The 144,179-nt window shown below is 44.9% G+C and overlaps 1 protein-coding gene across 1 annotated transcript; it reads right to left on the bottom strand.

Annotated features, from left to right (window-relative positions):
• Window positions 1–56,560: 56,560 nt before the first annotated feature.
• Window positions 56,561–127,375, bottom strand: LOC138732453 (uncharacterized). The gene is made up of 5 exons (XM_069879066.1): window positions 127,132–127,375; window positions 61,726–62,103; window positions 60,592–60,816; window positions 59,207–59,691; window positions 56,561–57,082 (listed from the first exon to the last, which is right to left on the bottom strand). The coding sequence occupies exons 1-5, from the start codon at window positions 127,373–127,375 to the stop codon at window positions 56,561–56,563; spliced, it is 1,854 nt and encodes a 617-aa protein (XP_069735167.1).
• Between the last annotated feature and the right edge of the window lie 16,804 nt (window positions 127,376–144,179).

Genomic DNA, 144,179 nt, shown 5'->3' with positions numbered 1-144,179 from the left:
TTTCCAGCTGCAGTGATTTCTCAGGGAATGGTAAAGATAATATCCTAGAACGTACTGAAGTTCAGAGTCTGAATTTTACTTGTCTATACGTGTGGATAAGTTTCAGTAATTAGAGAGCATTACTAAAAGAAAAATTGTAACCTTTCAAATATAGAAAGCGTTGTTATTTTGAGGATTTAGCAGTGGGGTTTGAATAAGAGTGAGTTGTGACATCTGTGGGTTGAATATATTAGTGTTGTACTGTAGCAGATGCAGAGCCAGGTATTAAAAATATAACATTTAATTCCTGCAGACAAATTTAAAAATATAAAAGAACAAATGAGAATAAAAAGAATGCAGTGTGCTTGAGTGAACACTCTACATGTCTGCTTGTCAGGATCAAGGTGAAGTTTGCTGGAAGAAGAGCTGAGTAAAAAAGTTTTGACAAAGGGTGCACTTGTCCTACAGCTTGGATGTAATTAATTTAAGTACTTAAGCTGGCAAAACAATGAGTCTTTTGGAAAGGAAAACTATGGGGAGAGCTAGTTTGTTTCCAACACACATAACGAAATTTTGTCCACTTTCAAGGAGTCTTCAAGTTCCCTTTGCCTTCAATTTGTCGTCTTTGATATCAGTTTCCGTGATCCTCTACTAAATCCTTCAGAGCAGAGCAGCACATCATAATGTGACATAGAAATGGAATCACGGCTGTTTCTAATACATCTGCTGATTTCCCTCTGGATTGGAGCCAGCTGTGGAATAAGCAGAACTATTTTAATAATGTGGAATAAGCAGAAATAATAAGCAGTGTGCCCAGGTGGCCCAGAAGGCCAATGGCATCTTGGCTTGTATCACAAGCGGTGTGGCCAGAAGGTCCAGGGAGGTTCTTCTCCCTCTGGACTCGGCACTGGTGAGACCGCTCCTCAAATCCTGTGTTCAGTTCTGGGCCCCTCACCACAGGAAGGATGTTGAGGCTCTGGAGAGAGTCCAGAGAAGAGCAACAAAGCTGGTGAGGGGGCTGGAGAACAGGCCTTATGAGGAGCAGCTGAGAGAGCTGGGGGTGTTTATCCTGGAGAAGAGGAGGCTGAGGGGAGACCTCATTGCTCTCTGCAGCTACCTGAAAGAAGGTTGTGGAGAGGAGGGAGCTGGGCTCTTCTCCCAAGGGACAGGGGACAGGATGAGAGGGAATGGCCTCAAGCTCTGCTAGGGGAAGTTCAGGCTGAACATCAGGAAAAAATATTACATGGAAATGGTCACTGGGCACTGGAACAGGCTGCCCAGGGATGTGGTTGAGTCGCCTTCCCTGGAGGTGTTTAAAGGACGCGTGGATGAGGTGCTGAGGGGCATCGTTTAGTGATTGATAGGAATGGTTGGACTCAATGATCCAGTGGGTCCTTTCCAGCCTATGGATTCTATGATTCTATGATTCTTTTTGCTTTGTCAGCAGAGAGAATCTGACAGAAGTATGGATGATGAGAGAGCTCCTGTGGGATCCCAACGCCTCCTCAGGGAGAGAGGAAGAAGCGATGCGGCAGTGCCCTCAAATCCAGCAGCATTCTGGTACGTGGCTTTCTCGGGACTTACTCCTCTTTGCTAATCACCGTCGATTGTGTTGACGGCACGAGCCGGAGCGTTCTCCGCTTTGGGTTAGCATGTGATGGCATCGCGTTTAGTGAACGCTGGATCGAGACAACAATACTAGGGTGCCAGGGGCTTCGCCAGCCGAACCTGTGCATGCCACACGCCATAAACATGCCACACGCCAGGCCCATGCCACACACATGCAATTCACCCCCCCCGCACATTGTGCTGCACCCATGCACATGCCGTGCACGTGCCAGGCTAGCGCCACAACCACCCCATGCACATGCTTTTAACATGCAAGCAGCATGACACACACACCATAGAGCCCTTGTACACATCACAACATGTCACACAGGCCACACACATGTTATGTACATGCTGTGTACATGCCATCCACACACAAGGCATACGCTAGCACACACCATGAGGATGACACACCAGCCATGCACATGCCATGCACATGCCACTGCCCCATGCACGTGCCACACACATGCCTTTTACACGCAAGCAACATACTACACACCACACACATGTATTGCACACACAAGCAACATGCCACGCATGGCAAGCACGTGTTATGTACATGCCATACACACACCACACACACGCCACTGCTCCCATGCACATTCCAGGCTCATGCCACAAGAGTCAAGAACGTGTCTCGCACATGCCTTCCACATGCAGGCAACATGCCATGCACGCCACACACTCCATGCATATGTTATGTATGGGCCATGTACATACCGTACACACGCCATGGACATGCTAGCACATGCCATGAAGATGACACGCCAGCCAGGCACACGCCACGCACACGCCAGACACACTGCAAGCACGCCTCACACACACTGAGAGGGCAAGGGGAGATTTGGAAAGTACTTTTGTGTTGTTAGCGTAGAGAGAGCCAGGAGAGAGGTTGCTTCTTTGATTCCCTTCTATAACCAGGTGTCTTTGCATTTAAAACCCTTCTGTGTTACAGCGTTTTACAACGGTGCAACATCCGTTACGCTTGCTGCAGATCCTCTTGGTTCAGACATTTCTGTTTCCTGTTACACAGAACACCTGTTTAGCCTTCTCTTCTATTCTGAGGCTTAACATCTTTTTAGACTTCTTTTTAGTATTTGTGTTAAACTATGTCCCATAACAGCGGTACGGAAGGGGAGTTGTCACGTTCTTAACAGTAACTGTAGAGTTAAGGTATCTCAAGTGCCTTGGGGATATGCAGACGCACCTCTTAGACATCCTTCATCTTTGCAGAGCGCTATGGAGCCTTCCCATCTCTCTCATATGCTCGCGGCGGAAGAAGAGAAGGGCGCCCATGGGTGAAATGGAAGCGGTTGCCATTCAGGTGAGAGGAGAAACCTCCCATTTGCAGCTCTGAGCATGGGTGACATTCGTGATGCCGACTCCTGGTTCAGGAAGCAGCTTCCGGATCCTTCGTTTGTTCCTCTGTGGATAAGGGCTCGATGTATCGGCCCGGCTTCTGCGCCAGTGGTGTGGTCATGTCGTTGACCACATTGTCGTTCATTGTGCGGGGCGGGGGGGGCTTTGTCTGTTTTCGTACTTAAGCTCCAATTGTCACCTGTAACTGGACAAATGACTCTGTTAGCATCATGAGGGTATTCGAGGTGGCGTTAAAAATTCCTTAACATATTGTGCACGTGTCTCTTTCCTCGCAGCCCAAAAAGGCAGTCAGGAGAATGTCCTTGCTGCAGAAAACTTGGCAAAAGTCTCTCAGAACTGCCCTGCTTTTTCACAGCCCGGTATTGTTCTGTCCCATTGTGAGGAGTAACGGTGAGCGAGCTGGCATGGCACGGGGCAGGGAGGAGGAGGGTGAACTTTACCTGTTCTCCATCGGCTAAATGAAAGGGCCTCGGTCTGGCTTCTTTGGGACCGTTTTAACGGCACTGTGGCTGAGCGAGGCCTCGTGTTGTTGCTGTTTTAGCGTTCCTTTGCACGTGTGTACGTGTGTGCTTACACACGAGTTGATGTTGCGTCACGGCTGTCGGGTGAAAGCGATGGGGAAGGTGATGGCCAAGTGGAACGCGCGCAGGCCGGCCGACGCGACTCCTCAGAAAGCGCTCAGATCCCCGATGAGCCCACAGAGGCGCCTCAGGGCCCCGCAAGGGTGAAACGCTCGTGTTTGCTTGGCGTGGAGACGGACGACAGCGCAACTAAGTGGGTAGCTTCGCTGTCGGGATCTGCAGCTGGAAGCTGTTGTGGGGTCGTCCCATGGGTCTGAATTTTTCCAGTGCAGAGGCCCTGTGCTGGGACTGCTGATCTGCTTGCTAAGCCAGAGGGACGAGCTCTAGGGATGGAAAGGTGACGTGGTGTTGGGCATCCTTGCCGCACGAGAGCCGGCAGCACCAGGAGCCTCCGTAGCGTGAGGGTATCTGCAGCTGAAGTGGCTTCTTTTGCCTCTCTCTGCCCAAATTGGGCAGATCTCATCCTTCAAGCGAACGCAGAAGGCTGCGTATGCTCCCAGGTCCCATAGAAAGGGAAGTCTTTGGATTCCCCGACTGCAGTAACCCCTGCTGCTGCCTGTGGGTTGTTGCGCTGAAGACACCCTTCGCGCAGGGAGGGGCCACGTGGGAGACGGGTGACATGCTGATGTAAACAGTGTCCTGCGGGCGGTGTGTCTCCTCAGAGCCGTGTGAAAGCCGACCTCCGCTTTCTCTTCCCCTCTAGAGCAGGCAGAGGATGGGCTGCAAGGCCGAGAAAACCTGAGCGAGACAAGCGGTCAGCTAGACACAAAGTGGGGAGAAACGCTGATGCCTGGTGAACAAGGGAGTTTCCACTGCTGAAAGGGATGAGAACGGACATCACGAGCGTCCTTCTGTTTGGGGCTGGCAAGGGAACTAGAACCATTTCTCTGGGGAGAACTTGCACATGGCCGGAGGGTTCTGTCATGGGAGGTGACCGAAACCCGATTCCCAATCTTGGTTTGGTGAAGGAGAAGAAAGGGCTGTGAGACCTGAAGGCAGGGCTCTGCCTCGAGGCAAAGGTGAGTGAAATAAGCTCGAGTTTCTCATGCTTCTTTCTGCCTCCTCAGTGTCTGTCCTCTACTTCAAGCGTGGCTGAACCAGTGCCTCAGGAGGTTGTCGGGTGGGAAAGAGCGGTCACTAAAATATTTCTCCCGTTAGCTTTAGTGCTAAGGTATCCCGTGGTGCTGAGCTCAGGGTCAGGAGATGGACATGCGGCCTTTCAGAGGCTGCTCTACCCGGGTGAACCGCAGTACGCCTGCCTCCCTCGAGGGAAGCCTCCGTTTGGAAAACTCGGTCGCTTGTCCTCCCTCCGACGGCCTCAGCGTGGCAGGGAGAGCTAGAGGAGCTCTGTCTGATCCCATGGCAGGCTCGGGCCAGTCTGGCACAGCTTAGAGCTTGCTGGGCATTGGGGTGTCGCTCGCAGTGGTGAGAGCTGTGGGGGAGGGGAGTGGTTCATTTAAAGCACGGTTCCTTGGAGTTTTTTGTCATAACAGCTCCTTGCTTTTGCTTTGTCAGCAGGGATAATCTGACCGGAGTACTGTCAACAAGAGCCCCTGCAGGATCCCGACCCCTCCACAGGGAGAGAGGGAAAAGCGACGTGGCGGTGCCCTGCAGACCAGCAGCATTCGGGTACGTGGCTTTCTCGGGACTCGTCTTTGCTGATCACCGTCGATCAAGTTGATGGCGTGAGCCGCAGCGTTATCCGCTTAGGGCTAGCACATGACAGCATCGCGCTTACTGAATGCCGGATCAAGACAACAATACTAGGGTGCCATGGCCAGCCAAACATGTGCATGCCACATGCCATAAACATGCCACACACATGCTAGGCACACACCACACACATGCCACACATGCCACTGCTCTCATGCACATGCCACGTACATGCTAGGCTCACACCACAACTCATGCACATCCCATGCACACACCTTGCACCTGCAAGCAACATGCCACACACTCCATGCGCATGTTATGTACGTGCCTTTTACATGCCATCCACATATCATAAACATGCTAGCACACACCATGAAGATGACACACCACCCATGCACACACCTTGCACATGCAAGCAACATGGCAAACATGCCATGCGCATGTTATGTATATGCTGTGTACACATCATCCACATGCCACATGCACTAGCACACACCATGATTGTGACACACCATCCATGAACAGGCCACATGCACACCATGCACATGTGAGCAACATGCCACATGCTATACACATGCCATGTGCATGTTATGTTTTGATAGGAATGGTTGGACTCGATGATCCGGTGGGTCTCTTCCAACCTGGTTATTCTATGATTCTATGATTCTATGTGCATGCTGTGTACATACCATACACATGCCACGCACATGCTGGCACATGCCATCAAGATGTCACATCAGCCATGGACAGACCACGCACAAGCCACGCACGTGCTCAAACACACCATGAAGGTGACCCACCATCCATGCACATGCCTTGCACATGCAAGCAACATTCCACACACTGCACGCACACCATGCACATGTTATGTATGTGCTGTTTACATGCCATCCACATGCCACTCACACATTAGCACATTCAAAGAAGGTGAAGCACATGCCACGCACATTCCTTGCACACACAAGCAACATGCCACACATGCCATGTGCATGTTATGTACATGCCGTGTACATGCCATACACATGCATCCAACACACACGCACACGCCATCAAGATGACATCCAGCCATGGACATGCCACGCACACACCATGAAGGTGACACACCAGCCATGCACATTTCTTGCACATGCTACGCACATACCTTGCACACACAAGCAACATGCCACATATGCCATGTGCATGTTACGTACATTCTGTGTACATGCTATACATATGCATCAAAAACGCTAGCACATGTAATCAGGATGACACACCAGCCATACACACGTCATACACATTCTAGGCTCACGCTATGCTCACCCCATGGACACACCACGCATGTGCCTTGCACATGTAAGCAACATAGAATCATAGAATCATAGAATAACCAGGTTGGAAGAGACCCACCGGATCATTGAGTCCAACCATTCCTGTCAAACACTAAACCATGCCCCTTAGCACCTCATCCACCCGTCCCTTAAACACGTCCAGGGAAGGTGACACAACCCCCTCCCTGGGCAGCCTCTGCCAGTGCCCAATGACACTTCCTGTGAAAAACTTTTTCCTAATGTCCAGCCTGAACCTCCCCTGGTGGAGCTTGAGGCCATTCCCTCTCGTCCTGTCCCCTGTCCCTTGGGAGAAGAGCCCAGCTCCCTCCTCTCCACAACCTCCTTTCAGGTAGTTGAAGAGATCAATGAGGTCTCCCCTCAGCCTCCTCTTCTCCAGTCTAAACACCCCCAGCTCTCTCAGCCGTTCCTCATAAGGCCTGTTCTCCAGCCCCCTCACCAGCTTCATTGCTCTTCTCTGGACTTGCTCCAGAGCCTCAACATCCTTCTTGTGGTGAGGGGCCCAGAAATGAACACAGGATTCGAGGAGCGGTCTCACCAGTGCCGAGTCCAGAAGGAGAACCTACCTGGACCTGCTGGTCACGCCGTTTCTGATCCAAGCCAAGATGCCATTGGCCTTCTTGGCCACCTGGACCACTGCTGGCTCTTGTTCAGTCACTGTCAACCAACACCCCCAGGTCCCTCTCCTCCAGGCAGCTTTCTAGACAGACTTCTCCTAGTCTGTAGCACTGCTCAGGGTTGTTGTGCCCCAAGTGCAAATTTCCATTCTAAAAGAACAAACTTGTGAACTTTATTCTGGGCTTAATCGATGTGCATCTTTGATTCTTGGAAAGTGTCCCCTGTCTCTAATCCTGGACCCAGAGGGGCCGGGGGTGAGAAGGGACCCGGGAGGAGGGGGGACCCGGGGTGGAGGGGCTGCTGCTCGCCCCAAATGTGCGTTTGTTTGGGGTGGCCAGCTGCACATCTTCCTGCCATGATCGCAGCTTGTGTTTCCCTGGAGGTGGTCAGCGTCCCTGGAAAGGTCTTCTTCAGCACAGAGGCAAAGCTGGATGAGCTGAGGGAGCTCCGGTCTGGAGAGCGGCTGTTCCTGCGGCTTCACAAACAGCCCCCGCTCACCATTTCTAGGGAGAAAGGTAAGGCTGGCACCAGCACCTTCTCTCGGGTGTACTTGGAATTGTGAACCCTGGGGGAAGTCATAGAATCATAAAACAATATGGGTTGGAAGGGACCTTAAAGATCATCTAGTTCCAACCCCCATGCCATGGTCAGGGATACCTCTCACCAGATCAGGCTGCCCAAGGCCCCGTGCAATCTGGCCTTGAACACCTCCAGGGATGGGGCTTCCACAACTTCCCTGGGCAGCCTGTTCCAGTGTTCCACCGCTCCCATGGTGAAGAAATTCTTTCTCACGTCTAGCCCAAATCTGCACCTCTCCAGTTCATCCCCATTTCCCCTCATCCTGTCATTACAAGCCTTTGTGAACAGTCCCTCCCCAGCTTTCTTGTCGGCTTCTTTCAGGTAGTGGAAGGTTCCTAGAAGTCCTGTCTGTGAAGTTAGTCTGTTATTTATGTGCTGACAGCTGTGGTTCTGATGCACAGTGATCAGCTCTGAGGTATCTTTGGCCTAGGTGTGTTCCGAATGCTTTTTTTTTTTTGATATTGTGAAAATGCCTTTGAAAATGTTTTCAGTAGATACCAGCTTGTGTTTTGCTGGCATGGAAATTAATATTTTATTGATTAACAGGATTTATGTTGATTCCAACAGCTGTAGTTCTAATTCACAGTAATAAATTCTGAAGTATCTTTTGCCCTGGTGTGTTCTCAATGCGGGACTATTTTGTGTTCAAAATGGTTTTAAAAATAGTTCCAGTAGATACCTTACCAGCCTCTGCAGTGCTGGCACTTTACCTAGATGTGTGTGAGTGACACCACGGCCACACCAAAATAAGATTAACGAAACGAGTCCAGTTCTGGACAGTTTGTGTGCATTTTTAAGGTTGAGTTGTTTTCTTTTAGGCAAAGTGGATCCAGGCGTATCTCCTGTGTCGCTTAGCTGTTAAGTACACAGATTTCTGGTAAATCTCAGCTACTCGAGTCACATTCTCTGCCAGTGTTGAATAAGAACAAGATGGATGGAAATCTGCATGCAGGTTGGATTTCATTTGGGAGATCACAGGTGGCCCTGGGCTTTGAGGATCAAATTTAAGCACGATTCTAACAGAGAAAAGAAGTCCCTTTCTCCCAGTCCCCTGTGCCTTGACCAGTTTTGAGGTTTTGCAGTGAATTGGCCTCTATATTCCTTGTGTGTCCCTTGTCATAGCTAGGTCAGGAGGATTATCTCCAGGTGTAAGAACAGGCGTGTGTCGGAGACTTTGCCGGACTGAAGTCAGGTCGATAGTAGCGAAGAGATATTTCCATTCAGAAAGAATAAACTTGTGGACTTTATTCTGAGCTGAATCAATGTGTGTCTTTGCTTCTTGGCAAGTGTCTCACATCTCTAATCCTGGACCAAGTGCTTTCTGGGGAGGATGGCATGGTTGGTTGGTCCTCTGTCCCTGGGAATGGTCCAGGTTTTTAGAGCTGCTGAGTTCTTCTGCAGAATACAATCCTTGCACAATTTCGTCTTGGTTCTGCAGAGCTTATAATCAGAGGGATGCCTTGGTCTCTGCTGGTGGAATGTGTGGGTACTGAGAGCTCAGTTGTGCCTGTGATGGCAGTGATGCCTGCTGCTGTGGTTCCTGGATTCACACACAAACAAAATTTGAATGCCGTCTGTTAACAGCTGTTCTCAATCTGTAGGAAAATCAAATTCTGAGACTGTAGTACTTATGCTGAAACAACTTTTTCTTCCAGGGAAAACGCTGCATGAGGTTAAAAGCCTTGTCACTGAGGAACCAAAGTCTTGGCTGGATGTAATCTCTACTTGGAGAAACCTTCGTGGGTGCGAGGGGAAAAAAGATGTGTTTCAAGAAAACAGATGGCCTCTTAAGAGAAAATCAGAAGAAGAGACAAATATTGTAACTAAAAGGCAGAAAGCAGAACAAGTGAGAGAGTCTGAGGAATGTCAGGCAGAAGATGGAGAGAGTTATATGGTACCCAAGAGAAAGAGCGACCAGAACTGTGGGACTGAAAGCCAGGCTTCCTTAGAAGACCCTTCCAAAAGCAGCAAAGAGGAACCTGTTGCAAATGAGGAATTCGGCTTCAGTTTCAGAGTTTCTTGTTGCTGTAGTGGAGCAATTGCCAAAATACTTACTTCGCAGGTATGCTCAAGTATCTCTGTTTTAAAGTAATTTACCAAAGGGGAAGGGAGATGTGTAGTTTCATTTGTCATTTCAGTTGTGTTGTATGTTTTAGAATAATAAACTGCAGGAGGTTTTTCTGTATTTTCTCAACCAAGCCCTTAATCTACATTTATTTAAAATAAGTAGAAATGCTAGGGTTGCTGTTAATTTCTGGGCTCTGATACCCTGAATATTTTTCAGATCAGTGCCTTTTATTGAGGATAAGTTGAGGTACTTGGGCTTGTGGAGCCTGAGAAGTGATCTGATACTAGCTTACACCTACTTAAAGGGCCCTTGCAAGGACTGTGGAGCCAAACTCCTCTCAGTTGTGGCAGAGGGTGTAAAAGAGAAAGGCAGAGGCCAGAACTTGCAGGTCGGTGGGCTCTGACTGGGTATTGGGGAGAATTTGTTCCCTAGGAGGGCAGTGCAGGCCTGGGAGGCGTCACAGGGAGTGGATCTTGGCCCTGGGAGAGAGTAGAGAGAGTAGTGGCATAGAGGACTTCCAGGGGCCCTTTCCATCTAGCACTGATCCCATCTGTAATAACTTTCTGCTAGAAATAACAGCTCTGGAGCGCTGTTTCCGCATCAGACAGCTGCCCATGGAGCATCCCCCCATGCTGGGAGCATCGCCCCCATGGCTGTGTTGCCAGGCAGGGCTCACCCAAGGAGTGCGCTGACCCACGGCTCCATCTCCTGGCGCGAGCTGCAGGAAGAGAGGGGAAACAACCTGAGCGCCCCCGCTCTGCACAGCCTGCGGGCAGAGACGGGGGCGAGCGCAGCCCTGCCCATGGAAAGTGCCCCAGAGGCAGCATGGAGCCCCGTGGGGCAGGACAGAGCCGCTGCCCAGTCCTTGCCGTGGGACGTGGCACCGGCACTCAAGGGAAAGTGCCCGCGCAGGAGCCGCGGGGCCAGACGAGGCCGAGCCAGTCAGTGGCCTCGCCTTCCTCCTCTTCAGCAGGGTCCCCGGCTGCCTGCTTCTCGCCGATCAGCACCTGCAACTGGCCCAGGGCCAGGCAGAGCTTCATGCGTGGGGCGCTGCCACGGCTGCAGAGAGGAGCGGCACAGAGCGATCTGGAGGTGGCCGAGCCCAGCGGCTCTGCTCCACCATCCCCCCGCAATGGACAGGGCTCCGTGGGTGTCCCTGCTCAGCAGTTTAGCTGGCCCATCCCATCAAGGCCACCGAAGGTCCGTGTGGGACTGATTGATGCTCAAGAGAGCAGCAAACAGCCAAAGCAAGGCACTCAACAAAGATGTTTTAGCTGAGCAGTGCTGCTGGTCGAGAGCTTGACTCTTGCCAGTGCCAGACGGTGCAGCCACAGCACCGTCTCTGAAGGCACTCGAGCCGGTGCTGGGGCCAGCGCCAATTGGCGTTCAGTAAATTCAGCTAAGTCTAGGCCATAGCAGGTTTATCTGCTGAGCTCTCATCGAATCATCGAGTCATAGAACAACCAGGTTGGAAGAGACCCACAGGATCATCAAGTCCAACCATTCCTATCAAACACTAACCCATGTCCCTCAGCACCTCGCCCACCCGTCCCTTAAACCCCTCCAGGGAAGGGGACTCAACCCCCTCCCTGGGCAGCCTCTGCCAGGGACCAATCACCCTTTCTGTGAAAGTTTTTTTCCTAATATCCAGTCTAAAGCTCCCCTGGCGGAGCTTGAGGCCATTCCCTCTCATCCTGTCCCCTGTCACTTGGGAGAAGAGGCCAGCTCCCTCCTCTCCACAACCTCCTTTCAGGTAGTTGTAGAGAGCAATGAGGTCTCCCCTCAGGCTCCTCTTCTCCAGGCTAAACACCCCCAGCTCCCTCATGTTGTAGCATCTCATCCTATGAGAACATTGCTTTGCCTTTTACTTCCACTTAGGGTCCAATGGTACTGACGACACCAAGGAAAAGAGAAAGGATTGGCAAGCCGAAGTCCCTCTGGGACTGCTGAATGTCTCAGCTGACAGTGACATCGCTTCAGTAGGTCCTGCTCTGGCTGGAGAGAAAGTTGGTAAGAAAGATTTGGGTTTTATTGATTGAACGTGGGAGGATGTTTGCTACTGTTGCTATCACTTTACATACACTTTGATAGCTAGCTAACATACAACTGCAAGAATGTTTTCCTTCCTCTCCGGAAGGGAGATTAACTCTGTTGCTTCCAAAAGAAAAGAAGGAGAAGGATTCAGGATCATTCTGTGCCGTTGCTGTTGATGAGGGCAGACATGAGCCAAAAGCAGATGAGGAAGACATGTAAGTCAAGCACCACACGACTGAACAGTTTTCACGAAATGACAGGTTGCATTACCTAAAGTTTTTCTTCTCTTCTTTTAAATTCACAAAGAAAGAAAACTCACCTGTTACACAGAGTCTGCCAATTGAACTTTCATAACTCTGATTTAATGTGTCACATGCCAATTTTTGCCATTCATAATGTTACACAGCAGTACAAAACAAATGTCACTTGACACACTGATAAGGAATGGTGAGGAAATTGTGCATCCTCTCTACACCTCTGCAAGGTTCATGCCGAGAGAAACAAATCCCTTTTCTTTCACCTCTGGCATCACCACAACCAAATGATTGTAAGGGTACAAAGGGCCTTATTTCTGTAGGCTGAAAGTACGTAGCAATTGTGGTACTGATGTACAAAATGACAAGAATAGTGCCTTGCTTATGCTTTCAGTACTCAAAATACTAAATCCTAGAGGAAGAAGAGATTTTCCAGGGTTTTAGATAAGATCTGTACATCTTCCCACAAATCGAGGTAAGCAAAGAAGTTTCAGAAAGCTTAAAGTCACAGGGAGGTGGTTGAGTCACCTTCCTGGAGGTGTTTCAAGCACGGGTGGATGAGGTGCTAAGGGGCATGGTTAAGTGTTTGGTCAGAATGGTTGGACTCGATGATCCAGTGCGTTTCTTCCAACCTGGTTATTCTATGATTCTGTGAAAGCTTCACCTGTGGCTGAAGCATAATTCACATCCTACATAAACATGGCCAACTGTGTAGCTTGGTCTCAGTGGGAAAAGGGGATGCGATGCTGATAAGAGTGCTGGGCTGTTTTTACAGTTAGGATGAGATATTGTTTGACTAGTTGTGGTTTGAGCAGAGAACCAAGCGTTCCAGATCTGAAAATGACCAACGTGTCCACCACAGCAGTGTAATCCTTGCTCACGTGGTTTGTGAGCCTGTGGTGCTCTGTTGGCACCATCCATCGCAACCTATTGCTGTGGTTATGCTTTGACTTTCTTCCAGGCTGTGGCTGCTTAAATTAGCACCTTTACAGCCCCAGAAAGTGGTTTGTGCCCAGCCAGATCAAGGCCACCAAGGGTAGGGACGGTCCCCATGGGCTCCTGGATGCTGGGCAGAGGGGGTGGGTGGGCGGGCAGTGCCCGTCCCCCCTGTGTCACAGTGCCAGTGCCTGGCACCACACAGTCACCATGCCCCAGGCAGGTAACCAGGGGCAGCGTCCCCTTCCCTCTGTCAGTCTGCCCAGCCTCGCCACCAGGACAGCTGGGCTGGGGACAGCTCTGAGACATCCACGAGGAAGCCCTTACGGAGCCCGTGGAATTACTGGAGGGAGATAAGGGAGGAAGGCTGGAGGCTGGACAAAGCTGCCAGCTCCTCAGGAGATGAGAAGAGCCACCAAGCCCGGGAGGTGCTGGAGGCTACGAGGTCTTTTCAGCTGGATAGGAGTGGTAAGACAAGGGATTTCCTTCTTGAGGAGCACTGGAGTGCTCCCTGTGTTTTTCTCTTGCAGACTGAAGGTCAGTAACAGCATGAAGCTAGGGGTTCCAGTGCTTTGGAGCACCCACTGGTGCCATACAGGACAGGAGAAGGGTTCTTGCCCCGAAGGCCCATCAGACTGGGAGCAGTTTGCCACTCTTGGAAGCCCCTGGGATGGCTTCAGGTTGAGGGAGAAGAGAGGTCCAGCATCTTCTGGGAGGCATGAACAGCTTGTGGGATGAGGAGTCAGGTCTTGCTCACATGCTCAGGGAACAGCCGATCGCCAGCTTTGGGGTCAGGAAGGAATTTTCCCCTGGGGCAGATTGGCACTGGTCCCCAGGGGTTTTTTGCCTTCCTCTGCAGCATCGAGCAGGACCACTAGTCAGGATTTCTTTAGCCCAGTTTGGCTAGGTTACTGCCTGCTGCTCCTGCCCCATGAAGATGGTTTCTCATGCCCTGCAGCTGCAGGGAGGAAGGCTTTTTTTCCCCCAGGGTGGATTGGCAAGTGTCCCTGGGGTTTTTTTTTACCTTCCTCTGCAGCAGTCAGCACTGCCCCTTGCCAGGTCTTCCTCTCTAGGTTCAACAGTCCCAGTTCCTTCAGCTGCTCCTCATAAGACTTGTGCTTTATACACTTCACTAGTTTCGTTGGTGTTCTCTGGACACAGTCCAGCAGCTCAATACCTTGTAGTGAGAGGCCCCAGACTGAACACAGGATTTGAGGTGTGGCCTCATTGGCACCAAATACAGGGGCACAATCACTTCCTTTCTCCTGCTGGCCACAGCATGTTTGATCCCAGCCAGGATGCTGTTAGTTGTCTTGGCCTCCTGGGCACACTACTTCTTACTTTCAGATTCGGCCTGACTTTCTGAGCTTAAACAAGTTCCTTGTGGGTCTTTTTCTGTCTGTCATCTCTGCTTCTGGGCTATCAGGCCAGGCACCTCCCCAGGCATCTCCCAGCTCTGCTGGTGAGTCTTCATCTTCTTCACCTGCCCTCTTGTTCTCAGCACTGTCTCCAATTTAATATCATATCAGAGAATGGGCAGTCACTACTCCAGGTGCTGGCAGGGAGGACAACAGAATCAAACCTTTTCCTTCCTGCCTGGCTACTCCACCACTTTGGCAAGATGTCTTTGTCCAGGGACTATGAAGAAACAGTTTCATCATTTGTCCCCTGCAGACACACACAGACCCTCTTCTTACTGGGACCTTCTCAGATTATGTGGAGGAGACAGGTGGAAAGCATTCCCATACAGGGCACTCTTAATTATTTGGGTCAGCTGAGATTAATGACAATGTTTACCCTGAGACAGGTGGTGCAGCTGCCCAGGGCCATTTTGGGCACATTTCCAGTGAGCCCTCTGGTGGGATAACAAGCAGAGAGTGAAAAAGTTTGACCCTTTTGCTCCTTAGACAGAGCAGGAAAGCAGATGATGCTTGAAAAGAGTCTTGTTAGGATAAGGGAAGCATCTGAAGAGGAACATCTGCCTTGCTTTCTCCACTGGACAAACTAGGAAACAGAGCAGGTGGAAAATGTGATGAAGGAACTGCCACAAGTTCTCTGGCTGCATTCAAGATAGGTGACCCTTAATGTGTTTTTACATCATTCATTTGTATGCCCCTGATGCTAGGATGGGTTCTATTTATCAAGTTCCTTTGACAGTCTTCTCTGGACTTTGACCGTCAATTCATCTCCTTTCACCTGCTTGGAGTTGCCTCCATTCTTTAGGAGCAGTTTGCCAGAGGAATGTGTTCTGTAGAGATTTGTCACTTCTCTCTGTTGGCACCCCCCCAGCTCTGAAGGTGAGCTGTAGTGTGTGGTTCTGCTCTGTCACTGTATCTTTAATCTACATGAGGCTTCTTGTTTGTTTGTTTTTACCAACTATGTATGGAAATTATCTCTGCTATATTTGTTATATTCTTACACACCTCCCTTTAGCAAAGTCCCAGCTCAGCAAACTCAGTTTCTCTCCATAGTCTGAAAAACTTTAGTGCAATCAGCGTATTTCCTACTAAAGAAAGAAGTAACTTGCTCAATGGGGATTAGACCTAAGAATTGGACCTTTCCAGTCTGCTTCCTGGGCCCATGACAGGTACAGTTCCATCCCAGCTCTGAGGCTGCTTTATCCTCTCTCACCACACTCTTGGGTACAGTGGGGAGTCTCCTCTGAAGGAGGAGGTTTGAGCTCTCTGCCTGGGGACTTGCTGGTGCAGCTGGCAAGTCTGAGCAGCCTTGAGCAGCTCGCAAGCTGAGTGCAAGCTTGAAAGCCCAGAGGGTGTTCAGTGACGGATGAAAATATTACGGAATAGGAGCTGGAAGTTATTTCCTTATTTTCTGACCTATTGTTAGTGCAGTTGGAGGGGAAGTGGCAAATCCCGCTGTTCTGATCTTTGCCTGTAACAAGCTCTCCAGCACCCCTGCATGGAATTTTATTTTAGCTTGGTGGGTTTTAGAATTTCATTTTCAGTGGTTCAGAATTTGTGACCCTCTGAGCTCATGGAATGCAAAAGCATTTGCTGCTTCTCCTCACTACATAGGAAGATACTTGGCTGAATCTCTCTTGTAAGTTTTTGAGCTGGGTATCTGAGGCATGAAGAAATATTCAAGAAAATTTCATGAGAAAAACTCATGAATATTCTTTTGAACCAGCTCTGCATATTCCTCGAGCTGGGCTTCAAAGCTTTTCCACTTACTTTCCAAGCATTTGTGGAAGATGGTGTCTTTTTTTCTTTGTTAGCAACAAAGTTTGGCCAATGTAAAACTGCCCTGAATACTTGGAGTCCACCTGCATCCCTGTGGTGGCCGGTTTGCTGTGCTGGATCTGTAGTTTTTGTTATCAAACCAGCCAGGAGCAAGTTGTTTCCATCTTACTGTTTGCAGTCCAAGTGACCGGATAGGTTTTGCAGAGTGTGGTGAGCAGTCAGCGTTGGCACAAAATGGACTGGAGGTGAGGGCTGAAACCTCTGATTTTAGTGGTTTTAGGGGAGATTTTCTTACTGGGTTGTACTCTGCAGGGTAGGGGCCAGCGCAGGTGGCACTAAGCTTGCTCTCCAGTCACCCTGACCATCTGGAAAGTAGGGAATACAGTTGGGATACAGGGATGAGGAAGCCCACCATGGGCTAGAAACAGCATGAAGAGCACCTGGTTACTGCTCGTTTGCCTTTGGAAGAAGTTGACCCACGCGAAGACTGTGGGCACCAGGATGGACAGGGGTGTCTGTGGCAGCCCTGTCCCTGCAGATAGACAGGTCTGTCCCTGGCTGTCCTGTCTCACTGATGAGCCTGACCCTGTCCTGCTGTGCCCACGGTTGTCCTGCCCACCTCCTGCTGAGCCTCACCTGCTTCATGGATCCCAGCTGCTTTTGGACGAGATGTGGTTCTGGTGCTCACAGAATGCTCTGGCAGCGTGGCTCTGGGGAGGAGGAGGCCGTGTGACTTCATATCAAGCCCTGGCATAGGGTCTCCATCAGCTGTGGCCCTAGCTGTGGCAGGAGAAGGCAAGGCAGGGCTTTCCCTCAGTGCGCACCGAGCTTGGGCAAAAGTCCACCTTCCCAGTGCTACCTTTGAGCTGTTAAAAGCCAAAGCAGAGAGAAGCACACCTACAGACTGGGCAGAGAGTGAATTGAGAGCAGCCCTGAAAAGAAAGAATTGAGGGTGCTGAGAGATGAGAAACTCAATGTGAGCTTGCAATGTGCGCTTGCAGCCCAGAAACCAGCAGTGTCCTAGGCTGCATCCAAAGCAGTGGGACCAGCAGATGTGGGAGAGGATTCTGCCCCTTTGGTGAGACCCCGCCTGGAGCCCTGCATCCAGTTCTGGAGGCTGAGAGATTTGGGGTTGCTCAGCCTGGAGAAGAGAAGGCTGTGGGGAGACCTTAGAGCAACTTCCAGTACTGAAAGGGGCTCCAGGAAAGTTGGGGAGGGGCTCTGGATCAGGGAGTGCAGGGATAGGACAAGGAGAGGATGTTTTTAAGGTGAGAGAGGGGAGATCTAGGTGACATCTTAGGAAGAAATCGTTTTCTGTGAGGGTGGGGAGGCCCTGGCCCAGGTTTCCCAGAGCAGTGGCGGCTGCCCCATCCCTGGAGGGGTTCCAGGCCAGCTTGGATGGGGCTTGGAGCAACCGGATTCAGTGGGAGGTGTCCCTGCCCATGGTAGGGGTGGAACTGGATGGTCTTTAGGGTCCCTTCTGACCCAAGCCATTCTATGATTCTTTCAATGGCAGGATCAGGGCATGCCGTCCATATTAAAATGTTTGTAAAATGGCTATTTGAAGCTTTTAAATATTTGCTGGCCAGGTTTGAATCATGCTTTTGAATCATGCTCTTAGGTAGTTGTCTAGGCCTTTATAGCAGCCATTGGGTGACATAACATGTCCATTCTCACCCTTTTCCAGGCAGGTGAGGCAAGAAGCAGTGCTGAGAACAAAGGTCACTGAGCAAGTTGTTAAGACTCTCCCATTTGCCTGTCGAATAGACAGGATGAACCCGAAAGCGGTGATAAAACTGCAACTGCATTGGCGTTGAGGAGATGTGGTGGGATACGCCGCAGGACAGGCCGTTAGCGCTTGGCTGAAGCAATGCTAATCGTGGCCTGAAAAGTACGCAGCCCAATTACTGCAGCTCTACCACTGAAGTAATGGGGAACTTAGGAGTGGGACTGATGAGCAGCTTCATAACGGGCTAATGAGCAGTCTGGCTGCTCTCCATCAAAGGCCTAGTGGAAGTTGGTACAAGACCCCTGGGGTGGTACAGGAGGAGAATGTGCAGGCTGGGAAATGTCCAAATGTAGCATTAAAATGCAGCATGAACTGAGTGGAAGCCTGTGCTTAAATGTGACAGGTGCATGAGAAGTGATACATTCTCAAAGAGGCTATATTTGCGTTATACAAAGCCCAAGGAATAGATTATAGATGTGCTGTTTTAGTCTTAGAGCTTCTAGGTGGCTGGAAACACCTTTTGTTCCAGATAGTGGAGGAAGCTGCCTGAAAAAAAAAAGCAGCCTCTTGGGTTTTGATTATTGAGGAAGAGTAGACAACAAGGGAGAATCGGGAAGAGCTGTGGGTGAAATAGCAGGTATCGGAGGTGGGAGGTGATCTGGGAGGAGCTGCTGAGGGTGACAGAGAAGGATGAGGACATTAGGATGAGGCTGGGGATGGCAAGGTGCATCTGATGTGTATGGAGTTGGAGCCACTAATCAAGCATTTGTATCTCCTGTCTCATAAACAGTTGACAATCATCACCTCCATCCTTTTGTATTGGAGGTCAGTGAGAGCTTTAACAGCTTTGTACTGCTCCTCGTTGTCGGTTAACTGAGGGTCTTGCTGTGGATCTGAACATCCAAATCCTGCTGATTAAATGCGTAAGAAATCAGCACTGCTGGACTGTAGGATAGTTTTTCTTCTTGGCTTTTAATTTTTTAGGAATCCATGAGCTGGGGACATTAGTAAGTTGGCAAAGTCAAGATCTTGAAAGTCAGGCACTGTCATTGCATCCTGAATTTGCCTCTGTGAGTCTGTGGGATGTAATTCATTTTAATGAGCTGTTCATGTGCAAGAGTTAACCTGCACCTGCTTTTCCTGCCTCCTTGTGCTCCTGGCAGCATCGCCCCTGCAGGTGTTTGGTGATCACCTGTTTTCTTTGTGGCTGGGTAACAGCAAGTTGCATGGGTGATTAACTGTGATTCAAGGCACCTTTCCTTGACAGGCAACTATTTCAGCATGTGCTAAAATGTGTTTGGGAATCATGTCCCAAGGCCTAGGAGCCTCAGAGGGTGCAAGCAACTTAACGTTCTCCATTGTGACCAAAATAGATGATACAAATTATAGCTGTTCAAGAGATGATTGAAAAGCCTCTGTTGCAACAGCACACGTAATGTAAGCCTGCCTAGCGCATGGGTTAGAGCCCTTTCCAAAAGTGCTGATGATCTTTCTTAATCAGCAGCTAATTTCTTGTTACCAATGATCTTGCTGCACAGGATTTTTTAGTCTGGAATAATCTCTTGGAAGCCTTTGATGGTGTGTTTAGCAACCTGAGAGAAGCGACTTCCCTCAAAGTGGCTGGGTGATGATCTCGGAGGGATATAGAATAGGGTGAGATAGTTTGCAGTGTAACATCAGTTGTTCCTGAAGTGCTAACATGAATCCCTTGCCAGTTATAGATTGCAGGCAGCAATCGGATCCTGCTTGTTATATTTCTGATGAAGGAAGTCGCAGTGTCTTGGAAGGAAAACTGTCTGTGACTGACATATTTTGCTTCAGCAGCCGGGGTAATAAGTTATTTCTGTGCAAAAACTGAGATGTAATTATTCCTAATGGTGTCATGTTGACTTGCTCTTGTAGTGCTAGGCAGAAAGGTAGTTTCTGTAAATAAAGGAAACTAAACCCAGTTAATAATGAAAAGGACGACTTCTGCAAGCGTATGCCTGAATGAAGAGAGTGGAGAGATGTGTGGGAACACTTATTCCAATCAGAACAACAAATTTTCCAGCAAGTTATCTCTGATCCTTTCTGTCCATTCCTCATCAGCATTCATAGAAGGAGATATTATTTATGAGAACTTCTGTGAGAAAAGAAGTGTGTGAATATTAATGAGAATTACAAGAAATGACATGCAACTCTGCAAAATCTGTGTGAGAAGCACCTGGGTGCCCATCATGTGCTCTCGGCAGATTTTGCACAGTTTTGCAGCATCTCTGGTAGCAAATGTGGGTGCAAACGTAGCATTAAGTGTCTGATCAAGCCCCACAGGCAACAAATAGCTGATAGTCACACTAAATGAACTCTAGTGAAGTCCTTGGTTTAGTCTCTTGCCTACAACATTAAGTTCAGAAATAAATATAAACATATTTTACTGATCTGTTAGAGTAGGGAGTGGAGAAAACACCTTCTGACCTCAACGAGGTCAGGTTTTCACCTTAGGCTCTCCAAGCACAAGTTGTGAACTGAATTTGTGAGCAAAATAGAGCTGAATTTATTAGTTAAACCTGTGACTGAGCAACTGTGCAAAGTCTTATACTGGGGCCTGGGACTGCTGCTTTCAAGTAGAAAATGAACCAACAACAAACAGGGCAAAGCTGCAGCTCTCCGAATGGAGAGAGAGATGTATTAATAAGAGTAAAAAATCAGCTGTTTAGAATTCAGGATTGTGTTATTGTTTTGTTTGAATACACACCTGGGATGGCCTGAGACCAAGAGGTTGTGATTTCTGTTTCATCCCCCTCCATCTCCCACGTAGGCAGCGTGTGATAATCCTGATGCTGGCTGAGGTGCTGTTAGTGCATCTGCTACTAATCTGGGTGCTACCAATACCTTTACTATAAGTTTTGGTTTTGTTTATGGTTACTTCTGGGCTTCTAGCTAAATTTGAATTAGACGTGAATGTTTAGTGAGATCTCTGCTTAACCAGCATGGGCTGCTCTCTTGTTTTGGATCAGTGCAAATAATTTCTGAAGTTTTTTGGAAGAGTTAGGGGCTGGTGGTGCAGGTTTGCTTGGTTTTGTTCCTTTTGGTTTTGTGACTTTTTTTTCTCTTGTTGTTTGTTTTAAAAGGTGCTTGCCCTTGACCTCTTGTTCATATTTAAACACAAACTGTTTGAAACAGTTTCTTTTTATTTTGAAGGAGTGCTAATAGCTTATCCACGTTCCTGTTTCTGCTGCTTTATTGTGTTCTTGTATTCCCTGAACCTGCAGGCTCCAAATTTGCTGCCTACAGATGTGGTGTAGCTTCTGGTTGAGTAGGGTTGCATCTAAAGCACCTCTCAAAAGAATAATAACCTCCTCACTCTAACCAAACTATGACAAGGCAAAAGTTAATATAACGGGGTCTAAGTTCATGGGGACATTTGGAAATATTTTCTTGATTCTGAAAGCTGTGGTCCATGGGTCCTTCTCTCCACAGTGCCTTGGGAAATAATAGCAGGAATGGGGACAATCGTGTTAAAGGTGGTTAGAGTGCTGCCACCTTTTGGTAGAAAATTAGGGAGAGCTGTTGCCAACACTGACTTGGAGAAAAAAAGCCTTTTCAATATCTAAACAGCAGTGAAAAGGGATTACCTGAGCGTGCATTGCTTGACAAGAATGTTATCCCATGTAGCTGCTTTTCTTTCTGCCTCCTTTGTGCAGTCCTTCCTTTTGTCGGTTCTTGATTTGTCTGTAGTTTCCACTAGCAGCTTTCATACCATTATTCATCATGTTTGTGTCTGATGAATGCAACATGAAACCCCTCGCAGCATCCCGCAGCTGTGAAAAAGGATGTTCTGATGCTTCTTTTAGAAGGAGCAGTGGCTTAAATCAAAGACATGTAGCAGCTGAAGAGCTGGTAGAAAATTGCTTGACATGGAAAAATGGCTTGTGTCTGCGTGTTGCTTGTCTCCTGGCGCTCTGGAGCAAGCATGTGGATAGAGCTGGTTCATCAGTCTCACTAAGAGCCAATACACAGCTAGACTTGAAATGCTGCCTCTCCCTTCATCTACCACTCAGGGGCAGAGACAGCGATAGAGGGAACAGTCACATTCATGTGCAGTTTTACTTCCTGCCACTCTGTGTTTAAATGCTTCTGATGAAAATCTTGAGTGGTTTCACTCATTGGAGAAGGCAGATGCTGTAGAGGCAGGTCATAGGTGAGTTTTTCAGTGTGGGCATTTGCACAGTTGAAAGAACTTGGGGCCAAAAGAGAAATCACTTTGTTTAAGAAGTAAGTTTCTTGGAGGAGTTAAGAGATGCTGTCTAGAAATGTTTGGATGTCACTTCCCAGACTTTGGGATGGGAGGTTGGCATGCACATATCTGTAGGGATCTCTAGTCCCTCATTATTTGCTCTTGTATGAATGGGGTCAGTACTTCAAGTGGGAAATGGCTGATGCCCCTGCAGTACCTGACACTGACTTGTGTTGGGGTTAACCCCTCACTGGAGAGTGCACTGCCAGGTCTCAGAGTGCACTGGGTTACTGGGACTCCCTGGGTGGGAGGTGCAGGGAGCAGCCGGCTGCGGGTGCCTGAGGTTTTTAATGGCCATCTTCAGGCAGTAATATTTTATTAAGTGAGAAAGCTCCCCATTTCATTACTCTGTATGCTCCAGCTTAGAGTTAAATAGTACTATAATTCTACTTCACGATACGTTCAAGACCTTCTTTTGCAACTTGGAGTGGTACTTTCTCAGAGGAGTAAGTTTCTTGACTCTAAAGGCAGTGTTTGCATGAACAAAGATGCAGAATCTCATCTGACATCTGTATTGTGTGTGCAGCATGTAAGTCATCAGATGGAGGCTGTAATTATTATTTCTGTACATGTTAGGAAGTTAGGGTGCTTGCTTCTATTCCAGGGTAAGAGTATTGATAGTGAATAACTGAGAGGATGCTGCAAAGGAAACTCAGTTGATATGCAAAACACAAGATGTCAAGGTCTGACATTCCTCATCACTTATGAGACGGCATCTAATAACTCATAAGTGAATGTAAATGTCATATCAGTCCTAAAACATTATGCATTCTCTATCAACCAGAATAATGAATGATAACAAATGTTACAGCACACAAAACACCAAGAAAACAAAAGTGAAGCATGAAATGAAATTAAAGAAATCAAGCGGAGAAAATGAGAATGCTACTATACCTTGCTTTATTAATACTTCTCATCTGGAAGGATCTCCAAGCTTCGTGGGTAGGATGGATGCTTACAGGCTCCAGACAAATCTGACCACACATAAATAAATACTCATGCATCATTCCTGTTGGCACACAACAGTTTTTTTCCAATTCATTGTGGACTTGCAACGGGGCAGACGTAGTATTCTGGTAAAAAAAATGAAGTGCTTTTTGAAGGTTTCTTTGCAGTTGCAGGCACTGGAAAATTACTGTTGGCAGCCACAGCATTTGTAATCACATGGCTCCAGGAGCTGAATCCTGTAATACCTCCCTTTGAGTGACCAAATGGAGGATGTTTCCTTTTCTCAGCATCCTACAGCTTTTCTCTAAGCGTAGATGAAAAAGAGAACATTGCTTCTTTCTGTCTTTATATATTCTGTAGCCATTTTCTTTAAACATTTTTGTCTCTGCAGTGCCTTAACCTCATCAAGTCTTTTCTGTGCCTGAAGTGTTTGTGCTACCATTTTCGCCCTTCCTTTTTCTGTCCGTTCCTAGTTTCCTTTGGAGATTTGGGTAGGAGAGGGAGTTGCTGTTGCTATTTGTAACACTTGTGTTGTTTTTACTCAAATGATTAGTTGTTGAGGGTTTGTTTCCCACTGGTAAATTTGAAAAAAATGTTGATTTGCAAAATGACTTGATAAGCACATGAAAAAGAGAATTGTTCTTTGGAAACTTAGATTACAGAAAATATTTGGTCTATTCCCCTTCCCATACTCGGTGAGCTCTGCTCCTTTTTAAAAGCTGAGTAGTAGTTATGAAAAAGTGTGTTTTTTAAATCACAGAAAGGCAAATTTGGAGACTGCACAGAGGCATCATAAGCCCATCTCCAGCTGATGTCTTGTGGGATTCTGGTATTTAACTGCAGGTTATCTGATGTGTATGGAGTTGGAGCCACTAATCAAGCATTTGTATCTCCTGTCTCATAAACAGTTGACAATCATCACCTCCATCCCTTTGTCTTCCAGTGAGGAGAACTATTAGACATTCTGGGGGCCTGAAAGGGTCAAAGACAGAATAATGAAAGCCAAGAGCCTGGAGAGCAATATTCTGTCTGGCCTGAAAGGGTCAGGAACGGAATATCATGCCAACAACAAAGCTGCTCCTCCTGACAGGGAGGATGTGGACTATCAGGGCTCTTGGCAACATGCTTAGTTTCTCATCATTCCAGGGCCCAAGTTAAATATATTTCAAGAACACCTGCAGGTCTGAGATAAGACCAGCACAAACAGAATAATGTGTGAATCCTTGAACAGACACGTAGTCCCTCACTTGTAGAACTTGCAGAACTTGTATTCTCACGGTAAGAATAGCCGTAATGTAAACAGTGCACTCAAGCTTGGTAGAAACTGACAAGCTCTCCCAGGAGAGTATAAAAACTCTGGTTGAGGAATAAAGAATTGCTACTTGCCACCAGAGCAGTAGTCCGTCTAGTCTCTCTAAGACGTCCCTGTGAGCTGGTCTCTGTCATTTGGTGCCGAAACCCGGGATACTCGGTTGCTAAAGGACAGGACGTCGCTCGCCTTCACGAGCCGCGGTTGGTAAGTTGGAATCGAGGGCGAGGACAAGGGATTTTGAGGCAGACGAAAGAAAAAAAAAAAAAAAAAAGGAAAAGAGAAAGAGAGAGAAGAATAGAAAGAAAGAGAAAAGGAAAAAAGAGAAGAATAATAGAAAGAAAGAGAAAAGGGAAAAAAAAAGAGAGAGAGAAGAATAGAAAAAAAAAAAAAAGGGAATTTCTTTGAGTAATGAACATAACATTTTTGCAAGTATGTTAAAGTCCCTGCTTTGTGCTAGGGGGGTAAAAGTTACAAGAAAACAAGTTGATCATTTTTTAGATTTCGTACAAGAAGTTTCTCCATGGTTTCCTAAAGACGGTACAATTAATATTGAAACTTGGAATAAGGTAGGAGATAAGATTCAAAGCTATTATACTATTCATGGGCCTGAAAAGGTCCCTATTGATGCTTTCACCTTGTGGTCTCTGGTTAAAGAATGTTTAAGCGGGGACACAGGTGATGAAAAGTGGGTAAGAGAAACACGCTCCTCCATTAAACGACTGTATCCTTCGCTTCCCCATTCTAAGTCTCTGGATGCTTTTCCACACACACCCCCCCCGGGGGTCCCGGAGCTCTGCTCCAGCCGCTCACCACCACCACTGCCGCCACGAAACCAAGTGGTGCTGCAATCGTCTGCACTTCACACAATACCACGGAATGTAAACGGACCATTGGGGGGTGGCTTTACTAACTTGTAATTAGAATGATTGTCAATAATTCGATTGGGAATCTTTGTTTTACCTGGGGTCATTAATGCAGGCTGTACTGGAACGATTTAAGCAAGAGTATGGATGCTGTCTCCTCTAGTGTTATGAACACCATTTCCACTAGTATTAATACCAACAGATAGCCGAATAGTGTATTTAATTTTATTCAAAGCAATTGTGTTCCAAGCTGACTCTGTAGAGCATGACTCACAAAGATTTGAGTCCATTAGAATCCCTGAAATACATTTGGCTTAGTCCCTATAAACTCAGCCTCTTATGTTGAAATGTAGTGTAACCCTTAGTTGTGCACGTTCCACTAATCTTGTGGGGGAGAGATGTGTTAAATACAATGGAAATAGACATTGGAATCATGAACGAGTGAAAAATTGGGTACATTTCAAAATTTAGGGGAAGAGCAAATAGATCACGGGCATACAGTCCCATTTAATAGTCCTTGGAACATACCCGTATTTGTAATAAAAAAGAAATCGAGAAAATGGCATTTATTACATGACTTTTCTAGACAAACTACAAGAGACCCTAGATAAGCAAGCAGACAATATCACCGCTAGATAAGTGTTGCTTAAACAATCAGCCTAAAAGAATGCAAAGATGGACTTAGTGCATTGTTAATTGCATGATCACCTGTTACAAAGATTGCTTGTTTTACCAGAATTGACTGATGCCGACTTTATGAGAGCGATGCAAGTAATAGCTTGAATGCCTATGCCTCCTGACTTTATATCAAAGGGCACTAGAATCATTCAACTGATTTGTTTTTCAGCAGTTGTACCCCATGAAGAGACAGAGGCTGTGGTTCAACTGACCAGTCCGTGATTCTATCAATACAGAAACTACAAAAGATTACCATAAGTGAAATATTTGTTAGACAATCGATATAAGCCTTATTAGATAATGCATCTACGTAATTTAAGTGTTGTATGTTCCCGGTACCGTGTGTAATTTAAACATCCGTAACATGGAAAAATTGTGGATCCAATAGTAATAACCAACATTGTATGACTGTATTCGGCTAGCTGAGAAATGAGTGGGTGTGCGTGTGTGTGTTTGAAGTGCTTCAAACGTTTGTAAGACTTAAAAATTGTTTTTGATTAACCTTGAAAATATATCTCTGGGACCTTTCAATCTCAAATGTCCACTATGCCGGCAAACAGGTAGATTTACCTGGAGATCTTTGGAATGAAAGGCTTCAGAAAAAAAAAAAAAAAATTTAAAATACCTAGTAAAAGAAAAAAGTTTTAAAATGCCTAGCAAAACATGCAGCTGTATGTGTGTGAGTGCCCCCCCCCCGCCCTCCCACCCTTCTCTTTCCTTTCTAAGTTTTTTTTTTTCTTTCAGCTTTGCAGCAGTCTAAAGGAGTTAACGGTGTTATCTTTCTAGGAAAATGTTGTGAGAACGCTCTGCATTCCACTGTTGCTCGTCAGCAATTGCTGGGTCCTAGTGCAGACAACCTTTAGAGATAATTGAGGCAATAATAGAGGAAAATTCAAAAGCTTCATTACAAATTATTGAGTGGATATTTTGCCACATTAACCCCAAAAACTATATTCACTAAAATTGAAATGATTATAATGATAATCACTAAAGGAAGAAAAAGAAGTGTTCAGTTATTAGGCCAAGGCTCAACAATCATTTATATCCCAATGATAAATGAATATGCTAAGTGCTGCATAGCAAATATTTTGAATTTATAAGTAGATCTAATAGATTATCCAGAAAGTATTGACATCCATTTACCCAGTCATGGCATTATTGAACCATCTACTTCTCCATGGAATTCTCCTATATTTGTAGTGAAAAAGAAAACAGGTAAATGGAGATTATTGCAAGATCTTCGGGCAGTAAATAAGGCCATGCATCCTATGGGTGCTCTGCAACCTGGGCTACCTAGCCCTATGGCAATACCACCGAATTATCAGAAAATAATAATTGATTTAAAGGACTGGTTTTATACAATATTGTTAAATCCCGATGATTGCCAGAGATTTGCTTTTAGATAAAAATAACAATAAGCCTGAGATATATTGGAAAGATCCAATGGATGGAAAAATACGTGGTCCTGATCCGGTACTAATCTGGGGCAGAGGGTATGTTTGTGTTTTTCCAACAGATGAAACCTCACCCCGGTGGATTCCAGAACAGTGCGTCCGACATGCCAAAAACAAAAATGGGAAAACTGCGGAGACGAATGAAAAGACTGTCGTTGAGCAGAGACTGGGAGACGAGGATCCGGTTGGTAGCAATGCTGCTGAGCACCCTATGGCTGATACAACACGGATGTAAGGCAGAAACCTATTGGGCTTTTGTCCCCAATCCTCCTGTTATCCATCCAGTCACATGGGAAGAACCAGTGGACATACCTGTATACAATAATCAGACTATATTTATGGGACAATATTCTGATAAACATATTATGTCCTTTTCAGCAAACTTTAACTTTTCTGGAAAAATAGATGGAAATCCAATGTGTTTTCAAACTAATCATACTGAATTATTGTGTGAAGAAGTGATAGTTCAGCATGACTGGGACAATAATGTGTCGGCAGGGATTCATTGGGCTTTAGATTTTTATTATCCAAATCTTAAGAATGGAAGTAAAGGTTCTGGAGTACCCCCACCGCATATTCCCCCATGTCGAAATTTATCTCCTCCACAGATGAATTTTGCACCATCTTGGAGAGTGTGTCACGCTAATGAAACAACGTGTTCAAATACATCTCTATGTGACTGGAATATAATTAATAAACAATTGCGGCCAATAAATATAGTTTCTGGAATATGGACAAAAAATAATCGTACATTCTATTCTAATTTATGGAAGGCTGTTGCTGCCATGGGAAAAGTTAAGGCAAAAAAAAAAAAAACAAACCAAAAAAAAAAACTAAATATTGCATGGACTCAAATAGGATCGGTATGGGCAATGAGAGAGACACAAAATGTCACTGAGTTTTATATGCGGGCTTGTGTTCCAGAACCTTATGCGTTCTTAAATGGAATGTTGACCATTATTAATAATACAATTAATTGTACCAACTGTCAAATTTCCAATTGCATAAACAGCACTAGTGATTCCTTTTTATTGGTAAAACAGCCTGATTATGTGTATTTACCTGTCAATCTATCACAAAACTGGTATGCGAATAGAGGATCAGAAATATTGGAAAAGGCAACGCAGCAACTCATGCGCCGACATAAGAGAATGATTGGACTAATAATAGCAGGAATTGCAGCCTTAATTACTGCTATTACTGTAACAACAGTAGCCTCCATTTCTTTGACCACAAGTATTCAAACAGCCACGTATGTCAATGAGCTATCAATAAACATATCAAAGGCATTCCAAAATCAAGTCAATTGGGATGAGAAAATTGAACTACGTTTGAATTCGCTTAAAGACACTGTTGATATTATGGGGAGACAATTGCAGATCTTAGCAACTCGAGAATCCCTTTTGTGCCATGCAAAGTATCGTACTATTTGTGTAACTCCAGTGAAATATAATTGCACTGTATTCTCTTGGCAGAAAATCCAAAGTCACTTACAAGGCATTTGGGATAATGCCAATACTTCCTTGGACCTGGGTGAATTGAGGCAACATATTCAAGATATGTTAAATTCTCATAAGATAGGTCTATCTGTAGCTGAACAGACAGAAACTTTTGTCAATGCTTTAAAATCTGCTTTTCTGTCTTTTGAATCTTTCAAACAAGGGATTTATGGCCTGATAATAATTGCTGTTGTAATCTTGTTGGGACTACTTGTCTGTCCATATGTACTAAGACTTATCATAAAACAATTCCGACAAGTAATAATAGATTTGAGAAAAATTAAATTGGAACATATTAGAGACAAGCCAATACCACTTTCAATTTAACAAATAAGAAAGGGTGGAATGAGGAGAACTATTAGACATTCTGGGGGCCTGAAAGGGTCAAAGACAGAATAATGAAAGCCAAGAGCCTGGAGAGCAATATTCTGTCTGGCCTGAAAGGGTCAGGAACGGAATATCATGCCAACAACAAAGCTGCTCCTCCTGACAGGGAGGATGTGGACTATCAGGGCTCTTGGCAACATGCTTAGTTTCTCATCATTCCAGGGCCCAAGTTAAATATATTTCAAGAACACCTGCAGGTCTGAGATAAGACCAGCACAAACAGAATAATGTGTGAATCCTTGAACAGACACGTAGTCCCTCACTTGTAGAACTTGCAGAACTTGTATTCTCACGGTAAGAATAGCCGTAATGTAAACAGTGCACTCAAGCTTGGTAGAAACTGACAAGCTCTCCCAGGAGAGTATAAAAACTCTGGTTGAGGAATAAAGAATTGCTACTTGCCACCAGAGCAGTAGTCCGTCTAGTCTCTCTAAGACGTCCCTGTGAGCTGGTCTCCGTCATTCCAGGACTGATGGAAGATGATGGGAAGGGGTTTGGCCAGCACATCCGCCAGCTCCTTCAATACCCTTGGGTGAATCCCATCCGGCCCCATAGACTTGTGGGTGTCTAGTCAGGATAGCAAGGCTCTGACCACCTCCTCTTGGATCACGGGAGCCTCATTCTGCTCCTCTAGCTCTTGGGTTTGTACGCAGAGGGAACAACTTCCTTTAACAATTAAAGGCTGAGACAAAGAAGTACCTCATTAAGTACCTCAGCCTTTTCCTCATCCCCTGTCACTGTTGTTCCTTCTGCGTCCAATAGGGACTGTATGGTCTCCCTAGTCCTCCTTTTATTATTTATATATTTATAGAAGGATTTTCTGTTATCTTTCACAGACTTTGCCAATCTGATTTCTAATTGAACCTTAGCCCTTCTGATTTTTTCTCTACACAATCTCACTTCCCTCCTGTAGTCCACCCAAGAGGCCTGTCCGCTCTTCCATAGCCCATAAACATTTCTCTTCTTCTTGATATCACTCAAGATCTCTCTGTTCAACCAAGATGGTTTTCTCTTTGCCGCGCTCCCCTTCACCGCCTCCTCTTCGCGCGCTCTTCCTCGCCTGCTCCTCTTCGCCGCGCTGCCCTTCGCCGCGCTGCCCCGTCGCCGCGCTCTTTCTCGCCTGCTCCCCTTCGCCGCGCTCTTTCTCGCCGCGCTCTTTCTCGCCGCGCTGCCCTTCGCCGCACTCTTTCTCGCCCCGCTGCCCTTCGCCGTGCTCTTCATTGCCTGCTCCTCTTCGTGCGCTCTTCCTTGCATGCTCCCCTTCTCCGCGGTTCCTTTTGCCGCGCTCCCCTTCACCACCTCCCCTTAGCCGCGTTCCCCTTAGCCGTTCTCCCTTTCGCCGCGCTGCCCTTCGCCGCCTCCCTTTTGCCGTACTGCTCTTCGCGCGCTCTTCGTCGCCTGCTCCCCTTAGCCGTGCTCTTCCTCGCCTGCTCCCCTTTGCCGCGCTGCCCTTCGCCCCGCTCCCCTTCACAGCGCTCCCCTTCACTGCCTCTCCTTTGCTGTACTGCTCTTCGCGCGCTCTTCCTTGCCGCCTCCCCTTTGCTGTGCTCCCCTTCGAAGCCTCCCCTTAGCTGCGCTCCCCTTCGCTGCCTCCCCTTCAGTGCGCTCCCCTTTGCTGCCTCCCCTTCGCCGCGCTCCCCTTCGCCGCTTCCCCTTCGCTGTACTGCTCTTCACGCGCTCTTCCTCTCTTGCTCCCCTTCGCCGCGCTGCCCTTCGCCGTGCTCTTCCTCGCTTGCTCCTCTTCCCGCACTCTTCCTCGCCTGCTTCCGTTTGCCACGCTCCCCTTCGGCGCCTCCCCTTTGCCGTGCTCCCCTTCGCCGTACTGCTCTTCGCGCACTCTTCCTCGCCTGCTCCCCTTCGCGCACTCTTCCTCATCTGCTCCCCTTTGCCACGCTGCCCTTCGCCGTGCTCTTTCTCACCTGCTCCCCTTTGCGTGCTCTTTCTCGCCGCGCTGCCCTTTGCCATGCTGCCCTTTTCCGTGCTGCCCTTCGCCGCGCTCTTCCTCGCCTGCTCCTCTTCACGCGCTCTTCCTCGCCGCCTCCCCTTCACCGCGCTGCCCTTTGCCGCCTCCCCTTCGCCGTACTGCTCTTCGCGTGCTCTTTCTCGCCTGCTCCCCTTTGCCGCGCTCCCTTTTGCCGTACTGCTCTTCGCCACGCTCTTCCTCGCCTGCTCCTCTTCACGCGCTCTTCGTCGCCTGCTCCCCTTTGCCGCGATCTCCTTTGCCGTGCTCCCCTTTGCCGCGCTCCTCTTCGCTGCGCTCCCCTTCGCCGCGCTCTTTCTCACCTGCTCCCCTTTGCGTGCTCTTTCTCGCCGCGCTGCCCTTTGCCATGCTGCCCTTTTCCGTGCTGCCCTTCGCCGCGCTCTTCCTCGCCTGCTCCTCTTCGCGCGCTCTTAGTCGCCTGCTCCCCTTCGCCGCGCTCCCCTTCGCCGTGCTCTTTCTCGCCTGCTCCCCTTCGCGCGCTCTTCCTCGTCTGCTCCCCTTCGCTGCGCTGCCCTTTGCCGCGCTGCCCTTCGCCGCGCTCTTCATTGCCTGCTCCTCTTCGCGCACTCTTCGCCGCCTGCTCCCCTTCTCGCACTCTTCGCCGCCTGCTCCCCTTCTCCGCCTCCCCTTCGTCGCCTCCCCTTCGCCGCGCTCTTTCTCGCCTGCTTCACTTTGCGCGCTCTTTCTCGCCTGCTCCTCTTCACCGCGCTGCACTTCGCCACGCTGCCCTTCGCCGTGCTCTTCCTTGCCTGCTCCTCTTCGCCGTGCTCTTCCTTGCCTGCTCCTCTTCGCGCGCTCTTCCTTGCCTGCTCCCCTTTGCCGCGCTGCACTTCGCCACACTCTTCATTGTCTGCTCGTCTTTGCCGCGCTCTTGCTCGCCTGCTCCTCTTCGCGTGCTCTTCCTCGCCTGGTCCCTTTCGCCGCGCTCCTCTTCATGCGCTCTTCCTCGCCGTGCTACCCTTTGCCGCACTCCCCTTCGCCGCCTCCCCCTCGCCGTGCTCCCCTTCGCCGTGCTGCCCTTCGCCGCCTCCCCTTCGCCGCCTCCCCTTTGCAGCGCTCTTTCTCACCTGCTCCCCTCCGCGCGCTCTTCCTCCCCTCCTCCCCTTCGCCGTGCTCCCCTTCGCCGCGCTGCCCTTCGCTGCCTCCCCTTCGCAGTGCTCTTCCTTGCCTGCTCCCCTTCGCGTGCTCTTCCTTACCTGCTCCCCTTCGCTGTGCTGCCCTTCGCCGTGCTCTTCGTCACCTGCTCCTCTTCGTGCGCTCTTCCTCACCTGCTCCCCTTTGCCGTACTGCTCTTCGCGCGCTCTTCCTTGCCGCCTACACTTCGCCGCCTCCCCTTCGCTGAACTGCTCTTCGGGTGCTCTTCCTCGCCTGCTCCCCTTCACCGGGCTGCCCTTCACCACGCTCTTCCTCGACTGCTCCTCTTCGCGTGCTCTTCGCTGCGCTCCCCTTTTCCACGCTCCCCTACGCCGCGCTGCCCTTCGCCGTACTGCTCTTCGCGCGCTCTTCCTCACCTGCTCTTCTTCGCGCGCTCTTCCTCGCCTGCTCCTCTTTGCTGGTCTCCCCTATGCCGCGTTCCCCTTCGCCGCCTCCCCTTCGCCGCGCTCCCTTAGCCGTGCTCCCCTTTGCCGCGCTGCCCTTCGCCACCTCCCCTTTGCCGTACTGCTCTTCGTGCGCTCTTCCTCGCCTGCTCCCCTTCGCCGTGCTCTTCCTCGCCTGCTCCCCTTCGCCGCGCTACCCTTCGCCATGCTCCTCTTCGCCGTGTTCCTCTTTGTGCGCTCTTCCTTGCCTGCTCCCCTTCGCCTGCTCCCCTTCACCGCGCTCGCCTTCGCCTGCTGCTGTTCGCCTGCTCATCCTCGTGGTGCTCCCAGGAAAACTGTTTAAATCTCCTGCGGTAGCCCATGGGTCCGCCCCCTCCCGTCAGGCTCCGCGCGGGACCAGCGTGTGTGGGCTGGCAGGACCCCCGCCTCCTCCTGTTTTTTCTGGGATTTTCCCGGCTCCAGGAAGCTCCCACCGCCTCAAGTATTCCACCCCACCTCAGAACTCACCGTCCTGCTGCCGGGTGCTGCCCAAGAAGCAGTGTTAATCCCAAAGAAGCAGTGTTAACTGCTTCTTTACTTCAGGTTGCCTGTATAAACCTCTTCCCTTGCCATGCATTTCAAAATTAATATTTCTGTCAGGACAGGAGTAACTGGGCTAAGCTGGCTTTTGGGACAGAAGAAGGTAATCGTTATCCATGTTTCAGCAAAAACTAAAATCTAATGCTTTACACTGACCATATGTTGCTGAAGCCTTGCTCCTAAGGGTCCTTTATTTAGAAGAACAACTCCTGGGCAGATAGCCTCATAAAGCATGAACAAAGCAGTTATCTTACGTCAGCACTTACTGCAGTGGCGGTTACTGTGTTTTCATATGTGCTTGTGTAACGCAGTTACCATCCAAACAATGAGTCAGAGACTGGAAAGGGCAGAACTGTCCCCAGGTAGGTTTTAGAGCAGATCCCAGGCTGAGCGGCAGTTCAGCCACGCGTGGTATATTTGCTGGTGGGGTGTGACTGGGGTGAATTGTGCAAGTGTGACTTGGCTTGCAATTCCTCCCTGATGCTGTCACGTCATAGCAAATAGCAGGAAAACTCCACAGGGCGTAAATAAACCTGGGTCTTGGACTAGATTCTCCAATAACATTTGCTTCCAGTTCTGTAGGTTACCTTTTATGGGGGCAATACACACCTGCCTTTAGCTGTCTTGGTAAACTTCTCCCCCCTCAATGCTCTTCTCACATTTCTGTGTCTGTCAATACCAGAAGGCATTTCCTTCTGTCCTGTTTTTGCCTTGTGGTGCCCTCCTGGCACCATAATTGTGGCCTCCTCTGGACTCCTTCCTGTCCAGAGGTCTCCAGAACTCCAGATGAGGATTCATCTGAGCAGAGCAGTGGAATGCTCCCCGTGACCTGCTGGTCACGCTTCTGATGCATCCCAGGATACAGTTGGCTAACTCTTATCATGTAGGATTTTAACATAATTTGCGTAGAACATCATTAGTTCGTTATCTGTTAGTTTCTTATCTGTTTCTCTTCTGTGAGATAAAACCACCAGTGACTAATACCAGTGCATCTGGAAGCCTTGCGTCCTGTCTCCCCTTCATTCATTTTTCTCCTGCTATTTTAGTCTCTCTTCAGATGTTTACTCAACGGCTTGGTGGCAAGCAGTAGGCACAATTTGTGCCATGGTTTCATGCGGTGACCTGGTGAGTCACATGGCTTCAACCTGTTCTCTGGCTTTGAGAACGCATTATCAACAAAAATATCTGCAGGGTGAGATTTGCCACCTCTGCCCCTGAAGTGGCCAGAACTAATCTAATGCTGATGCGCACAAATGTTTGTGCACACGGCACTGAGTTCATGGCAAGGGGCATTTTAGTTTTGCTCAAGAGCTAGTGTGTCTGAAGAGCTGTGCTGATACAAATTCACAGCACGGATTATGACTTTAATAAACCAACATATTTTTTTCCAGAAGAAGCCCTGCCAAGGTATCTTAACCTTGTTCCTTCTCTTTACCGCACAAAGGGAGTGTATTCAGAATTCCCTGTTTATACCTGCTGATAACGTGCTGTAACTAATGAACAAGCCTTTTGTGGAAACTCCTAGTGTTTTTATAAACACAAATTACAATACATACTCAATTATTCATAATGAAATAGTTAGTACACCAAATAAAGTAAATGCATTTTATTGTTATCTCATTATAAATGCCTAAGCACTTCCAGCAAAGTACTGTATATGCAGATACCTATGTTAGATACCTATTTAAAAAGCCTTATGGGAAAATAGACAAACCTCCAAATTAAATATATGCTGTAAATTCCACGCAGTTCAACAGAGGTTGCCAATGCAGTCACTGTACACTAATACTTTCTGCTACAGATGGTGAACTTGGTGAACTGACCTCAATTTCTCACTATGATGCTGGTCAAGTCTTTTGGAAAGCAACAGCAAATTGTATTGATTATGAAAAATGTTCATAAAGCACTTTTGTTTTTATGAGGGAGAAGTGGGTGCATACAGCCTGCTGGGACTTAGTTGAAAACTGAAGTGTGAGGAAGGATGAGGGGATGGTTTAGAACCATCCCAGCTCCAAACCTGTCCACAAGCCCTGTGTCTCTTGGGAGCTGTAGGTCAGACCTCCCGTGTCCTCCTCTTCTCCTGCAGGCCAATGTTCTCGACTAGATGTTGTCCATCAGTGGTTGATCCGGGGCAGGGACTCTCCTGATGTGCCGTGATGTTAGCAAGGCAAATGCCTGTACTGCCCCATGGGAACAGCTGTTCTTCTTAGGGGAGCAGTGCAGCAAAGGGGGACCTCACTTCCATCAGGTACCATCCTCTGGAAAACTGTGGAAGTGCCCAGGAACAAGTAGAAGTACCAATCCAAGTGTTCTTACTCTGGAGGAAAAGGGAAGACATCTGTGCTTTGGCTTTGCTATTCCCAATGATGGGACTTCCTCCGGGAGCTGAGGAGCACAGAAATACTTGCTGATGGTATGTGCAAATACAGTGGAACGGAAAGACCTCTTTTCTTGAGATGCTTCCCAGAATGACATACCTGTCATACCAGCTGGGTTGGTGACTGGCAAGACCATCCGCGATGCCATTCAAGTAGTTTATGCTAGTAGTCCATATGCTGCTTAACTGCAAGCGGGGTCTAATTTTTGGAGGGAACTGGAGCAGGTTTCCTCCAACGTTCCCCAAGGATCAGGAGATCTTCCCAACAGCTTCTAGTTACCCGTAGGGAAACTGAGGCATGCAGAAGTGGTGTGACTTGCTTGGGGTTATTCCATGACAAAAACATAGCTCCCACAGGCTGAATGTACCCTGGGTCAGTGCTCCAGCTCTCTCATACACGGTGTTTCACAAAGCTGGAGCGCACTTGCAACCTATTGGTTGTTAGAGCATGCTAATGGACAGCTCTTAAGGGTTAGTAAAGCTCGGTATCTACCATATGTCTGTATTCTGATATTTGGAGGAGAATTTGATGGCTGGACTGGCAGCCCTGCAAGCTGAAGTGTATCTGGTACTTTCCCCTGCAACATGCCTCATGCTCCTTAATGAAGAAAATGCTTTCAAAGCTTCATTTCAGTGCTGTTAAACTGCTTGCTCTTCTTCTGAAGCTAATACAAAGGAGCCAACTGCATTTTTAGTTCTATTTTTTAAGGCCCAGAAGGAGGAAAGCAAGTGCAGATAAGCAGATGTGTCTAGTTAGTGCTTGTCATTTGTCTTGGTGAGAGCCCTGTGATTCCTGACGTTACACAGGTCCTGGAGGGAAGGCAACTGTACAAACCCTTTAGTTCATTAAAGAGAGGCCGCGATAGTAGAAACCCTGATGCCTATCAAGGCTGGTTTCTATGTGAGTCTCCACCCTATTCACTCTTTTCTCCCTCCTGACACCTCTACTGCTGTCCTTCACCCTGCAGCTATTAGCAAACCAATTATTAGCACTGCTTTTGAGTGAGGTTTAGGTGGTCAACTGCTGAAGTCAGAAGGATAACAAGGTGTTCAAGCTTTTTCTCTGAGTGCTAGTCTAGGTCTCTTTCCTCAGCCCTATATGTGATTTTTGGGAAGAGATAATTACATACCCACAAAACACCTACTACTTTGTCAAACTCGGCTAAAATTTAGCCACCTGTTGCAAAAAATCTTGGGAAAATTGATCTGGGAGGACCAACATAGGCAGTGCAGCTAAATAAATCCATTTTTCTCTGGAAACCGGGCTAGAATTGTCCCAGAAAGACGCTGAGAGTTCATCAGTGCAAAGTCTGCATTCTTGGACAGCAATTAAATATTCTTTCTTGGAAACATCTGAAGGGAATTTCATGGTGTACCTTGGCAAAAGCTGAGTTGACAAAGTCTCTCTTGGTGGAGTATCATGGATTTAGGGACATCCTATTGACACTGGGTGTGTTTTCTTTCTGTTCCCATGTCCTAGTCTACAGTTCCTCCTTTGATTTGCACGCTTCCAAGTGTGCACAGTTTTTTAACATTAAGTATCAAGCTGGACTCATGAAATATTTTTTTGAGCAGACAGGTTTTAAGTAAAATGTGTGCTGAGTGCTCTTCTTCCCTTGGCTGCTAGATGAAGTATTCGGAACAAATCAGAAAGTAGCTTTAAAAATTAAAGACCTCAAAGTCTCTTTTAAAGGATAAAGTGGAAAATATTTCGTTGGTTACCCCAGGGAAAAATTAAAAGCTACCATGAGGTCATTCCCAACCGTGAAGGATGAAGAAATCTGTGAAATCTTCTCAGCCAAGAGGGACAACTGTGTCCTGGTGTGCATCCAGCTGCCAGCTGGTAAAGGGAGATGGTTATCCTGCTCTATTCCACACTGGTGTGGCCCCACCTTGGGCCCTGTGTGCAATTTTGGGTTCCAAATGATAAAAAAAAAAGATCTAAAGCTACTGGAGAGCATCCAGACGAGGCCACAAAGTTGGTGAAGGGTTTAGGGGGGGGAAACTGTAGGAGGAGCGGCTGAAGTCACTTGGTCTGTTCAGCCTGGAGAAAAGGAGAGTGAGGGGAGACCTCATCGCAGTCGACAGCTTCCTGGCAAGGGAAGGAGGAGGAGCCTGATGATCCTTTTGGAAATGTGGCTCTGAAACGTCACACCTGGGAATACAAATCCAAGGTGACTGAAGGTTCATGCAGGATGTTATTAAGAGATGGTCTCCATTGCTTTTTTCCCACCCCCACAGAAGTCTCCTCTGTGTTTTTTTCTGAGTGCTGACCTTGGCAGGAGGCAGGATCCCAATCTTGAACAGGCATCAGGCAGGGGTCTGGTGTAGGGGGTATTTGCCATGTTTCTGTCTCGCCTGTTCACAGTTCTGAGAATGCGAGTATAATTGGGAGGATATATTTTTAATCGTGTTTTTTTCTGAAGCCCTTGGATCTAAGCAAATTAACTTTGATCTCTGGCTGCTAAATGAAAGGCTTTTGTCTGGATCAGGTGGAAAAAGTTCCCTTAAATAACTAGGATAAAGAAAAACGCAAGGTTGATGAGGTCTAATAATACTTCAGTGGGATAGAAACAGTAAACCCTCAATGCAAGCTTAGGGTAAGGAGAGCTTTCTGAGTGTTTTGGTGTGAGCTGGCTCGCCATGTGAGACCGAGCCTCAGTGCAAAAGCTGAAATGGCAATTGCAAAAACAGTTACTGGTGATGATTATTTGAGTATGAGCCATATTTCTGCTTTTCTATGAGAAAATGTGAAGCAATGTCAGAACTTCTTTGTTATGGACAGGTATGTTTTGCCATCCTGGTCCTATGCATGGTGGTGAATGGTTGTATCCTCACATCCCTGGGCTGCTTGTTCACCTGTGTAATCAGCTCTTCCTCTTCCTTGGCTGCTTTAGTTCTTTTTTTTTCTACTTGCTTGTATCAGTGTTCACAAATTGGTTCAGCAAAGTGCATGTGTTGATGTCACTGGTGCTTAATTAATGCTCCTGGTTGCTAGAAGATAGGTGGAACTGAGGCAAATGTGTTGGCTCCTGCTGAGTATGCAGCTTGGTTTAAGGAGTACTCAGAGGATGAGTATGTGTATGCATATAAGATTCCTAGGTAGATGGATGGTATAGATCAGGACATGAAAAAGGATATTGAAGGGCGTGGATCTGTTGGAGCGAGGCCAGAGGAGGCCACAGAGATGATCTGAGGGCTGGAGCACCTCCTGTGCAAGGACACACTGAGAGAGTTGGGGTTGTTCAGCCTGGAGAAGAAAAGGCTCCAGGGAGACCTTAGAGCAGCTTCCAGTGCTGAAAGGGGCTCCAGGAAAGCTGGGCAGGGGCTCTGGATCAGGGAGGGCAGGGACAGGACAAGGGCGAATGGTTTTCAGCTGAAAGAGGGGAGATTGAGGTGAGATCTTAGGGAGAAGTGTTTTGCTGTGAGGGTGGGGAGGCCCTGGCCCAGGTTGCCCAGAGCAGAGGTGGCTGCCCCATCCCTGGAGGGTTCCAGGCCAGGCTGGATGGGGCTTGGAGCAACTGATCCAGTGGGAGGTATCCCTGCCCATGGCAGGGCTGGAACTGGATGGGCTTTAAGGTCCCTTGCACCTGAAACTGTTCTGTGGTTCTATGAAAAATCAAGTTCCTTTCTGAGTTACTTGAGAAAGTACAATTTCAATGGGCAATCTTGCAAGAGCTGAATATTTTTAAGGACTTCTAGAAGTATTTCAAGAAGTGACTCCTTAAGAGCTATTTCATTTTTCAGCGTGTCTGGATGTCAGCAAAGCCCTGTTTTCACTAGCATGCTGCCGTTGTCTTGCCAAGTAGTATTAAATGAGATGAGCCTGATATGAAATGGAAATGCGTACCAGGGAAATAGTCATAAGACAGTGGTTATGGAGGAACTTTTAAAGACGTCGGATGAAATTTGTCTTTAATGAAATTTTCTTTAGCCTTGGTTTTACTTGACCAAAACTAAGAATTTCTTTCTACCCTCCTTATTTTTTTCTTTAATCAGGAAAACACTTCTTATTAACAAAGAAAGGTGCTCCATGATGGGAGATGGTCTCACTTACCGACTATACGTTAGCTACACAGATAAAAATGTTTTAAGGCAAAGGATACTTTGTTGTACTTGAGAACTGCCTGCTTAGTGATTTCACTTAGTATGCTACTACACAGCAATTTCTGTGAAATAGCAGTGAGGGCACGTTTGTGAAAGTCTTGGCTCCTATCCAGGCTGCAAATGAGCATGAGATCAGTGGAACGAGATGTTATTTTTCCCAGTTTGGTGTGCTCACCCCTGCTAGCAGGTATGAGGCTCAGCTCACATCCATTTAATTAAGGTACTTATGTTATACTAGTGGGGAAGGAAAGTTGTTTTCAGGTCAGAAAGAATTTATTAAGAACAAGAAAATCAAGTTACCAAGTAAGATGGGCTAAATCAAAAGCTTTTATTGAAGCCTCTGTACATAAGGACTGTGGGTAATGATGAACTTGGATCTTAACCATCTCCTGGCTTTCTATTTGCAGGAGCCAAGTTGTATGTGACTTTGACACTGTTTTTTTGCTATATGAGGTTTTAATATAGAAAGGTACTTTGCAGGTCAAGTGATTCCAGCTGGGGCAAATGGATCACATTTGAAAACCCTAAATTCAGTATTACAGACTTTGAACACTCTGTGAAGAGACCTCAGTTGTCACATAGGTGTCCTTCTGGGTTGGTTGCTCTAGTGGTCTGCACGGCAGGGAGCAAGGACGTTGGCCTGGACGTGTGCCTTTGAAGCACCAGACAAAGCTCAGTGGGCCACTCTTCTGGAGATGCATTTAAGTTTTGCTTGTAGTGAACCTCGAACCTATTAAGCTAACATCAGGTTTTTAATTGCCTTGGTTGAGCTGGTGCAGACCTCTGTGTGTGTTTGCACTCATAAATCAATTGAAACACCGTGGGAACATTCTACAGAGAACAAGGCCTGGATGCTGTGAGATTGTTTAATACTGAACAACTCTAACAAGGCCTTGAAACAGAGAGCCAAAAGATAAACAGGGGCCAGCTGGGAGGAATGCAGCAGCTAGTTCAGTGGGAATGAGCACCAGCTGAAAGAAAAACAACTAAAGAGAACTATCAACATAGTTAATTTTAGTGTAACTTGGTTTCTTAGCATGTGCAGTAGTTTAGCCAATAATATGTTAGTAATAGCCTTATGGACAGCTACCTTTAACCAGTAATAAACTGTAGATACCCTCGTGGGCACCCAGTTATGTAACCGAAAAGGGTTTATAAAGAAATAGCTAAGCTCAATAAAGTGAACACTTGCTGATCATATTGGCCTCTGTGTTTGATTCCGCGATGCTCCCATCAACAAAATGCAAGCTGCATCATCTTAGTGAAATCTGCAGGAAAGCAGCGCAGTATTGCCCCCACTCCCAGCACTTCACCAGCCTTCCCCTTAAACAAAAACAAGACCAAGAGGAAACAATTCTTGGTGACCCTTTGCAGATTCCCTGGGATGTGGCGTGTTGCTCCAGCACTGGCCGTTCGGTTGTGCTGCAGCTGCTCACGCATTCCCTGAATGTGGACTCAGGATGGAGAAGAGCTGGTGGCAGCAGCTGGTGAGGGGTCCTGTCTATGCCTCTCTGCTTCCAGCTCAAGCTTCCTCAGCAGAGAAACAGGAGCTGCTGCTGTGGGTGTCCTGTTGGTCCTCCAAAGCATCCCTCACCTTGTTTTCTCCCCATCTTGTTTTAAGAGACCACAGGGTGTTAATTCCTTCTTCTCAGATGTGACCATGTCAGCTTTGCCTTGGGCAGAGCCAACTGTGGATTACCTTTCTTCTCTGAATCCTAGTGCTTTCACTTCAAGTCTCTTGTAAATCCAGTTTTGATTTAGTGATTTTTGTCCTTAGGGGATTTTTCTGGATGGAAAGAGGGAAAACAAGCCTTTCTTCTCTAGGCTATGCTCTGTTAACTTAAACCTCCCTGCATGGAGTTCTCTCAGTCCCCTTTGCAGACTGTATGATTTCCTATGGCTCCTAGGAGAGAGAAGCAAATGCTTCAAAATTCAGACTACAGTGTGATCAGTCCTGGAGAGAAGAGAAAAAGGACGATTGTTTGCTCCTGCTCCCATCTGCAGAGACTCCACGTGGCTAACCAGAGCAATGGGGACCCTAGATTTTTGGTTTAGTTGGTTTTCAGGTTGTTTTTTTTATCCTTAGAGTTGTATCAGCCAAGGCAGTCTGGGAAGAACAAACACAGCCACAACAAATTATTAATCCTTTAAACCGTGATTTAAACCTTTCAACTTACTCCTCTGCCTGCATCCAAGAGCCTGGCAGAGCCCGGGGTGCAACTCTGCTGAACGCTGGTGTGCGCAGGGAGAAGACAAGAGCAAGAGGAGTCTGTGAAAGGCATCATTGCGCACTCCTCTTGCTCACCTAGGAAAGGAGTACAAGGAGAGGAAATTTCTTATTGCAAGCTTCTGTGTAAGTAGTGGCTCAGCAGGGAGGAATCCTAGTGTCGAACAGCACTGCAGTTTGTTATTTTGCAGGTATATTATTTGTCAAGAGCTTTTTTTTTTTGTTCCTCTGTTAATCCTAGTTACATAAATAATCACTGTGGAAAAGGACATCAAGTACACAGTAATCTTGCATTCACCGAGGTCTCTAGGGCTGGAATTCCTACAGCTGTTAAGCAGCTACCATGTCTCCTCAGTTCTTGTGGTGCTTAGCTATGGGATGGGATAATGATAATTTAATAATGCACATAAGCCTATACTGACATGGCTTTGCAGCTCCTGTTCTCCTGCCTTATAAAAATACAGGGAAACAATCACATAGAGAAAGAAGAAACGGCTCATGTGATGTGTGCAGCTTGTATATTCTTCAGAAAGCATTCAAAAAATCATCCAAGGCAAGGAAAGGAGAAAGGCTTGTAGCACAGATACAAAGATTGAATTGTATTAATTCTCAGACAGAAATTTGGCAAATTGGGCAGACGAGCATGGGCACGAGCTGGAGGAATCTCTGCAGAAAGTGTCAGCAGCTCCAGCAACGAGAACATGGAAGGATCGAAGAGCTGAAGGAAAGATGAGTTCACTTCGCCAAGTACTTGAAATATCATCCGCGTTGGGAGCAATACTGAAGGAGAGCTGCTGTGAACTGCAAAGGAAATCTTCTGCCTTTCAGCAGTGTTAAATACGCAACTGGAATTAATAGAGGATGGATGTTATATTGTTTAGAAGGAAAAATAAACAGACCTGTTTTCAGATGTGGGACTGTTGAAAAATCCTCATCCAGACTGAAACGCACTTTCATCTTTATTATTCCAAACTACCAGGGATATCCCTGACAGCACTTGCTTGAGCAAATTTCTGATTGCATACTCTCTTTAACCATTTCTGTATCATGTAAGAAAGTCTCCTAGGCAGTAGGTTGTATTTCTCTAGCTTAATCGGCTCCTGATTTGTAGAAGTCCTTGCAGCTCCTCCTAATCTTGAGGTACTGCCAATACAGTCTTTTAAGCCATAGTTTCACTTACACAGTTCTGACCCTAAGCAGTATCTCCTGATGATTAACACTTTTCTATAGAGCAGCAGTAGAAGGGTTTATTAGCACCATGGGGGTTTATTAGCACCATGAGATCTGTGCATTCCCCAGTTCCTAATCACATGTGACATAGGAGGTTCTTCCGTCTGCAGTTTTTCACAGACAAAATTTCATATAATCCCAGTGGAGAATAAGTAGAGGGGAAAATCACATTCGCTGCTTTCAGTAGCGTTTTGCACTTCTCTTCAGTTTGCTAAAATATACAATATTGCTTTGATGGTTGAAAGGACTCCACGCTTTTCTGCTTTTGATATAAAATCAGGGGTCCAAATTTAGAACATTTTTTTCCCCCGTGTGTTCTCAGTTTTATAACAAGCAGGAGTTTAGGGGTTTAGTGTTATTACTTGCGTAGTATTTCATCTTGCCCTCTACCTAGACTGTTCCATTCCCTAGGAACTGAGAATGATAGAATCATAGAATCACCCGGTTGGAAAAGACCCACCGGATCATCAAATCCAACCACTCCTATCAATCACTAAACCACGTCCCTCAGTGCCGAGTCCACCATAAGGCCTGTTCTCCAGCCCCCTCACCAGCTTTGTTGCTCTTCTCTGGACTCGCTCCAGAGCCTCAACATCCTTCTTGTGGTGAGGGGCCCAGAACTGAACACAGGATTCGAGGAGCGGTCTCCCCAGTGCCGAGTACAGAGGGAGAAGAACCTCCCTGGACCTTCTGGCCACACTGTTTCTGATCCAAGCCAAGATGCCATTGGCCTTCTTGGCCACCTGGGCCACTGCTGGATCATGTTCAGTCGCTGTCAACCAACACCCCCAGGTCCCTCTCCTCCAGGCAGCTTTCTAGACAGACTTCTCCTAGCCTGGAGGTGCCCAGGGTTGTTGTGCCCCAAGTGCAGGACCTGGCATTTGGCCTTGTTAAACCTCATCCCGTTGGTCTCAGCCCAGCGGTCCAGCCTGTTCAGATCCCTTTGGAGCCTCCCGACCCTCCAGCAGATCCACACTTCCACGCAGCTTAGTGTCGTCCTCAAACTTGCTAAGGGTGCACTCGATGCCTTCATCGAGGTCATTGATAAAGACATTGAACAGGGCTGGACCCAGCACTGAGCCCTGGGGAACCCCACTTGTCACTGGCCTCCAGCTGGAGTTAACTCCATTTCCCACCACTCTCTGGGCCCTCCAGCCAACCAGTTTTCCACCCAGGAGAGTGTGCGCCTGTCCAGGCCAGAGGCTGACAGTTTCTCAAGCAGAATGCTGTGAGAAACTGTGTCAAAGGCTTTACTGAAGTCCAGGAAGATACATCCACAGCCTTTCCCTCATCCAGCAGCCGAGTCACTTTGTCATAGAAGGCGATCAGGTTAGTTTGGCAAGACCTGCCTTTTGTGACCCCATGTTGACTGGGCCTGATCACCTGGTTCTCTTACATGTGCTTCATGATCGCGCTCAACCACAACTTGGTTGAATAGAGAGATCTTGAGGGATATCAAGAAGAGAAATGTTTATGGGCTCTGGAAGAAGGGACAGGCCTCTTGGGTGGACTACAGGAGGGAAGTGAGATTGTGTAGGGAAAAAATCAGAAGGGCTAAGGCTCAGCTAGAAATTGGATTGGCCAAGTCTGTGAAAGATAACAAAAAATCTTTCTACAAATATATAAATAATAAAAGGAGGACTAGGGAGACCATACAGTCCCTATTGGACACAGAAGGAACAACAGTGACAGGGGATGAGGAAAAGGCTGAGGTACTTAATGCCTTCTTTGCCTCAGTCTTTAGTTGTAAGGAGGGTCGTTCCGTCTGTGTACAAACCCAGGAGCTAGAGGAGCATAATGAGGCTCCTGTGATCCAAGAGGAGGTGGTCAGAGCCTTGCTAGCCCAGCTAGACACCCACAAGTCTATAGGGCCGGATGGGATTCACCCTAGGGTACTGAAGGAGCTCGCGGATGTGCTGGCCAAACCCCTTTCCATCATCTTCCAACAGTCCTGGAAGACTGGGGAAGTCCCACTGGACTGGAGGCTGGCTGATGTTGTGCCCATCTACAAGAAGGGTCGCAGGGAGGACCCAGGAAACTACAGGCCTGTCAGTCTGACCTCAGTGCCAGGGAAAGTTATGGAGCAGGTGATCTTGAGTGCTATCATGAAGCACATGCAAGAGAACCGGGTGATCAGGCCCAGTCAACATGGGTTCACAAAAGGCAGGTCTTGCCAGACTAACCTGATCGCCTTCTATGACAAAGTGACTCGGCTGCTGGATGAGGGGAAGGCTGTGGATGTGGTCTTCCTGGACTTCAGTAAAGCCTTTGACACATTTTCTCACAGCATTCTGCTTGAGAAACTGTCAGCCTCTGGCCTGGACAGGCGCACACTCTCCTGGGTGGAAAACTGGTTGGATGGCCGGGCCCAGAGAGTGGTGGTAAATGGTGCGAAATCCAGCTGGAGGCCAGTGACAAGTGGGGTTCCCCAGGGCTCAGTGCTGGGTCCAGCCCTGTTCAATGTCTTCATCAATGACCTGGATGAAGGCATCGAGTGCACCCTGAGCAAGTTTGCGGATGACACTAAGCTGGGTGGAAGTGTGGATCTGCTGGAGGGTAAAGAAGCTCTGCAAAGGGATCTGGACAGGCTGGACCGCTGGGCTGAGTCCAATGGCATGAGGTTTAACAAGGCCAAATGCCGGGTCCTGCACTTGGGGCACAACAACCCTATGCAGTGCTACAGACTAGGAGAAGTCTGTCTAGAAAGCTGCCTGGAGGAGAGGGACCTGGGTGTGTTGGTTTACAACTGACTGAATATGAGCCAGAAGTGTGCCCAGCTGGCCAAGAAGGCCAATGGCATCTTGGCTTGTATCAGAAACAGCGTGACCAGCAGGTCCAGGGAGGTTATTCTTCGTCTGTACTCGGCACTGGTGAGACCGCTCCTCGAATCCTGTGTTCGGTTCTGGGCCCCTCACCACAAGAAGGATGTTGAGGCTCTGGAGCGAGTCCAGAGAAGAGCAACAAAGCTGGTGAAGGGGCTGGAGAACAGGCCTTATGAGGAGCGGCTGAGAGAGCTGGGGTTGTTTAGCCTGGAAAAGAGGAGGCTGAGTGGAGACCTCATTGCTCTCTACAACTACCTGAAAGGACGTTGTAGAGAGGAGGGTGCTGGCCTCTTCTCCCAAGTGACAGGGGACAGGACAAGAGGGAATGGCCTCAAGCTCCGCCAGGGGAGGTTTAGGCTAGACGTTAGGAAAAAATTCTTTACAGAAAGGGTCATTGGGCGCTGGCACAGGCTGCCCAGGGAGGTGGTTGAGTCACCTTCCCTGGAGGTGTTTAAGGCACGGGTGGATGAGGTGCTGAGAGATATGGTTTAGTGTTTGATAGGAATGGTTGGACTCGATGATCCGGTGGGTCTCTTCCAACCTGGTTATTCTGTGATTCTGTGACACGGCAGCACGCTGCCCTCCCGCCGGCTGCGGCCAATGGGATGCAGGCTGGGACTGGGAGAGGGACAGCACCCCGTGTCCCTCCCGTCCCCCCGAAACCCTCCTGTCCCTGCCCGGGGTGCTGCGTGAGGCCGGGGGGAGGGCCTTTCCTCTTATGGCTGCTCACTTTTTTAGTTTCTCTGTTACAGCTTTATTGGACTTGACTTTTAGTCTCATGACTGTGCGTAAGACGTGGCTGAATTTGATGGGAAGACCTCTGGGGAAATGGCAAGAAGGGGATCGACAAGAAACAGTGGAACACGCCCTTTAGAGTTTGGTGCTCATCCCACTTCTGAGAAATGGGAGTGTCTCTGAATTTGCTACTGCGTGAGACAGATTAAAGACGTTTAATAAAAGTTCAGTTCTATCTAAATGGTAGATGGGACTATGCTTATATAAAGCATATTGTATGTAACTGTAACCCATACGCTTCAAAGCACTGTATCTCAGCAGCTAGAACATGGAAGGAATCTTCTAATCTGTACAGGTTTTTAACAATGATAATTGACATTTAGGGTCTTAATAACATCTATAATTTTATATCATTTCAATCAAGCCTGGCTGTCATACATTGAAATTTCAGTAAAGCCCCAACATTTTATACTTAGGAGTAATTTCTTATTACCCATCCTAAGTGGGATGCTATAGTTTTGCTGTTAAAAGGGTGGGTCTTGTTCAGAAACCTCTGAAGGTCATAGTTGGGTTGGTTAAGTCTGTGCCACACCTGTGGTCAGCAACTAGGTACAGGTGAAGTGTTTGCCCCTTAAAAGGCCTCTTGATTGTGAGCTGCCTCTCACCTGCAGCTCGAGCATTCAGTGAAGGAAGGGGCTACAGAAGCCTGCATTTCTTCCTTTCTTTGCTGGGTTTTGAACAGTCGTGTGGTCTTCTTTGTGGGGCATTTGAGCCTACTGTCTTCGTTTCTTCTGTGAGTTTCAGGTAATGATTTTGCTTGTGGGTTTGCTTTTTAGTCTTAGAGTAAAATTGGTTTGCAATGTGTCAGCTTCAGAGAGATGTTACCACAAACCTTTGTAGTCGATGTCATCTTTCTTTGTTTTTGTTTTATTAGTAGAAGTAGGGATTTTTTTTTTAGCTTTTTTTTTTTTTTTAATCTATTGGGGCCCTAAGAATATAGGCTCAGCCTAAATAACATTTCCAGTGTAGTTTTAGCGATAGCTGCTACTGTTTTTCCCAGAGGTGGTTTGTTTAATTTGGGGTTTGTGTTGTAAGCAGTTGAATATTATATTTGCCCAGAGCTTTTTGATGAAATGCCCAAGAAAACTGTTAGCTTGCCTGTATTGCCAGGATTTTTTTTTTTCTTAATCTGCATCAGTACCAGAGGACTCAAAAGAGGTAAATACGAGAGCAGTATTAAAAGCACTTTCTAGGGGAGAGTTAGTAAACTATTCACTGGTAAGGCTGTGACAACTGTGCCAGGCAAGTTATTGGAAATGGTAACTAAGAATGGAATTAGAGGGTATGGCTAAGTGTGGTGTTTGGGGTTATCCTACCGCATGCACCTGTCTGAGTTTTTTGAGGAAAACTGCAATCATGTAAATTAGGATGATTTGGTTGATGCTGCTTTATCTACTGTTTAGATGATGTTTTCTCAAGAGCAGCAAGAAAAAAGCTATTCCTATGCACTAGCTAAAGCTACGTATGGATTTTTTTTGCCAGCAGATAGAACTGCTGAGTTCTGTTGACTTACTGAGTGAGAGTATTGGAGGGGGGTGAGTGTGTGTTGAATTTCTGCCCTCTTTTGTGCTTTTCTGTTGTTGCTTAACTCCTGCTCAGAATTGAAAATGTTTTGAGTAGAGAGAAGTAAGAGGTTTTAGATGTAGTGCCTACTTACACAAGAATTGTACTGTTATCATGTTTTTAGAAAATGTTTTCATTTATGTGGTGACTGTTCCAAGTAGTTTTATGTAGAAAGCCTTGTTTAAAAAGCAGTGAATGCTGAGCTCTTGCAGAGGAGTTAAGGTTGTTCAGACAGGGTAGATGAATGTGGTCCAGAAACACTGCTTTTTGGTCAAGTGAGTATAACAGAAGCTGAATGATGCTCTTCCTTGCCAAGCTGTGTGCGGCTGTGCCATCATGGAATTTCCTGTTGTGTGTTTTCACTTTAGGAAAACAGATAATTTGGTTTACGCTTTGATCAAATTACTTTGCTGCGCTGCTTTTCTGATAGTACTCTTGGGATAACAATTGCGAGGGGTTTTTTTTTTCATATTTTATGTGTTTTATTACATGACATTTCAGACTGCAGTGCCGAACAAAACTGCTACGATTTTACTGTAAATATAGCTCAGCCCTAACTCGGTCTCTGCCATTTCTAGAAGTTGTTCCAAAACCATCACGTGGCTTGGCACGGTTAAATACAATTGGCAGTCTCTGTTCCGTAAAGGTACTTAATGGAGCCATTGTGCAGGGTGAACTGGTTTTCACAGTGGGATGCAGTGAGGTTTATGCAAGTTAGCGCAGAGGGCACTGCCAGCCCTGTCCACGTTGGGTCTCTCTCAGCTGGAGTTGCTGGGTGTTGCCTGGAAAACGCCCTCGGTTTGGTTCTGGCTTCTGCAGTACATCCTCACGTAAAATTTCACACAGGGAGTAACCGAAACAATTGTATAACTGGAGGGAAGGGATAATGCAAGCGCCTTCCCATGGAGCTAGGGAACTCCCTCTGTTAACCAGGCTCTGTTTTCCTCCCCTCCATAGTGGGGAGGCCTTGCTACTGTGCCTGACTCCTTTATTGATGTGAGGCCGGAGATAATCATAAGATCAGAAAGTGGCTGTCTGCAGAAGCAAGAATGATAATTAAGGCCAGCTATTGATCATCTGCCCATGTCTTGTGTCTTTAGTCACTGAGGAAATGCCAATCCAAAAATTCCTACTTGCCAGTCCATAGGAAGAAGAATATTTTCTCCGTGATGATGACAAATTGTCAAGTCTGGAATTCAGTGGCTGTATTAATATCAAGTGCGTCTTTTTTTTCTTCATTGAATTTTAAGGCAAAGCTTCTGGAATCCATACAAGCAGGTGGGAGGGGAAGGAGCCCTCTGTCTGACCAGATATATGCATCTGCATGATCTAGGCATGTTTCAAACTCCTTTTCCCCTCGAAGTGCATAAAGGCTCTGTGCGTTTCATGTCATTTCTCAGTATCCCTTTTATCAGTACAGCTTTTTACTGTTTGAGCATTTGTCAGTTTGGCTTAAATTGCAGGCATTAAAGGGCATAGGCCAGAAGTTCTCTTTTGGAAGCTTAGTGTAGGGCATCCCATAGTCCTGTAAGTGCAGTACAGCTCAAAGGAATGATTATCTGAGTGATGAATGCTGTACAAGGCAGTTATTCTGACAGTGCTTCCCTGTCCCTGGAATGCCACCCGCCTCTGGCTTAGGTAAGCAAAGCCCCAACTGTGACTTGCTTTTGTCTTTCTCACTAAGTGCCGTCTTGAAAATGAATCAAAAAATTAATCTTGAGGGGAAAAACCATCTACTGCTATTGATGTTGTTTATGAAATGTTTATGATGCTGAAAAGGCAGCACACGTGAGCGTTAGGCATACCTGAATACTCTAAGCAGTCACTACGGAAGCTTAAAATATTTGAATGCATAAAAGTAGTAGGAGCCACTGGGAAAGGTCTATTTTTTTATTGTGTGTTTAGATTTGTTAAACTTGTTTTATGGATTTAATGGTTCTGTACAGTTCAATAGATCTTAGTCTTATAATGACTTTTGAATGGTGCAAGGTATAGCCCATGTGATTTAAAGAAAGAAGAGGGGAGGGAGAATACATCCACAAAAACCCTAGCACTGAAACATGAACCCATTAAAACTGTTTTTGTGAATTAGTCCTTTCTGCTGTGCTTTCTTCGACGGTACTTCTCTAAGGGATGTAATTCATATTATTCCACAGAGAATTAAAGGTCCATCTGATTATTTCTGACCTGATGAACTGTTTTCTGAAGCAATGCTCACTTGGGGTTCGAGGTTCACAACTTGAAATATGTTAGTAACTCCAATGGAAAGACAGACTTTATGGTTGTGCACTTCTAGCTGTATAGCATGTTTTATAAACAAAATACTCGCAAATACTGTGGCCTTAACTCTAGTGTGACTAAATGCAGGGAGGAATATGACCTTGCAATTTCAGTCGTGGTATTGCTTGTTTAAAAAAAACAATTATGTCACCATCAAATAAATATTTATTTTTTGTCTTCTGTCTGTACTTTCCATGTCTTTATTTTTACTTTTTACTTTATACTCTAACTTACTTCAACATACACAGGAAAAAAAACACTTAAGCACTTATGAAAAGCAAATAAAAAGCTTCTTCCGAAAGCTTTTCAAAGGAAAGTCTTAACTGACTGACAAGCTTCAAAATTCATTACTGTGTTTTTTCTCATAGTTACTGACATAATGAAAATAAAATAATTGAATTTATATCATAGAATCATTTGGTTGGAAAAACCTTTGAGATCAGAGTCCAACTGTATCTGTCCACCACTAAACTGTATCACTCAGCACCTCATTTTCCCTGAGTGGCTTCTTCTGGTGCCCGATAACCCTTTCCATGAAAGGGGTTTTCCCGATATCTAATCTGAAACTCCCCTGGTGCAACTCAAGGCCATTTCCTCCTGTCCTATCGCTAGGTACATCTGCCTTGCTCCAACCTCCTTTCAGGGATCTGCCGAGCACAATGAGGTCTCCCCTCAGCCTTCTTTTCTCTAGGCTAAAGAAGTTCCCTGGGCCGCCTCTCATAAGGCTGGTTCTCCAGCCCCTTCACCAGCCTCAGTGCCCTGTTCTTGATACACTCCAGCTCCTCAAAGCCTGTCTTGTAGCGAGAGGCCCAAAACTGACTCTAAGCCCAAGCGTGCCCAAGAAGGCCAATGGCCTCCTGACCTCTATCAGAAACTGCTTGGCCAGCAGGACCAGGGAAGCGATTATGCCCCTCTACTCAGCACTGGTGAGGCTGCACCTCAAACACTTTGTTCAGTTTTGAGACCCAGGAGGGTTGAAGAACCTTAAACAGGAACCATGTGCTACAAAAACTTAATTTATATCTTTTATTTTTGTTTAAAAAGTTCTGCAGGTTCTATAAATTACAGAGCACCTTCTCACTACTACTTAGAATTCAGAGGTGTGGGCGTAGTAAGATGGATGAGGTAGGAGCTCATCAGTGACATTGAGATCGGGGGCAGCCTGGACTGTGGTGGTCGCTCACTGGTGCAGTTCGAAGTGCTGAGGGTTATGTTTTAGGTTCATGAAACAATTACTATACCTTGAGATAAATGAGCTCAAATGCCAAAGGTCAAGGAGTTGATTATCCCTGGATAAAGATATTACCATATTTAAGAGAACACTGGTAGGGTTTTTTTCCAAAAGATTATACTTGCACTCGACATCTTCCCCCGTTAGCTGCTAGAACTTTTCTGCTCTGTGGGTGGACAGGTTTTCAAAAACTGCTCATCCATATTTCTTCAAATACAGCTTTAGCGAAGTTTACCTTGTCTTTCTGCCTTGTCAGTTCAGCTAATAGATACACTTATTTTCTTACCTTTTAATCCATTTTTTCATGGAGTAAAAAAAATTGCTGTTTCTTCAATTTGAGAACTTAAAGTCAATGAAGATTTCAATGGCTTTTGTACCTCAAGAAAGAAAATTTCCATATGCTCTCAATATGGGTAGGATGCCCCCTTATTTGTTAGCGTTGACAGACTGACTGCTTGTATGAAGCTTTAGTGCAACTGTTTGGACTTAGACTAACTTCTCTATGCTTTTCAGGTAATGTGATTTTTGTCCCTTGGGAATATAGCAGAGTTGACTGAAAGAAGCCACTCGATAGCTTAGCGGAAGAGAAAATAGAAAGCCTTGTCTTGCTGTAAGCAAAGCATCCTCTGACAGCAGAGGAAGAATTCTTCTGCAATAGCTAAGTAACTAATGGGGCAATAACATAGTCTCTCAAATACATGCAGAGAAATGTTTTCTTCAGTCAATTTGTGCCACAAGATTTTTCTTTCATAGCTTATGATTTGGATCTAAACAAAAAGATTAACAAAACCCCCTCCAGCTGCTCTGAATTCTCTTGTGATGGTAGATCTCCTGCCTAGAAATCCACTCTCAAGCCTTGCAGTGTATGACACTTGGTTTCCCATCAGTCTCAAAGCTTTCTGAAATCTCTAGAACATTTTGGGCAGGAGCTGTAGGCCTGGAGCAGTGAAGGTAATCATACCAAGTCACAGCTTGCAGTTTTCAATTCCTTGTCAGTCTGTTTTCCCAGCAGGAAAGATCTCATTGGCTGCTCTTTTTCTTCTCTCTTTTCCCCCCTTCAGCTGTTAACTGATGCACTACTTGAACAATCTTTTGCTGCTCGTAGCCCTGAAATGTGCGTGTATTATTGACTTATTTGTATGTGGCATCAAGATTCAGTCTGCACTCTGAAATAAATAAATCTATTGTGTTAGTAGGGTATTAAGTCCACGTACTGAGGGATCCGTACTTTTCCACTTGGCAAATCGCAAATAGCTGTAGCGTTAGACAGGTCCTTGGTACTGGTACTTTGGTTCTTGGCCCAAAGATCTATCAGTTGCAATTCTGGAGCTCAGTTGGTTCTGGAACAAGTCCTAGTGACTTGGATGCAAGGACCCACTCTGTGAAGCCACGTGGATTCAGCAGCAGTTTGTGTGACTGTACCAGTCGACTACTGGAGCCCTTTTGTTTACTACTACAGATGTCAACTAGTGAAGGTTTACTCCAAGTTTGGGCTAAAGCCCATTTCTTTCTCTTTGCAGAGACAGCTTCAGCTCTGTCTCTGTTGCTAGGCTTAAGAAATCTAATCATTGGATTCACAGCCAAGCAGTTGCATGAAGGGGGAAGTTCAGGCAACATATTAGTAATATTGGGGTAAGAATTCCTCCAGATTGCTGGCAGATGATGCAAAGAGGTTTGGCAAGCCCCTCCACCAGCTCTCAATACCCTTGGGCGAATCCCTTCTGGCCCCACAGACTTATGAATATTGAATTTGCCTAGCAGGTCTCTAGCCCTTTCCTCTTGGAACCTTGTTCTGTTCTTCCTCCCTACCTGCAGCCTCATCAGGTGGAGTATCCAGGGTACATCTTGCCTTACTACTAAAGGCTGAGGCAAAGGCGGCCTTAAGCACCTTATCCATCCTCATCCTTGGTCACTGTTGTTCCCCCCTGCATCCAGTGAAGGAGGGAGATTCTCCTTGGTTCCTTCCTTCATTATCAATATATTTTAAGAAGGTTTGTTTTATTATCTTTCAGAGAATGGGCCAATCTGAGTTCTAATTGGTCTTTATTCCTTCAGATTCTTTTCTCTACACGATCCCACTCTGTCTTTGTAGTCCTCAGGAGTTACCTGCCCCTTCTGCCAGAGTTTGTATATTTTCCTCTTTTTTTCCTGGTTTCCAGCCAGAGCTCTTTACTCAGCCAGGCCTACAATTAATACAGCATGCGGGGGGACACCTGCACAGGGAGCACAAAAATAGGAGTAGAGACACAAAGAAAGAGCACAGACACCCACAAAACAAGCCCAGAGACAACAAAAATGGGCACAGAAATGCCAAAACCAAGTCTGGAGACCCAAACCCCAAACCTAAGGCCCCCCAAATGGGCTCAGAGATCCAAAAAACCAAGTCCCACAAATGGGCTCAGACTCAAACAATGGGCACAGAGACTCCCAAAAATGGGACCACAGCCCCTCCAGATGCACAAAGACACCCTAGAAGAAGTACAGTGGTCCCCAAAATGGGAACAGAGACACAAAAAAGCAAGTACAGAGACCCCTAAAATTGGCCCAGAGGCCTCAACACAAGCCGTGTGACCCCTAAAACAAGCCCAGAGTGTGTGTGTTCACTTCAGCACTGTCTGTAGAAGCGTTTTGAGTGATAAATTCTGAAAGAATTGTTCCTCTTGATGCCCCTTTCTGTACACATTGCTAGAAATAGTGTATTTTAATACTAAGAGGGTGCCTCGGCTTCTTTTCTATGCCAAACTTTCACAGGAACGATTGAGAACAGCTTAGCACATGGCGTTTGTATTTGGTGAGACAAGAGTTTGGTTTAAATAACTGTTAATCATGTACTAATAACATGATTAATTGTTTAGTAATGTAATGAGTGTTAATCATGTACAAATAATAGAGAACTGAAATAAATTGGATTCTCCCTGGTTCTTTGTAAATCTTAGTGCAGTGATGCTGTTTACAGCCTTGCAAGTCCTAACTTTCCTTGTGGTTTCTGCTCAGGTGCACAAGTGAAAACGTTTGCCCCTAATTTGAAGGAGCTTCTCTTATCTTTGTTTGGATGTGGGAGTTTGAAGGGCAGAGAAGGAAAAATCGGTGGAGGGAAGCGCAGCCGGAATTGATGAACACGTCTCTCTGCTGCCCCCGGGAGGCCGAAGCGCGGTACTGCAGCCCGGGTGCCGCACGCGCAGTGGAGCGAGAGCCGAGCTCTCTGCTGCCCCGGGGAGGCTGAAGGGGGATGTGTTGGTGGTTTAATGAAAGATTTTTATGTAAGTAGCACGGCCGGGCTTGATTTGAATGATATAAGTTAACTGCATATACATTATTTATCCATAAAGTATCAATAATCCTTGTTAAAAACTTGTCCAGAGTACAGTGAATATTTTACTCTGAGACACGATTTTAAGAAGCAGATCAATAAGTTCCATGCAACACGGGTTTATGAAAGGCAGGTCTTGCCAAATAAACATGATCGTCTTCTGTGATAAAGTGACTCGGCTGCTGGATGAGGGAAAGGCTGTGGATGGATCTTCCTGGACTTGAGTAAAGCCTTTGACACGGGTCCTGCACTTGGGGCACAACAACCCTATGCAGTGCTACAGGCTAGGAGAAGTCTGTCTAGAAAGCTGCCTGGAGGAGAGGGACCTGGGTGTGTTGGTTTACAACTGACTGAATATGAGCCAGAAGTGTGCCCAGCTGGCCAAGAAGGCCAATGGCATCTTGGCTTGTATCAGAAACGGTGTGACCAGCAGGTCCAGGGAGGTTCTTCTCCCTCTGTACTCGGCACTGGTGAGACCGCTCCTCGAATCCTGTGTTCGGTTCTGGGCCCCTCACCACAAGAAGGATGTTGAGGCTCTGGAGCGAGTCCAGAGAAGAGCAACAAAGCTGGTGAGGGGGCTGGAGAACAGGCCTTATGAGGAGCGGCTGAGAGAGCTGGGGTTTTTTTTGGCCTGGAGAAGAGGAGGCTGAGGGGAGACCTCATTGCTCTCTACAACTACCTGAAAGGAGGTTGTGGAGAGGAGGGAGCTGGCCTCTTCTTCCAAGTGACAGGGGACAGGACAAGAGGGAATGGCCTCAAGCTCTGCCAGGGGAGGTTTAGGCTGAACATTAGGACAAAATATTTCACAGAAAGGGTTATTGGGGAGTGGCAAAGGCTGCCCAGGGAGGTGGTTGAGTCACCTTCCCTGGAGGTGTTTAAAGGATGGGTGGATGAGATGGTGAGGGGCATTGTTTAGTATTTTATAGAAATGGTTGGACTTGATGATGCAGTGGGTCTTTTCCAACCTGGTGATTCTATGAATATCAGAGACCTTGCTGCTTATAGGTATGGACTTGCTGCCCATCTACAGTGCAGGATTCTGCCATTAGTGTAACCTGTGACTGTTGTGACACCAGTGACATATATGACGACTGTGGCATCTAAGTTGTGACTAAGTTGACATCAGTGACATCTATGTCATCTGTGGTTTTTGTGCCATCAATTACATCAGTGATGTCTTTACTCTTGTGGTATCAGTGCCACCTGTGATGTCCGTGACTATTGTAACATCAGTGACATCTACGTTGTCTGTTACTATTTTTACATTAGGGACATCTGTCACGCCTGTGACTATTGTGACAGCAGTGGCATCTATGATGATGGTCATTATTGTGAAATCAGTGTCATCTATAACATCTGCGATGACTGCAATACCGGTGTAATCTGTGACATATGTGACAATTGTGACATCAGTCACATTGATGATGACTGTGGCATCAGTGACGATTGTGACGTCAGAGACATCTGTGATGTCATTGACTATTGTGACATCACTGACATCTGTTACGCCTGTGACAATTGTGACATCAGTGACATTCTTGACATCTGCGATGTCTGTGACATCTATGTCTTCTGTGACTTTTATAACATCAGTGACATCTGTGATGCCTGTGACTAATCTGACATCAGTGACATCTGTGATGTCTGTTACTACTGTGTAATCAGTGTCGCCTGTCACACCTGACTATTGTGACATCAGTGAGATCTTTGGAATCTGTGACGTCAGTGTCATCTTTAACATCTGTGACAATTGTCACATTAGTGTGATCTGACATCTATGACTATAGTGACATCAGTGAAATTTGTAATGTCTGTGGCATCTGTGATTATTGTGACATGTGACATATATTTTCTGTGACTGTTGTGATATCAGTGAAATCTATGTAATCTTTGACTTTTATAACATCAGTTACATATGTCAGTCTTTTAGTATTGTGACATCAGTGTCATCTGTAATATTTGTGACGATTGTGCCATCAGTGTAGCCTGTGATGTCTTTGACAATTCTGAAATCAGTGACAATTGTTACAACTGTGGCATCTGTCTCAATTGTGACATCAGTGACTCTTGTGAAATCTGCGATGTCTTTGACTATTTTGACATGAGTGCTGTTTGTGATGTGTGTCGCATCTGTGACTATTGTGACATCAGTGACATCTGTGCTCTGTGACTTTTCTGGCATCAGTTACATCTATGAGGTCTTTTACTGTTGTGACATCTGTTTCATCTGTAACATCTGTGAGGATTATGACATCAGTGTAACCTGTGACGATTGTGACATCAATGACATTTGTGACGATTGTGGCATCTCTGAATATTTTGACATCAGTGATATCTATGTCATCTGTTATTATTGTGACATCAGTTACATCAGTGATGTCTTTTCTATTGTGACATCAGTGCCGTCTGTGAAGTCTGTGACTATTGTCACATCAGTGAAAATTGTGATTACTGTGGATCTGTGACAATTGTTACAGCAGTGACATCTGTGATGTCAGTCACTATTTTAACATCAGTGTCATCTGTAATGCCTGTGAGGATTGTGACATTAGTGTAATCTGTGACATCTGTTACTAGTGTGACATCAGTTGCAGATGTGTCCTCTGTGACTTATAAAAGACCTCACAGATGTAACTGATATTATATTATTTTGACATCAGTGTCATCTGTGATGTCTGTGGTGACTGTGACATCAGAGTAGTCTGTGACTTTTGTGATGATTGTCATGTCAGACTTTTGTGACATCTGTGATGTCTGTTATGATTATGACATCAGTGACATTTGAGATATCTGTGATGATTTTTACATTAGTGAAACCTGCTTTGTCTCTGATGATTGTGAAATCAGTGACATCTATGATGTCTGTGACTATTCTGACATCAGTGACATACGTGACATCTGGCACTGTTATGATATCAATGACATTTTTGATGTCTGAATTTTGTGACATCCTGGAAAGGGGTTAGGTATAGGGTTAGGTGTTAGGGTTGGGTTTAGGGTTAGGGTTATGCTTAGAGTAAGGGTGGGGGTTAGGGTTAGTGTTAAGGTTAGGTTTAGGGTTAGGTTTAAGTTTAGAGTAGAGTTAGTGGTTAGGGTTTTGTTTAGGGTCGTTAGGGTTAGGCTTATGCTTAGGGGTTACGGTTATGGTTAGGGCTAGATTAGGGTTAGGGGTTAGGATTATTTTTAGGGTAAGGGTTAGGGTTAGGTTGAGGGTTAAGGTTAGAGTAGAGTTGGTGGTTAGGGTTATGGTTTGGTTTAGGGTCATTGAGGTTAGGTTTAAGGTTAGGGGTTACGGTTATGATTATGGTTAGGGGGTTAAGGTTAGGCTTAGGGTTAGATTTAGTGTTATAGTAAGGGTTAGGGTTAGGGTTCAGATTAACGTTCGAAGTTAGGGTTATGGTTAGGGGTTAGGGTTAGATCAGTGTTAGGGTTAGGATTAGTATACTTTGGGTTAGGGTTAGGTTTAGGGTTAGGTTTTTTGTGACATCAGGGCTGTTGTGACAACAGTGACATTTATTTCATCTCTGACTAATTTGAAAGCAGTGACATCTATGGCATTGTGTCTATTTTGACATCAGTGATATTGATGACATCTGTCACTATTGTGACATCAGTGTCATCTGTACCATCTTTGACGATGGCGACATCAGTCGCATTTGTGACATCTGTGTCTATTGTGACATCAGGGTCATCTATGTTGGCTGTGAATATTGTGACATCAGTGACTTTTGTAATGTCTGTGACATCCGTTACTATTGTGACATCAGTTGCAGATGTGTCCTCTGTGACTTATAATAACATCAGTTACATCTGTGAGGTCTTTTACTATTTTGACATTGGTGTCATCTGTAATGTCTGTGACATCAGTGACATTTGTGACATCTGTGATGTCATTGACTATTGTGACATCACTGTCATCAGTGACGCTTGTGATGATTGTGACATCAGTGACATATTTGACATCTGTGATGTCTGTGACAATTTTTACATCAGTGACAACTATGTCCTCTGTGACATATATAACATCAGTTACATCTGTGAGGTCTTTTACTATGGTGAATTCAGTGTCATCTGTAATGTCGGTGATGACTATGTCATCAGTGTAGTCTGTGACTTTTTTGACGATTGTGATGTCAGAGACATTTGTGACATCTGTGATGTCATTGACTATTGTAATGTCACTGACATCAGTGACATCTATGACAATTGTGACATCAGTGTCATTTGTGATATCTGTGATGTCTGTGACAATTTCTACATCAGTTACATCTGAGGCGTCTGTGATGTCTCTGACTATTGTGACATTAGAGACATCTGTGATGTCTGCTACTGTTCTGACATCAGTGACGTGACATCTGGCACTGTTATGATATCAATGACATTTTTGATGTCTTTGTATATTGTGACATCAGAGACATCATGGATAGGGTTTGGTATAGGGTTAGGGGATAGGGTTATGGTTAGGGTTAGGTTTAGGGTATAGGTGTTAGGATTTAAGGTTATAGTTAGGGTTAAGTTTAGTGTTAGGGGTAGGGTTTAGGGTTAGGACTAGGTTGAGGGTAAGGGTATAGGGTTAGGGGTTAGGTTTAGGGTTACTGTGAAATCAGTGACTTTTATTTTGTCTGTGACTATTTTGAAAGCAGTGACATCTGTGTTGTCTGTGTCTATTGTTATGTTACAGTGATATCGATGACATCCGTCACTATTGTGACATGAGTGTCACCTGTAACGTCTTTGACTATGGTGATATCACTGACATTTGTGACAATGTTGGCATCTTTGATGATGGTGACATCAGTCACATTTGTGGCATTGGTGACTATTTTGACATCTGGGTCATCTATGTCTTCTCTGACTATTGTGACATCAGTCACATCTGTGATGTCTGTGACTTTTGTGACATTAGTGACAAGTATGACATCTTTGAATATTGTGACCTCAGTGACATCTCTGATGTCTGTGATTTCTGTAATTATTTTTACATCAGTGATATTTGTTGTCTGTAACTACATTGACATTAGTGACATCTGTCATCTATGACTATTTTGAAATTTGTGACGTCTGTGACTGTTGTGACATCAGTGACGTGATTAATGTCTGTGATATCTGTGAATATTGTCACATAAGAGACATCTATGTTGTGTGTGATGATTGTGACATCAGTGACATCTATGTCCTCTGCGACTTTGATACCAGTTACATCTGTGAAGTCACTTACTATTGTGACATCAGTGTCATCTGTAACATCTGTGGCAATTGTGACATCAGTGTAACATGTGACGTCTGTGATGATTGTGACATCAGTGACATATATGTCGTCTGTGACTTTTGTGACATCAGTGTAGTCTGTGACGTCTGTGACATCAGTGACATCTATGTCTTCTGTGACTATTTTCACATTAGGGATGTCTGTCATGCCTGTGACAATAGTCACATCAGTGACAATGGTGATTACTGTGGATCTGTGATGTTGGTCACTATTTTAACATCAGTGTCATCTGTAACACCTGTGAGGATTGTGACATTAGTGTAATCTGTGACATCTGTGACTATTGTGACATGAGTTGCAGATGTGTCCTCTGTGACTTATGTAACATCAGGTACATCTGTGAGGTCATATACTATTGTGAATTCAGTGTCATCTGTGATATCTGTGACTATTGTGACGTAAGTGACGTCTGTAATGTCCGTCACGACTTTGACATCAATGTCATCTGTAACGACTGCGATGATTGTGACATCTATGACTATTGTGACATCAGTGACTGTTGTAATGTCTGTGGCAGCTGTGACTACAGTGGCATAAGTGACATCTATGTTGTCTGTGACTATTGCGACATCATTGACATATATGTCCTCTATGCGTCTCATCAGTTACATCTGTGAGGTCTTTTACTATTGTGATATGTGTCATCTGTACAGTCTGTGATGACTGTGACATCAGAGACATCCGTGATGTCACTGACAATTGTTACATCTCTGACCTCTGTGACGTCTGTGATGTTAGTGACTATTGTGACATCAGTGACATTTGTGATGTCTCTGATTGTGAAATTATGGAATTATTTGACGTTTTAACTATTGCTACATCAGTGATATGTCACGCCTGTGACAATCATGACATTGATGACATCTGTGAAATCTGACATCTTTGATTATTGTGACATCAGTGATATATGTGATGTTTGTTTCATCTGTGAATGTTCTTACAACAGTGACATCCATGACGTCTGTGACTATTGTGACATCAATGACATTTTTGAAATCTGTGATTGTTTTGACATTAGTGAAATTTGTGACGTGTTTTATCATTGTGACATTATTGACCTTTGAAATCTGTGACTATGGTGACATCAGTGACATTTGTGATGTCTGTGATATCTGGGACTATAGTGACACAAGTGGCATCTATGTTGTCTGTAGCTGTTGTGACATCAGTGTCATCTATGTCTTCTGTGACGTTTCTGGCATCAGTTATATCCGTGAGATCTTTTACTATTGTGACATCAGTTTCATCTGTAACATCTGTGACGATTGTGACATCTGTGACGATTGTGGCATCAGTGACATTTGTGGCGACTGTGGCATCTCTGACTATTGTGACATCGGTGACATCTATGTCGTCTGTGATTATTGTGACATCAGTGATATCTCTGACGTCTGTGATGTCAGTGACGATTGTGACATCAGTGACATTTGTGAAGTCTGTGGCGATTTAGACATTAGTGAAATTTGTGACGTCTTTTACTTGTGACATCAGTGACATCTGTGAAATCTGTGACATCTGTGAGTATTGTGGCAACATTGTCTTCTGTAAGATCTGTGACAATTTTCACACTAGTGTAATCTGTTACATTTGTGACTTGTGAAATCAGTGACATGTATTAGCTGTGGCATCTGTGTCTATTGTGACATAAGTGACATGTTTGTTGTGTGTGACTATTGTGACATCAGTGACATCTATGTCCTCTGTGACTTTTCTGACATCAGTTACATCTTTGAGGTCTTTTACTGTTGTTACATCAGCTTCATCTGCAACATCTGTGATGATTGACATCAGTGTAGCCTATAACATCTGTGAAGTTCATGACATCAGTGACATCTGTGATGTCTTTGACTATTGTGACATCAGTGATGTTTGTGATGTCTGTGGCATCTGTGACTATTGTGACATGAGTGACATTTGTGATGGCTGTTACTATTTTGAAATCACTGAAATCAGTCACGCCTGTGACTATTGTGACATCAGTGACATCTGTGATGTGTCTGATGCCTGTGACTATTGTGATATTAGTGACATCTGTGAAGATTGTGATGATTGTTACATACCTGATAGTGGTGATGTCTTTTATTACTGTGATCAGGTCCAGGGAGGTTCTTCTTCCTCTGTACTCGGCACTGGTGAGACTGCTCCTTGAATCCTGTGTTCAGTTCTGGGCCCCTCACCACAAGAAGGATGTTGAGGCTCTGGAGCGAGTCCAAAGAAGAGGAACAAAGCTGGTGAGGGGGCTGCAGAACAGGCCTTATGAGGAGCGGCTGAGAGAGCTGGGGTTGTTTAGCCTGGAGAAGAGGAGGCTGAGGGGAGACCTCATTGCTCTCTACAACTACCTGAAAGGAGGTTGTAGAGAGGAGGGTGGTGGCCTCTTCTCCCAAGTGACAGGGGACAAGACAAGAGGGAATGGCCTCAAGCTCCGCCAGGGGAGGTTTAGGCTGGACATTAGGAAAAAATTTTTCACAGAAAGGGCCTTTGGGCACTGGAACAGGCTGCCCAGGGAGGTGGTTGAGTCACCTTCCCTGGAGGTGTTTATGGCACGGGGGGATGAGGTGCTAAGGGGCATGGTTTAGTGTTTGATAGGAATGGTTGGACTCGATGATCCGGTGGGTCTCTTCCAACCTGGTTATTCTATGATTCTATGATCATTGTCATTTATAATGTCTCTGTCGTCTGTCTCGTCTGTGTCTGTTGTGACATCGTTGTCATTTATAATGTCTCTCTCGTCTGTGTCTGTTGTGACATCATTGTCATTTATAATATCTGTGTCGTCTGTGTCTATTGTGACATCATTTTCATTTATAATGTCTGTGTCCTCTCTGTCGTTTGTGTCGTCTATGTCTATTGTTAAATCATTGTCATTTATAATGTCTCTGTCGTCTGTGTCATCTGTGTCTATTGTGGCATCCTTGTCATTTATAATGTCTGTGTCTATTGTGACATCTTTGTCATTTATTATGTCTGTGTCGTCTGTGTCTATTATGACATCATTTTCCTTTATAATGACTGTGTCTATTGTGACATCATTGTCATTTATAATGTCAGTGTTGTCTCTGTCTATTTTGATATCATTTTCATTTATAATGTCTGTCATCTCTGTCGCCTGTTCCTGTTGTCACATTATTGTCATTTATAAATCCTATGTCGTCTGTGTCATCTATGTGTATTGTTACGTCTTTGTCATTTATATTGTCTGTGTCGTCTGTGTACATTGTGGCATCATTGTCATATATAATATCTGTGTCTTCTGTGTCTATTGTGACATCATTGTCATTTATAATGTTTGTGTCGTCTTTTGTATTGTGACATCATTGTCATTTATAATGTCTGTTGTCTGTGTCTATTCTGAAATCATTGTCATTTATAATGTCTGTGTTGTCTCTTTTTTGATATCATTGTCATTTATAATGTCTGTGTCATCTCTGTCGCCTGTTCCTATTGTCACATTATTGTAATTTATAAAGCCTATGTCGTCTGTCGTCTATGTGTATTGTTACATCATTGTCATTTATGTTGTCTGTGACATCTGTGTCGTCTGTCTATTGTGACATCATAGTAATTTATAAAGTCTGTCATCTGTGTCTATTGTGACATTATTTTCATTTATAATTTATGTCTGTGTCGTCTGTTTCTATTGTGACATCAATTTCATTTACTATGTCTGTGTCGTCTGTGCCCATTATCACTTTGTTGTCATTTATAATGCCTATGTCATCTTTGTCGTCTGTGTCTATTGTGACATCATTGCAATTATAATGTCTTTGTCGTCTGTGTCTATTGTGACATCATCTTCATTTACAAAGTCTGTGTTGTCTGTGTCTATTTTTACATCATTATAATTTATAATGTCTGTGTCGTCTGTGTCTGTTGTGCATCATTGTCATTTATAATGTCTGTCGTCTGTGTATGTTGCGACATAATTGTCATTTATAATGTCTTTGTCGTCTGTCTATTATATCATTGTCATTTATAATATTTCTGTCGTCTGTGTAGTCTCTCTCGTTTGTGTCTATTGTGACATCATTGTCATTTATAATGTCTCTGTCGTCAGTTTCGTCTCTGTCGTCAGTTTCGTCTGTGTCGTCAGTTTCGTCTGTGTCGTCAGTATCGTCTGTGTCATCTGTCTATTGTGACATCATTGTCATTTATAATGTCTTTGTCTTGTGTAGTCTGTCTATTGTGACATCGTTGTCATTTATAATGTCTGTGTAGTCTGTGTCTTCTGTGTCTTTTGTGACATCATTGTCATTTATAATGTCTGTGTAGTCTGTGTTATCTCTGTCTACTGTGAAATCTTTGTCAATTATAATGTCTGTCATCTGTTTGGTCTGTGTCTATTTTGACATCATTGTAATTTATAATGTCTGTGTCTTCTGTGTCGTCTCTGTCTATTGTGACAGCATTGTCATTTACAACGTCTGTGTCTTCTTTGTTGTCTGTTGTCTGTGTCGTTTATGTCTATTGTGACATCTTTTTCATTTATAATATCTGTGTCATCTGTTTCTATTGTGGTATCATTGTCATTTATAATATCTGCGTCTGTTGTGACATCATTGTAGTTTATAATGTCTGTGTCGTCTTTGTCTTTTGTGACATCATTTTCATTTACAATGTGTGTGTCATCTGTGTCGTCTCTGTAGTCTGTCGTCTGTGTTTATTGTGACATCATTGTCATTTATAATGTCTCTGTCGTCCATGTCTATTGTGAAATCATTGTCATTTATAATGTCTGTGTTGTGTTATCTGTGTCTATTAAGACATAATTGTTATTAATAATGTCTGTGTCATCGGTGTCGTCTCTGTCTATTGTGACATCATTGTCATATATAATGTCTGTGTTGTCTGTGTCTGTAGTCTGTGTTTATTGTTACATCATTGTCATTTATAATGTTTGTGTCGTCTGTGTCTATTGTGACATCATTGTCATTTATAATGTCTGTGTTGTCTGTGTCTATTTTGATATCATTGTATTTATAATGTCTCTGTGATCTGTGTCATCTCTCTCATCTGTGTCTATTGTGATAACATTGTCATTTATAATGTCTGTCATCTGTGTAGTCTGTGTCTATTTTGACAACATTGTTATTTATGATGTCTGTTTCGTCTGTGTCTATTGTGACAACATTGTCATTTATAATGTCTGTGTCGTCAGTGTTGTCTGTCTATTGTGACATCATTGTCATTTATAAAGTCTTTGTCGTCTGTGTCTATATTGACATCTTTTTCTTTGGTAATGTCTGTGTCATCTGTGTTTATTGTGACATCATTGTTATTTATAATGTTTGTGTCATCTGTGTCTTCTTTGTCATTTATTATTTCTTTGTCGTCTGTGTCTATTTTGACACCGTTGTCATATATAATGTCTTTGTTGTCTGTGTCGTCTGTTTCTCTAGTGACATCTCTCTCATTTATAATGTCTGTGTCGTTTGTGTCATCTGTGAATATTGTGACATTATTTTCATTTATGTCAGTGTCGTCTGTGACACCTGTGTTTCCTTTGTCTTCTGTGTCTATTGTGACATCATTGTCATTAATAATGTGTTTCTTATGTGTCGTCTTTTTAGTCTGTGTCTATTGTGACATCAGTATCATGTATATTGCCTGTGTTGTCTATGCCTATTATGACATCATTGTCATTTATATTGTCTGTGTCGTCTGTATCTATTGTGGCATCTTTGTCATTTATAATGTCTGTGTTGTCTATGTCTATTGTGACATAATTGTCATTTATAATGTCACTGTCGTCTTTGTGTTCTGTGTCTATTTTGACAACATTGTCATTTATAATGTTTCTGTTGTCTGTTTTGTCTGTGTTGTCAATGTCGTTTTGTCTTCAGTGCCTATTGTAACATCATTTTCACTTATAATGTCTGTGTCGCCTGTCATCTGTCTATTGTGACATAATTGTCATTTATAATGTCTGTCGTCTGTGTCTATCGTGACATCATTGTCATTTATAATATCTGTGTCGTTTGTGTTGTCTGTATATATTTGACATCCTTGTCATTTATAATGTCTGTCATTTGTGTCTTTTGTGACATCATTGTCATATGTAATGTCTGTCGTCTGCGTCGTCTTTGTCTATTGTGACATCATTGTCATATATGTCTGTCGTCTGCGTCTCTTGTGAAATCATTTTCATTTATACTCTCTTTTTAGTCTGAGTCATCTTTGCAGTCTATGTAGTCTGTGTTGTCTTTGTCTATTGCGACATCACTGTCATTTATACTATCAGTGTCATCTGTGCCATCTCTGTCGTGACATCATTGTCATTTATAATTTCTGTGTCTTCTGTGTCTATTTTGTCATCATTGTCATTTATAATGTCTGTGTAATCTGTCGTCTGTGTCTGTTTCGTCTGTCTATTGTGACATAATAGTCTTTTATAATTTCTGTGTAGTCTGTGTCTATTTTGACATCCTTGTCATTTATTAAGCCTGTGTCGTCTGTGTCTATTGTGACATCAATGTCATTTATAATGTCTGTGTCGTCTGTGTCTATTGTGACATCATCGTGATTTACAATGCCTGTGACTAGTGTGACATTAATGTCATTTAGAATGGCTGTCTACTGTGTCCTCATCGTCGTTTAAAATTCCTGTGCCTATTGTGTCTTCATCATCATTTACAATGCCTGTGCATTTTGTGACATCATCGTCATTTACAATGACTGTGCCTACTCTGACATCATCATCATTTACTAGACCTGAGTCTCTCTGTGCCTAATTAGACATCATTGTCATTTACGATGCCTGTTTCATCTGTGCTTATTGTGACATCATCTTCATTTACTAGGCCTGTGCCTGTTGCGACATCATCGTCATTTATAACGCCTGTGTAGTCTGTGCCTATTGTGACAACATGGTGATTTACAATGCCTGTGTCTTCTGTGCGTATTTTGACATCATCCTCATTTACGATGCCTGTGCCTATTGTGAACATCATCGTCATTTACTATGCCTGTGCCTATTGTGACATCATCGTCATTTACAATGCCTGTGCCTATTGTGACATCATCATCATTTACAATGGCCTGTGCCTATTGTGACATTGTCCTTTTCAATGCCTGTGTCGTCTGCGCCTATTGTGACATCATCGTCATTTGCAATGCCTATGCCTTCTGTGTCTATTTTGACATCGTCGTCATTTACAATGCCTGTGCCGATTGTGACATCATCGTCATTTACAATGCCTGTGCCTATTGTGACATCATCGTCATTTACAATGCCTGTGCCTATTGTGACATCATCATCATTTACAATGGCCTGTGCCTATTGTGACATCATCGTCAGTTACAAGGCCTGTGCCTATTGTGACATCATCGTCATTTACAATGCCTGTGCATATTGTTACATCATCATCAGTTACAAGGCCTGTGCCTGTCATGACATGTTTGTCATTTAAAAGGCCTGTACCTATTTTGGCATCTTCGTCATTTACAATGCCTGTGCCTACTGTGACAGCATCGTCATTTATAATGCCTGTGCAGATTGTCACATCATCGTCATTTACAATGCCTTTCCCTATTGTGACATCATCGTCATTTACAATGCTTGTACCTATTGTGACATCATCGTCATTTACAATGCCTGTGCCTCTTGTGACATCATCATCATTTTCAATGCCTGTGTCACCTGTGCATATTGTGACATCATCATCATTTACTATGCCTGTGCCTCTTGTGTCATCATCATCATTTACAATGCCTGTGCCTCTTGTGTCATCATCTTCATTTACAATGCCTGTGTTGTCTGTGACTATTGTATCATCATATTCATTTACAATGCTTGTGCCTGTTGTGACATCATTGTCATTTGAAATGCCTGTGCCTGTTGTGATCTTGTCCTCATTTAAAATGTCTGTGTCACCTGTGCGTATTATGACATCAAAATCATTTACAATGTCTGTGCCTTTAGAACAGTCCAGAGGGGCTCTAGAATGGTCTGGGAACTTTTAGAAGGCTCGTGGGGACTCTAGATGGGTTTAGGGTCCTTCTAAATGATCCACAGGGCCTCTATAAGGGTCTGGGGGCTTTTAGAAGCATCCTGAGTGGCTCTAGAATGGTCGGGGGGCTTTTGAAGAGCCGTAGAATTGTCTGGGGACTTTCAGGAGGGACATGAGCGGCTTTAGAATGGTCTAGATGCATTTCGAAGGGACATGAGGGGGTCGAGAAGGGCCTGGGGGCCTAAAGGATGTTAAGTAGGTGTTCTAGAAGGGTCTGGGGGCCTTTGGAAGGGCTGAGGGGGCATCTAGAAGAGTCTGGAGGCCTTTAGGACGATTCTGGGGGTCTCTAGAAGGGTCTCTAGACCTTTAGATTTTTAGGCCTTTAGATTGTTCCAGAGGGGCTCTAGAACGGTCTGGAGGTCTCTAGAAGGGTCTGGGGGCCTTTTGAGTGGCTCGGGCGCCTCTAAAACGGCCTGGGGGCCTTAAAAGGGGTCTGGAGGGCCACTAGAAGGCCCTTAGAAGGGCTCTAAAGGGGTCTGGAGGCCTTTAGAAGGGCCTGTGGGGGATCTAGGAGGGTCTAGGGGCCTTTAGAAGGGCCCTGGGGGGCTCTAGATGAGTCTGGGGGCTTTTAGAAAAAACCTGAGGGGCTCTAGAATGGTTTGGGTTAGGGTTAGAATTAGCGTTAGGGGGTTAGGGTTACAGTTAGGATTAGGGGTTAGTGTAAAGGTTAGTGTTAGGGTTTGGGTTCGGGTCTTTAAGGCTCTGGGGTCCTTTAGAATTGTCCAGAGGGCCTATAGAAAGGTCTGGGGGCCTTAAAAAGGACTCTGGGGGGCTCTAGAAGGCCCTCAGACCCTTCTAGATCCCCTCTGGACCATTTTAAAGGCCCCCAGACCCTTCTAGAGCCACATAGGGCCCTTCTAAAGCCTCCCAGATCCTTCTAGAGCTCCTCAATGCCTTTCTTAAGGCCCCCAAACCATTCTGGAGCCCAAGAAGGCCTATCTGAAGGCTCCAAGACCCTTCTAGAGCCCTCCAGAGCCCTTCTAAAGGCCCCCAGTCGCTTCTAAAACCCCCCAGAGTTCTTCTAAAGGCCCCCAGACCCTTCTAGAGCCCTTCTGGACCATTCTAAAGGCCCCTAGACCTTTCTAGAGCTCCCCAGGCCCATTCTAGAGGCCCCCAGAGTCCTTCAAAAGGCCCCCTGACGCTTCTACATGTTCTCTGGACCCTTTTTCAGCCCCCCACATCCCCTCTAGAGCCCCCACGAGCCCTTCTAAAGGCCCCCAGACCCATCTAGATTGCCTCTTGACCCTTCTTAATGCCCCCAGACCATTCTAGAGCCCCTCACGTTCCTTCTAAGGGCACCCAGACCCTTTTAGAGTCCTGCAGAGCCTTTCTAAAAGCACCCAGACCCTTCTAGAGCCCTCCCAGGGACCCTCGAAAGGCCCCCAGGCACTTCTAGAGCCCCCCAGGGCCATTCTAAATGCCCCCGGACCATTCCAGAGCTCCTTATGTCCCTTCTTAAAGTTTCCAGACTCTTCTAGAGCACTCCAGAGTCCTTCTAAAGGCCCCCAGGCCGTTCTGGGTCCCCCAGAAGGGACATGAGGGGTTCTAGAACGGTCTGAGGGCCCTTAAAAGAAACATGAGGGGCTCTAGAAGGGTCTGGGGGTTTTAAAAAGGGTCCAGAGGCGCTCTAAAAGGGTCTGAGAGCATTTAGAAGGGACCTTATGGGCTCTAGAATGGTTTGGGGACATTTAGAAGGGCCCTGGGGTTCTCTAGAAGGGTCTGGGGGCTTTTAGAAGGTGTCTGGGGGGCTCTAGAAGGGTCTGGGGGCCTTTAGAATGGTCCAGATGGGCTCTAGAAGGGTCTCTTGGGGCTTTTAGAAGGGCTCTGAGGTGCTCTAGAAGGGTCTGGGCGCCTTTAGATGGGTCCAGATGGGCTCTAGAAGGGTCTTGGCGCTTTTAGAAGGGCTCTGAGGTGCTATAGAGTGGTCTGGGCGCCTTTAGAAGCGTCCAGATGGGCTCTAGAAGGGTCTTGGCGCTTTTAGAAGCGCTCTGAGGTGCTATAGAGTGGTCTGGGCGCCTTTAGAATGGCTCTAGGGGGCTCTAGAATTGTCTTGGTGCTTTTAGAAGGGTCTTGAGGGTTTCTAGAAGGGTCTGGGGGACTTAAGAAGGGCCCTGGGAGGCTCTAGAAGGGTCTGGGGGCCTTTAGAACTGTCCAGAGGGCCTCTAGAAGGGTCTGGGGGCCTTTAAAAGAATCCTGAGGGGCTCTAGAATAGTCTGGGGGATTTCGGAAGGGACATGTGGGGCTCTAGAATAGTCTAGATGCATTTAGAAGGGACATGAGGGCCTCTAGAAGGGTCTGGGGGCCTTTAAAAGCATCCCGAGGGGCTCTAGAATGATCGGGGAGCTTTTTAAGAGCCATAGGGGTCTCTAGAATGGTCTGGGGGCTTTCAGAAGGGACATGAGGGGCTCTGAAACGGTCTGGGGGCCTTAAAATGGGTCCAGAGGGCCACTAGAAGGGCCTGAGGGCCTTTAGACAGGCTCTAAAGGGCTCTAGAGGGGTCTGGGGGCTTTCAGAAGGGACATGAGGGTCTCTAGAATGGTCTAGATGCATTTCGAAGGGACATGAGGGGCTCTAGAAGGGCTCTAAAGGGCCTAAAGAAGGTTAAGTAGGCGTTCTGGAAGGGACTGGGTGCCTTTAGAAGGGACCTTGGGGGCTCTAGAGAGGTCTGGGGGCCTTTAGAAGGGCTCAGGGACGATCTAGAAGGGTCTGGAGGCCTTTAGAACGATCCTGGGGGTCTCTAGAAGGGTCTGGGGGCCTTTAGATGGGTCCAGAGGGGCTCTAGAATGGTCTGGGGGCCTTTTGAAGGGCCCTGGGGGTGTCTAGAAGAGTTTGGGGGCTTTTAGAAAGGACATGAGGGGCTCTAGAACGGTCTGAGGGCCCTTAGAAGAAACATGATGGATTCTAGAAGTGTCTGGGTGTTTTAAAAAGCATCCAGAGGTGCTCTAAAAGGGTCTGAGGGCATTTAGAAGGGACCTTATGGGCTCTAGAATGGTTTGGGGACTTTTAGAAGGTCCCTGGGGGGCTCTAGAAGGGTCTGGGGGCTTTTAGAAGGTTTCTGGGGTGTTCTAGAAGGGTCTGGGCACCTTTAGAATGGCTCTAGGGACTCTAGATTTGTCTGGGGGCTTTAAAAGGGCTCTGAGGGCCTCTAGTAGGGTCTGGGAGCATTAAGAAGTGTTCAGAGGCGCCCTAGAAGGGTCTGGGGACCTTTTGATGGGCCCTTGGGGGCTCTAGAGGGGTCTGGGGACCTTTTGAATGGCTCGGGGGGCTCTAAAACGGTCTGGGGGCCTTTAAAAGGGGTCCAGAGGGACACTAGAAGGGCCTGAGGGCCTTTAGAAGGGCTCTAAAGGGCTCTAGAGGGTTCTGGGGGCCCTTAGAAGGGACATGAGGGTCCCTAGAATGGTCTAGATGCATTTAGAAGGCACATGAGGGGCTCTAGATAGGTCTGGGGGCCTAAAGAAGGTTAAGTAGGCATTTGAGAAGGGTCTGGGGGCCTTTATAAGGGCTCTGGGGGCTCTAGAAGGGTCTGGGGGCCATTAGAAGGGACGTGAGAAGATCTAGAATGGTCCAGGGGCCTTTAGAATGTCTCTGGGGGGCTTTAGTAGGGTCTGGGGGCCTTTAGAATGGTCCAGATGGGCACTAGAAGGGTCTTGGCGCTTTTAGAAGGGCCCTGGGGGGCTCTAGAAGGGTCTGGGGGCCATTAGAAGGGACGTGAGAAGATCTAGAAGGGTCCAGGGGCCTTTAGAATGTCTCTGGGGGGCTTTAGTAGGGTCTGGGGGCCTTTAGAATGGTCCAGATGGGCACTAGAAGGGTCTTGGCGCTTTTAGAAGGGCCTTGGGGGGCTCTAGAAGGGTCTGGGGGCTTTTAGAAGGGACGTGAGAAGCTCTAGAAGGGTCCAGGGTCCTTTAAAATGGCTCTAGGGGGCTCTTGAATTGTCTGGGGGCGTTTAGAAGGGCTCTGAGGGCCTCTAGTAGGGTCTGGGGGCATTAAGAATTGTTCAGAGATGCCCTTGAAGGGTCTGGGGGCCTTTAGAAGGGCCCTGGGTGGCTCTAGAAGGGTCTGAGGGCCTTTAGAACTGTCCAGAGGTTCTCTAGAAGGGTCCAGAGGCGCCCTAAAAGGGTCTGAGACCATTTAGACGGACCTTATGGGCTCTAGAATGGTTTGGGGACTTTTAGAATAGTCCTGGAAGGCTCCAGGGGTCTTTAGAAGGGACGTGAGAAGCTCAAGAATGGTCAGGGGACCTTTAGAAGGTCTCTGGGGGGGCTCCAGAAGGGTCTGGGGGCTTTCAGAAGGGATGTGAGAAGCTCTAGAAGTGTCCAGGGGCCTTTAGAAGGGCCCTGGGGGGCTCTAGAAGGGTCTGAGGGCTTTTTGAAGGGACATAAGAAGCTCTAGAAGGGACCAGGAGCCTTTAGAAAGTCTCTGTGGGCTCTAGAAGGGTCTGGGGAACTTTAGAAGGGCTCAGGGAGGATCTAGAAGGGTCTGGACTCCTTCAGAATGATCCTGGAGGTCTCTAGAAGGGTATGGAGGCCGTTTAAAGGGCCCTGGGGGGCTCTAGAAGGGCCTGGGAGCCTTTAGAAGGGCCCTGGGAGGCTCTAGAAGGGTCTGGGGGAATTTAGAATGGCCCTGGGGGGGCTCTAGAAGTGTCTGTGGGCTTTTAGAAAGGACATGAGGGGCTCTAGAACGGTCTGTGGGCCCTTAGAAAAACATGAGGGGCTCTAGAAGGGTCTGAGGGCCCTTAGAAAAACATGAGGGGCTCTAGAATGGTTTGGGGACTTTTAGAAGGGCCCCGGGGGCTCTAGAAGTGTCTTGGCGCTTTTAGAAGGCTCTAGGACTCTCTAGAAGGGTCTGGGGGCATTTAGAAGGGATGTGAAAGGCTCTAGAAGGGTCCAGGGGCTTTTAGAAGGACTCTGGGGGGCTCTAGAAGGGTCTGGAGGCATTTAGAACTGTCTAGAGGGTCTCTAGAAGGGTCTGGGGGCCTTAAGAACTGTCCAGAGGGGCTCTAGTACGTCTGGGAGCTTTTAGAAGGGTTCGTGGGGGCTCTAGATGGATTTGGGCTCATTCAAAAGGGTCCAGAGGGCCTCTGGAAGGGTCTGGGGGCCTTTAAAAGCATCCCGAGGGGCTCTAGAATGATTGGGGAGCTTTTAAAGAGCCGTAGGGGTCTCTAGAATGGTCTGGGGGCTTTCAGAAGGGACATGAGGGGCTCTAGAATGGCCTAGATGCATTTCAAAGGAACATGAGGGGCTCTAGAAGGGTCTGGGAACCTAAAGAAGGTTAAGTAGGCGTTCTGGAAGGGTCTGGGTGCCTTTCGAAGGGGCCTTGGGGGCTCTAGAAGGGTCTGGGGCCCTTTAGAAGGGCTCAGGGAGGATCTAGAAGGGTCTGGAGGCCTTTAGAACGATCATGGGGGTCTCTAGAAGGGTCTGGGGGCCTTTAGATGGGTCCAGAGGGGCTCTAGAATGGTCTGGGGGCCTTTTGAAGGGCCCTGGGAGTGTCTAGGAGGATCTGGGGGCCTTTTGAGTAGCTCGGGGGGGCTCTAAAACGGTCTGGGGCTCTTAAAAGGGGTCCAGAGGGCCACTAGAAGGGCCTGAGGGCCTTTAGAAAGGCTCTAAAGGGCTCTAGAGTAGTCTGGGGCCCTTTAGAAGGGCCCGTGGGGACTCTAGAAGGGTCTGGGGGCCTTTAAAAGGGCCCTGGGAGGCTCTACAAGGGTCTGGAGTCCTTTGAAAAGGCTCTGGGGGCTCTAGGAGGGCCTGGGGGAATTTAGAATGGCCCTGGGTGGGCTCTAGAAGGGTCTGGGGTCTTTTAGAAAGGACATGAGGGGCTCTAGAACGGTCTGAGGGCCCTTAGAAGAAACGTGATGGACTCTAGAAGTGTCTGGGTGTTTTAAAAAGGTTCCAGAGGCGCTCTAAAAGGGTCTGAGGGCATTTAGAAGGGACCTTATGTGCTCTAGAATGGTTTGGGGACTTTTAGAAGGTCCCTGGGGGGCTCTAGAAGGGTCTGGGGGCTTTTAGAAGGGACGTGAGAAGCTCTAGAAGGGTCTGGGTGCGTTTAGAAGGTCTCCGGGGAGCTCTAGAAGGGTCTGGAGGCCTTTAGAATGGTCCAGATGGGCTTTAGAAGGGTCTGGGCGCTTTTAGAGAAGTTGTGAGACGCTCTAGAAGTGTCTGGGGGCCTTTAGAAGCACTCTGGGGGGCTCTAGAGGGGTCTGGACGCCTTTAGAATGGTTCTAGGGAGCTCTAGAATTGTCTGGGGTCTTTTAGAAGGGCTCTGATGGCCTCTAGTAGGGTCTGGGGGCATTAAGAAGTGTTCAGAGGCACCCTAGAAGGGTCTGGGTGTCTTTAGAAGGGCTCAGGGGGGCTCTAGAAGGGTCTGGAGGCCTTTCGAACTATCCTGAGGGTCTCTGGAAGGGTCTGGGGGCTTTTAGAACTGTCCAGAGGGCCTCTAGAAGGGACTGGGGGCCTTTAGAAGCATCCCGAGGGGCCCTAGAATAGTCTGGGGGCTTTCTGAAGGGACATGAGGGGCTCTAGAATGGTCTAGATGCATTTAGAAGGGACATGAGGGGCTCTAGAAGGGTCTTGGGGCCTAAAGAAGGTTAAGAAGGCATTCTAGAGGGGTCTGGGGGCCTAAAGAATGTTAAGTAGGCGTTCTAGAAGGGTCTGGGGGCCTTTAGAAGGGCTCAGGGAGGATCTAGAAGGGTCTGGAGGCCTTTAGAACGATCCTGGGGGTCTCTAGAAGGGTCTGGGGGCCTTTAGAATGGCCCGGGGGTGGCTCTAGAAGGGTCTGGATGCCTTTTAAGTGGCTCGCGGTGGCTCTAAAACGGTCTGGGGCTCTTAAAAGGGGTCCAGAGGGCCACTAGAAGGGCCTGAGGGCCTTTAGAAAGGCTCTAAAGGGCTCTAGAGAGGTCTGGGGGCCTTTAGAAGGGCCCGTGGGGGCTCTAGAAGGGTCTGGGGGTTTTAGAAGGGCCCTGGGAGGCTCTAGAAGGGTCTGGAGTCCTTTAAAAAGGCCCTGGGGGCTCTAGGAGGGCCTGGGGGAATTTAGAATGGCCCTGGGGGGGCTCTAGAAGGGTCTGGGGACTTTTAGGGAGGACATGAGGGGTGCTAGAACGGTCTGAGGGCCCTTAGGAGAAACATGAGGGGCTCTAGAAGGGTCTGGGGGTTTTGAAAAGGGTCCAGAGGAGCTCTAAAACGGTCTGAGGGCATTTAGAAGGGACCTTATGGTCTCTAGAATGGTTTGGGGACTTTTAGAAGGGCCCTGGGGGACTATACAAGGGTCTTGGCGGTTTTAGAAGGGCTCTGTCGGATTCTAGAAGGGTCTGGGGGCTTTTAGAAGGGACGTGAGAAGCTCTAGAACGGTCCAGGGGCCTTTAGAAAGGCTCTGGGGGGCTCTAGAGGGGTCTGGGGGCCTTTAGAATTGTCCAGATGGGCTCTAGAAGGGTCTTAGCGCTATTAGAAGGGCCCTGGGGGGCTCTAGAAGGGTCTGGGGTCTTTTAGAAGGGACATGGGAAGCTCTAGAAGGGTCTGGAAGCCTTTAGAATGGCTCTGGGGTGATCTAGAGGGGTCTGGGTGGCTTTAGAATGGCTCTAGGGGGCTCTAGAATTGTCTTGGCACTTTTAGAAGGGCTCTGAGGGCCTCTAGTAGGGTCTGGGGGAATTAAGAAGTGTTCAGAGGCACCCTAGAAGGGTCTGGGGGCCTTTAGAAGGGTTCATGGGGGCTCTAGAAGGGTCTGGGGGCATTTAGAAGGGTCTTGAGGGGTTCTAGAATTGTCCGGGGGCTTTTAGAAGGGCCCTGGGAGGCTCTAGAACGGTCTGAGGGCCTTTAGAACTGTCCAGAGGGTCTCTAGAAGGGGGTGGAGGCCTTTAGAAGGGCCCTGGGATTCTCTAGAAGGGTCTGGGGGCCTTTAGAAGGGCCCTGGGGGGCTCTAGAAGGGTCTGGAGGCCTTTAGAACTCTCCAGAGTGTCTCTAGAAGGGTCTGGGTGCCTTTAGAACTGTCCAGAGGGGTTCTAGAATGGTCCGGGGGCTTTTAGAAGGACCCTGGGAGGCTCTAGAACGGTCTGAGGGCCTTTAGAACTGTCCAGAGGGTCTCTAGAAGGGTCTGAGGGCCTTTAGAAGGGCCCTGGGGGGCTCTAGAAGGGTCTGGAGGCCTTTAGAACTCTCCAGAGTGTCTCTAGAAGGGTCTGGGTGCCTTTAGAAGGGCTCATGGGGGCTCTAGATGGATTTGGGGTCCTTCAAAAGGGTCCAGAGGGCCTCTAGAAGGGTCTGGGGGCCTTTAGAAGCGTCCTGAGGGGCCCTAGAATAGTCTGGGGGCTTTCAGAAGGGACATGAGGGGCTCTAGTATGGTGTAGATGCATTTAGAAGGGACATGAGGGGCTCTAGAAGGGTCTGGGGGCCTAAAGAAGTTTAAGAAGGCATTCTAGAAGGGTCTGAGGGCCTTTAGAAGGGGCTTTGGGGGCTCTAGAAAGGTCTGGGGACATTTAGAAAGGCTCAGGGGAGATGTAGAAGAGTCTGGAGACCTTTAGAACGATCCTGGGTGTCTCTAGAAGTGTCTGGGGTCCTTTAGATGGGTCCAGAGGGGCTCTAGAATGGTCTGGGGGCCTTTAGAATGGCCCAGGGTGTCTCTAGGATGGTCTGGGGGCCTTTTGAGTGGTTCAAAGGGGCTTTAGAATGGTCTGGTGGCCTTTAGAAGCGCCCTGGGAGGCTCTAGAAGGGTCTTGCCACTTTTAGAAGTCCCCTGGGAGGGATCTAGAAGGGTCTGGGGGCTTTTAGAAGGGACGTGAGAAGCTCTAGAAGGGTCTGGGGTCCATTAGAAGGGCTCTGGGGGGCTCTGGAGGGGTCTGGGCACCTTTAGAATGGCTCTAGGGGGTTCTAGAATTGTCTGGGGGTTTTAGAAGGGCTCTGAGGGCCTCTAGTAGGGTCTGGGGGCATTAAGATGTGTTCAGAGGCGCCCTAGAAGGGTCTGGGGGCCTTTAGAAGGGTCTTGAGATGTTCTAGAAGGGTCTGGGGGTCTTTAAAAGGATTCTGGGGGCCTCTAGAAGGGTCTGAGGGCCTTCAGAACTGTCCAGAGGTTCTCTAGAAGGGTCTGGGGGCCTTTAGAACTGTGTAGAGGGATTCTAGAAGGGTCTGGGAGCTTTTAGAAGGGCTCGTTAGGGCTATAAATGGATTTGGCTCCTTCAAAAGAGTCCAGAGGGCCTCTAGAAGGGTCTGGGGGCTTTCAGAAAGGACATGAGGGGCTCTAGAATGGTCTAGATGCATTTCAAAGGGACATGAGGGGCTCTAGAAGGGTCTGGGGGCCTAAAGAATGTTAAGTAGGCGTTCTAGAAGGGTCTGGGGGCCTTTCGAAGGGGCCTTGGAGGCTCTAGAAGGGTCTGGAGGCCTTTAGAATGATCCTGGGGGTCTCTAGAAGGGTCTGGGGGCCTTTTGAATGGATTGGGGGGGGCTCTAAAAGGGCCTGGGGGCCTTAAAAGGGGTCCAGAAGGCCACTAGAAGGGCCTGAGGGCCTTTAGAAGGGCTCGAAAGGGCTTTAGAGGGGTCTGGGGGCCTTTTGAAGGGCCCGTGGGGGCTCTAGAAGGGTCTGGGGGCCTTTAGAATAGCTCTGGAAGGCTCTAGAAGGATCTGGAGTCCTTTAAAACGGCCCTGCGGGCTCTAGGAGGGTCTGGGGGAATTTAGAATGGCCCTGGGGGGGCTCTAGAAGGGTCTGGGGGCTTTTAGAAAGGACATGAGGGGCTCTAGAACGGTCTGAGGGCCTTTAGAAGAAACATGAGGGGCTCTAGAAGGGTCTGGGTGTTTTAAAAAGCGTCCAGATGCGCTCTAAAAGGGTCTGAGGGCATTTAGAAGGGACCTTATTGGCTCTAGAATGGTTTGGGGACATTTAGAAATGCCCTGGGGGACTATACAAGGGTCTGGGGGCCTTTAGAAGGTTTCTGGGGGGCTCTAGAAGGGTCTGGGTGCCTTTAGAACTGTCCAGAGTGTCTCTAGAAGGGTCTGGGGGCCTTTAGAAGCGTCCCGAGGAGCCCTAGAATAGTCTGGGGGCTTTCAGAAGGGGCCTTGGGGGCTCTAGAATGGTCTAGATGCATTTAGAAGGGACATGAGCGGCTCTAGAAGGGTCTGGGGGCCTAAAGAAGGTTAAGAAGGCATTCTAGAACGGTCTGGGTGCCTTTAGATGGGGCCTTGGGGGCTCTAGAAGGGTCTCGGGTCTTTAGAAGTGCCCTGGGATGCTCTAGAATGGTCTGGAGTCCTTTAAAAAGGCCCTGGGGGCTCTAGGAGGGCCTGGGGGTATTTAGAATGGCCCTGGGGGGAGGGTCTAGAAGGGTCTGGGGGCTTTTAGAAAGGACATAAGGAGCTCTAGAATGGTCTGAGGGCCTTTAGAAGAAATATGAGTGGCTCTAGAAGGGTCTGGGGGTTTTGAAAAGGGTCCAGAGGAGGTCTAAAAAGGTCTGAGGGCATTTAGGAGAGACCTTATTGGGTCTGGAATGGTTTGGGGTATTTCAGAATGGCCCTGGGGGGCTCTAGAAGGGTCTGGGGGCTTTTAGAAGGGACGTGAGAAGCTCTAGAACGGTCCAGGGGCCTTTAGAAAGGCTCTGGGGGGATCTAGAGGGGTCTGGGGGCCTTTAGAATGGTCCAGATGGGCTCTAGAAGGGTCTTAGCGCTATTAGAAGGGCCCTGGGGGGCTCTAGAAGGGTCTGGGGGCTTTTAGAAGGGACGTGAGAAGCTCTAGAAGGGTCCAGGGACCTTTAGAAGGGCTCGGGGGGGCTCTAGAGAGGTCTGGGGGCCTTTAGAATGGTCCAGATGGGCTCTAGAAGGGTCTTGGCGCTATTAGAAGGGCCATGGGGAGCTCTAGAAGGGTCCAGGGGCCTTTAGATGGGCTCTGGGGGTCTCTAGAGGGGTCTGGGCGCCTTTAGAATGGCTCTAGGGGGCTCTAGAATTGTCTGGGGGCTTTTAGAAGGTATCTGAGGGCCTCTAGTAGGGTCTGGGGGCATTAAGATGTGTTCAGAGGCGCCCTAGAAGGGTCTGGGGGCCTTTAGAAGGGTTCATGGGGGCTCTAGAAGGGTCTGGGGGCCTTTAGAAGGGTCTTGAGGGGTTCTAAAAGGGTCTGGGGGCCTTTAGAATGGCCCTGGGAGGCTCTAGAAGGGTCTGAGGGCCTTTAGAAGGGCTCTGGGGGGCTCTAGAGGTGTCTGGATGCCTTTAGAACTGTCCAGAGGGGCTCTAGAAGGGTCTGGGTGATTTTAGATGGCTCGCGGGGTCTCTAGATGGATTTGCGCTCCTTCAAAAGGGTCCAGAGGTCCTCTAGAAGGGTCTGGGGGCCTTTAGAAGCGTCCCGAGAGGCTCTAGAATGGTTGAGGGTCTTTTGAAGAGCCGTAGGGGTCTCTAGAATGGTCTGGGGGCTTTCAGAAGGGACATGAGAGGCTCTAGAATTGTCTAGATCCATTTCGAAGGGACATGAGTGGCTCTAGAAGGGTCTGGGGGCCTAAAGAAGGTTAAGTAGGCGTTCTAGAAAGGTCTGGGTGCCTTTAGAAGGGGCCTTGGGGGCTCTAGAATGGTCTGGGGGCCTATAGAAGGGTCTTGGGGGCTCTAGAATGGTCTGGGGGCCTTTAGAACATTTATTTATTTATTTAGACATTTATAATGTCTGTCGTCTGTGTCTATCGTGACATCATTGTCATTTATAATATCTGTGTCGTTTGTGTTGTCTGTATATATTTGACATCCTTGTCATTTATAATGTCTGTCATTTGTGTCTTTTGTGACATCATTGTCATATGTAATGTCTGTCGTCTGCGTCGTCTTTGTCTATTGTGACATCATTGTCATATATGTCTGTCGTCTGCGTCTCTTGTGAAATCATTTTCATTTATACTCTCTTTTTAGTCTGAGTCATCTTTGCAGTCTATGTAGTCTGTGTTGTCTTTGTCTATTGCGACATCACTGTCATTTATACTATCAGTGTCATCTGTGCCATCTCTGTCGTGACATCATTGTCATTTATAATTTCTGTGTCTTCTGTGTCTATTTTGTCATCATTGTCATTTATAATGTCTGTGTAATCTGTCGTCTGTGTCTGTTTCGTCTGTCTATTGTGACATAATAGTCTTTTATAATTTCTGTGTAGTCTGTGTCTATTTTGACATCCTTGTCATTTATTAAGCCTGTGTCGTCTGTGTCTATTGTGACATCAATGTCATTTATAATGTCTGTGTCGTCTGTGTCTATTGTGACATCATCGTGATTTACAATGCCTGTGACTAGTGTGACATTAATGTCATTTAGAATGGCTGTCTACTGTGTCCTCATCGTCGTTTAAAATTCCTGTGCCTATTGTGTCTTCATCATCATTTACAATGCCTGTGCATTTTGTGACATCATCGTCATTTACAATGACTGTGCCTACTCTGACATCATCATCATTTACTAGACCTGAGTCTCTCTGTGCCTAATTAGACATCATTGTCATTTACGATGCCTGTTTCATCTGTGCTTATTGTGACATCATCTTCATTTACTAGGCCTGTGCCTGTTGCGACATCATCGTCATTTATAACGCCTGTGTAGTCTGTGCCTATTGTGACAACATGGTGATTTACAATGCCTGTGTCTTCTGTGCGTATTTTGACATCATCCTCATTTACGATGCCTGTGCCTATTGTGAACATCATCGTCATTTACTATGCCTGTGCCTATTGTGACATCATCGTCATTTACAATGCCTGTGCCTATTGTGACATCATCGTCATTTACAATGCCTGTGCCTATTGTGACATCATCATCATTTACAATGGCCTGTGCCTATTGTGACATTGTCCTTTTCAATGCCTGTGTCGTCTGCGCCTATTGTGACATCATCGTCATTTGCAATGCCTATGCCTTCTGTGTCTATTTTGACATCGTCGTCATTTACAATGCCTGTGCCGATTGTGACATCATCGTCATTTACAATGCCTGTGCCTATTGTGACATCATCGTCATTTACAATGCCTGTGCCTATTGTGACATCATCATCATTTACAATGGCCTGTGCCTATTGTGACATCATCGTCAGTTACAAGGCCTGTGCCTATTGTGACATCATCGTCATTTACAATGCCTGTGCATATTGTTACATCATCATCAGTTACAAGGCCTGTGCCTGTCATGACATGTTTGTCATTTAAAAGGCCTGTACCTATTTTGGCATCTTCGTCATTTACAATGCCTGTGCCTACTGTGACAGCATCGTCATTTATAATGCCTGTGCAGATTGTCACATCATCGTCATTTACAATGCCTTTCCCTATTGTGACATCATCGTCATTTACAATGCTTGTACCTATTGTGACATCATCGTCATTTACAATGCCTGTGCCTCTTGTGACATCATCATCATTTTCAATGCCTGTGTCACCTGTGCATATTGTGACATCATCGTCATTTACAATTCCTTTGCCTATTGTGACATCATCATCATTTACTATGCCTGTGCCTCTTGTGTCATCATCTTCATTTACAATGCCTGTGTTGTCTGTGACTATTGTATCATCATATTCATTTACAATGCTTGTGCCTGTTGTGACATCATTGTCATTTGAAATGCCTGTGCCTGTTGTGATCTTGTCCTCATTTAAAATGTCTGTGTCACCTGTGCGTATTATGACATCAAAATCATTTACAATGTCTGTGCCTTTAGAACAGTCCAGAGGGGCTCTAGAATGGTCTGGGAACTTTTAGAAGGCTCGTGGGGACTCTAGATGGGTTTAGGGTCCTTCTAAATGATCCACAGGGCCTCTATAAGGGTCTGGGGGCTTTTAGAAGCATCCTGAGTGGCTCTAGAATGGTCGGGGGGCTTTTGAAGAGCCCCTGGGGGGCTCTAGAAGGGTCTGGGGGCTTTTAGAAGGTTTCTGGGGTGTTCTAGAAGGGTCTGGGCACCTTTAGAATGGCTCTAGGGACTCTAGATTTGTCTGGGGGCTTTAAAAGGGCTCTGAGGGCCTCTAGTAGGGTCTGGGAGCATTAAGAAGTGTTCAGAGGCGCCCTAGAAGGGTCTGGGGACCTTTTGATGGGCCCTTGGGGGCTCTAGAGGGGTCTGGGGACCTTTTGAATGGCTCGGGGGGCTCTAAAACGGTCTGGGGGCCTTTAAAAGGGGTCCAGAGGGACACTAGAAGGGCCTGAGGGCCTTTAGAAGGGCTCTAAAGGGCTCTAGAGGGTTCTGGGGGCCCTTAGAAGGGACATGAGGGTCCCTAGAATGGTCTAGATGCATTTAGAAGGCACATGAGGGGCTCTAGATAGGTCTGGGGGCCTAAAGAAGGTTAAGTAGGCATTTGAGAAGGGTCTGGGGGCCTTTATAAGGGCTCTGGGGGCTCTAGAAGGGTCTGGGGGCCATTAGAAGGGACGTGAGAAGATCTAGAATGGTCCAGGGGCCTTTAGAATGTCTCTGGGGGGCTTTAGTAGGGTCTGGGGGCCTTTAGAATGGTCCAGATGGGCACTAGAAGGGTCTTGGCGCTTTTAGAAGGGCCCTGGGGGGCTCTAGAAGGGTCTGGGGGCCATTAGAAGGGACGTGAGAAGATCTAGAAGGGTCCAGGGGCCTTTAGAATGTCTCTGGGGGGCTTTAGTAGGGTCTGGGGGCCTTTAGAATGGTCCAGATGGGCACTAGAAGGGTCTTGGCGCTTTTAGAAGGGCCTTGGGGGGCTCTAGAAGGGTCTGGGGGCTTTTAGAAGGGACGTGAGAAGCTCTAGAAGGGTCCAGGGTCCTTTAAAATGGCTCTAGGGGGCTCTTGAATTGTCTGGGGGCGTTTAGAAGGGCTCTGAGGGCCTCTAGTAGGGTCTGGGGGCATTAAGAATTGTTCAGAGATGCCCTTGAAGGGTCTGGGGGCCTTTAGAAGGGCCCTGGGTGGCTCTAGAAGGGTCTGAGGGCCTTTAGAACTGTCCAGAGGTTCTCTAGAAGGGTCCAGAGGCGCCCTAAAAGGGTCTGAGACCATTTAGACGGACCTTATGGGCTCTAGAATGGTTTGGGGACTTTTAGAATAGTCCTGGAAGGCTCCAGGGGTCTTTAGAAGAGACGTGAGAAGCTCAAGAATGGTCAGGGGACCTTTAGAAGGTCTCTGGGGGGGCTCCAGAAGGGTCTGGGGGCTTTCAGAAGGGATGTGAGAAGCTCTAGAAGTGTCCAGGGGCCTTTAGAAGGGCCCTGGGGGGCTCTAGAAGGGTCTGAGGGCTTTTTGAAGGGACATAAGAAGCTCTAGAAGGGACCAGGAGCCTTTAGAAAGTCTCTGTGGGCTCTAGAAGGGTCTGGGGAACTTTAGAAGGGCTCAGGGAGGATCTAGAAGGGTCTGGACTCCTTCAGAATGATCCTGGAGGTCTCTAGAAGGGTATGGAGGCCGTTTAAAGGGCCCTGGGGGGCTCTAGAAGGGCCTGGGAGCCTTTAGAAGGGCCCTGGGAGGCTCTAGAAGGGTCTGGGGGAATTTAGAATGGCCCTGGGGGGGCTCTAGAAGTGTCTGTGGGCTTTTAGAAAGGACATGAGGGGCTCTAGAACGGTCTGTGGGCCCTTAGAAAAACATGAGGGGCTCTAGAAGGGTCTGAGGGCCCTTAGAAAAACATGAGGGGCTCTAGAAGGGTCTTAGGGCATTTAGAAGGGACCTTATGGGCTCTAGAATGGTTTGGGGACTTTTAGAAGGGCCCCGGGGGCTCTAGAAGTGTCTTGGCGCTTTTAGAAGGCTCTAGGACTCTCTAGAAGGGTCTGGGGGCATTTAGAAGGGATGTGAAAGGCTCTAGAAGGGTCCAGGGGCTTTTAGAAGGACTCTGGGGGGCTCTAGAAGGGTCTGGAGGCATTTAGAACTGTCTAGAGGGTCTCTAGAAGGGTCTGGGGGCCTTAAGAACTGTCCAGAGGGGCTCTAGTACGTCTGGGAGCTTTTAGAAGGGTTCGTGGGGGCTCTAGATGGATTTGGGCTCATTCAAAAGGGTCCAGAGGGCCTCTGGAAGGGTCTGGGGGCCTTTAAAAGCATCCCGAGGGGCTCTAGAATGATCGGGGAGCTTTTAAAGAGCCGTAGGGGTCTCTAGAATGGTCTGGGGGCTTTCAGAAGGGACATGAGGGGCTCTAGAATGGCCTAGATGCATTTCAAAGGAACATGAGGGGCTCTAGAAGGGTCTGGGAACCTAAAGAAGGTTAAGTAGGCGTTCTGGAAGGGTCTGGGTGCCTTTCGAAGGGGCCTTGGGGGCTCTAGAATGGTCTGGGGGCCTATAGAAGGGTCTTGGGGGCTCTAGAATGGTCTGGGGGCCTTTAGAAGGGCTCAGGGAGGATGTAGAAGAGTCTGGAGGCCTTTAGAACGATCCTGGGGGTCTCTAGAATGGTCTGGGGGCCTGTAGATGGGTCCAGAGGGGCTCTAGAAGCATATTTTGACATGTGCATATTTTGACATCATCGTCATTTAATATGCCTGTCGACTGTGCATGTTGTGACATCACCGTCATTTACAATGCTTGTGCCTATTGTGACATCACTGTCATTTACAATGCCTGTTCCTAATGTGATGTCATCTGTGTCATTTACAATGCCGATATCGCCTGTGCCTATTTGACATCATTGTAATTAACAATGCCTTTACCTATAGTGACATCATCGTCTGTTACAATGCCTGTGTCGCCTATGCCTATTGTGACATCATCGTCATTTACAATGCCAGTGTCATATTTGCCTTTTGTGACATAATCGTCATTTACAATGCCTATGCCGCCTGTGCCTATTGTGACATCATCGTCATTTACAATGCCTGTGCCTATTGACATCATCGTCATTTAAAAAGCCAGTGTCGCTTATGTCTATTGTGAAACCATCGTCATTTAAATTACCTGTCTCGTCTGTGCCTATTGTGACATCATCGTCATTTACAATGCCTGTGCCTATTGTGACATCATCGTAATTTTCAATGCCTGTGCCTATTGTGACACCACCGATATTTACAATGCCGTTGCCTATTGTGACATCATCGTCATTTACAATGCCTGTGCCTTTTGTGACATCATCGTCATTTATTATGCCTTTGCCTATAGCGACATCATCTTTATTTACAATGCCTGTCCTTATTGTGACATCATCTTCATTTACAATGCCTGTGTGGCCTGTGCCTATTGTGACATCATAGTAATATACACTACCTGCGCATATTGTGACATAATCGTCATTTGCAATGGCTGTGCCTGTTGTGACATCATCGTCAGGTACAATGCTGGTGTCTATTGTGACATCACCGTATTTTACAATGCCTGTACATATTGTAACATCATCATAATTTACAGTGCCTGTGTTTTCTATGCCTATTGTGACATCATCGTCATTGCCATGCCTGTGGCTATTGTGACATCATCGCCATTTACAATGCCTGTGCCTACTGTTATCGTTTTTTACAGTGCTTGTGCCTATTGTGACATCTCGTGGTTTACAATGCCTGTGCCTATTGTGACACCATCGTCAGTTACAATGGCTGTGCTTATTGTGACATCATTATCATTAACAATTCCTGTGCCTACTGTGACATCATCGTTATTTTCAATGCCTCTGCTTATTGTGACATCATCGTCATATACAGTGCCTGTGCCTATTGTGAAACCATCGTCAGTTACAATGCCGGTGCCTATTGTGACATCATCGTCATTTACAATATCTGTGCCTATTGTGACATCATCTGACAAGAGCCATAGTCATTGTAAATAACGATGATGTCACAATCGTCGCAGGCATAGTAAATGACGATGCTGTCACATTAGGCCCAGGCATTGTAACTGACGATGATATTACGGTACGCACAGGCATTATAACTGACGATGATGTCATAGTAGCCTCAGGCATTATAAATGATGATGATGTCAAAGTAGGCACCGGCATGGTAAATGACGATGATGTCACAATAGGATGACTGTGGCTATTGTGACATCATCTTCATTTACAATGCCTGTGGCTATTTTGACATCATCGTCATATAAAATGCCTGCGCCTAATGTTACATCATCGTCATATACATTTCCTGTGCCTATTGTGACATCGTCATTAACAATGCCTGTGCCTATTGTGACATCATCGTCATTTACCATGCCGGTGCCTACTTTGACATCATCATCATTTACAATGCCTGTGCTGTCTCTGCCTATTCTGACATCATCGTCCTTTACAATGCCTGTGTCGCCTGTGCCTACTGTGACATCATCGTCATCTACAATGCCTGTGTCACCTCTCCCTATTGTGATATCATCTGCATTTACAATGCCTGTGTCATCTGTGCCTATTTAGACATCATTATCATTTAAAATGACAGTGTCGTCTGTGCCTATTTTTACATCTTCATCATTTACAACGCCTGTGTCTTCTGTCCCTATTTGATATCTGCATCATTTACAATCCCTGTGCCTATTTTGACATAATCATCATTTACAGTGCCTTGTTGTCTTTGCCGACTGTGACATCATCGTCATTTACAATGCATGTTTTTCTGTGCCTAATGTGACATCATCATCATTTAAAATGCCTGTGTATTCTGTGCCTTTTGTAACGTCATCGTCATTTACAATGCCTGTGCCTATTGTGGCATCATCGTCATTTACAATGCCTGTGCCTATTGTGACATCTTCATCATTTACAATACCTGTGTCACGTTCAATGCCTGTGTTGCTGGTCCTTTTTGTCACATAATCGTCATTTACAATTACTGTGTCGCCTCTCCCTATTGTGACATCATAGTCATATACATACCTGTGTCATGTGTGCCTCTTATGACATCATCTTCAAAAACAAATCCTCTTTTGTCTGTGCCTATTGTGATATCATCGTCATTTAAAATGCCTGTGTCGTCTGTGCCTAATTTGACATCATCGTCATTTACAATTTCTGTGCCTATTGTGACATCTTCGTCATTTACAGTGCCTGTGTCATAAGTCCCTTTTGTAATATCATCGGCATTTACAAGGCCTGTGTGATCTGTGCCTATTGTGACTTCATTTTCATTTACAGTGCCTGTGGCTCTTGCGACATCATCATTATTTACAGTGCCTGCGCCTATTGTGACATCATCGTCATTTACAATGTCTGTGTCGTCTGTGCCTATTGTGACAACATTGCCCTTTACAATGCCAGTTCCTATTGTGACATCATCGTCATTTACAATGCCTGTGAATATTGTGACATCATCGTCATTTACAATGCCTTTACCATCTGTGCCTAATGTGAAAACATCGTCATTTATAATGCCTGTGCCTGTTGTGACATCAACATCATTTACAATGCCTGTGTGGTCTGTGCCTATTGTGACATCATCGTCATTTACAATGCCTGTACTTGTTGTGAAATCATTGTCATTTACAATGCCTGTGCCTTCTGTGACATCATAGTCAATTACAATGCTATTAATATTTTGACATCATCGTCTTTTATAATGCCTATGACTATTGTGACATCATCGTAATTTACAATGCCTGTGTCGTCTATGCCTATTGTGACATCATCGTAATTTACTATGCCTGTGCCTATTGTGACATCATCGTCATTTACAATGCCTGTGTCTTCTGTGCCTATTTTGACATCATCGTCATTTACAATGCCTGTGCCTATTGTGACATCATCGTCACTTAGAATGCCTTTGTCGTCTGTGCCTATTGTGACATCATCGTCATTTACAATGCCTGTGTCTTCTGTGCCTATTGTGACATCATCGTCATTGACTATGCCTAGCCTACTTCGACATCATAGTCATTTACAATTCTTGTGTCGTCTGTTCCTATTGTGACATCATCATCATTTAAAATTGCTATGCATATTTTGACATTATTGTTTTTTACTATGCCTGGGTCTATTTTGACATCATCGTCATTTACAATGCCTGTGCCTATTGTGACATCATTCTCAAATACAATACCTGTGTCTATATTGACATCATCATCATTTACAATGGCTACGCCGATTATGACATCATGTTAATTTATAGTTCCTGTGCCGTCTGTGCCGATTGTGAAATCATCGTCATTTACAGTGCCTGTGCTGTCTGTGCTTTTGTGACATCATCATCATTTACAATGCCTCTGCCTAATGTGACACAATCGTCACTTACAATGCCTGTGTCGCCTGTGCATTTTTGACATCATCATCATTTACAATGCCATTGTCTCCTGTCCCTACTGTGACTACATCATCATGTACAATGCCTTCTTCGTCCTTGCCTAATGTGACATCATCGTCATTTACAGTACCTGTGCTTATTGTGACATCATCGTCATTGGCAATGCCTCTCGTCTGTGCCTATTGTGACATCATCGTCTTTTTCAATTCCTGTGTCGTCTGTGCCTATTTTGACATCATGGTCTTTTATAATGCCTTTGGCTATTGTGACATCATCGTCATTTACAATACCTGTGTCGCCTGTGACATCATCGTCATTTACAATGCATGTTTTTCTGTGCCTACTGTGACATCGTCATTTAAAATGCCTTTGTATTCTTTGCCTTTTGTAACATCATCGTCATTTACAATGCCTGTGTCGTCTGTGCCTCTTGTGACGTCATCTTCATATACAAAGCTTCTTTTGTCTGTGCGTATAGTGATATCATCGTCATTTAAAATGCCTGTCGTCTGTGCCTGTTGTGACATCATCGTCATTTACATTGCCTGTGCCTATTGTGACATCATCTTTATTTGCAATGCCAGTGCCTATTGTGACATCATCATCACTTACAATGCTTTGTTGCCTGTGCCTATTTTGACATCAGTGTCATTTACAATATCTGTGTCTTCTGTGTCAATTTTGACATCATCTTCATTTACACTGCCTGTGCCTATTGTGACATCATCGTCATTTACAATGCCTGTGCCTATTGTGACATCATCGTCATTGACAATGGCTGTCGTCTCTGCCTATTGTGAGATCATCGTCATTTACAATGCCTGTGCCTATTGTGACATCATCGCCATTGGCAATGGCTGTCGTCTCTGCGTATTGTGAAATCATCATCTTTTACAAATCCTGTGTCGTCTGTGCCTATAGTGACATCATCTTCATTGACAATGGCTTTCTTCTCTGCCTATTTTGACAACATAGTCAATTATAATGCCTTTGTACTCTGTGCCTATTGTGACATCATCGTCATTCACAATTCCTGTGTCATCTGTTTCTGTTGTGACGTCATCCTTATTTACAATGCCTGCATCGTCTGTGCCTGTTGTGACATCATCGTCATTTACAATGGCTATTAATATTTTGACGTATTTTATAATGCCTATGCCTATTGTGACATCATTGTAATTTACAATACCTTTGTCGCCCGTGCCTATTGTGTTATCATCGCCATTTACAATTCCTGTGCATGTTGTGACAACATCGTCATTTAAAATGCCTGCGCCTATTGTGATATCATTGTCATTTACAACGCCTGTGCTTATTGTCACATCGTCGTCATTTACAATTCCTGTGCATATTGTGACATCATAGTCTTTTACAGTGCCTGTGCCTGTTGTGACATCAACTTCATTTATAATGCCTGTGTCGCCTCTGCCTAATGTGATATCAACCTCTTTTACAATACCTGTGCCTATTGTGAAATCAATGTCATTTACAATGTCTTTGCCATCTGTGCCTATTGTGACATCATCGTCATTTACAATTTCTGTGTGGCCTGTCCCTATTGTGACATCATCGTCATTAACAATGGCCGGGTTGTCTGTGCTAATTTTAGACATCATCCTCATTCACAATTCCTGTGTCTTTTGTTTCTATTGTGACGTCATCCTTATTTACAATGCCTGTCTCGTCTGTGCCTATTGTGACATCATCGTCATTTACAATGCCTGTGCACATTGTGTCATCAGTCAATTACAATACCATTGCCGTCTGTTCCTATTGTGACATCATCATCATTTACAATGCCTGTGTCCACTGTGCCTTTTGTGACATCATTGTCATTTACAATGCCTGTGTCTCCTGTCCCTACTGTGACATCATCATCATGTACAATACCTGTTTTTTCTACGCCTGTTGTGACATCATCGTCATTTACAATTCCTGTGTTATCTGTTTCTAATGTGACTTCATCCATATTTACAATGCCTGCGTCGCCTGTACCTATTGTGGCATCATCGAAATTTACAATGCCTGTCTTGTCTGTGCCTAATGTGACAACTTAGTCTTTTACAGTGCCTGTGCCTATTGTGACATCATCTTCATTAACAATGCCTGTGCCTATTGTGACATCATCGTCATTTACAATGCCTGTGTCATCTGTGCCTATTATGAAATCATCTTCATTTACAATTCCTGTGCCATCTGTGCCTAATATGACATCATCGTCATTTCCAATGCCTTTGCCTCTGTTCCTATTTTGCCATCATCGTCTTTTACAATGCCTGTGCCGTCTGTGCCTATTGTGACATCATCATCACTTACAATGCTTTGTTGCCTGTGCCTATTTTGACATCAGTGTCATTTACAATATCTGTGTCTTCTGTGTCAATTTTGACATCATCTTCATTTACACTGCCTGTGCCTATTTTGACATCATCGTCATTTACAATGCCTGTGCCTATTATGACATCATCGTCATTTACAATGCTTGTGACTATTGTGACATCATCGTCATTTAGAATGCCTGTCGTCTGTTCCTATTGTGACATCATCGTCATTTACAATGCCTGTGCCTATTGTGAAATCATCGTCCTTGACAATGCCTGTCGTCTGTGCCTATTCTGATATCATCATCTTTTTCAATTCCTGTGTCGTCTGTGCCTGTTGTGACATAATCGTCATTTACAATGCCTGTTTCGCCTGTGCCTATTTTGACTTCATCGTCATATTCAATGCCTGTGTTGCCCGTCCCTTTTGTCACATCATCGTCATTTGCAATGCCTGTGTTGTCTGTGCCTCTTGTGACATCATCTTTATATACAAAGCCTTTTTCGTCTGTGCCTATTGTGATATCATCATCATTTAAAATGCCTGTCTTCTTTGCCTATTTTGACATCATCGTCATTTACAATACCTGAGCCTACTTTGACATCTTCGTCACTTACAATGCCTGTGTCTTCTCTCCCTATTACAACACCATCGTCATTTAAAATGTCAGTGTCGTCTGTGCTTACTGTGACATCATCCTTATTTACAATGCCTGAATCTTCTGTGCATATTGTGACATCATCGTCATTTATAATGACTGTGTCGCCTCTCCCTTTTGTGACATCATCGTCATTTGCAATGCCTGTGTTGTCTGTGCCTATTGCAACACCATCGTAATTAACATTGCCTGTGTCCTCTGCGCCTATTATGACATCATCGTAATTTACTATGCCTCTGCCTATTGTGACATCATCGTAATTTAGAATGCCTGTGTCGTCTGTGCCTATTGTGACATCATCGTCATTTACAATGCCTGTGCCTATTGTGACATCATCGTCATTGACAATGGCTGTCGTCTCTGCCTATTGTGAAATCATCGTCATTTACAATGCCTGTGCCTATTGTGACATCATCGCCATTGACAATGGCTGTCGTCTCTGCGTATTGTGAAATCATCATCTTTTACAAATCCTGTGTCGTCTGTGCCTATAGTGACATCATCTTCATTGACAATGGCTTTCTTCTCTGCCTATTTTGACAACATAGTCAATTATAATGCCTTTGTACTCTGTGCCTATTGTGACATCATCGTCATTCACAATTCCTGTGTCATCTGTTTCTGTTGTGACGTCATCCTTATTTACAATGCCTGCATCATCTGTGCCTGTTGTGACATCATCGTCATTTACAATGGCTGTGTGGCCTGTCCCTATTGTGACTACGGTGACACCATCGTCATTTACAATGACTGTGCCTATTGTGACATCATCGTCACTTACGATGCCTGTGAATATTGTGACATTGTCATTTACAATGCCAGTGCCGCCTGTGCCTATTGCGACAACATCATCTTTTACAATGCCTGGGCCATCTGTGCCTATTGTGTCATCATCGTCATTTACAATGCCTTTGTTTCCTGTGCATATTTCCACATCATCGTCATTTACAATATCTGTCTCCTGTCCCTACTGTGACTTCATCGTCATAACAATGCCTGCGTCGTCTGTGCCTATTGTGACGTCATCGTCATTTATAATGCCTCTCGTCTGTGCCTAATGTGACATCATCGTTATTTACAATGCCTTCACCTATTATGACATCATCGTAATTTACAATTCCTGAGCTGTCTGTTCCTAGTGTGACATCATCTTCATTTACAGTGCCTGTGCCTTAATGTGATATCATCGTCATTTACAATACCTTTGCCGTCTCTGCCTGTTGTGACATCATCGTCATTTACAATGCCTGTGTCCACTGTGCCTTTTGTGACATCATTGTCATATAAAATGCCTGTGTCTCCTGTACCTACTGTGACATCATCATCATGTACAACACCTGTTGTTCTACTCCTGTTGTGACATCATCGTCATTTACAATTCCTGTGTTATCTGTTTCTATTGTGACATCATCCATATTTACCATGCCTGCGTCGTCTGTGCCTAATGTGACATCGTAGTCTTTTACAATGCCTGTGCCTTTTTTGACGTCATCGTCATTTACAATGACTGTGTCACCTCTCCCTATTGTGACATCATCGTCATTTACAATGCCTGTGTCGTCTGTGCTTCTTGTGACATCATCTTCATATACAAAGCCTGTTTCGGCTGTGCCTATTGTGATATCATCGTCATTTAAAATACCTGTCTTATTTGCCTATTTTTACATCATCGTCATTTACAATACCTGAGCCTACTGTAACATCTTCGTAATTTACAATGCCAGTGTCCTCTCTCCCTATTTTAACTCCATCGTCATTTACAATTCCTGTGTCGGCTGTGCTTGTTGTGACTTAATCGTCATTTAAAATGCCTGTGCCTATTGTGACATCATCGTCATTTACAGTGCCTGTACCTATTGTGACATCATCATCATATACAATGTCTGTGCCTATTATGACATCATCGTCATTTTCAATGACTCTGTCATCTGTGCCTATTGTGACATCATCGTCATTTGCAATGCCTGTGACTACTGTGACATCATCGTCATATACCATGCCTGTGCCTATTGTGACATCATCGTCATTTACAATTCCTGTGTTATCTGTTCCTACTGTGACATCATCGTCATTTAAAATCCCTGCGCCTATTGTGACATCATCGCCATTTCCAATGCCTATGCCTATTGTGACTTCATCGTCACTTACAATGCCTTTGTCGCCTGTGCAAAATGTGAAATCATCGTCTTTTACAATGCCTGTGCCTATTAACATCATCATCATTTACAATGCCTTTACCGTCTGTGCCTCTTGTGAAATCGTCGTTTTATACAATGCCTCTGTTGTCTGTCCCTATTGTGACATCACCGTCATTTACAATGCCTGTGTCTTCTGTGCCAATTGTGACATCATCGTCTTTTACAATGCATGTGCCATCTGTGCCTATTGTGACATCATCGTCCTTTAAAATGCATGTGCCATCTGTGCCTATTGTGACATCATCGTCCTTTAAAATGCATGTGCCATCTGTGCCTATTGTGACATCATCGTCATTAACAATGCATGTGCCATCTGTGCCTATTTTGACATCATTGTCATTAACAATGCATGTGCCGTCTGTGCCTATTGTGACATCATCGTCATTAACAATGCCTGTGTCGTCTGTTCCTATTGTGACATCATCGTCATATAGAATGCCTGTGTCATCTGTGCCTACTGTGACATCGTCGTCATTTAAAATGCCTGTGTCGTCCATCCCTATTGTAACATCATCGGCATTTACAATGCCTGTGTCGTCTGTGCCTATTGTGACATCATCATCTTTTACACTGCCTGTACTTGTGGTGACATCACCGTCATTTACAATGCCTGTGCCTAATGTGACATCATCGTCATTTACAATGCCTGTGTCATCTGCCCCTACTGTGACATCATCATAATTTAAAATGTCTTTGTCGCCTGTGCCTATTATGACATCATCGTCATTTACAAAGTCTGTGCCTATTGTGACATCATCGTCACTTACAATACCTGTGGCTATTGTGACATCATCTTCATTTAAAATGCCTTTGCCTATTGTGACATCATCGTCATTTACAATGCCTGTGCCTAGTGTGACATCATCGTCATTTACAGTGCCTGTGCCTATTGTGACATCATCTTAATTTACAATGCCTCTGTAGTCTGTGCCGATTGTGCCATCATCGTCTTTTACAATGCCTGTGTCTTCTGTGCCTATTGTGACATCATCGTCTTTTACAATGCCGGTGACTATTATGACATCATCGTCATTTACAATGCCTGTGTTGTCTCTGCCTATTGTGACATCATTGTCATTTACAAGGCCTGTGACTACAAAGCCATCAAGAATGGCTTCAGGGCAATTGGGAGAATGATGGAGGGCTCTGGGGCACAAGTAGTATTCTGCTCCATCCCAATGCTAAATAGAGAGGAGCGGGAAGCCAGGATGAAGAATTCGATTAATACCTGGCTCCGAGCCTGGTGCGAGGAGAGGGGCTTTGGCTTTTTTGATCATGGGGGGGCTCACGCACCCCCAGGCTTTCTCGCTAAGGGCGGGAAACATGGGTCTCCTGGCGGGGCTAAAGCCCTTGCTAGAAACCTAGCCAAGCTCATAAATCGAGCTTTAAACTAGATGTGAAGGGGGAGGGGGTTGAGCCCAGGCTAGACAGGAACGAGCCTGGACGTGGGGAATTGGTGATTGGGAGAGGGTGCGCGGGTGAAGACCACCAGTACCTCACCGCACAGAAAGTGGGGGAGAACACACCTCGGGGTGCTAAGGGAGATGCAGGCACTCTGGTGTCAACTACTCCAGTTACCAGGCAGTTGGGAACGAACCATGTTCCCTCTAGGAGGGCTGAAGGCTCGGCAGCTCAGCTGAAGTGCATTTACACCAATGCATGCAGCATGGGAAATAAGAAGGAAAAGCTGGAAGCTGTCGTAGGGCAAGGGGCCTATGATGTCGTTGCCATCACAGAAACGTGGTGGGATGACTCATATAACTGGAGTACAGCTATGGTGGGGTATAAGCTTTTCAGGCGGGACAGGAAGTGTAGGAGAGGAGGCGGGGTAGCCCTCTTTGTAAGGGAGGACTTGGACTCCATTGAGATGGATTGTGGAGATGAGGAGGTTGAGTGCCTGTGGGTCAAAATCAGAGGAGCCCACCAGAAGGTAGATTTTGTGATGGGAGTCTGTTACAGACCACCCAACCAAGGAGAAGCAGCTGATGAGCTCTTCTATGAACAGCTGTGGTCAATCTCTAGATTGATGCCTCTCGTTCTGGTGGGAGACTTCAATCTGCCTGATATCTGCTGGGTGTACAACACAGCAGAAAGGAAGCAGTCTAGGAGGTTCCTGGAGTGCGTGGGAGACAACTTCCTCGCACAGCTGGTGAATGAACCAACAAGGGAGGGTGCCCTCCTGGACCTGCTGTTGGTGAACAGAGAAGGCCTTGTAGGGGATGTGGCGGTAGGTGGACGCCTAGGACTAAGCGACCATGAGATGATAAAATTTTCTGTTCTAGGTGAAGTGAAGAGGGTGGTTAGCAAGACGGTAGCATTAAATTTCCAGAGGGCAGACTTTGATCTCTTCAGAAGGCTGGTTGGTGAAGTCTCATGGGAGACAGTACTCAAGGGCAAGGGAGCCCAGGAGGGCTGGGAGCTCTTCAAAAGGGTGGTCCTAGCAGCTCAGGAGAAAGCCATCCCCGTGGTCCGGAAAAAAAGCCGGCAGGGGAGAAAGCCAGCTTGGTTGAAGAGAGAGATCTTGAGGGATATCAAGAGGAAGAGAAATGTTTATGGCCTCTGGAAGAAGGGACAGGCCTCTTGGGTGGACTACAGGAGGGAAGTGAGATTGTGTAGAGAAAAAATCAGAAGGGCTAAAGCTCAGCTAGAAATTGGATTGGCCAAGTCAGTGAAAGATAACAAAAAATCTTTCTACAAATATATAAATAATAAAAGGCGGACTAGGGAGACCATACAGTCCCTACTGGACACAGAAGGAACAACAGTAACAGGGGATGAGGAAAAGGCCATGATCCAAGAGGAGGTGGTCAGAGCCTTGCTAGCCCGACTGGACACCCACAAGTCTATGGGGCCGGACGGGATTCACCCTAGGGTACTGAAGGAGCTGGCGGATGTGCTGGCCAAACCCCTTTCCATCATCTTCCAACAGTCCTGGAAGACTGGGGAAGTCCCACTGGACTGGAGGCTGGCTGATGTTGTGCCCATCTACAAGAAGGGCCGCAGGGAGGACCCAGGAAACTACAATCCTGTCAGTCTGACCTCAGTGCCAGGGAAAGTCATGGAGCAGGTGATCTTGAGTGCTATCATGAAGCACATGCAAGAGAACCGGGTGATCAGGCCCAGTCAACATGGGTTCACAAAAGGCAGGTCTTGCCAGACTAACCTGATCGCCTTCTATGACAAAGTGACTCGGCTGCTGGATGAGGGGAAGGCTGTGGATGTGGTCTTCCTGGACTTCAGCAAAGCCTTTGACACAGTTTCTCACAGCATTCTGCTTGAGAAACTGTCAGCCTCTGGCCTGGACAGGCGCACGCTCTCCTGGGTGGAAAACTGGTTGGATGGCCGGGCCCAGAGAGTGGTGGTAAATGGTGTGAAATCCAGCTGGAGGCCAGTGACAAGTGGGGTTCCCCAGGGCTCAGTGCTGGGTCCAGCCCTGTTTAATGTCTTCATCAATGATCTGGATGAAGGCATCGAGTGCACCCTTAGCAAGTTTGCGGACGACACTAAGCTGGGTGGAAGTGTCGATCTGCTGGAGGGTCGGGAGACTCTGCAAAGGGATCTGAACAGGCTGGACCGCTGGGCAGAGTCCAATGGCATGAGGTTTAACAAGGCCAAATGCCGGGTCCTGCACTTGGGGCACAACAACCCTATGCAGTGCTACAGACTAGGAGAAGTCTGTCTAGAAAGCTGCCTGGAGGAGAGGGACCTGGGGGTGTTGGTTGACAACCGACTGAATATGAGCCAGCAGTGTGCCCAGGTGGCCAAGAAGGCCAATGGCATCTTGGCTTGTATCAGAAACGGTGTGACCAGCAGGTCCAGGGAGGTTATCCTCCCTCTGTACTCGGCACTGGTGAGACCGCTCCTCGAATCCTGTGTTCATTTCTGGGCCCCTCACCATAAGAAGGATGTTGAGGCTCTGGAGAGAGTCCAGAGAAGAGCAACAAAGCTGGTGAAAGGGCTGGAGAACAGGCCTTATGAGGAGCGGCTGAGAGAGCTGGGGTTGTTTAGCCTGGAGAAGAGGAGGCTGAGGGGAGACCTCATTGCTCTCTACAACTACCTGAAAGGACGTTGTAGAGAGGAGGGTGCTGGCCTCTTCTCCCAAGTGACAGGGGACAGGACAAGAGGGAATGGCCTCAAGCTCCGCCAGGGGAGGTTTAGGCTAGACGTTAGGAAAAAATTCTTTACAGAAAGGGTCGTTGGGCACTGGAACAGGCTGCCCAGGGAGGTGGTTGAGTCACCTTCCCTGGAGGTGTTTAAGGCACGGGTGGATGAGGTGCTGAGGGATATGGTTTAGTGTTTGATGGGAACGGTTGGACTCGATGATCCGGTGGGTCTCTTCCAACCTGGTTATTCTGTGATTCTGTGATCATCGTCCTTTACAATGCCTGTGCCTATTGTGACATTATCGTCATTTACAATGCCTGTGCCTATTGTGACATCATCATCATTTACATTGCCTGTGCCTCCTGTGTCATCATCGTCATTTACAAAGCCTGTGTCATCTCTGCCTATTGTGACAGCATCATCATACAAAATGCCTTTGTCGTCTGTGCCTATTTCGACATCATCGTCACTTTCAATGCCTATGCTTATTGTGACAACATCGTCATCTACAATTCCTGCGGCTATTGTGACATCACCGTCATTTAAAATGCAAGTGACTATTGTGACATCATTGTCGCTTACAATGCCTGTGCCTATTGTGACATCATTGTCGCTTACAATGCCTGTGCCTATTGTGACATCATTTTCATTTACAATACCTGTGACTTTGTGATATCGTCGTCATTTTAAATGCCGGTTCATATTGTGACATCATCATTATTTACAATGCCGGTGCCTATTTTGAATTAATCGTCATTTACAATGCCTGTGTCACCTCTCCTTATTGTGCCATCATCGTTATTTACATCGCCTGTGTCGTCTGTTCCTATTGTGACATCATCGTAATTTACATTGTCTGTGCCTATAGTGACATCATCATCATTTACAATTCCTGGGCCTATTGTGACATCCTTGTCATTAAAAATGCCTGTGACTATTGTGACATCATCATCATTTACAATGCCTGTGTCTTATGTGCCTATTGTGACATCACTGTCATTTACAATGCCTGTGCATATTGTGACATCATCGTCATTTACAATGCCTGTGTCGTCTGTGCCTATTTTGACATCACTGTCATTTGCAATGCCAGATCTTATTGTGACATTATCGTCATCTACAATGCCTGTGCCTAATGCGATATCACCGTCATTTAAAATTCCTGTGCCTATTGTGACATCATCGTCATGGACAATGCCGGTGCCTGTTGTGACGTCATTTTCATTTACAATGCCTGTGCCTATTGTAACATCATCGTCATTTACAATGCCTGTGCCTATTGTGACATCTAAGTCATTTACAATGCCTGAGTCATCTGTGCCTACTTTGACATCATCGTCATTTACAGTGCCCGTGCCTATTGTGTCATCATCGTAATTTTCAATGCCTGTGCCTGTCACGACAACATCGTCAATTACAATATCTATGCCTGTTGTGACATCACCGTCATTTACAATGCCTGTGCCTATTGTGACATCATCGTCATTTACAATGCCTGAGTCTATTGTGACATCATCGTCGTATACGATTTTGTCGTTTGTGCCTATTGTGACATCATCGTTATTTACAATGTCTGTGTCGTCTGTGCTTATTGTGACATCATCATACTTTACAATGCCTGTGTCCTCTGTGATTATTGTGACATCAAAGTTATTTACAATGCCTGTGTCATCTTTGCCTATTTTGACATCATCGTATATTACAATGTCTGTGTCCTGTTTGCTTATTGTGACACCATCATAAATCACATGGCCTGTGTCGCATGTGCTTTTTTTGACATTGTCATTTAAAATGCCTGTGTTGTCTCTGCCTATTTTGATATCATGGTCAATTACAATGCCTGTGCATATTGTGACATCATCGTCATATACAATGCCTGTGCCTATTGTGACATCACCGTCATTTACAATACCATTGCCTACTGTGACATCGTCGTCATTTACAATGCATGTATCTATTGTGACTTAATCTTCATTTAAAATACATCTATCGGTTTTGCCTATTGTAACATCATCGTCATTTACCATGCCTGTGCCAATTGTGACATCATCGTCATTTACAGTGCCTGTGTTATCCGTGCCTATTGTGACATCATGTTCATTTACAATGCCTGTGCCTATTGTAACGTCATCGTCATTTACAATGCCTCTGCCTATTGTGACATCACTGTCATTTACAATGACTGTGCCTATTGTGACATCATCGTCACTTACAATGCCTTGGTTGTCTGTGGGTATTATGATATCATCGTAATTTACAATGCCTGTGCCTGTTGTGACATCATCGCCTTTTAATATGCCTGTGCCTATTGTGACATCATCGTAATTTACACTGCCTGTGCCTCCTGTGATATCAGCATCATTTACACTTCCTCTGTTGCCTGTGCCTATTGTGACATCATCGTCATTTACAATGCCTTTGACGTCAGTGCCTATTGTGACATCACCGTAATTTGCAATTCCTGTGCCTATGGTGACATCATCTTCATTTACAATGCCTCTGTCATCTGTGCCTATTGTGACATCGTCGTCATTTACAATGCCAGTACCTACTGTGATATCATCGTCATTTACAATGCCTGTGCCTATTGTGAAATCATCGTCATTTACAATGCCTTTGTCTTCTGTGCCTATTTTGACATCATCGTCATTTACAATGCCTGTCGTCTGTACCCATTGTGACATCATTGTCATGTAGACTACCAGTGTCGTCTGCGCCTATTGTGACGTCATCGTCATGTAGACTGCCTGTGTCGTCTGCGCCTATTGTGACATCATCTACATTTACCATACCTGCGCCTATTGTGACATCATCGTCATTTACAATGCCTGTTTCTTACGTGCCCATTTAGACATCATCATCATATACAATACCTGTTTCGTCTGCACCGATTATGACATCATCGTTATATACAATGCCTGTGCCTATTGTGACATAATAGTCATTTAAAATGCCGGTGCCTTTTGTGACATCATCGTCATTTACAATGCCTGTGCCTATTGCGACCTCATCTACATTTACAATACCCGCGCCTATTGTGACATCATCGTCATGTACAATGCCTGTTCCTATTGTGACATCATTGTCATTTACAATGCCTGCATCTTCTGTGGAAGTAGTTACTTCGCCATTTACAATGCTTGTGCCCATTGTGACATCATCTTCACTTACAATGTCTGCGATGTCTGTGCCTATTGTGACATCATCGTCATTTGCAATTCCTGTGCCTTATGTGACATCATCATCATTTACAATGCCTGTGCCTATTGTTACATCATCATCATTTACAATGCCTGTCGTCTGTGCCTATTTTGACATCATCATCATTTTCAATGCATGTGTCATCTGTTCCTACTGTGACATCATCGTCATTTAAAATCCCTGCGCCTATTGTGACATCATCGCCATTTCCAATGCCTATGCCTATTGTGACTTCATCGTCACTTACAATGCCTTTGTCGCCTGTGCAAAATGTGAAATCATCGTCTTTTACAATGCCTGTGCCTATTAACATCATCATCATTTACAATGCCTTTACCGTCTGTGCCTCTTGTGAAATCGTCGTTTTATACAATGCCTCTGTTGTCTGTCCCTATTGTGACATCACCGTCATTTACAATGCCTGTGTCTTCTGTGCCAATTGTGACATCATCGTCTTTTACAATGCATGTGCCATCTGTGCCTATTGTGACATCATTGTCCTTTAAAATGCATGTGCCATCTGTGCCTATTGTGACATCATCGTCCTTTAAAATGCATGTGCCATCTGTGCCTATTGTGACATCATCGTCATTAACAATGCCTGTGTCATCTGTTCCTATTGTGACATCTTCGTCATTTACAACGCCTGTGTCTTCCATGCCTTTTGTGACATCGTCGTCATTTACAATGCCTGTCGCCTGTGCCTATTGTGACATCATCGTCATTTACAATGCCTGTGTCGTCTGTGCCTATTGTGACATCATCGTGATTTACAAAGCCTGTGCCTATTGTGACATCTTCGTCATTTACAATGTCTGTGCCTATTGTGAAACCATCTTAAGTTACATTGTCTGTGCCTTCTGTGCCTGTTGTGACATCATCCTCAGTAAGAATGCCTGTATCGTCTGTGCCTATTGTGACATCACAGTCATATACAATGCAAGTGTCGCCTGCGCCTATTGTGACATCATCGTCATTTACAATGCCTTTGCCTGTTGTTACATCATCCTCATTTGCAATGCCTGTATCGTATTGCCTATTCTGACATCACCGTCATTTACAATACGTGCCTCGTCTGTGCCTATTGTGACATCATCGTCAATTGCAATGCCAGTGCCAGTTGTGACATCACCATCATTTACAGTACCTGTGCCTATTGTGAAATAATCTTGATTTACAATGCCAGTCTTGTCTGCGCCTAATGTGACATCGTCGTCTTTTACAATGCCTGTGCCTATTGTGACATCATCGTCATTCACAATGCCTGTGCCTACTGTGACATCATCGCCATTTACAATACCTGTGTCGCCTGTCCCTATTGTGACATCATCGTCATTTACAATGTCTGTGCCTATTGTGATATCACTGTCATTTACAATGCCTATGCCTATTGTGACATCATCATCATTTACAATGACTCTGCCTTTTTTCCCTACTGTGACATCATCGTCATTTACAATGCATGTGCCTATTGTGACATCATCTTCAATAACAATGCCTGTGCCTGTTGTGACATCAGCATCATTTACAATTCCTGTGTACTCAGTGTTTATTTTGTCATCATCTTCATTTACAATGCATGTGTCATCTGTGCCTATTTAGACATCATCTTCATTTACAATGCCTTTGCCTATTGTGACATCATTTTCTCATACAATGCCTGTGCCTATTTTGACATCATCTTCATTTACAATGCCTTTGCCTATTATGACATCATCATAATTTAAAGTGCCTTTGCAGTCTGTGCCTATTGTGACATCATCGTCATTTACAATGCCTTTGCCTTCGGTGGCGGTTTTGACATCATCGTCATTTACAATGCCTGTGCCTACTGTGACAGAATCGCAATTAACAATGCCTGTGTCCACTACGCCTTTTGTGATATCATCGTCATTTACAATGCCTGTGTCTCCTGTCCCTAATGTGACATAATCGTCATGTGCAATGCCTGTACTTTCTATGTCTGTTGTGACATCATCATCATTTACATTTACTGTGGCATCTGTTTCTATTGCGACATCATTCTTATTTACAATGCCTGTGCGTTCTGTGCCTATTATGACATCATCGTCTTTTACAATGCCTGTGCCTACTGTGATTTCATCGTCATTTACAATACCTTTGCCGTCTGTGGCTGTTCTGACATCATCGTAATTTACAGTGGCTCTGTCGCCTGTGCCTATTCTGACATCATAGTAATTTACAATGCCTGTGTCGACTGCGCCTCTTGTGACATCATTGTCATTTACAATGCCTGTTTCTCCTGTCCCTACTGTGACATCATCGTCATGCACAATGCTTTACTTTCTATGCCTGTTGTTACATCTTCGCCATTTACAATTCCTGTCATCTGTGCCTAATGTGACATCATAGTCTTTTACAATGCCTGTGTCTTCCGTGCTATTTTGACGTCATCGTCATTTACAATGCCTGTCTCTTCTGTGCTAGTTTGATGTCATCGTCATTTAAATTCTTGTCTCTTCTGTGTCTATTGTGACAGCATCGTAATTTACAATGCCTGTGTCTTCTGTGCCTATTATGAAACCATTGTCATTTACAATGCCTGTGCCTATAGTTACATCATCCTCATTTATAAAGCTTGTGTCATCTGTGCATATTTCGACATCATCTTGGATTAAAATGACTGTGTTTTCTGTGCCTATTTTACATCATATTTATTTACATCTCCTGTGCCTATTGTGACATCATCGTCATTTACATTGCCTGTGCCTATTGTTACATCATCATCATTTACAATGCCAGTGCCTATTGTGACATCGTTTTCATTTACATTGTCTGTCGTCTGTGCCTATTGGGAAGACATCGTAATTTACAATAACTGTGCCTATTGTGACATCATCGTCATTTACAATGCCTATGCCATCTGTGCCAAATTTGACATCATCTTCATTTACAATGCCAGTTCCCGTAGTGACATCATCGTCACTTCCAATGCCTGTGCCTATTGTGATATCATCGTCATTTACAGTGCCTTTGCTGTCTATTCCTATTGTGATATCATCGTCTTTTACAACGCCTGTGCCGTCTGTGCCTATTGTGACTTCATCGTCACTTACAATGCCTTTATCGCCTGTGCGTAATGTGAAATCATCGTCTTCTACAATGCCTGTGCCTATTAACATCATTGTTATTTACAATGCCTGTACCGTCTGTGCCTCTTGTGACATCATCTTTTTATACAAGGCCTGTTTCGCCTGTCCGTATTGTGACGTCATTGTCATTAAGAATTCCTCTGTTTTCTATGCCTATTTTCTCATCAGCATCATTTACAATGCCTGTGTCATCTGTGCCTATTGTGACATCATCGTCTTTTACAATGCATGTGCCATCTCTGCCTATTGTGACACAATCGTCACTTACAATGCCCGTGTCGCCTGTGCCTTTTGTGACATCATCATCAATTACAATGCCAGTGTCTCCTTTCCCTACTGTGACTACATCGTCATGTACAATGCCTTCTTCATCTGTGCCTAATGTGAACATCACTGTCATTTACACTACCTGTGCTTATTGTGACATCATTTCATTTCCAATGCCTGTGTCTTCTGTGCCTATTGTGACATCATCGTCATTTACAATGCCTGTGCCTAATGTGACATCATCATCATTTACATTGCCTCTGGCTATTGTTATATCATCCTCATTTACAATGCCTGTGTCTACTGTGTCATCATCTACATTTACAATGCCTGTGCCTATTGTGACATCATCGTCATATACAGTGCTTGTGACGTCTGTGCCTATTGTGACGTCATCATCATTTGCAATGCCAGTGCCTATTGTGACATCATCGTCATTTACGATGCCAGTGCCTATTGTGACATCATCGTCATTTACAATGCCTGTGAATATCGTGACATCATCGTCATTTACAATGCCTGTACCGTCTGTGCCTAATGTGACATCATCATCTTTTATAACGCCTATTCCCCTAGTGACGTCATCGTCATTTACAATGCCTGTGTCGGCTGTTCCTATTGCGACATCATCATCTTTTACAATGCCTGTGCCGGCTCTGCCTATTGTGACATCATCGTCATTTACAATGCCTGTGCCTATTTTGACATCACCTTCAATAACAATGCCTGTGCCTGTTGTGACATCATCGTCTTTTACAAAGCCTGGGCCTATTTTGACATCATCGTCATTTACAGTGCATGTGTCATCTGTGCCTTTTGTGACATCATTGTCATATACAATGCCTGTGCCTATATTGACATCATCTACATTTACAATGGCTTCGCCTATTATGACATCATCGTAATTTAAAGTGCCTGTTCCGTCTGTGCCTGTTGTGAAATCATCGTCTTTTACAATGCCTGTGCCGTCTGTCTCTATTGTAACATCATCGGCATTTACAATGCCTGTGCCTATTTTGACATCATCGTCATTTACAATGCATGTGTCATCTGTGCCTATTGTGACATCATCATGAATTAAAATGGCAGTGTCTCCTGCCCGTACTGTGACTTCATCGTCATGTAAAATACCTTCGTCGTCTGTGCCTAATGTGACATCATCGTCATTTACACTACCTGTGATTATTGTGTCATCATCTTCATTTCCAATGCCTCTCTCGTCTCTCCCTAATGTGACATCATCGTCTTTTACAATGCCTGTGCCTATTTTGACATCATCGTCATTTACAATGCCTGCGCCTATTATGACATCATCGTCATTTACAATTCCTGAGCTGTCTGTTCCTATTGCGACATCATCTTATTTAAAATGCCTAGGCCGTCTGTGCTATTGTGAGATCATCTTCATTTACAATGCCTGTTCCTATTGTGATATCATCGTCATTTACAATACCTTTGCCGTCTGTGCCTGTTGTGACATCATTGTCATTTACAATGCCTGTGTATCCTTCCCCTACTGTGACATCATCATCATGTACAATGCCTGTATTTTCTACGCCTTTTGTGACATCATCGTAATGTACGTTGTATGTGTATTCTGTGCTAATTGTGACATCACCATAAATTACAAGGCCTGTGTCTTCTTGCCTTTTTTGACATCGTCATTTGCAATGCCTGAGTCTATTGTGACATCATCGTCGTATACGATTTTGTCGTTTGTGCCTATTGTGACATCATCGTTATTTACAATGTCTGTGTCATCTGTGCTTATTGTGACGTCATCATACTTTACAATGCCTGTGTCCTCTGTGATTATTGTGACATCAAAGTTATTTACAATGCCTGTGTCATCTTTGCCTATTTTGACATCATCGTATATTACAATGTCTGTGTCCTGTTTGCTTATTGTGACACCATCATAAATCACATGGCCTGTGTCGCATGTGCTTTTTTTGACATTGTCATTTAAAATGCCTGTGTTGTCTCTGCCTATTTTGATATCATGGTCAATTACAATGCCTGTGCATATTGTGACATCATCGTCATATACAATGCCTGTGCCTATTGTGACATCACCGTCATTTACAATACCATTGCCTACTGTGACATCGTCGTCATTTACAATGCATGTATCTATTGTGACTTAATCTTCATTTAAAATACATCTATCGGTTTTGCCTATTGTAACATCATCGTCATTTACCATGCCTGTGCCAATTGTGACATCATCGTCATTTACAGTGCCTGTGTTATCCGTGCCTATTGTGACATCATGTTCATTTACAATGCCTGTGCCTATTGTAACGTCATCGTCATTTACAATGCCTGTGCCTATTGTGACATCACTGTCATTTACAATGACTGTGCCTATTGTGACATCATCGTCACTTACAATGCCTTGGTTGTCTGTGGCTATTATGATATCATCGTAATTTACAATGCCTGTGCCTGTTGTGACATCATCGCCTTTTAATATGCCTGTGCCTATTGTGACATCATCGTAATTTACACTGCCTGTGCCTCCTGTGATATCAGCATCATTTACACTTCCTCTGTTGCCTGTGCCTATTGTGACATCATTGTCATTTACAATGCCTGTGACGTCAGTGCCTATTGTGACATCACCGTAATTTGCAATTCCTGTGCCTATGGTGACATCATCTTCATTTACAATGCCTCTGTCATCTGTGCCTATTGTGACATCGTCGTCCTTTGCAATGCCAGTACCTACTGTGATATCATCGTCATTTACAATGCCTGTGCCTATTGTGAAATCATCGTCATTTACAATGCCTTTGTCTTCTGTGCCTATTTTGACATCATCGTCATTTACAATGCCTGTCGTCTGTACCCATTGTGACATCATTGTCATGTACAATGCCTGTCGTCTGTGCCCTCTGTGACGTCATCGTCATGTAGACTGCCAGTGTCGTCTGCGCCTATTGTGACGTCATCGTCATGTAGACTGCCTGTGTCGTCTGCGCCTATTGTGACATCATCTACATTTACCATACCTGCGCCTATTGTGACATCATCGTCATTTACAATGCCTGTTTCTTACGTGCCCATTTAGACATCATCGTCATATACAATACCTGTTTCGTCTGCACCGATTATGACATCATCGTTATATACAATGCCTGTGCCTATTGTGACATAATAGTCATTTAAAATGCCGGTGCCTTTTGTGACATCATCGTCATTTACAATGCCTGTGCCTATTGCGACATCATCTACATTTGCAATACCCGCGCCTTTTGTGACATCATCGTCATGTACAATGCCTGTTCCTATTGTGACATCATTATCATTTGCAATGCCTGTGCCTATTCTGACATCATCGTCATTTGCAAATTTTATGCCTATTGTGAAATCATCGTCATTTACAATGCCTGCATCTTCTGTGGAAAGAGTTACTTCGCCATTTACAATGCCTGTTTTGTCAGTGCCTATTGTGATATCATCGTCATATACAGTGCCTGCGCCTATTGTGACACAATCGTAAATTAATATGACTGTTTTCTGTGCCTATTGTGACATCATCTTCATTTACAATGCCTGTGACACTTGTGATATCATCGTCATTTACAATGCCTGTTCCAAATTTGACATCATCGTCATTTTCAATGCCTGTTCCCGTAGTGACATAATCGTCATTTACAATGCCTGTGCCTATTGTGACATCATCATCATTTACAATGCCTATTCCATCTGTGCCTATTGTAACATAATCGTCACTTACAATGCTTTGTTGCCTGTGCCTATTTAGACATCATTATCAATTAAATTATCTGTGTCTCCTGTCAATACAGTGACATCGTCGTCATTTACAATGACTGTGCCTGTGATGTGACATCATTGTCATTTACAGCGCATGTGATGTCTGTGCCTATTGTGACATTATTGTTATTTAAAATACTCTGCTGTCTGTGCCTATTTTGACATCATCGTCATTTACAATGCCTGTGGCTATTGTGACATCATCGTCATTTACAATCCCTGGCTTATTGTGACATCATCGTCATTTAACATGCCTGTGCATATTGTGACATCATCGCCAGTTACAATGCCTGTGCCTGTTGTGACATCATCGTCATTTACAAAGCCTGAGCCTATTGTGACATCGTCATCATTTACAATGCTTGTGTCATCTGTGCCTATTATGGCATCATCGTCATTTAAAATGCCTTTGTCTTCTGTGCTTATTATGACATCATCATCATTTACAATGCCTGTGCCTATTCTGACATCATCGTCTTTTACTATGTCTATGCCTACTGCGAAACAATCATCTTTTACAATGCCTGTGTCATCTGTGCCTTTTGTGAGATCATCGTCATTTACAATCCCTGGCTTATTGTGACATCATCGTCATTTAACATACCTGTGCATTTTGTGACATCATTGCCAGTTACAATGCCTGTGCCTATTTTGACATCATCGTCATTTACAATGCGTTTGCCAATCACGACTTCATCATCATTTACAATGCTTGGGGCAATTGTGACATCATCGTCATTTACAATGCCTGTGCCTCTTCTGACTTCTTCGTCATTTACAAATCCTGTATCGTCTGTGCCTATTGTGACATCATCGTCATTTACAATGCCTATGACGTCTTTTCATATTGTGACAGGAAATTTACAATGTGACAGGTTTTACAAAGCCTGTGCCTTTTGTGATATCATCGTCATTTGCAATGCCTGTGCCTATGGTGTCATCATCTTCATTTACAATACCTGTGGCTATTGTGACATCATCGTCTTTTTTAATGCCTGTGCCTATTGTGACATCATCGTCATGTACAATGCTTGAGCCTATTGTGACATCATCGTCATTTACAATGCCTGTGCCTATTGTGACATCATCGTCATTTACAATGCTTTTGTCATCTGTGACTATTGTGACATCATCGTCATTTACAATGCCAGTGCCTGATGTGACATCATCGTCATTTATAATGCCTGTGCCTATTGTGACATCATCGTCATTTAATATGCCAATGCGTACTCTGACATCATCTACAGTTACAATGCCTGTGCCTACTGTGACATCATCATCATTTACAATGCTTGTACCTTTTGTGACATCATCGACAGTTACAATGCCTGTGCCTATTGTGACATCGTCATTTACAATGCCTGTGCTTATAGTGACATCATCATCATTTACAAAGCCTGTGTAGCCTATGCATATTGTGACATCACCGTCATTTACAATGCCAGTGTCGTTTGTGCCTATTGTGACATCATTGTATTTTACAATGCCTTTGCCTATAGTGACATCATCGTAATTTAGAATTTCAATTACTCCTATGCCTACTGTGACATCATCGTTATTTAAATTACCTATATCATCTGTGCCTATTGAGACATCATCATCCTTTACAATGCCTCTGCCTATTATGATATCATCGCAATTTCCAGAGCTTGTGCCTGTTACTACATCATCGTCATTTACAATGCCTGGGCCTATTGTTACTTCATCATTATTTGCACTGCCTGTGTAGTCTTTGCCGATTGTGCTATCATCGTCATTTACAATGCCTGTGTCCTCTGTGCCTGGTTTGACACCATCGTCTTTTACAATGCCTGTGTTGTCTTTGCCTATTTTGACATCGTAGTCCTTTACAACGCCTTTGCCTATTGTGACTTCATAAACATGTAAAATGCCTGTGCCTATTGTGATATCATCGTCATTTACAATTCCTGTGCCTATTGTGACATCATCAACATTTACAATGCCTGTGCCTACTGTGGCATCATCATCATTTACAATTCCTCTGGCTATCGTGACATCATCGTCATTTACAATTCCTGTAGCTATTGTGACATCATCATCATTTAGAATGATTTTGCCAATAGTGACATCATAGTCATTTAGAATGATTTTGCCAGTTGAGACATCATCTTCACTTACAATGCCTGTGCCTATTGTGACATCAACGTCATTTACAAAGACTCTGCCTATTGTGTCAACTTTGCCATTTAGAATGCCTGTGTAGTCTGTGCAAACTGTGACATCATCGTCATTTAATATGCCTTTGTCTTCTGTGCCTATTGTGACATCATAGTCTTTTACAAACTCTGGGTCGTCTGTCCCTATTCTGACATCATCTTCATTTGCAATGCCTGTTCCTCTTTCGACATCATCATCATTTGCAGTGCCTGTGTCTCTTGTGACATCATCATTTGCAATGCCTTTGTCATCGGTGCCTATTGTAGCACCATCATCATTTACAATGTCTGTGTTCTCAGTGCATATTTTGACATCATCGTCATATACAGTGCCTGTGCCTATTGTTACATTATCGTCATTTACAATGCTTGTGCTTACTGTGACATCATCCTCATTTACAATTCCTCTGGCTATTGTGACATCATCGCCATTTAAAATGCCTGTGTCTATTGTGAAATCATCGTCATTTAGAATGACTTTTCCTATTGTGACATCATCGTCAATTACAATGCCAGTGTCATCTGTGCCTTTTGTGACATCATCGTCAATTACAATGCCAGTGTCTTCTGTGCCTTTTGTGACCTCATCGTCATTTACAATAACTCTGTCGCCTGTCCCTATTGTGACATCATTGTCATTACAATGCCTGTGCCGTCTGTGCCGATTTTGACATCATCGTCATTCACAAGGCCTGTGCCTATTGTGACATCAACGTCATTTACAAAGACTCTGCCTATTGTGTCAACTTCACCATTTAGAATGCCTGTGTCATCTGCGCAAATTGTGACATCATCGTCATTTAAAATGCCTTTGTCATCTTTGCCTATTGTGACATCATAGTCATTTAAAAAGCCTGTGTCGTCTGTTCCTATTGTGACATCGTCGTCATTTACAATGCCTGTGCCTCTTGTGACATCATCGTCATTTACAATGCCTGTCTCTATTGTGACTTCATAGTTATTTACAATAACTTTGTTGTCTGTGCCTATTGTGACACAATCGTAAATTAAAATGACTGTTTTCTGTGCCTACTGTGACATCATCTTCATTTACAATGCCTGTGACACTTGTGACATCATCGTCATTTACAATGCCTGTGCCAAATTTGACATCATCGTCATTTACAATGCCTGTTCACGTAGTGACATAATCGTCATTTACAATGCCTGTGCCTATTGTGACATCATCATCATTTACAATACCTATTCCATCTGTGCCTATTGTAACATAATCGTCACTTACAATGCTTTGTTGCCTGTGCCTATTTAGACATCATTATCATTTAAAATATCTGTCTCCTGTCAATACAGTGACTTCGTCGTCATTTACAATGCCTGTGCCTATTCTGACATCATCTTCTTTTACTATGTCTATGCCTACTGTGACACAAACATCTTTTACAATGCCTGTGTCGTCTGTGCCTTTTGTGACACCATCGTCATTTACAATGCCTGTGTCGTCTATGCCTATTGTGACATCATCGTCATTTATAATGTCTCTGTCATCTCTGTGTATTGCGACATTATCGTAATTTACTTTGCCTGTCGCTTGCGCCTATTGTGACATCATCGTAATTTACAATGCATTTGCCTATTGTGACATCATCGTCTTTTATAAAGATTGTGCCTATTTTGACATCATCGTAATTTACAATGCCTGTGTCGTCTGTGACTATTCTGACATCATCGTAATTTACAATGCCTGTCCCTATTGTGACATCATCGTGATTTAGAATGCCTGTGTTGTAGGTTCCTTTTGTAACATCATCATCATTTAGAATGCCTGTGTTGCCTGTGGTAATTGTGACATCATCGTCATTTACAATCCCTGTGCCTATTGTGACATCATCTTCATTTACAATGCCTGTGCCTATTGTGACATCATCGTCATTTACAGTGCCTGTGACTATTTTGACATCATCGGAGTTTACTCTGCCTTTGCCTTTTGTGACATCATTGTCAATTACAATGCCTGTGTCATCTGTGCCTATTTTGACATCATCGTCATTAAAGATGAATACGCCTATTGTGACATCATCGTCATTTAAAATTCCTGTGTCGTCTGTGCCTATTGTGACATCATCGGCGTTTACAATGCCTGTCATATGTGCCTATTGTGACATCATCGTCTTTTACAATACCTGTGTCGTATGTGCCTATTGTGACTTCATCGTCATTTACAATGCCTGTGCCTATCTGGAAACCATTGTCATTTACAATGCCTGGGTCGTCTATGCCTATTGTAACATCATCGTCATTTACGATGACTGTCTCGCCTATGCCTATTGTGACACCATCGTCATTAAAGATGCATATGCCTACTGTGACATCATCGTCATTTATACTTCTTTTGTCGTCTGTGCCTACTGTGACATCATCGGCGTTTACAATTCCTGTCATATGTGCCTATTGTGACATCATCGTCATTTGCAATGCCTGTGTCATCTCTGCCTATTTTGACATCATCGTCATTTACAATGCCTGTGTCGTCTGTGCATATTCTGACATCATCGTCATTTACAACGCCTGTGTTGTCTGTGCCTATAGTGACATCACCATCATTTACAATGCCTGTGTCATCTTTGCCTATTGTGTCATCATCGTCATTTAAATTCCTTTGTCATATGTGCCTATTTTGACATCATCTTGATTTTCAACACCAGTTTGTTCTGTGCCTATTGTGGCATCATCCTCTTTTTACAATGGCTCTATCATCTGTGATTATTCTGACATCAACATCATTTACATCCTGTGACTATTGTTACATTATCGTCATTTACAATGCCTCTGCCTATCGTGACATCATCATAATTTACAATGCCTGTGCCTATTGTGACATCATCGTCATTTACAATGCCTGTGCCTATTATGACACCTTCGTCATTTACAACGCCTGTGCCTATTGTGACATCACTGTCATTTACAATGCCTGTGCGTATTGTGACATCATCCTCTTTTTACAGTGGCTGTGTCGTCTGTGCCTATTCTTACATCATTATCATTTACAGTACCTTTCCCTATTGTAACATCATCGCCGTTTACACTGCGTGGGTCATCTGTGGCTATTGTGACATCATCATCATTTACAATGCCTGTGCCTATCGTGACATCGTTGTCATTTAAAATGCCTGTGTCATCTGTTCCTATTATGACATCATCGTCATTTCCAATGCCTGTGGGTATTGTGACAACTTTGCCATTTACAATGCCTGCGCCTCTTGTAACACCATCATCATTTACAATGCCTGTGCATATTGTGATATCATCGTCATTTACAATGCCTGTATCTTCTGTGACTGTAATGATATCATTGGCATTTTCAATGATTGTGTCGTCTGCGCCTATTGAGACATCTTTGTCATTTACAAATCCTGTTTCTTCTGTTCCTATTTTGACATCATCATCATTTCCAATGCCTGTATCTATTGCAACATCATCGTCATTTATAATGCCTGTGCCTATTGTGAAATAATCGTCATTTACAATGTCTGTGCCTATTGTGAAATAATCGTCATTTACAGTGCCTGTGCCTATTGTGACATCATCGTGATTTACAATGCATGTGCCTATTGTGACATCATTGTCACTTACAATATCTGTGCCTATTGTGACATCATTGTCACTTACAATGCCTGTGTAGTCTGTGCACATTGTGACATCATTGTCATGCAAAATGCCTGTGTCGTCTGTGCCCATTCTGACATCATCGTCATTTACAATTATGCCTGTGCCAATTGTGACATCATAATCATTTACAATGATGCTTTTGGCATTGTGACAACAACGTCATTTACAATGCCTGTGCATATAGTGACATCATCGTCACTTACAATGCCTGTGCCTATTGTAACATCGTCGTCATTTACAATGCGCTGTGTCGTCTGTGCCTATTGTGACCTCATTATCATTTAAAATGCCTTGTCGTCTGTGCCTATTTTGACATCATCATCATTTACAAAGCCTGTGCCTATTGTGTCATTTAGAATGCCTGTGTCGTCTGTGAAAATTGTGACATCATCGTCATGTAAAATGCTTTTGTCTTCTGTGCCTATTGTGACATCATTTTCATATACAAAGACTGTGTCGTCTGTGCCTATAATGCCATCAACGTCATTTCCAATGCATGTGCCTATTTAGACATCATCGTCATTTACAATGCCTGTGCCTATTGTGACATCATCGTGATATACAACGCCTTGTTAGTCTGTACTGATTTTGCCATCATCGTCATTTACAATACCTGTGTTGTCTGTGCCTATTGTGATATCATTGTCATTTACAATTCCTGTTCCTATTGTGACATCATAGACATTTACAATGTCTGTTCCTATTGCAAAATCATCGTAATTTACAATGCCTTTGACTACTGTGACATCATCTTCATTCACAATGCCTGTGCCTATTTTGACATCATCGTCATTTACAATGCCTGTGCCTATTTTGACATCATCATCATTTACAATGCCTGTATCTGTTGTGACATCATTTACAAAGACTCTGCCTATATTGTCAACTTCGTCATTTAGAATGCCTGTCGTCTGTGCATATAGTGATATCATCGTCATTTACAATGCCAGTGTCATCTGTGCCTATTGTGCCATCATCCTCATTTGCAATAACTGTGTCGCCTGTCTCTATTGTGACATCATCGTCATATACAATGCCTTTGTCATCTGTGCCTTTTGTGACATCATCATCATTTAAATGCCTTTGTCATCTGTGTCTATAGTGAAACCATAGGCATTTACAATGCCTGTGTCGTCTGTGCCTTTTGTCACGTCATCGTCGGTTAAAATGCCTGGGGCTACTTTGACATCATCGTCATTTACAAAGCCTGTGCCTATTGTGACATCATCATCATTTACTATGCCTGTGCTTATTGTGACATCAACGTCATTTACAATGCCTGTGCCTGCTGTGCCTATTGTGACATCATCGTCATTTCAATGCCTGTGCCTGCTGTGCCTATTGTGACATCATCGTCATTTACAATACCTATGACGTCTTTTCCCTTTGTGACAGGAAATTTACAATGTGACAGGCATTTACAATGTGATAACTGTGTTATCACCTTTCTTTACAATGCCTGAGGCTATTTTGGCATCACCGTCATTTACAATTCCTGCGCCTATTGTGACATCATCGTCCTTTACAATGGTAGTGCCTATTTTGACATCATCCTCATTAACAATGCCTGTTGATATTGTGATATCATCGTCATTTACAATGCCTGTGCCTATTGTGACATCATCGTCATTTAAATGCCAGTGCCTGTTTTGACATCTTCGTCATGTACAATGCCTGTGCCTATTGTAACACCATCATCATTTACAATGCCTGTGCCACCTGTCCTTATTGTGACATCATCACCATTTCCTATGCCAGTGTCTTCTGTGCCAAATGTTACATCATTCTCATTTGCAATTCCTTTGCGTATAGTGACATCATCATCATTTCCAAAGCCAGTGTCGCCTATGCCTATTGTGACATCATCGTCATTTAATTTACCTGTCTCGTCTCTGCCTATTGTGACATCATCGTCATTTACAATGCCTGTGCCTATTGTGACATCATCATCATACACAATGCCTGTGTCGTCTTTGCGTATTGCAACATCATCATCATTTACAGTGCCTGTGCCTATTGTGACATCATTGTCATTTACAATGCCTTTGTCGTCTGTGCCTACTGTGTCATCATCATCATATACAGTGCCTGTGACGTATGTTACTATTGTGACGTCATCGTCGGTTACAATGCCTGCGCCTAGGCCGTGTTTTCCTATTTTGACCTGATTGTCATTTAAAATGTCTGTGCTTATTGTGACATGATCGCCATTTACAATGCCTGTACCTACTGTGAGATCATTGTCATTTACAATGCCTGTGCCTATTGTGACATCATCATCATTTACAATGCCTGTGCCTTATGTGACATCATCGTCATTTACAATGCCTGTGCCTTTTGTGACATCATCGACAGTGACAATGCCTGTGCCTATTGTGACATCGTCATTTACAATGCCTGTTCCTTTTGTGACATCACTGCCATTTAAAATGCCTGTCACCTCTCCTTATTGTGACATCATCGTCATTTACAATTCCAGTGTCATTTGTGCCTATTGTGACATCATCGTAATTTACAATGCCTTTGCCTATAGTGACATCATCGTAATTTACAAATTCAATTACTCCTATGCCTACTGTGACATCATCGTCATTTAAATTACCTATATCATCTGTGCCTATTGAGACATCATCATCCTTTACAATGCCTCTGCCTATTATGATATCATCGCAATTTTCAAAGCCTGTGCCTGTTGCTACATCATCGTCATTTACAATGCCTGTGCCTATTGTTACTTCTTCATCATTTGCACAGCCTGTGTAGTCTTTGCCGATTGTGCCATCGTCGTCATTTACAATGCCTGTGTCCTCTGTGCCTGGTTTGACATCATCATCTTTTACAATGCCTGTGGCTATTGTGACACCATCGTCTTTTACAATGCCTGTGTTGTCTTTGCCTATTTTGACATCGTAGTCATTTACAATGCCTGTGCCTATTGTGATATCATTGTCATTTACAATGCCTGTGCCTATTGTGACATCATCTTCATTTACAATGCCTGTGCCTATTGTGACATCATCGTCATTTACAGTGCCTGTGACTATTTTGACATCATCGGAGTTTACTCTGCCTTTGCCTTTTGTGACATCATTGTCAATTACAATGCCTGTGTCATCTGTGCCTATTTTGACATCATCGTCATTAAAGATGAATACGCCTATTGTGACATCATCGTCATTTAAAATTCCTGTGTCGTCTGTGCCTATTGTGACATCATCGGCGTTTACAATGCCTGTCATATGTGCCTATTGTGACATCATCGTCTTTTACAATACCTGTGTCGTATGTGCCTATTGTGACTTCATCGTCATTTACAATGCCTGTGCCTATCTGGAAACCATTGTCATTTACAATGCCTGGGTCGTCTATGCCTATTGTAACATCATCGTCATTTACGATGACTGTCTCGCCTATGCCTATTGTGACACCATCGTCATTAAAGATGCATATGCCTACTGTGACATCATCGTCATTTATACTTCTTTTGTCGTCTGTGCCTACTGTGACATCATCGGCGTTTACAATTCCTGTCATATGTGCCTATTGTGACATCATCGTCATTTACAATGCCTGTGCCTATTATGACACCTTCGTCATTTACAACGCCTGTGCCTATTGTGACATCACTGTCATTTACAATGCCTGTGCGTATTGTGACATCATCCTCTTTTTACAGTGGCTGTGTCGTCTGTGCCTATTCTTACATCATTATCATTTACAGTACCTTTCCCTATTGTAACATCATCGCCGTTTACACTGCGTGGGTCATCTGTGGCTATTGTGACATCATCATCATTTACAATGCCTGTGCCTATCGTGACATCGTTGTCATTTAAAATGCCTGTGTCATCTGTTCCTATTATGACATCATCGTCATTTCCAATGCCTGTGGGTATTGTGACAACTTTGCCATTTACAATGCCTGCGCCTCTTGTAACACCATCATCATTTACAATGCCTGTGCATATTGTGATATCATCGTCATTTACAATGCCTGTATCTTCTGTGACTGTAATGATATCATTGGCATTTTCAATGATTGTGTCGTCTGCGCCTATTGAGACATCTTTGTCATTTACAAATCCTGTTTCTTCTGTTCCTATTTTGACATCATCATCATTTCCAATGCCTGTATCTATTGCAACATCATCGTCATTTATAATGCCTGTGCCTATTGTGAAATAATCGTCATTTACAATGTCTGTGCCTATTGTGAAATAATCGTCATTTACAGTGCCTGTGCCTATTGTGACATCATCGTGATTTACAATGCATGTGCCTATTGTGACATCATTGTCACTTACAATATCTGTGCCTATTGTGACATCATTGTCACTTACAATGCCTGTGTAGTCTGTGCACATTGTGACATCATTGTCATGCAAAATGCCTGTGTCGTCTGTGCCCATTCTGACATCATCGTCATTTACAATTATGCCTGTGCCAATTGTGACATCATAATCATTTACAATGATGCTTTTGGCATTGTGACAACAACGTCATTTACAATGCCTGTGCATATAGTGACATCATCGTCACTTACAATGCCTGTGCCTATTGTAACATCGTCGTCATTTACAATGCGCTGTGTCGTCTGTGCCTATTGTGACCTCATTATCATTTAAAATGCCTTGTCGTCTGTGCCTATTTTGACATCATCATCATTTACAAAGCCTGTGCCTATTGTGTCATTTAGAATGCCTGTGTCGTCTGTGAAAATTGTGACATCATCGTCATGTAAAATGCTTTTGTCTTCTGTGCCTATTGTGACATCATTTTCATATACAAAGACTGTGTCGTCTGTGCCTATAATGCCATCAACGTCATTTCCAATGCATGTGCCTATTTAGACATCATCGTCATTTACAATGCCTGTGCCTATTGTGACATCATCGTGATATACAACGCCTTGTTAGTCTGTACTGATTTTGCCATCATCGTCATTTACAATACCTGTGTTGTCTGTGCCTATTGTGATATCATTGTCATTTACAATTCCTGTTCCTATTGTGACATCATAGACATTTACAATGTCTGTTCCTATTGCAAAATCATCGTAATTTACAATGCCTTTGACTACTGTGACATCATCTTCATTCACAATGCCTGTGCCTATTTTGACATCATCGTCATTTACAATGCCTGTGCCTATTTTGACATCATCATCATTTACAATGCCTGTATCTGTTGTGACATCATTTACAAAGACTCTGCCTATATTGTCAACTTCGTCATTTAGAATGCCTGTCGTCTGTGCATATAGTGATATCATCGTCATTTACAATGCCAGTGTCATCTGTGCCTATTGTGCCATCATCCTCATTTGCAATAACTGTGTCGCCTGTCTCTATTGTGACATCATCGTCATATACAATGCCTTTGTCATCTGTGCCTTTTGTGACATCATCATCATTTAAATGCCTTTGTCATCTGTGTCTATAGTGAAACCATAGGCATTTACAATGCCTGTGTCGTCTGTGCCTTTTGTCACGTCATCGTCGGTTAAAATGCCTGGGGCTACTTTGACATCATCGTCATTTACAAAGCCTGTGCCTATTGTGACATCATCATCATTTACTATGCCTGTGCTTATTGTGACATCAACGTCATTTACAATGCCTGTGCCTGCTGTGCCTATTGTGACATCATCGTCATTTCAATGCCTGTGCCTGCTGTGCCTATTGTGACATCATCGTCATTTACAATACCTATGACGTCTTTTCCCTTTGTGACAGGAAATTTACAATGTGACAGGCATTTACAATGTGATAACTGTGTTATCACCTTTCTTTACAATGCCTGAGGCTATTTTGGCATCACCGTCATTTACAATTCCTGCGCCTATTGTGACATCATCGTCCTTTACAATGGTAGTGCCTATTTTGACATCATCCTCATTAACAATGCCTGTTGATATTGTGATATCATCGTCATTTACAATGCCTGTGCCTATTGTGACATCATCGTCATTTAAATGCCAGTGCCTGTTTTGACATCTTCGTCATGTACAATGCCTGTGCCTATTGTAACACCATCATCATTTACAATGCCTGTGCCACCTGTCCTTATTGTGACATCATCACCATTTCCTATGCCAGTGTCTTCTGTGCCAAATGTTACATCATTCTCATTTGCAATTCCTTTGCGTATAGTGACATCATCATCATTTCCAAAGCCAGTGTCGCCTATGCCTATTGTGACATCATCATCATTTAATTTACCTGTCTCGTCTCTGCCTATTGTGACATCATCGTCATTTACAATGCCTGTGCCTATTGTGACATCATCATCATACACAATGCCTGTGTCGTCTTTGCGTATTGCAACATCATCATCATTTACAGTGCCTGTGCCTATTGTGACATCATTGTCATTTACAATGCCTTTGTCGTCTGTGCCTACTGTGTCATCATCATCATATACAGTGCCTGTGACGTATGTTACTATTGTGACGTCATCGTCGGTTACAATGCCTGCGCCTAGGCCGTGTTTTCCTATTTTGACCTGATTGTCATTTAAAATGTCTGTGCTTATTGTGACATGATCGCCATTTACAATGCCTGTACCTACTGTGAGATCATTGTCATTTACAATGCCTGTGCCTATTGTGACATCATCATCATTTACAATGCCTGTGCCTTATGTGACATCATCGTCATTTACAATGCCTGTGCCTTTTGTGACATCATCGACAGTGACAATGCCTGTGCCTATTGTGACATCGTCATTTACAATGCCTGTTCCTTTTGTGACATCACTGCCATTTAAAATGCCTGTCACCTCTCCTTATTGTGACATCATCGTCATTTACAATTCCAGTGTCATTTGTGCCTATTGTGACATCATCGTAATTTACAATGCCTTTGCCTATAGTGACATCATCGTAATTTACAAATTCAATTACTCCTATGCCTACTGTGACATCATCGTCATTTAAATTACCTATATCATCTGTGCCTATTGAGACATCATCATCCTTTACAATGCCTCTGCCTATTATGATATCATCGCAATTTTCAAAGCCTGTGCCTGTTGCTACATCATCGTCATTTACAATGCCTGTGCCTATTGTTACTTCTTCATCATTTGCACAGCCTGTGTAGTCTTTGCCGATTGTGCCATCGTCGTCATTTACAATGCCTGTGTCCTCTGTGCCTGGTTTGACATCATCGTCTTTTACAATGCCTGTGGCTATTGTGACACCATCGTCTTTTACAATGCCTGTGTTGTCTTTGCCTATTTTGACATCGTAGTCATTTACAATGCCTGTGCCTATTGTGATATCATTGTCATTTACAATGCCTGTGCCTATTGTGACATCATCGTCATTTACAATACCTGTGCCTATTCTGATATCATCGTCCTTTACAATGCCTGTTTCGTCTGTGACTATTGTGACATCATCATCGTTTACAATGCCTTTGCCAATAGTGACATCATCAACATTTACAATGCCTGTGCCTACTGTGGCATCATCATCATTTACAATTCTTCTGGCTATTGTGACATCATCGTCATTTACAATTCCTGTAGCTATTGTGACATCATCATCATTTAGAATGATTTTGCCAATAGTGACATCATCGTCATTTAGAATGATTTTGCCAGTTGAGACATCACCTTCACTTACAATGCCTGTGCCTATTGTGACATCCTCGTCAGTTACAAGGCCTCTATCTATTGTGACATCAACGTCATTTACAAATACTCTGCCTATTGTGTCAACTTCGCCATTTAGAATGCCTGTGTAGTCTGCGCAAACTGTGACATCATCATCATTTAATATGCCTTTGTCTTCTGTGCCTATTGTGACATCATAGTCTTTTACAAAGCCTGGGTCGTCTGTCCCTATTCTGACATCACCATCATTTGCAATGCCTTTGTCATCGGTGCCTATTGTAACACCATCATCATTTACAATGTCTGTGTTGTCAGTGCCTATTTTGACATCCTCGTCATATACAGTGCCTGTGCCTATTGTGACATTATCGTCATTTGCAATGCCTTTGTTGCCTGTGCCTATTGTGACATCATCGCCTTTTACAATGCCTGTGTCTATTGTGACATCATCCTCATTTAAAATGCCTGTGACTTCGGTGGCTATTGTGACATCATTTTCATTTACAATGCCTTTGCCGTCTGTGCATATTATGACCTAATCATCATTTACAATGCCAGTGTCATCTGTGGCTTTTGTGACATAATCTTCATTTACAATAACAGTGTCTCCTGTCCCTATGGTGATATCATCTTCATTTACAATGCCTTTGTCATCTGTGACTCTTGTGACATCACCGTCATTTCAATGCGTTTGCTGCCTCTGCCGATTGTAACATCATCGTCATTTACAATGACTGTTCCTACTGTGACAACATCATTATATACAAAGACTACGTCTATTTTGTCATCATCGTGATTTAGAATGCGTCGTCTGTGCCTATTGTGAAATCATTGTCATTTACAATGCTTGTGTCGTCTGTGCCTATAGTGACATCATTCTCATTTACAATGCCTGTGTCTTCTGTGACTATTGTGACATCATCGTCATCTATAATGCCTTTGCCTATTGTGACATCATCGTCATTTAAAATGCCATACCTCACTGTGACATCATCGTTATTTACAATTCCTTTGGCTATTGTGACATCATCGTCATTGACAATGCCCGTGCCGCCTTTGAATATTGTGACATCACCTTCATTTACAATGTCAGTGTCATCTATGCCTTTTGTGACCTCATTGTCATTTACAATAACTCTGTCGCCTGTCCCTATTGTGACATCATCATCATTTACAATGCCTGTGTCATCTGTGCCTACTGTGACATCATCATCATTTAAAAGCCTGTGCCGCCTCTGCCTATTGTGACATCAACGTCATTTACAATGACTGTGCTTATTTTGACATCATAGTCATTTACAAAGACTGAGCCTATTGTATCATCATCATGATTTAGAATGCGTCGTCTGTGCCTCATGTGACGTCATCATCTGTTACAATGCCTGCACCTATTGTGACAACATAGGCATTTACAATGCCTATGCCTTCTTTGCCTATAGTGACATGATCGTCATTTACAATTCCTGTGCTTACTGTGACATCATCCTCATTTACAATTCCTCTGGCTATTGTGACATCATCGCCATTTAAAATGCCTGTGTCTATTGTGAAATCATCGTCATTTAGAATGACTTTTCCTATTGTGACATCATCGTCATTTACAATGCCAGTGTCTTCTGTGCCTTTTGTGATATCGTCATTTACAATAAATGTGTCACCTGTCCCTATCGTGACATCATCATCATTTACAATGCCAGTGTCTTCTGTGCCTATTGTGACATCATTGTCTTTTACAACACCTGTGCCTAATCTCACCTCATCGTCATTAACAATGCCTGTGCCAAATTTGACATCATCGTCATTTACAATACCTGTGCCTATTGTGACATCATCATCATTTACAATGCTTGTGTTGTTTGTGCGTATTGGGACATCATCGTCATTTACAATGCCTGTGCCTATTTTGACATCATCATCATTTACAATGCGTGTGCCTATTTTGATTTCATCGTTATTTACAATACCTTTGTCATCTGTGCCTATTGTGACATCATCGTCAATTAAAATGACTGTGTTTTTTGTGCCTATTTTGAATTCATTGCCGTTTACAATGCCTGTGCCTATTAAACTCAACGTAACTTACAATGCCTGTACCATCTTTGCCCCTTATGATATCATCCTTTTATACAATGCCTGTGTCGCCTGTGCCTCTTGTAACATCATCATCATTTACAATGCCTGTGTCCCCTGTCCCTATTGTGACATCATCTTCATTTACTATGCCTCTGTTTTCTGTCCCTATTGTGACATCACCATCATTTATAATACCTGTGTCGTCTGAGCCTATTATGACATCATTGTCTTTTACAATGCCTGTGTCGCCTGTCCCTATTGTGACATCATCGTAATTTAGAATGCCTGTGCCTATTGTTACATCATCGTCATTTACAATTCCTGTCTCGTCTGTGCCTACTGTGATATCATCGTCATTTACAATATATTTGCTGTCTGTGCCTGTTCTGAAATCATCGTTATTTACAATGCTGTGCCTATTGTGACATCATCGTCATTTACAATTCCTTTCTCCTCTGTGCCTAATATGACATCATCATCATTTACAATGCCTGTGCCTATGGTGACATCAACGTCATTTAAAATTCTTTTGCATATTGTGACATAATCTTCATTTACAATGTTTGTGAATATTGTGACAGCATCGTCTTTTACAATATCTGTGTCGTTTGTGCCTATTGTGACAACATCATCATTTACAATGACTGTGTTGTCTCTGCCTATTATGACATCATAATAAATTACAATGCTTGTGTCACTGTATGTGCCATCTGTTCCTATTGTGACATCATCGTAATTTACAATGAATGTTCCTATTGTGACGTAATCGTCATTTAGAATGCCTGTGCCTATTTTGTCATCATGGTCTTTTACAATTACTGTCTCGTCTGTGCCTAATAGGACATCGTCTTCTTTTACAATTCCTGTGCCTATTGTGACATAATCTTCATTTACAATGCCTTTGGCTATTGTGACATCACCGTCATTTACAATGCCTTTGCCGTCTGTGCCTATTGTGACATCATCATCATTTACAAAGCCTGTGCCTATTGTGACATCGTCATCATTTACAATTCCAGTGCCTATTGTGTCATCATCGTCGTTTAGAATGCGTGTCGTCTGTGACTATTGTGACATCATTGTCAATAAAAATCCCTGTGTCGTCTGTGCCTATTGTGATGTAATCGTAAATTAAGATGACTGTTTTCTTTTCTTATTGTGACATCATCGCTATTTACAACTCCTGTGCATATTGTGACATCTTCATCATTTACAATGCCTACACCGTTTGTGCCTAATGTGACATCATTGTAATTTACAATGCCTGTTCCCGTAGTGACATTATAGTAATTTACAATGCCCGTGCCTATTGTGACATCATCGTCATATACAATACCTGTGTCGTCTATGCCTATTGTGACATCATCATCACTTACAATGCTTCGTAGACTGTGCCTATTTTGACATCATCGTCATTTACAATATCTTTGAATCCTGTCCCTACTGTGACATCATAGTCATTTACAAATTGTGAGCCTATTGTGACATCATCGTCTTTTACAATGCCTGTGCCTATTGTGACATCATCGTCATTTACAGTGCTTGTGCCGTCTGTACCTATTGTGACATAATCGTCATTTACAATGCCTGTGCCGTCAGTGCCTATTTTCACATTATCTTCATTTAAAATGTTTATGCCTACTGTGACACAATCATCTTCTACAATGCCTGTGCCTATTGTGACATCATCGTCATATAAAATGTCTTTCGTCTGTGCCTATTGTGACATCATTGTTATTTACAATGCCTGAGTCATCTTTGCCTATTTTGACATCATTGTCTTTTACAATGCCTGTGTCTTCTGTGCCTATAGTGACATCATCGTCATTTACAATGCCTGTGTCATCTGTGCATATTTTTACAGCATCGTCATTTACAATGCCTTTGCGTATAATGCCATCTCCGTCATTTACAATGCCTTTGTACTCTGTGCCTATGGTGACATCTCCGTCATTTACAATGCCTTTGTACACTGTGCCTATTGTGACATCATTGTCTTTTACAACGCCTGTGCCTAATCTCACCTCATTGTCATTAACAATGCCTGTGCCAAATTTGACATCATCGTCATTTACAATGCCTTTGCAATAAGTGCCTATTTTGACATCATCATCATTTACAATGCCTGTGTCGCCTGTGCCTATTGTGACATTATCGTCGTTTCCAATGGTTATGCATATTTTGACATCATCGTCTTCTATAATGCCTGTGGCTATTCTGACATCATCGTCATTTACAATGCCTGTACCTATTGTGACATCAACGTCATATACAATGCCTGGGCGTATTGTGACATCATCATCATTTGCAATCCCTGAGCCTATTTTAACGTCATCGTCATTTATAATGCCTGAGCCTATTGCGACACCATCGTGATCTACAATGCCTGTGCGTAATTTAACATCATCAACATTTACAATGCATCTGCCTATTGTAACATCATCATCATTTACAATGCCTGTTTCGACTGTGCTAATTGTGACATCATCATCATTTGCAATGCCTTCATCGTCTCTGCCTATTTTGACATTATCGTCATTTACAATGCCTGTGCCTACTGTGACATCATCGTCGTATACAATGCCTATGCCTATTTTGATATCATCATCTTTTAAAATGCCTGGGGCTATTGTGACATCATCGTCATTTACAATGCCTTTGCCTATTGAGACATCATAATCATTTACAATATCTTTGTCGCCGGTGACTATTTTTACATCAGCGTCACTTACAATGCCTATGTGGTCTGTGCCTATTGTGCCATCATCGTCATTTGCAATGATTATGCGTACTGTGAGATCATCATCTTTTACAGTGCCTGTGGCTATTATGACATCATCGCCAGTTACAATGCCTGTGCCTACTGTGACATCATCGTCATTTACAAAGTGTGAGCCTACTGTGACATCATCGTCATTTTCAATGCCTGTGTCTTCTGTGCCTACTGTGACATCATCATCAATTACAAAGCCTGTACCCATTGTGATATCATCGTCATTTAATATGCCTATGCCTAGTGTGACACAATCATCTTCTACAATGTCTATGGCTATTGTGACATCATCGTCATTTAACATGCCTGTGCATATTGTGACATCATCGCCAGTTACAATGCCTGTGCTTGTTGTGACACCATCGTCATTTACAAAGCCTGAGCCTATTGTGACACCACCTTCATTTACAATGCCTGTGTCATCTGTGCCTATTTTGACATCATCGTCATTTACAATGCCTGTCTTCTGTGCCTACTGTGACATCATCATCAATTACAATACCTGTGCATATTGTGACATCATCGTCATTTAATATGCCTATGCCTACTCTGATACAGTCATCTACTACAATGCCTGTAGCTATTTTAACATCATCATCATTTACAATAACTGTGCCTACTGTGACATCTTCGTCAGTTACAATGCCTGTGCCTATTGTGACATAACCATCATTTGCAATGCCTGAGTCGTCTTTACCTATCGTGACATCATCGTAATTTACAATGCCTGAGTCATCTATTCCCATTGTGACATCATGGCCAGTTACAATGCCTGTGCCTGTGGTGACATCATCATCATTTGGAAAGCCTGAGCCAATTTTTACATCATCGTCATTTATAATGCCTTTGCCATAAATGCCTATTTTGACATCATCATCATTTACAATGCCTGTTTCGCCTGTGCCTATTGTGACATTATCGTCTTTTCCAATGGTTATGCATATTTTGACATCATCGTCTTCTATAATGCCTATTGCTATTCTGACATCATCAACATTTACAATGCCTTTGCCTATTGTGACATCATTGTCATTTACAATGCTTGTGTCATCTGTGCCTATTGTGACATCATCGTCATATACAATGCCTGAGCCTATTTCGACATCATTGTGATCTACAATGCCTGTTCCTAATTTAACATCATCAGCATTTACAATGCCTGTGCCTATTGTGACATCATTGTCATTTATAATGCCTCTGCCTATTGTATCATCATCTATATTTACAATGCCTGTGCCTATTGTGACATCATCTTCATTTACAATGCCTGTGCCTGTTGTGATATCACCGTCATTTGCAATACCATTGCCTTCTGTGCCTATTCTAATATCATCCTCATTTCCAATGCCTGTGCATTCAGTTACTATTGTGACGTCATCGTCATTTACAATGTCTGTATCTCCTGTGCCTATTGTGCCAACATTGTCATTTACAATGCCATTGTCGTCTGTGCCTATTGTGACATCATCGTCATTTACAATGCCTGTGCCCATTGTGATATCATCGTCATTTACAATGCCTGTACTTATTGTGATATCATCGTCATTTAGAGTGCCTGTCCCCATTGTGACATCACCATCATTTAAAATGCCTTTGCCTATTGTGACATCATCGTCATTTACTTTGATGTCTGTTCCCATTGTGACATCGTCATCATTTACAGTGCCTGTGCCTATTGTAACATCATCGTCATTTACAATGCCTGTGCCTATTGTGACATCATCGTCATTTACAATGCCTGTGTCTTCTGTGCCTATTTTGACATCATCGTCATATACAATGCCTGTGTCTATTTTGACATCACCGTAATTTACAATACCTGTGTCGCCTGTGCCTAATGTGACATCATCGTTATTTACAATGCCTGTGACATCCGAGCCTTTTGTGACATCATCGTGATTTACAATGCCAGTGACTATTGTGACATCATCATCATTTACAATGCCTGCACCAATTGCGTCAACATCTATATTTATAATTCCTGTGACGTCTGTACCTATTTTGACATCATCGTCATTTACATTGCCTGTGCCAATTGTGTCAACATCTACATTTACAATGCCTGCGCCTATTGTGACATCATCGTCATTTACAATGACTGTGCCTATTGTGGTATCATCGTCATTTACAATGCCTGTACCAAATTTGTCAACATCTATATTTACAATGCCTGTGCCTATTGTGACATCATCGTCATTTACAATGCGTGTGCCTATTGTGACATCATCATCATTTAAAATGCCTGTGCCTCTTGTGACATCATCGTCATTTACAATGCCTGTGCCTCTTGTGACATCATCGTCATTTACAATGCCTGTGTCATCTCTTCCCTTTGTGATATCATCGTCATATACAACGTCTGTGTCTTCTGTGCTCATTATGATATTATCGTCATGTACAATGCCTGTGTCGCCAGTGCCAATTGTGACATCATCGTCACGTAAAATTCCTGTGTCATCTTTGTCCATTGTGACATCACCGTCATGTACAATTCCCGTGTCGTCTCTGCCCATGGATTCATCATCGCAATTATGCCTGTGTCAATTGCGACATCATAGTCATTTACAGTGCCTGTGTTGTCCGTGCCTATTTTGAGATTATCGTCATTTACAATGATGCCTGTGCCCATTGTGACATCATTCCCACGTACAATGCCTGCGTCTACAGATACATCAAGGTCATTTACTATACCTGTGCCTGTTATGACATCATAGTCATTTAAAATGCCTTTCGTCTGTGCCTAGTTTCACATCATCATTATTTACAATTCCTGTTCCTATTGTGACATCATCGTAATTTAAAATGTCTGGGCCGACTGTGATGTCATCGTGTTTTACAATGCCTGTGCCTGTTGTGACATCATCGTCATTTACAATGCCTGTGTCATCTTTTACCTTTGTGACATCATCGTCATATACAATGCCTGTGTCTTCTGTGCCCTTTATGATATTACCGTCATGTACAATGCCTGTGTCACCAGTGCCAAATGTGACATCATCGTCATGTACAGTGCCTGTGTCATCTGTGCCCATTGTGACATCATCGTTATGTACAATTCCTATGTCTTCATTGCCCATGGAGAAATCATCGTCACTTACAATTATGCCTGTGCCAATTGTGACCTCATCGTAATTTACAGTGCCTTTGTCTTCCGTACGTACTGTGACATAATCTTCATGTACAATGCCTGTGTCTTCGATGACTATTTTGATATCATCGTCATTTAAAATGCCTGTGCCTATTGTGACATCATCGTCATTTACTATGCCTGTGCCTATTGTCACGTCATCGTCATTTACAATTCCTGTATCTTCTCTGCCTTTTATGCCATCAACGTCATTAACAATATCTGTGCCTATTGTGACATCGTCGTCATTTACAATGATTTTGTTATCTGTGCCTATTGTGATATCAACGTAATTTAAAATGCCTATGTCCTCTGTGCATGTTATGACATCATTGACATTTGCAATGCCTGTGCCCTTCTGTGACTCTTATGACATCATCGTCATTTACAACGCCTTTCATCTGTGCCTATTTTGACCTCATCATCATTTAAAATGCCTGTGCCTATTGTGAAATCATAGTCATTTACAATGCCTGTGCCTATTGTTACATCACTGTCATTTACAATGCCTGTGCCTATTGTGATGTCATCGTCATTTACATTGTCTGTGCCTATTGTGACATCATCTTCATATACAATGATTGTGTCATGTGTGCTTTTTGTGACATCATCATCATTTACTATAATGGCTGTGCCTATTGTGAAATCATCGCCATTTACAATGCCTGTGCCTGTTGTGACATCATCGTCATTTACAATGCCTGTACTTATTGTGATATCATCGTCATTTAGAGTGCCTCTGCCTATTGTGACATCACCATCATTTAAAATGCCTTTGCCTATTGTAACATCATCATCATTTACTGTGATGCCTATTCCCATTGTGACATCATCATCATTTACAATGCCTGTGCCTATTGTGACATCATCGTCATTTAAAATATCTGGGCCTACTCTGATATAATCGTGGTTTAAAATTCCCGTGCCTGTTGTGACATCATCGTCATTTACAATGCCTGTGCCTAATGTGATATCATCGTCTCTTACAATGCCTATGTCATAGGTGCCTATTGTGACATCATTGTCATTTACAACACCAGTGCCTATTGTAACATCATCGTCATTTACAATACCTGTGCCAATTGTGTTAACGTCTACAATTACAATGCCTGTGCCTCTTGTGACATTATCTACATTTACAAAGACTGTGCCTATTGTGGTATTGTCGTCATTTACAATGCCTGTGCCTATTGTGATGTCATCGTAATTTACAATGCCTCAGCCTTTCGTGACATAATCATCATTTCCAGTGGCTTTTACAGTGCTTGTGCCTATTGTGACATCATTGTCATCTACAATGCCTGTGCCTATTGGGACATCATCGTCATTCACAATGCCTGTGTCATCTGTTGCCTTTTTGACATCATCGTCATGTACAATGACTGTGTCTTCAGTGCAAATTGTGACATCATCGTCATTTAAAATTCCTGTGCCGTCTGTGTCCATTGTGACTTCTTCATCATATATAATGCCTGTGTCGTCTCTGCCCATTGTGACATCATCATCATGTAAAATTCCTGTGTCTTCTATGCCCATGGAGAAATCATCGTAATTTACAATTATGCCTTTACCAATTGTGACATCATCCTCATTTACAGTGCCTGTGTCGTCTGCGCCTATTTTAACATCATCTTCATTTACAATGCCTGTGTTTTCCGTTCCTATTTTGACATCATCGTCATTTACAATGATGCCTGTGCCCATTGTGACATCATTGTCATTTGGTATGCCTGTGCCTATTCTGACATCATCATAATTTACAATGCCTGTGCCTATTGTGACACCATCTTCATTTAAAATGTCTGTGCCTATTGTGATGTCATCGTGGTTTATAATGCCTGTGCCTGTTGTGACATCATCGTCGTTTACAATGCCTGTGTCGTCTGCTCCCTTTGTGACAACATCGTCATGTACAATGCCTGTGTCTTCTGTGCCCATTATGATATTATCGTCATATACAATTCCTTTGTCGCCAGTGCCAATTGTGACATCATCGTCATTTACAATACCTGTGCCTATTGTGACATCATCGTCATTTGCAATGCCTGTTCCTATTGTGGAAGACCTATTGTGACATGATTTTCATTTACAATGCCTGTGACTCTTGTGACATCATTGTCATGGAAAATGCCTGTGCCTATGGTGACATCATCATCATATACAATGCCTGTGTCATCTGTTCCTATTGTGACATCATTGTCATTGATAATGCCTGTGTCGTCTGTGCCTCTTTTGAATTCATCATCATTTACAATGCCTATATCATCTGCGCCTATTGTGACATCATCGTCATTTACAATGCCCATGCCTATTGTGACACCATCGTCATTTAAAATGCCTGTGCCTATTGAATCATAGAATAACCAGGTTGGAAGAGACCCACCGGATCATCAAGTCCAACAATTCCTATCAAACACTAAACCATGCCCCTCAGCACCTCATCCACCCGTGCCTTAAACACCTCCAGGGAAGGTGACTCAACCACCTCCCTGGGCAGACTCCGCCAGTGCCCAATGACCCTTTCTGTAAAGAATTTTTTCCTAAAGTCCAGCCTAAAGCTCCCCTGGCAGAGCTTGAGGCCATTCCCTCTTGTCCTGTCCCCTGTCACTTGGGAGAAGAGGCCAGCACCCTCCTCTCTACAACCTCCTCTCAGGTAGTTGTAGAGAGCAATGAGGTCTCCCCTCAGCCTCCTCTTCTCCAGGCTAAACAACCCCAGCTCTCTCAGCCGCTCCTCATAAGGCCTGTTCTCCAGCCCTTTCACCAGCTTTGTTGCTCTTCTCTGGACTCGCTTCAGAGCCTCAACATCCTTCTTGTGGTGAGGGGCCCAGAACTGAACACAGGATTCGAGGAGCGGTCTCACCAGTGCCGAGTACAGAGGGAGGACAACCTCCCTGGACCTGCTGGTCACACCGTTTCTGATACAAGCCAAGATGCCATTGGCCTTTTTGGCCACCTGGGCACACTGCTGGCTCATGTTCAGTCAGCTGTCAACCAACACACCCAGGTCCCTCTCCTCCAGGCAGCTTTCTAGACAGACTTCTCCTAGCCTGTAGCACTGCATAGGGTTGTTGTGCCCCAAGTGCAGGACCCGGCATTTGGCCTTGGTAAACCTCATGCCATTGGACTCAGCCCAGCGGTCCAGCCTGTTCAGATCCCTTTGCAGAGCCTCCCTACCCTCCAGCAGATCGACACTTCCACCCAGCTTAGTGTCGTCCGCAAACTTGCTCAGGGTGCACTCGATGCCTTCATCCAGGTCATTGATAAAGACACTGAACAGGGCTGGACCCAGCACTGAGCCCTGGAGAACCCCACTTGTCACTGGCCTCCAGCTGGATTTTGCACCATTTACCACCACTCTCTGGGCCCGGCCATCCAGCCAGTTTTCCACCCAGGAGAGCGTGCGCCTGCCCAGGCCAGAGGCTGACAGTTTCTCAAGCAGAATGCTGGGAGAAACTCTGTCAAAGGCTTTACTGAAGTCCAGGAAGACCACATCCACAGCCTTCCCCTCATCCAGCAGCCGAGTCACTTTGTCATAGAAGGCGATCAGGTTAGTCTGGCAAGACCTGCCTTTTGTGAACCCATGTTGACTGGGCCTGATCACCCGGTTCTGTTGCATGAGCTTCATGATAGCACTCAAGATCACCTGTTCCATGACTTTCCCTGGCACTGAGGTCAGACTGACAGGCCTGTAGTTCCCTGGGTCCTCCCTGCGACCCTTCTTGTAGATGGGCACAACATCAGCCAGCCTCCAGTCCAGTGGGACTTCCCCAGTCTTCCAGGACTGTTGGAAGATGACGGAAAGGGGTTTGGCCAGCACATCCACCAGCTCCTTCAATACCCTAGGGTGAATCCTGTCCGGCCCCATAGACTTGTGGCTGTCTAGTTGGGCTAGCAAGGCTCTGACCACCTCCTCTTGGATCACGGGAGCCTCATTATGCTCCTCTTCCCTGGGTGTGTACACAGACAGAACGACTTTCTTTACAATTAAAAACTGAGGCAAAGAAGGCATTAAGTACCTCAGGCAAAGAAGGCATTAAGTACCTATTGGGACATCATCGTCATTTACAATGTATGTGCCTATTGGGACATCATCGTCATTTACGATGCCTGTGCCTACTGTGACATCATCGTCATTTACGATGCCTGTGCCTACTGTGACATCATCGTCATTTACGATGCACGTGCCTACTGTGACATCATCGTCATTTACAATGCACGTGCCTACTGTGACATCATCGTCATTTACAATGCACGTGCCTACTGTGACATCATCGTCATTTACAATGCACGTGCCTACTGTGACATCATCGTCATTTACAATGCACGTGCCTATTGTGACATCATCGTCATTTACAATGCACGTGCCTATTGTGACATCATCGCCATTTACAATGCACGTGCCTATTGTGACATCATCGCCATTTACAATGCCTGTGGCTATTGTGACGTCCTCGTCATTTAAAATTATGTCTGTTCCAATTGTGACATCATCAATTACAATGCCTGTGCCTATTGTGACATCATCGCCATTTAGAATGCCTGTTCCAATTGTGACATCATCATCATTTACAATGCATGTGCCTATTGTGACATCATCGTCATTTACAATGCACGTGCCTATTGTGACATCATCATCATTTACGATGACTGTGCCTATTTTGACATCATCGTCATTTACGATGACTGTGCCTATTTTGACATCATCGTCATTTACGATGACTGTGCCTATTTTGACATCATCATCATTTACGATGACTGTGCCTACTGTGACATACTCGTCATTTACAATGCCTGTGCCTACTGTGACATCATCATCATTTACAATTATGCCTGTTCCAATTGTGACATCATTGTCATTTACAGTGCCTGTGTTGTCCGTGCCTATTGTGACATCATCTTCATTTAAAATGATGCCTGTGGCCATTGTGACATCATCGTCATTTAAAATGCTTGTGCCTATTGTGACATCATCGTCATTTACAACGCCTGTGCCTATTGTCTCATCATCTACATTTACAATGCCTGTGCCTTTTCTGACATCATCTTCATTTACAATGCCTGTGCCTATTGTGACATCATCTTCATTTACAATGCCTGTTCCAATTGTGACAACATCTTCATTTACAATGCTTGTGCCTTTTGTGACATCATCATCATTTACAATGACTCTGCCTATTTTGACATCATCATCATTTACAATGCTTGTGCCTATTGTTACATTATTGTAATTTACAATGCCTGTGTCATCTGTGCCTATTGTGTAGTTATCTTGCAGAACTAGCAGTCCTAGGTTTGGTGGTTTCTACTAGTCTCTGGAACCATGAAGGGGACACAGGGATGTACCCCAGGGAAGCTGCTAAAATCAAAGCTGGCTCTCAGTCTTGTCCACACGCGCACTCACTGCAAGCTTCATAAGCACGACTAACAGAACATTTTAGTATAGGGCACTGAATTGTGGCTTTACAGATGATATTAATGAGCTTTAGGAAAAGTGAGTATCTCCCACAGGGAAGATGGTACCATGGAATGCTGCTGCTTCTGTACGTCTTCTCCATCCATAAGGACGACTAACAGAACATTTTAGTATATAAATTCAGTACCCTATACTAAAACATTCTCTTAGTCATGCTCATGCAGCTTGCAGTGAAAGCGCTTCCAGAGAAGACTCTAATGAAAGCCAGCATTAGATCATACCAGCTTCCCTGTGGTACTTGTGCTGAACAATCTGAAATTTTGAAGTGACGCTTTAATAGCCATTCTAATGTTACAGTACACAAGCCTAGGCTGAAATTTCTACAATCTTGCTTCGCAGTGAAAGCGCTATTAGAGAAGACATTCAGAATCAGGAGCATTCCATGATAGCATCTTCCCTGCAGGAGTTATTAGATTTTCCTAAAGTGCCTTAATAGGTGCAGTTACGTCACAATTCAGTACCCTATACTAAAACCTTCTGTTAGTCATGCTTTGCAGCTTGCAGTGAAAGCGCTTCCAGAGAAGACTCTAATGAGAGCCAGAATTTGATCGTAGCAGCTTCCCTGTGGTACTTGTGCTGAATGACCTGAAATTTTGAATGACGCTTCAATAGACATTCTGATGTTACAGTACACAAGCCTAGACTGAAAGCTCCACAAGTCTTGCTTTGCAGTGAAAGCGCTCTAAAAGAAGACATTCAGAAGCAGCAGCATTCCATGCTAGCATCTTCCCTGCAGGAGATTCTCACTTTTCCTTAAGCACATTAATAAGCACAGTTAAATCACAATTCAGTACCCTATACTAAAACTTTCTGTTAGTTGCGTTTATGCAGCTTGCAGTGAAAGCGCATCCAGAGAAGACTCCAACCAGAGCTAGCATTTGATCTTAGCAGCTTCCCTGGGGTACTTCCCTGCGTCCCCTCCATGGTTCCAGAGACTAGCAGAAACTGCCACACCTAGGGCTGCTAGTCCTGCAAGGTAATGGATGCCCCTAGACTTCAACATCTAGTCATGTTAAAACTTTAAGGTCAGAATCAGGCCACTATACCTCAGCTGACTCTTATCACCTCCTCTACACACCTGGCAGAGCAGCTCCAACCAGACACAAATACACACAGAACACCAACACACAAGACCGATGTCATGAGCTGGGGACAAAAGAAGAGTAGCAGCAACAAGGAGGATTCCTGGACCACACATGCCAATGGGCAAGGGAATGGACAGGGCCCTGAGGAAGAACCTACAGCAGCCCTGGAAAAATGAAGAACCGTGCATGGTTCCAAAGAGATGCGGCCACATCTGGCAAGAACAACGGGCAAGAAGCCCTTTTAAAGTTCTAAAGATGCAGCGGATGCATGGAACAAGTCCCAGAACAGAGATCCAAGAAAACGGAAGACTAACTATCCCGGTTGGCGAGGCAGGCTGCAAGGCCGCAGCAAAAGACAACTGACCGGGTGCTTCCATGCTTTAGAAATGCAAAGAAAGAAATGCAGTGCCCCATCGACACTGCCTTGATGAGTACGAGCATTTGGGACCCTAGACATGGTGCCCAATGCATAACCGCCATGCCTTGAGCACAAAAGAGGACATCAAGACCTGCAGAAAATTTCAGACACGGCACGGTGACTACACAAACTAGACAACAACAGATACAGGGTGGAACTGCCCTGCCCATGCAGGGTTTGGGCTGAGAAGTAGGCCCCTCTGCCTTCACCTGCCCAAAGGGGACTCTCCCTGCACAGCCTAGGCTACCTTCAAAACCCCTCCTGCTATCCCCAACCCACCTCTGGTCCCCCAACTTAGCTTTCAGAGGGCCACAACTGAATCTGTCCTTGGCCAAAGAAGCTCAAATCACATCGACTAACGGAAATAATCCTGCAGTCACTGGGTTCCTCTTCAGCATCTGCAAGGAAAACAAACAGAAATACACAGTGCCAAAACGAGACTGATCCCGGCTTTAGGAGCATGATTCAAGAAAAGCAGCGCCTGATTGACAGTGCATTGATGGGTACGAGCATTCAGGACCCTAGATATGGTGTTCGAGGCATGTCCGGCATGCTGTAAAGGATCCCTCATTACAACGGCATGTGGCCAAGACTGGGAGGATGTACGTGAAAGAATCACCGTTTAAATGCCTAAGGGTATAAGATGCATGGAAGAAGTCTCGGGTCAACAGGGATCCTTGAAAATATATGACTAGCAATTGTGGCCGCCAACACAGGCTGCAAGGCCACAGGAAAAGATGGCTGACTAGAAACTCTGAAAATGTGAAGCCAATCCACCCTTAGGTTATGATGCAAGAAGAATGGTGCCTAATTGGTATTGTACCCATGAGTACAGGCATTCAAGACCCTCGAGATGCTGCTCAAGTCATATGCTGCATTCCTTCAAAGCAAAGGGGACATCAAGGCTTAAGAAACATGAAAGAGAAACAGAATATAAAGCACACGGCACAGACAAGCTGGAACGGCCCTGCCTGGAACATGCTAGCTTTGGGCTGAGAAGTAACACCCTCCAGCTCTCCCTGCCCAAAGGGGACACTTCCCACACAGCCCTCTCCCCTAGGCTACTTTTAAAACCCCTCCCTGCCATCCCCAGCCTTCTCCCCTCTGTCACACCCCACCCCTCAACTTAACTTTCAGACCACCAGGAGGCTTCCTCAGCAGAAAAAAACCTCCAAGAGCATCAGCTCCCTGGGATGATCCTACAGTTGCCAGGTTCCGCTTTGCCATCTGCAAGAAAACCAAAGGGAAAACTAAAATAGTGCCAACAGCCAGCATTGCACTGATCAATGTCAGCACCTTACATGACAACTTGCTCTGCCTAACTGCCATGTTCTTCCACTCACTTGCTCCACAGCAGTTCTAATGTCAGATGCTGCAGCTGTTATCACCCAGGGTAATTAAATTAAGAGAATTACTCTCACACCTCTGAGAAGTCTGCCCCATGCTCCTTCTCCCTACTACCCAGCTCATCTCAAATGCTCTTCCCATTCCCAAGGTGGCCTGCACAGTGCCTGCCAAACCAAAAGTAAATACTATGTTGCCAAATAATACTTTGCTCTTCTAGACATACTCAACTTCCTCCTCACCATCAGCCCCACAATGATGAGAATAAGCCTGACTACCCCACCAGCACCCCAAAATTCTGTGCTGTCTGCTTACTTCTCCTCTCCTCCTCACCACTTAAGTTGTAGGACCAGTAGTGGGTGATACCCAGGACAAAAGGAAGATGAGCCATGGAGATCCAAATTCTAGGAAGCTACCAGACAGGAGTGAACAAAAAGACCTTGAAAAAAACATTCTTATCGAAAACCAGTAAAGGTTATTAACACAGAAGACCTAAAAAACACAGGACACTCACCACACAGCAATGGAGACTGGAATTACAGAGGCAGTCAGCCAATGAAAAACTCACAACAGTGGGATTTGACTGCTCTAAGACCTAAATTGGAAACTCAATGACCGTAAAAAAACACAATGGATAACATGGACAAGGTAACAACTGCTGTGAGCAATAATAGAGCAAACCTCACTGGTAAGTTCAGGAAAAATCCAAAACTCTACTAAATAAGGGAGGCTTGCATGCCCACAGACCAGATGAAGAAGAGTTGCTCAGCTGCTAACTGTTACAAGCCAAAATAATATCCAATCTCTTCCCTAAGAAATGCAAGGGAAACAAGGGGCAGAATCCTGCACTGTAGATAGGCAGTGAGTCCGTACCTTTAAGTAGCAAGGTCTCTGATATTCAAAGAATCACCAGGTTGGAGAAGACCCACTGGATCATCGAGTCCAAGCATTTCTATCAATCACTAAACCATGCCCCTCAGCACCTCATGCACCCATCCTTTAAACAGCTCCAGGGAAGGCGACTCAACCCCTTCCTTGGGCAGCCTTTGCCAGTCCTCAATAACCCTTTCAGTGAAAAATTCTTTCCTAATGTTCAGCCTGAACCTCCCCTAGCAGAGCTTGAGGCCATTCCCTCTTGTCCTGTCCCCTGTCACTTGGGAGAAGAGGCCAGGTCCCTCCCCCTCCATAACTTCCTTTTAGATAGTTGTAGAGAGCAATGAGGTCTCCCCTCAGCCTCCCCTTCTCCAGGCTAAACACCCCCAGCTCTCTCAGCCACCCCTCATAAGGCTTGTTCACCAGCCCCCTCACCAGCTCTTCTTTGGACATTCAGATGGATGGAGACAGGACAGACACAAAGTTAGTTGAGGAACACAATAAGTGGAAGGTATAGGGAGCAGAGATCTCAGAGCCCTAGAGATTACATTTTTCACGGTAACTGATACTTTTCAACTTGTGTCTCAACCTCATCCTTACCTCATTGGCTACAGACAGACTAGAACAACTGACACCTGAATGGCACTTGCATCTGACCACCAAACTGACCCAAGAAAGACTGATGAACCCATTTCCTTTTCCCCAAACCATTAAAGCCCTTCTCCACCCCTGAAGTGTCAGAGAAGGAACCCTGCTCCTTCCTAACAGGACCTGCCCTATATTTTAACCCCCCTGAGCCTTCTGTGTTGCTGTTCCTTGGGAGCTGTGCTTCTGAGCCCTTCCCAAGGTTCCCCTGGCCCCTTCTATCTTCCACCAGCCCACAGACTCTACTTCCTACCCTAGGCCAACAAACTTAATTCCAGATTATTATCACCCACGAGGTGCCTGTTACAAACTGCAGAGCCCTAGGGCCAACGCATCATCCCACACAGAATGAGGAACAAAACCAAATCATCCCATAACCAGAAACTCTAGGCAAAGCACCCAGAAAAAAACAAAGAAAGAAATCAAACTGTTAATACATTGTGCCCCCTCCAACACCCAATCAAAAACTACTGACAAAAAAACCCCATAGTTACAGCTATATGTGCTGTTTAGCCTGGACTCTTCCAAAACTCATACCTCCAACAGATGCCTCTGCTTCTTTAGAGGACAAAAAAAAAAAAAAACCAAAAAAACCAAACAAAACACAAAAAACCCAAACCAGAACCTAGATGACCTAAATGAAATAGGGCCTGGGGAGCAGCTGTATTTTATTAACTCTGTCTTACATTCTCAGCAAGAACACTACTACATGCCTGAAAACATCCTTACAAGAAATAAGGTTATGTGCGCTTTCACTGTAACATTGCTTGTTATGACAGTGATGGGACTAGGTAACAAGCATTTTAGAGCTGGACTTTTTGGTTCCTTTCATTTATCATGCTGCTACGATTTTTGTTCCCTTGTATCCCTATACCCCTACTCTTCTTTTTTTTGTGCTCTTTTCTCTCTCTTTTTTTTTTTTTTTTCCTTTTCCATCTTTGTTCTAATCTGCATTCCTCATTCTTTTCCCCCAGAATTTCACTGGCTTGATCCTTGCAGTTTGTTCTTCCTCTGTACCTGCAAATGCCTTGCTTTTCTTTCTCTCTTTCCATCTCTTTCTTTCTTCCTCTATCTCTTTGCACTGCTCACTGTTGCTGTTCCAGCTTTTAAATTCACTCTGTATCTTGACACTCCTCTTTGCTCCTCTTGCTGTTTCTGAATCTTTGGGCTAGTCCCTGCCCTTTTTTATAATCCTCTGTCAGTCTGTAGGGCTCCTACTTCCTCTCAAACAAGTCAAGCTCTTTTTTATGTACACACGTGGCTTTATAAGACCCCTAGGCTGAAATGTTCCTCTAAGCTTCTACTGCTGAAAAGATCTGTGTGTTGATATCTTCCAGATGTCTGAAGTAGTAGAGCTTTAGGGCATTTTCTTCCCCTCTCCCCCTCCCCACCCCAGCGCTCTGTAACTCAGAGACATGGGACCCTAGCTGACTTGCTTTTTGTATGTGCCTGGGATTCACAGGCCCCTGCAACTGGAGCCTGACTAATGATGTTGCAGCAGTGACTGTATTGAGTCAGTTCTGTGAGAGGAAGGGCCACAGCTCAGTTGATAAAAACACAGGATGTCTCTGTCCTTGATGTAAATATAGGAGTTTCACAGCCTTTCCTCTTATGTCTAGGGTCTGCTATTACGGTTAGCTTCTCTGTGACAGCTTTATTGTTTTTCTCAGCCTGGACATTTTGGCCTGATGACTACATAAAAGATGTGGCTATATGCATGGTAAGGCTGTTGGGAGAAGGGCAAGGAGAGGATCAATAACAAAGAGTTGAAAATGCCCTTTAGAATTTGCTACTTCATCGGCTGCTGAGAAATAGCAGTGTCTGTGGTTTTGCTACTCTATGAGACCAGGTTGGAAAAGACACACTGGATCATCAAATCCAACCACTGCTATCAAATACTAAATCATACCCCTAACTAAACCTCATCCACCCATCCTTTAAACACCTCCAGGGAAGGTGAATCAACCACCTCCCTGGGCAGACTGTGCCAGTGCCCAATGACCCTTTCCTGGAAATTTTTTTTCCTAATGTTCAGCCTAAACCTCCCCTGGCAGAGCTTGAGGCCATTCCCTCTTGTCCTGTCCCCTGTCCCTTGGGAGAAGAGGCCAGCTCCCTCCCCTCCCCAACTTCCTTTTAGGTAGTTGTAGAGAGCAATGAGGTCTCCCCTCAGCCTCCTCTTCTCCAGGCTAAACAACCACAACTCTCTCAGCTGTTCCTTGTAAGGCCTGTTCTCCAGCCCCTTCCCCAGCTTCACTGCTCTTCTCTGGACTCGCTTCAGAGCATCAACATCCTTCTTGTGGTGAGGGGCCCAGAAATGAACACAGGATTCGAGGAGCAGTCTCTCCAGTGCAGAGTACGGAGGGAGAATAACCTCCCTGGATCTGCTGGTCACACCGTTTCTGATCCAAGCCAGGATGCCATTGGCCTTCTTGGCCACCTGGGCCACTGCTGGCTCATGTTCAGTCGGCTGTCAACCAACACCCCCAGGTCCTTCTCCTCCAGTCAGCTTTCCAGCCAGACTTCTCCCAGTCTCTAGCACTGCACAGGGTTGCTGTGCCCCAAGTGCAGGACCCGGCATTTGGCCTTGTTAAACCTCATCCCATTGGACTCAGCCCAGCGGTCCAGCCTGTTCAGATCCACGCTTCCACCCAGTTTAGTGTCACCCTCAAACTTGCTAAGGGTGCACTCGATGCCTTCATCCAGGTCATTGATAAAGACATTGAATAGGGCTGGACCCAGCACTGAGCCCTGGGGATCCTCACTTGGAACTGGCCTCCAGCTGGAGTTAACTCCATTTCCCACCACTCTCTGGGCCCGGCCATCCAACCAGTTATCCACCCAGGAGAGTGTGCACCTGTCCAGGCCAGAGGCTGACAGTTTCTCAAGCAGGATGCTCTGAGAAACTGTGTCAAAGGCTTTACTCAAGTCCAGGAAGATCCATCCACAGCCTTTCCCTCATCCAGCAGCCGAGTCACTTTATCACAGAAGACGATCATGTTTATTTGGCAAGACCTGCCTTTCATAAACCCGTGTTGTATGGAACTTATTGATCTGCTTCTTAAAATCGTGTCTCAGTGTAAAATATACACTGTACTCTGGACAAGTTTTTAACAAGGATTATTGATACTTAATGGATAAATAATGTATATGCAGTTAACTTATATCATTGAAATCAAGCCTGGCCATGCTACTTACATAAAACCCTTTCATTAACCCCCAACACATCTCCCTTCAGCCTCCCCGGGGCAGCAGAGAGCTCAGCTCTCGCTCCACTGCACGTGCGGCACCCGGGCTGCAGTACAGCGCTTCGGTCACCCGGGAGCAGCAGAGAGACGGGTTCATCAATTCCGGCTGCGCTTCCCTCCACCGATTTTTCCTTCTCTGCCCTTCAAACTCCCACATCCAAACAAAGATAAGAGAAGCTCCTTCAAATTAGGGGCAAACGTTTTCACTTGTGCACCTGAGCAGAAACCACAAGGAAAGTTAGGACTTGCAAGGCTGTAAACAGCATCACTGCACTAAGATCTACAAATAACCAGGGAGAACCCAATTTAATTCAGTGCTCTATTATTTGTACATGATAAACAGTCATTACATTACTAAACAATTAATCATGTTATTAGTACATGATTAACAGTTATTTAAACCAAACTCTTGTCTCACCAAATACAAACGCCATGTGCTAAGCTGTTCTCAATCGTTCCTGTGAAAGTTTGGCATAGAAAAGAAGCCGAGGCACCCTCTTAGTATTAAAATACACTATTTCTAGCAATGTGTACAGAAAGGGGCATCAAGAGGAACAATTCTTTCAGAATTTATCACTCAAAATGCTTCTACAGACAGTGCTGAAGTGAACACACACACTCTGGGCTTGTTTTAGGGGTCACACGGCTTGTGTTGAGGTCTCTGGGCCAATTTTAGGGGTCTCTGTACTTGCTTTTTGTGTCTCTGTTCCCATTTTGGGGACCACTGTACTTCTTCTAGGGTGTCTTTGTGCATCTGGAGGGGCTGTGGTCCCATTTTTTGGGAGTCTCTGTGCCCATTGTTTGAGTCTGAGCCCATTTGTGGGACTTGGTTTTTTGGATCTCTGAGCCCATTTGGGGGGCCTTAGGTTTGGGGTTTGGGTCTCCAGACTTGGTTTTGGCATTTCTGTGCCCATTTTTGTTGTCTCTGGGCTTGTTTTGTGGGTGTCTGTGCTCCTTCTTTGTGTCTCTACTCCTATTTTTGTGCTCCCTGTGCAGGTGTCCCCCACACGCGCTGTATTAATTGTAGGCCTGGCTGAGTAAAGAGCTCTGGCTGGAAACCAGGAAAAAAAGAGGAAAATATACAAACTCTGGCAGAAGGGGCAGGTAACTCCTGAGGACTACAAAGACAGGGTGGGATCGTGTAGAGAAAATCTGAAGGACTAAAGACCAATTAGAACTCAGATTGGCCCATTCTCTGAAAGATAATAAAACAAACCTTCTTAAAATATATTGATAATGAAGGAAGGAACCAAGGAGAATCTCCCTCCTTCACTGGATGCAGGGGGGAACAATAGTGACCAAGGATGAGGATGGATAAGGTGCTTAAGGCCGCCTTTGCC

Source organism: Phaenicophaeus curvirostris, chromosome 32 (genome assembly GCF_032191515.1).
Source record: "Phaenicophaeus curvirostris isolate KB17595 chromosome 32, BPBGC_Pcur_1.0, whole genome shotgun sequence".
NCBI classification, from domain to species: domain Eukaryota; kingdom Metazoa; phylum Chordata; class Aves; order Cuculiformes; family Cuculidae; genus Phaenicophaeus; species Phaenicophaeus curvirostris.
This window is presented reverse-complemented; position numbering and strand designations above follow the sequence as displayed.

Bases quoted from the DNA above. Each gene is read 5' to 3' on its own strand.
- LOC138732453 (XM_069879066.1), bottom strand. From the start codon at position 127,375: ATGGGAATAGATGACTCAGGCATTGTAAATTACGATGATGTCACGATA. The intron at 62,104-127,131 runs GTATTGTAATTG...AAATCGCCACAG, and splicing joins TGATGTCACAATATGCACAG to ACTTCACAAATGTCACTGAT. The intron at 57,083-59,206 runs GTAACTGATGTT...ATGTCACAATAG, and splicing joins TAGTAAAAGACCTCACAGAT to TCAGGTGTGACAGGCGACAC.